We start from the raw sequence: 144,179 nt of genomic DNA on the forward strand, positions 1-144,179 counted from the left end.
TTCCCTTTCTAACTGTCTTTCTTCTCTCTCAATTCTCTCTCTTTCAAGTCTTTCCTGGATCTTAGCACTAATGAAAGATTCTAAATTTTTCCCTGTTATTCCTAACTTGCTTCCAGCATTCATCCAAAACTGGTATTCCTCCATACTTGCAAGAATAACTTAAACTATCAGGGGAAATGAAACGGGTATTAAAGAAAACGAAGGGTTCAATTCCTGCTCCGCTCAAACTGTAAATAAACCAGAGGGCTCGATCCCTGCTTCAATTAAACAATATGTATTAATGAAAACAAAGGGTTCTATGCTGGCTCCGAGCAAACAGTAAGTAGAATGGGGTCACTTGACCATCCAATCTTCTCACCAACAAATCAAGAGTGTCCTACGACAGTTCCCTTGATATAATAAAGAGCTCAATGAAACAAATTGTCACTGGAAAATCTCGGGTCCCTAGAGTCTAATCCTCCAAAGTGTTTCAAGCTCGAAAAGGTGGCAGAATTAAATATTATATTCTGCCTGACTTGACTTACAGTAAATTGAGACTATAACAATCACCAAATCTTTTAAATACCTGTACTGTAGTCCTACCATAGAGAATGATTACTCATGGCTGGTGGTAACCGTCTGTGGTATGTGATGTTGAAGTTCCAATGGTAGATTCGAGATGGAATTGAATCTTGATTCAGTCGAGTTGATCCTGGCAAGGTCGCCACTTGTGAAGGCTTACTCAGCCCTGTAACAACTTCAGTCAGTATTACCAAGGCTGGCTCCTCCTCAGGAAAATTAATGAATAGAAAAAGAAATAACAGACAATGATAAACACTTTATTATTTAGAAACAGAAAATGTAAAACAATAAAACATGAATGGGTATCCTAATTGAAAGAAAAATGAAAAATGAAATGAAAAAAAATTACATTTGAACTCAACGCTAATATAGGTATATCGTGGTAATGGGGTGTCAGGTGTTGATGACACTGCGTGTTGTTAAAATCGTAGCTGTTGCTATGTGGGGGGGGTAGCAGGTGTTGGTGACCACCACCGGTTCGTTCTTCACAGAGTGTAGCCGTGAGTAATTACTTCAGATGACAGGAAAACAGGTTCGTTACCACTGCTATGATGAGGGGTTAGGTCCTGTGTTGGCTTACCTAACAGGTAAGTAGATTAAACATGGGACGTCTCAGGATGTTAGTCCGTCTCCTTCTATTCTTCTCATTGGTTGGCAGGTGACCCTCTCTGTCATTCCAAGCTGTAAAGAGAGACAGATTACCCACTGCTTAAGAAATCACTCTCCATGATAAGTACAATATCTAAAAGATGAGGTGATTATTAAAACATTTAACAGGTAAAGACTGAAAGGACTAAGTTAATTATTGGTCAAAAGTGAAGCTTTCAACCAATAAGTCCACTAAAATATGATCAGGCGTGTACTTACAGTAGTGTTGGGAGCTGTGAGTCGAGTGATTTACTGTTTGACCGGAGCCCCACACGTCACCTTTCGGGGGGGGGGGGGAAGAGGGAGGGGAAGGGATAGTGGGAGCTAGACTGACCCTACCTTAACAAGCAGCGCAGCCGGCAATCAAACTATCACTTTCTGGGAGGGGGAAAAAGGATGGGGGGGATAGCGGGAGCTGGACTTACCCTACCTTAACAAGTAGCCGGCAATGAAACTATTGTTACTATACACTCCCTCGCTACTCCTATCTATTGAACTTTTCCCTCACAGTGGTAAACTCTCTTATTTTTCGACAAAAAACTGCCACTAAGTTACATTCTGACTGCTATGCTACTGCTCCTGTATTTATGACATCCTCCAGAGACGTGACGGCGTCAGTACTTTAACAACTCTGTGGCAGATATACTTAATAACGCGGCCAATTTCACCCACACTACGACGTCACGCCTTGATGACAATATGACCTAATGGTTAATATCATGGCTTGAACTGATGTTGGTAACGAGAAAGAAGCAACTATAGGAAAGAACGAATAAAAGAGAGGAAGGAAGGGAAAAATGAAAACTCCGGCGCATCCAAAAACGATTCCACCTTCTTCTAAATTGGATACACTAGGATTGAAATTTTGAGGATAAGGGGTAGTTTGAAGTTATCACTTGGAAACCAAATTCTAGATTAGTATGTGTAAAACTGACCAAAGTGCACCTGTATATGCTAACAGCTGCAAGACCCTTGCACTAGTTACAGTGCGCCAGCCATGAAAATCTGAAGGTGATTGGATGAGGCATCCTTAAATTATAAACGAAAATCACTTTAAAAAACAACAACGAAATTTAGTTACCTCTTCGAAGATACCTAAATGGTCCCTAAACTAGATAGGCTGGTTGGTCCATACGCCAGATAGGCTTGTTGGTTTATAAGCCAGATAGGCTGGTTGGTCCATACGCCAGATAGGCTTGTTGGTTTATAAGCCAGATAGGCTGGTTGGTCCATGAGCCAGATAGGCTTGTTGGTTTATAAGCCAGATGAGCTGATTGGTCCATAAGCCAGATAGGCTGGTTGGTACATGAGTCAAATAGACCGGTTGGTTGAACATTAAAATGGTTGGTCCATGAGCCAGCTAGGCTGGCTAGTTCAGGAGCCAGATAGGCTTGCTGGTCCAGGAGCCAGATAGGCTATTTGGTACCGTCTGAGTTGACGAATATTAATACCGACTTGTTTTTTCCACTTTCTTTTTTTTCCAGACATTCAGTGACTCCTCTACATTCATATAATCATAAAATATTTAACATTCAATATAATTTAATTGTCTCCAGTAAGATGAACTCACTGCTTATATATGTGTACCTAAACATTGTCTCCTATGTTGCAACTAACAGTTATTTTAGATGCTATATATACCTATTTTTTTAGCTAGATGGTAATGGTGATGCTGGCCTTCAGTTACTGGAATTGCAGAAAAAGAATAACTGCTGTATATATGCGTTACTTACCCAGGGAATGGAAAGAGAGTGAAAGCAATTGCAAAATAGAAATTGAAGCAGTCATAGAGCGTGAAGAGATATTTTCAGTCAAGAGAACCTTTTAGGTTCCAAGAGAGCAGTTATAGCTCACTCTGGTGGAGACAGTAAGAACACGCCGACACAAACTACTGCTGGATAACGTAAAAATTATAGAAGCAATCAGTTCCCAGAAATTTTCTCCCAGACTGCAGAACTTTGTTCAGAATGAAAAGGTATTTGGCACTCTTAAGAGAAAAGTAGAACCTCAATCAACTTTTGCAGCAAGAGATCCACACCGCAACATCGTCGTAAGTTTCAGTCTCCAACTCCACTAACTAAAGACCAGCATTACCATTCGGCCAAGACCTGGTATATGCACTTACTCGAGTTATAAAGAATCCCCCCAAGCAACTCTTGCTTTAGTTTTCTGTAAGCATACTGGCAACGACGAATTAATCCAAACATTGAACTGTCTGCTGCGTTGAAACTAGTAAATTCAAACTCAACAAACCAGATGTATACAGACCTTTAATAATCAATGGAAGAGAAGGAAGAATGGGCTGCATCAACAGTTTCAGTCTCCCTAAGAGTTGAGTCAACTTGTTGAATAAATTGGAAACCTTCGGTATTTTGCATTAGAAAAATAATTTTCAAGCAATGGGAGAATAACTCACGAAATCGTAATGACAGTGGCTAACGCGACGGTCCGGAGTTTTGAGACTCTCTGACCGCGGGTTCAAACCCCAACCGTGGTATGTTTCTTTTTTTTATGGAAGAATAGTTGCAGTGGAAATAGAAGGAGCACTCTTCAGGCGAATCACTATTATGGTACAAACTGTTAATAGAGGACGTATACCTTTCAAGAAAGATTCAACAAAGTCCACCGTGATCTGCTGTGATGAAATCAATGCTTTCCTTATAACTCTAGTATTTACGGACTCTGGTACTTTCTAGTATCAAAGATGTGGTGCAAAAGACTATGTCAAAGATTGGTGCCATGGGAAAGATTGCGAATATAGTAGGAAGCCTTCTGCTGAGCGACTGATTACCTCATCTTTTGCATATAGTTCTTCTGTTTTCTAATTATGTCCAATAATTTGTATTGATAAAGCCACTGAATGGCGAAACGTTTACAATAACAATTACCAGATGTTGCACAGTGTCTTAACTTTCATCTTGTCGGTATTGTATACCTGCCTTGCACAACTTGTCAGGTACTGCAACATGGAATCTTGATTCAGAGGACATCTACATGACCTTCTTCACGGCTTCTACAACTAACCCATCAATTTGGGTAGGACCTACTTCCACTGGGGAATCCCGTCTACCAGTGACTATGCCCTCGTCTGCTACACGTCCGCATTCACTGACGCCTATATAAGCGCCAACCTCCTTACCTGTGCTTCAGAATCTCTACAACCACGGTGCTGTAAACACCTCTTCCAAGGTTGAGGGACTGATTACCTCATCTTTTATATATAGTTCTTCTGTTTTCTAATTATGTCCAAGAATCTGTATTGATAAAGCCACTGGATGGCGAAACGTTTACAATAAAGATAACCAGATGTTGCACAAGTGTCTTAACTTTCATCAGTAGGAAGCCATGTTTGTCAAACACTGACTGGATTGCGCGCATATACCGAATGTAAAACTTTTATTGAATTTGCAGATGATTTGAAGGCTTCTGCTTCAGGATGGCACAATATACTTCTTGTTACGCTGACTCGCGATTTCTCTAAATATGTCTTACAATTTTGTTAACCTATCTAATATTACATTGCGATTATCGTCGTTATTAGCTAAAACGACGAAAATCAGCGTTATAATATTACATATTCATTTTCATCTTTCTCATTTTTTCATTTTATGTATACATATATGTATTTTGCGCTGATACATCATTTACCAGTGATAACAACCATTTATGACCTCACCTCTGGTTACTACTCGCCTGACGCGAGGTTACGTCAGAGGTGAGTGGAGAAGAGCAAGGTAGTACAACACCTCTCTCTGTCTCGAGAAGGTCTTCCTTTCCTGCTCATTTACTTTGGTTAAGAGACTACCTGGAGAATAGCATTATTCCTTAGTCTCCCGCAAGTGCGACTACTTGTGATGCTCTCTTGTGTTGCACGGATTTCAGTTACGCTGGTCAAATTATAAGTATTTGAAACTCAGATCGTCTCAGGAAATTGACTGTATCTTTATCTAATCTACTCATTCAGCCAGAATGGAGGCCATTGTAACAATATATGTCTGTTAAGTGTTTATATCTAATTGATAAGTAAAAGGTACCATTAAAATACCTTTAGACCATAAAATAATATACGTTATATTAAAAGAGATATTTTATGAATTTTAACTTGAATATTAAATATTTTATGAGCACTGAACATAAGAGGTGTCATTTGATACCGAAAAAATCTGAAACTGAAAGAAAATATAGGTGATCGAAACTCAAGGTTGTAACATAGAAGGCAAAGAGTTACACAACCCTATCACACTTTTTGAAACTGCAGACACACGGTTAAGAGAAAATCAGTATGAGCATTCCTCTCCCCAGATGGAATCGATAGACAAAATTTTGCGATCTGCCTCAAGGAATAAAAGTATTATCACAACTGTAAAAAAAAAAAAATTAGGATGAATAACAAGAAACTTCAAAATAAGAGATGCCAAGTCAATGAGGAGTCTCATCAAGGCTCCTTTGCTCTCAAGACTGACTATTGTTCTACACAGTCTTATTTAAGGTAAGCAAAATAGCAGATGAGAAGACTGCAGATACTTTTCATTTCCACATACTATATATTCAAGCACATTAATTATTGGGTTGTATAGCCCCTGTGGCTTAGCGCTTCTTTTTGATCATAATAATAATTAATTATTGGACAATGCCTAAAATCCTTCCGTGAGAAATATTGATCATAATTTGCATGTGGAAAATACTGAAGGGACAGATTCCAGATTTGTTTATGATAGTATAAATAGAGGCAGACAGTTCACAATATTGGCAGAGAAAAACAAGAATGCAATAAGTACACCAAGAAAATTGTTAAACACACCAAAAAAATTCACGAAGACAGTAAGTAGACCAAATGATAACTGAGTAAAGCATCAAGAGTTCACTTTTCAACACCCATCAAATACAGGGAATATTAACTACAGAACCGTAACTATCTTAGGATGGAACTTTGTAAGTGCTTGCGAACTGTTCTTGATCAGCTGGTCAATGGCATCTATGTTAGAGTGCATGCTTCAAAGATAAGATAAGATAAGATTTCGTTCGGATTTTTAACCCCGGAGGGTTAGCCACCCAGGATAACCCAAGAAAGTCAGTGCGTCATCGAGGACTGTCTAACTTATTTCCATTGGGGTCCTTAATCTTGTCCCCCAGGATGCGACCCACACCAGTCGACTAACACTCAGGTACCTATTTGCTGCTAGGTGAACAGGACAACAGGTGTAAGGAAACGTGTCGAATGTTTCCACCCGCCGGGAATCGAACCCGGGCCCTCCGTGTGTGAAGCGGGAGCTTTAGCCATCCAGGCCGCCAGGTAGGATGAATAATCTGACAACAGGCCTCTGGGGCGATGACCCTCGGGTCTGTCAGCAGGTGGGAGTACATTGTTGATGTAGCACATGATTAATCTAGCACATGGTTGATCGAGCACATGATCAATCTAGCACATGGTTGATCGAGCACATGGTTCATCTAACATATGGCTGATCGAGCACATGGTTCATCTAACATATGGCTGATCGAGCACATGGTTCATCTAACATATGGCTGATCGAGCACATGGTTCATCTAACATATGGCTGATCGAGCACATGGTTCATCTAACATATGGCTGATCGAGCACATGGTTCATCTAGCTGATCCCACAACTTTCATATTTCATTGCACAAAACACTTCGTTTTTTGTGTTTGCTTTTATCTCAACAGAGCAATAACTGTCACTCAAGACTGTAAACTGAAGAGGAAGAAATGTAAACACATGTTATAATAATGTTGGAAGAGTAGCGGAGTGGACGAGCAAAGGTTTTAGTGTATCCTAAGACGCCGTGTTGCACACATCTCACTCCCTCCACCTCCCTACAAACACACACACACATTGGCTTTGGTTCCGGTTTTAACTGCAGTTTTAAAGTTTTTTTTTTTACCGAGTTACTATGCAAATGTGTGAAGACTGTCGTTCAAATGAGCATATGGAGGAGTGGTAGAACAGTTGTGAATAACGGGTGGATGTGTGAAGGTGCAGCAAACGTTGCTGTGCGTACTAATGTGACGTGAGTGAACAATGCAACACAGTGTTGACTATTACATCGTTATCATGAGTGTGTTGTTCCAGAGGGTGGGTCGCTGTAGCCTGTTGCTGCTCCTACTGTCTCTTGTGTTGATATCCTCACGCGGCCTCCCACAACCTCACACACCATCTTCCTCCTTCACTACACACAAAATGCTAAACTATACAACAATCCACACTGGAAATTATCAACTTGAAGATACGATTGACGACATTAACTTAGTGAACCCACATCATGCAGACGTGAATGGCAGCGCGAAGCCTCAACCTATCAGAAGAACTCTTATAGGTAGTGGCCATCAGGTAAGACATGAATGAATTCTGCAGAGGCTGCGTGAGGGTCTTCAGTGGTGGGTGGGGACAATATTCAGGCCTCGCTACAGGACCAGTCATCGACCTTTGTTCCACACCCTCAGGTCAACCTGGTAACGGGCACAGCGGCCACTGAGCAATGACCCCATCATATACCCCACCACCCTCTAGCATGTTTTGTATTCTCACTATTCAAGGCACTATTACCACCACAACACAAGACGTTACCATCACCACCATCACACACGACACCAACACCACTATCCACGACGATAAGACCACTATCCACGACGATAACACCACTTCCCACGACGATAACACCACTACCCACGACGCCAACACCACTACACACGACGCCAACACCACTACACACGACGCCAACACCACTACACACGACGCCAACACCACTACCCACGACGCCAACACCACTACACACGACGCCAACACCACTACACACGACGCCAACACCACTACACACGACGCCAACACCACTACACACGACGCCAACACCACTACACACGACGCCAACACCACTACACACGACGCCAACACCACTACACACGACGCCAACACCACTACACACGACGCCAACCAGCAACGCTTTTTCTTTTTACAAACCTTCCACGTAGCAGAAACATTTTCAGACATAAATAGAGACCTCGTACGATCTCACGAATATTCTTGCAGACCGATCACCACTAGCATCAAACAAAGAATACAGACAACAGACCAAACAAAAGACCACTGACAAACTTAAAAGACCACTAACTAACGGAGCAAGATGCCCTTAACATTTACTACATCGTACCGTCGCTTTCAAAAATGTAAAAAAAAGTGTATTTAATGCTAATTTACCTCCATATCTGGTGTAGGGAATACAAACAGTTCAGAGGAGTGAGCGAGCGAGACAACGTGTACAGCAGGTACACGAAGCAGCTCACAGAAACCACGAACACAGGCGAAGCAAATAAGTAGCCACGCGTGACATGTACGCAGGTACAGCATGCAGGAAGCACCAGCACAAACGAGGCAGGTGCATGGCCACGCATGACATACGCACAGATACCCCCAACGGCATTCAGGAACTACCAACCTAAGCTAGGCAGGTGCGTGGCCACGCATTACACGCGCACAAATACAGGAAACAGCCGCAGGATTTACCAATACAAGCGAGGCAGGTGCGTGGACATGCGCTTTGAAATTGATGCAGAAACGAGCAGCAGCAACACTTGTGAAGCTAGACAGGTGGTGAGGGTGGAGAGGTGAGCTCAACTCTGCCCAGGAACCTGAATGCTAGGTAGTGATCACACCTCCTTCAGCCACCTTAAGGGCTCCAAGGTCACCCTCGCTAACACAGCGTCTCAGTCGTCAAGCGTTTTCCAGGAGACACGTCGCAGGATAAGGCTTCACTGGGACAACGTTTCTTCCTGTTTAAGAGCTTTACCAGGTCATGATAACTCGATGAAGCTTCAACAAGGCAAAACGTTGTCCTAATTAAAGCTTGTGCTGCAACGTACTTTTTGTTTTTGTTTAGTATTGTCAGCAGTATGTTATCTGAAGCCATACCTTCCTGCAGGAAAGTGTTCAAAATATCACGATCATCTACGTCCTTCCCAACACTTTGAAGGATTGGTAAACACAACTTCCTGGATTTGGCTCCACCTAGTACACCAAGAGAAAACACAGTAAGTGTCCGGGGCCCAAGACTGTTCAACAGCCTTCCGCCAGACATAAGGGGAATTATCAATAGACCCCTGGCTACCTTCAAGAGGGAGCTGGACAGATACCTAAAGTCAACATCCGATCAGCCGGGCTGTGGCTCGTACGTTGGACTACGTGCGGCCAGCAGCAACAGCCTGGTTGATTAGGTCCTGATCCACCGGGAGGCCTGGTCAAGGACTGGGCCGAGGGGGCGTTGACCCCTGGAACATCCTCCAGGTAGACTCCACATAGGCACCTTGTGGCTTAGCGCTTCTTTTTGATTATAATAATAATCCACATAGGCAAACCTATCTCCAGTGAAGCCAATGTCAGCCGTCGTATAAGAACGAAGCATGGCAGAGCAGCACTGCTTGCGTTAAGTCGGCACGCTTTTAAAATAACTAGTTACCCGAAGGCACACATTTCGACTCATTATAACGGGCTGAGAGGCCATAACCTGAGTAAACAGAGGCAGCCACACCTGCACACCCTAGCCGACCCGCATCCCGTCCCGTTCCTGCCGCTGGCCACACATAGCTACTACCCACCTCTCAAACAACCTCAGCAGGTTCCTACCATTATATCTGCCGCACACTAGAAGTAAGACCCCGTCAGTACCATAATATCCTCAGATTCTTCGTCACCAGGAGCATCTGAGCCAAGAATACTCTTCTGGCCTCTTCTGACTCAGATTAATAGACCCCAATGGAAATAAGTCACTGTCTGACTATTTTGGGTTATCCTAGGTAATTTACGCATGTTACTATGAATAATAACTGACCCAAGGGACGAGCCTGGCCCATGGCCGGGCTCCGGAAGTAGAAAGACTCGAAATTCACCAAAGGTATACTTATGTGGACCTGGACGTAAATACACTTGCACCAACAACTCACATCAGGATAACTTCAAACATATGTGGAGTTAAATGGCAGAGAAATCTGAAGCACCACCGCTGTGCTAATGGCTTGGTCAGTAGCATCACCAACTCACACACTGAGGGTCTGGTATTCGATCCCCGGCGCGGATGAAACGAGGAGTACGTTTCCTTACACCTGCTGCCCCTGTTCACCTATCAGTAAGTAGGTACCTGGGTGTTAGTCGACTGTTGTGGTCGGCATTCTGGAGGACAAGATTAACTTTAGTTACGGGAAATGCTCTGGATAATCAGGCGCTTTCTATATAGTATGTCAGTGATATCAGCTATGGTCTGCATAATTTGTGTCATGTGCTCGTAGCAATAAAGATTATTATTATTAGTAGTAGTAGTAGTGGTGGTAGTAGTAGCAGTAGTAGTATTACTATTATTGCTGTATGACCTTAGTGGGCTTTATTCTCATTAATTTTACATCATCTGCAAATACAGATACATCTGAATATCTCTTCTGGTATGTCGTTCACATGCCAGAAACAGTACTACTCCTAATATCTATTCCTGCAGAACCCCGCTTGTCACATTTTCTCATTCTGACATCTCTTCTCTGACAATCACTCTTTGTCACCTGTAATGTACTCTTTGATCCACTGTAACGCATTCCCTTTTATTCCCCACTACTCATCAAGTTTTTGTCCTAGTCTCTTGTGAGATACAGCATCAAATATCTTCTTGCAGTCCAAGAATATGCAGTTAACCCATCTCCCCCCTCTCTCTCTTTCTCACAGACCTCCAGTTGGTTTGTTAAACATTTGCCATCTGTGAACCTGTGTTGGTTATTTTCATTATTTTACAGTGGTCAGGTTAGCGATACTGATCTGCAGTTTAACTCTTCTTGTCTGTCTCCTTTCATATACATCGAAATTACATTCGCTGTCTTCCAGATCTTCAGCAGTTGTCTTATATTCAGTAACTTGTAGATTTTAGCTAGCGGTTCAGAGAGTGCTTCTGCTCCCTCTTTCAGAAACCATGGTGACAGGTGAGTTACCTGAAGGTTACTTGAAAGTTAACTGAAGACAAGGTTGAGGGTTGTTGGCTTGCTGCCTCCACGTCCCAGTCCCAGACCAGGCCTCCTGACTTCCCTTACTTTTGATGTATCTAGCTCACTCAAAAGTATTTTCAACTTTTCCCTGTTGTGTATGTATGGTGTCCAGTACCCGCTGGTGCACTTAATCTCTTTGACATTCCAGCGTTTTCCCTCAATTCTTCATAGACTCTTTTATCGTTACTGCGATCTCTCCTTCTTCCTTATGTAGTCTTATTACCCTTTTTTGTGTGTATGCATGTATGTACATACTGCGATTTCACATTGGTTAAATTAAGCATTTGTGTCAACAAGGCGTCTCGTGGGTTCTAACTAAAGTGGACCCATGTTGCTGCTTACCTGTGTGGTCAAACTATGAAGCACCGTTAGTCAGTGACTTCAGTGTTGGTGAGGCAAGCAGGTGTGTGGAGCTCACATGAACGCTGCGTTATGAACCAGTGATAAGATTCGTCATTTATTATATAAACTCCCCCAAGCGTGTGCTCCGCCCACAAAACTTACATTATATAAATATTTTATGTATAGAGCTTTTTATTCATTTATTAAAAAAAAAGTTTAACTGAGGTATCTACCTTAATTATACTTCATGAAAAATATAACAAAATGTGTTCCTTAAAATTATGGTATAATATTGGTTAAAGTAACTACCTGAATTACATTTATTTAGAAAAATGGTATAATCATAAGCTATGTTACTACCCTATTTAAATTTTATATATTTAGCAGTATGTTTTTTAAATTAAAGACCACACAGGATGTATACACAGAGGGTCTAATTCTTATTTAGATATTAAAGTGTTCTTGTTTGATGGTGACAAGTTTACGTGTAGCTTATGATACCAGTGTAGTCGACGGGTTTTAGACCCCACATTGGGACATTTAAGAATTATATTTAAAAAACAATTAGCTGCATTGTAGCACAGTTATAGCGCAGAGTAACCTGTACGAATGTATTCATGACGAATCTATTATTTTAAGTACATACTCGAGGAGCCTGTGGAGCCAGAAATATATATTACCTTCAAGACCAGTGTTGGTGCTCCTAATGTTGCTGGTCATCATAACGGTAACACTGCATGTGTTGAAGTTTGGTTGTTTAGTTAATGAGGCTTAATGACCCTAATGTAGTCAATAGGCTTTATCTGTGAACCAACCAGGCATGAAATTGTTACTAGTACTATAAACTAAATTAATATTTCTTAACATTTGAAATCCATTAATTCATTAAAAAAATAGCACCTCCAGGCCCATTACCCCCCTTCATCCTCAGTACAGAGAATGACCCCCGTATCCTTACCTGGACAATTCTTGGATCTACCTCTGCACTAATGCGCTCATATTTATATATCAGGTAGACAGCAAGAGAGGCGACAACAACATGGGCAACAGAATTAAGAGGACTTCCAGCGACCACACTCGCATCGACAACCTACTCCATAAAGGTCAGAGGTCACTGGATCAGAGGTCAATCGGTCGGAGGTCAACAGTGCCATGGTCACTCATACTGAGCATTTAGGCCTACCGGGAAGAAATGGGTCATGCTGGGGGAAGTGCAGTACCATATTTAAGGAAAAGAGCACACAGGAGGGACTGGAGGAGGAAGTATGGTGTATGTGGTAAAGGAAGGAAGGAACTAGTGTGTGTACTGGAGGGAGGGAAAGACTGGTGTTAGTGTGATGGTGAGAGACTGGTCAAGGCAGAACAAGAATGATAGAGGATTGTGAAAGAATGGAGAACAAGATAAATGATGAAGAATGTTGGGGTATGGTTAATGAATGAAACCAAGAGTGAGGGAATGAGATGTAAACTCATGGAAACCTACATTTTCACTATACTGCTACCCATTAACACCTTCCTCCACCTACTAATTTTAGTACTTCCTCTCCACCAACTAATCTCCACACCCCACTAACATCACATCATTCTACAGCTAGCCTTGTGCAGCCAGCCGAAGCCTTTGGAGGAGGAGACGTGGCTGAATTCATCAAACGAACTGCAGCTCTCCTGCCCATTGGAGCCTCGCACGTTATCTCCGAAACGGCTCTTAGTGGCCGGCGACACCGAACGCAGCCATCTGATACAGGTACACACAACGAAATGAGTGACGAATTGTGCACATCATCAATGATTTTGTCAGAGTTGCGTCTCACTTCATTTACCCTTGTTATTATCTATGTTAGGGTTTATTAATGGCTTCTTCCGAATTTAAGACCAAATAGCCATTATAATTCATGGATGTTTTCCTTAGGTGTTTCTACAGTAATTTGCCACTCTTAATTTGCTGGTTCAAATGCTTAAACAATTTTATTAATCATCCTGGAGAGATTTTATGTACGTAACCTTGTGCTGTAATTTTGAGTGCAATTGTTTATTATTATTGTTATTGTTATTGCTAGTATTATTATTATTATTATTATTATTAGTAGTAGTAGTAGTACTTACATTCATATAGCGCCTGGAGGAATGAAAGGCATTCAGACTCGATTCAAGGAATTGGAGCACAGATCCAGTTCCATAGATCAAGAGCCCCTCACCAGCATGCAGTAACCTCCCTTGAGGGGGCGTGTAATTGTGACGACTGAAAATCAACAATAACCAATGTTTTCAATGGTGATACAGTTCTCTTTTTCTAGATGACAACAACACACTGCCTCCTCTTAACGAGACTTCTGGAGAAGCATCAGCAGTCATACGACCTAACTCCACACAGCAGCAACACAAAAGTGTCCCACTTCATTTGGAGAAGAATGATACTTCACCTGTCCACCAGCAGCACCTGGAGAAGGGTGATGACTTACCTGTTCTCCAGCAGCACCTGGAGAAGAATGAAACCACACCTGTTCACCAGCAGCACCTGGAGAAGGGTGATGACTTACCTGTTCTCCAGCAGCACCTGGAGAAGAATGAAACCACACCTGTTCACCAGCAGCACCTGGAGAAGGGTGATGACTTACCTGTTCTCCAGCAGCACCTGGAGAAGAATGAAACTACACCTGTTCACCAGCAGCACCTGGAGAAGGATGGGATGTCCGATTCTTTTCATCAGCAGCAACAGAAGGAAGGGTTCTCCTCACTCGTTCTTCAGGAGCACCTGAAGGATGAGTCCTCACCTGTTCAACAGCAGCAGCAGCAGGATGACACAACCTCTCTTCCTATTCAGCAGCAACAGCAAGATGACAGAACATCTCTTCCTATTCAACAGCAACAGCACTATGATGGACCTTCACTTCCTGTTCGACAGCAACAGCAGCAGATGGATGGGCCCTCCTCACCTACTCACCAGCAGGAGGAGACTGACACTCCGCTAATTTTCCTTCTGCAGGAGCAACAAGACCTTGCAACTCACCCTAGTATTCAGGAGCAGGACCTTCCAGCATCTCCTGCTCTCGTGCTGCAACAGCAGCAAGACGTTTCCGCTTCCTTTTTTCTTATGCAACAGCAACAACAGAACGTCCCTCATCTCCTACTTCAACAGAACGACACTCCTTCACTCCTGCAGCAACTAAAAGAATCTACAACCCTCCTGCATCAACAGAACGCCACTCCTTCACTCCTGCAACCACAAAAACTCCCTCCTTTCCTCATTAATAAACAGAACGCCCTTCCCTCCCTCCTGCAACAACAGAGCGCCCCTACTTCCTTCCAACAACAACAGAACGATTTTTCTTCTCACTTACATCAACAGGAAGACCCGTCTTCTCTCCTTAACAAACAGTACGTCGCTCTTTCCCTCCTGCAGAAGCAGAATGATTCTTCCTCCCTCCATAAACAGAACGCCCCTCCTTCCCTCCAGAAGCAACAGAATGACTCTTCTTCCCCCCATAAACAGAACGCCCCTCCTTCCTTCTACCAACGGAACAACTCCTCTCTCCTGCATCAACAGAACGATCATTCTTCCATCCTGCATCAAGAGAACGTCCATCCTTCCTTCCTGCAGCAACAGAACAATCATCCTTTCCCTCTTCATCAACAAAGCAAAACTTCTTTGTTCTTGCATCAACAGGACGATAATCCTTCCCTCTTGAAGCAACAGAACCCCCCTCCTTCCCTCCTTCATCAAGACAACTTCCATTCCTTCCTGCCTCAACGGCAACAGAGCGACCCTCCTTACCTTCAGCATCAACATCAGTACGACTCTACCTCCCGTCTGCCACTGGATATGGACACACTGCGTAACATGACGCACTACTACGCCAGTCTGAGTCGTAACGAGAACCAAGACACTTCTGTGGTGAAGGCACCGACTCAACAAGAGGTCAAGCAACATCGCACATACCTCCTGATGCTCCTGCAAAAGTTACGAAATATCGACGAAGGGACGAAAGCCTCCACGGGTGCTCCTATAGGAAGTGCTTCCATCACACAGCCCCAGCAGGATCGTATGTCACATGTTTCCCTTCAGAACATTTACTCAGGTGTTCCTAAACGAAGGCTAGGGACCTCGGAAGATAGTTTCCAAAATTCCTCCCGCGGTACCTCTGCACCAAAGGACCAGTTCAGCGGTGGACCAACACCTATGAAGGCGTCACTCAACGGACTCAGACAAGCCTTGCTTGGCGTGAGTTTGTGAAAGTTTGTTCAGTCAGTTCCACTAATCTGGGTTTTCGTGTCATGAAGGCGTGAGAACCTAAGGTATTTAAATTAGAATTTGTACCCACGGCTCACGGAGGAAAAGATTGAACGCTTTCAAAAATCATAATTTACACATACCTTGTTTCGATTTTTTTTTTAAATCGCTAACAACACGTGACTTTAAAACGGTGGGAAACGGCCGATGTATTAACAAAATAAAATAAAATAACAATACAAATAATATGTTAGTATCTGTCTCGTGAATAGTGGATTGAGGATTGAGTTTTACCCACACACTTTATGCTGATTGACTACATCAGATACAGTAATCATCCACCACCAGTTCACCATAACATCTGGCGTCCAACAGGTCCCTGCGAACACCCAGAGCCACAACGTGTCCGTCCCAGCGCTAGTCAACCGGTTGCAGACTCAAGGAATAACTAGTCTGTTGCCGGTCTCCTTCCTGGGAGAGGAACCCCTCCTCGCCAGTAGCACCTTGCCGCCGCCCACCTTCCATCTCCGCTACGACAGTCACGCAGGTGGTAAGGAAGTAATCACAGTGGGTTAGTTGAAGCTAAGTGTTAAAAGTTAGAGAACTTGGTTTTTGAAACAGAAAGAAATAAGTCTATGCATGGTCGGGTTGTGTATGTGTTATTATATTTTTAGGCTGTTTCAACATAGCTAGGCCTTTCATCAGTCCTCTATACTTTTGTCTAGTTCTCTGCAATCAGTTATAACTCAGTGGAATTAAATATTTATAATACTGATTCCTGTCTTCGACCATCACTCTTTTGTTTTCTCATTATTACTGTATCATTCGCTATAAAAGAACATGCAGTTTATCCCTAATGTTAACTCCTACACAAAGAATATTATGGGACCCTATAACGATAATCTGGGCACTCCAGCAGTTACATTTCACTGTACCTATGCTGCACTTCTTACTGTATCTTTAGGTGTTCATTAATCCTTGTCAGCTAACTTTCCTTGTTACCTCAGTTTTCACAGCGTTCAAAGGCGTTTTTGGAGGAAAATAGCATAAATACCGACATGATGAAAAAGTGACAGAAAAGCAATATAACGAGAGCTTTTATTAACAACGTTTCGCCCACACAATGGGCCTTATCAAGTCACAAACACGTCTTTTTGTGACTAGATAAAGCCCACTGTATGGTCTTTATCAAGTCACATATCAAATCACAATAAAAGGTCTCATTATACTGCATTTGTATCTTTTTTCCAAAGTCGTTCCTACAGCTAATAAGTATGAAGAATCTCAAACCATCCTGTCCTTTCCTACTTAATCTCTGTGAGGTTTGTTAGGTAAGACTTGCCATTTCTGCAGCCTTGGTGATGAACCAGTTTTCTTATTTTCTTTTATGGTAGGTTATAAGCAGCAACTATGAAGAACACTGCTCCCGTCCTGTCATATGTGTGAAACGGAACCTTGTTAAATGTTTTGCACTCTGGCAGGATTGCAGGTCTTTTTTTTTTTCCTTCTGTCTCGTGAGCATGTAAAATGACAGGCAGATGTGGCAAACTCTTACTTACATTCTAGTATAAACATCTTCAGTGTGTTTCTTAGTCGTTCTCATTCCTGTGATATGCGAGACCAGGCTATGGGGGGCAATAATTCCCGGGTTTATTAGGATTGAGTCCTATGGATTACACGAGGATGGTAAATTGAAAAGTATACTGACATATACATACATCTATATGCGTGGGGGGAGCAGAACTGCACACTGTATATTCAGGCCTAAAAGTGTAAATAAAACCAAATAGTATAATTATATGTACATATATAAAAACGTATGGTTATTTTGTTTACAAATGTGAATGAGGCGTTACATAGTGCAGTACTAATTTTCTTTTAATTTTTAATATACTGATGTTTTCTATCACCATGACTTTTCGACTGGTTGTTCTTCTAACCTTATGCATGTAATGCTTATTATAATCTTACTGACATGGAAGTCAACTACGACTTTAAAGCCCTGTGTACACATGGCTTGTTATTTCTGTACATTTGTAGATGGCACAATTCACAGTACCGTGGATGGCACAATTCACAGTACCGTGGATGGCACAATTCACAGTACCGTGGATGGCACAATTCACATTACCGTGGATGGCACAATTCACAACTAACTACAAACTGAAGATGAAGCTAGACAATGTTTGGGTCCGTCGTCGTCAACATTTTTTAGTAATACCGTCAAAAACTTTTAGTGAAACACGTAACTGTGCGCTTGTTCGTATAATGAATCCACCGAGGGAAGTGCCTTCTAACTAGTTAATGATTCTTGATCCAAGGAATTGGAGCCCCCCTTCCCGTTTTCTGGATCAAACCTGGCTAGGTCTCCCCCACACCTCTCATAAGCCAGGCGCGGTAATGGCCCTGAGGAGTTGAGTACTTTACTTAAATGTAATAACAATGGAGCCTCCGGAAACATTCTGAAGGAACCGTTTAATTAGAAGGTTTATCCTGGACAGCATCACGAACATTTATTTTGTGAATAATCGGTTTAGAAAACCAACAAGTTGATGAAAAAGATGCAAATGCCTCATTTATCAACATTTATTTTACAAATATATGGACTCAGACGCCTCATATATGAAAAAAACTGTCATCATTACTGAGAATATTCATTTATTTTTTCCAAAATATTTCACTGTACATTAAAAAAAACATTAGGTTTCTCATTCGACATAAAATCTCGGCATATCTGGTGTGAAACTGTGAGCATTTATCAGCCTAATAATGACAATTTGTTCTATACATTATAATGGACGACTGTCTTCCTAAAATCTATCTGCGGAAGAAGAAATAGCAAAAGAATATTTTGTCATTCATTAATGACAAAAGTATATGTAACTGGTTAATAAAATATAACTGTATTGCTGAGACGTTTCGCCAATCAGTGGTTTCAGAGAATCCTGGAAGCTGTGGAAAACCATGACGAAGTAGTTTAAAGTGATCAGTCACTCAGTTTTAATGAATCTGTCTATGACAGTGGAAGACTTGAAAAATTAGCTGGAGGTGATCACTCCCCCAGCCTTGCTAGGAAGTGTTCGGTCCGTCATTCTGAATGAATCTGAAGTAGATGCTTTTTTTTTTTTATTCGCCGGTACTCTCCCGGCCCGGGTCTTTTCCAAGTAGTGGTGACCCGGCCTTGGCTCCCTATCTGGGGAGTATCTCGAGACGTAAGTCTCCCATGGGAGGACGCACAAGTACCCCCTCATCTTTGGGACCAACTGTCCCCAGGCCTAGCCACATTCCCCGCCCTCACGGGGCTCGTAGGGAGAAGCTAGGCCTCTGGTCTGCCATCTACCCCGCCTCAAAGGGGCTCGTGGGGATGGCAGTCTTATAAGCTGCAGGTGGTAACAAGCTCAGGCCTTCAAGTAGATGCTCCTGGATGCTGGCTTATATACTAGACGGAGGAGGAGAAGCAGTTCAAAGATGGCGTCACAAGTGGGAGGAGTAAGCTAGTGGAAGTAGGTCATGTCAACAGATTAGACAAGTATTATTATAAAGTCATATAGTGCCTGGGTCATGGGAGGTATTCAGGTTCGATGAGAAGTAATGTGATTTGATCCAGGTAAGAAGATAGCTCCAATTCTCTGGATCAAGAGTCCTTCACCATCATCAAAGCACCTCTCTGAAAGAGGTAACGGTGGGTCAGTCATGATGAACGCCACTATAATACGAATTTTATTCTCATGGCCATTAACAAACACCACTTTGTGCCTTGCAAACCCATTTCAAAATGGTAGTTCATTTTCTTTCAAATTACAATGCTTCAATTTTTAAGCGATCCAAGTCAAGACCGGATTTAATGCTACTATATTTATTTACTTAAACATTATTTTAATTTTACGTGTAATTAATCACAAGTAGCTAAATTCCACCAACTGGAATTGTATAACATGTGTCAACTGTGGTAGCTTGCCACTCATGTCTCACATGGCTTGCCTGCTTCAAGTTTTCTTCTCTGCCTTGTTACCTAGCCTTCCTTGCCTTAGTCCCGCTCATCTCCTTCCAAATATACCTTCCGATATGCCCGTTATTTTCCCTATGGTTTCTACAGTGAAGAGTCCGGGACTCACGTTTACCTGTCCACCCTCAGCGCCCCTCACCACGGCTGCTAGTGTCACCAGATTTCCCGCTCAGCACCTCTCAGGAGCCACGGCCTCCGTCCCGGGGTTCCAGGGAACACTACCGGAATCTCTCTACTCAGTTGCTCTCCAGAACGGCGTCGTTAACTCTCAAAGTGCAAGTGCGAGCTCCAGCCAGTTACCCTCCGTCTTGTTCGGAGAACCCAGTCTGTTCTCGGATTATTCTCTGTACGCAGACGCTCTCCTCACCCAGAATGGCCTGGCGGACCCACCGAGTGTCTTATTAGTGGACGGTTTGAACTTTCAGGAGAATGATTTTCCTCAACTTTCAGCTCCACCTGCCCCACCGGTAAACCCCTCCGATCTTGGTACTCTGAACGACACGCCTGCCACCACCATCTTGCAGAGCGCGCAACTCATCACGGCTTTTACCACTTTCGTTAACAGTATTTTGAGCGCCATCAACCAGTTAATCACCGACGTTCAAGTTGCCATCAATGCTAACCCTGCCCTAGCGTTTCTGCTGCTCGTGCCGCTACTTTTCCTCCCATTCTTCCTTGAACTCTTCAGATGGAAAACACCTGGTGGGTATGGCGGTTACCACCGACGGCAGCACTTACCACAGGCACGGATGCTGCTGACTGATGACCTGGCTGAGAGAATAATGGAGCATTTTCATGTCATAGAGCGGTGCCTGGCAGCTTATGAAAAACTTTAAGGTATCTTAAGTGCTCAGACATTCCCTTAAACTTGTCATAGGCGTGCTTTCAATTTAAATTATCATAAGCTTTAAGGGCAATAAAACGGGTAAGGTTTGTGCCAAGGAAGGTCCGTCAGGCAAAGAATCTAAACAATTGTAACAGCTCCGACATTTGAAGTGACGATTATAACATACATGGCTACCTGATGTACAGGAAGAATAAAAAGACACATGTGCAACAGTTGCACATGTGTCTTACTCATCTACCTGATATATATACATACATACATGCATACATACATCCCTTTGAGACATCGGTGTCCGCTGGGGATCCAGTCTTCCTGCATCAAGCCTATGTAAAGAGAACACAATATTGATGACCTGCCTATCGACCTGCCCCTTTCTACTGTAAACCCTTGCTTCCCTCTTCCCCTTAAAAGTTCTAGCGGATGTCTATGCCTCAAGAGTGACAAAGAAATAAGCCATTCAGGTTGCAAAAGCTAAAAGTAAAATAAATAGAAAAGTGCAGGTTTTTGCAGCTTCATTAGTTCTGTCGTGGTCAGGATTGGCACTTCAAACAACCCAAATACGAAATTCACGTAGGCCTACGAGATTATCTCCTGCAGTACAAGGCTAAACTTTATGTACTCCGACTTATTAGATCCCTAACAAAACTTTGCAAGTTTGTATACATGAAAATAATTAAAACACTTGTGTAACAACCATATATATACCATATATAAAACTCTAAGTTTATATCATATATATATCTTAAAAGATCTGTATATATTTAAAAACATCCTTCTTTGTTTTGCTTTTCTGTGATAAATATGTAAATAAATAAAAATAACAGTACTAACTGTACACCTTGTGTAGAGCCACACTTATAACAAGAGCTATACCAAAAGTATTAATACATGTACAAATATTTTGAACATAAATTTCGGCAGATAATACGCATAACAATGCATTTCTTTAACTTTTTTATAATTTCTATCTTCATATTAAGTATTTTCTAACTTAACACACTAACAGTAACTTTCTCCAAAAGAAAGTTACCTCTAAGAACTGACTGGAAAGCCACAGACTCAAAAGAGAATTAACGTACTTATGGAAAAACTTCAGAAGGTTTCTTCCCCGAGCTGTTTTCGTATTTTCTTCTACGTACCACTTTATTTGAAAACTAAATACATTTAGAAAAATACAACTGGAAGGAGAACAACATGCATACCATCTCAGAGCCTACTTCTCAAATATTTCACCCAGCTCCCCGGTGGTGGGTCGTATGCCCAGAATATTGCAGACATTTCCTCTCGTGCAATTATGTTGATATTACTGCACTCGTTATAAATGAAACAAATAGGGTTACCCAAAACCTTCAATGTTAACCGTGAATTATGGTTATGCAGATTCCTAGATACTTCAGGTAATTTAATTTTTAAATAAATTTTAGCAAGGTTAGGCTGCTCTGCAAATATGGGGCAAAATAAAATTATTAATACAATGGAACCTCTGGTCACGATCATAATTTGTTCCGAAACTCTGGTCGCGACCTGATTTAGTCGTGACCCGAACCTAATTTTCCTATTGGATTGTATGTAAATACGATTAATCCGTTCCAGACCCCTACGAACTGTATGTAAATATTGTTTTTTTTTTAAGATTTTTAAGTACAAAAATAGTTAATTATACCACAGAATGTACAGTGTAATACTAAGCTAAATGTAAAAACCTTGAATAACACTGAGAAAACCTCGAACAATAGAGAAAACTAACATTACACAAGTCCGTTCTAGACCCATACGAACCGTTTGCTGTAAACAGTTTTTTTTTTTTTTTTTTTTTTTTTTTTTTTTTTTTTTTTTTTTTTTTTTTTTTTTTTTTTAATTTTAAGCACAGAAAAAAATAATCAAAGTTTGAAAAATCCTTAATTATACAAAACTATGCACAGTTCAATAGAGAAAAAAAAACTTAAATAACAGAGAAAAAGAGAAAAAAAACATACCGCGAACAACGAAGAAATAAGTCACTGTGTCTGACTTTTTTGGGTTATCCTAGGTTCTCTACACATATGCTGCTATGTATGATAATTCTATGTAACTGTGTGTATACCTGAATAAACTAACTTACTTACTTACTTACTTAGCCTTGCATGAGTCGACTTCTGGCGTGAAGGAAGTGAGGAAGATTAGTGGGGAGGAAGTTACTGTTTTGAGGGAGAGTCAGCCTCAGCAATGGAGGAACGTTCTCCTTCAGGTGTTTTCTCTCGTTTAGCTGGTGGACCAAACTTCACCATAAACAGATCTAATGTGACTTGTTTTTTCCTCCGCATCCTTCCAAAACAACCCGGTCTCGTCGCAGTTCACTCGTTGCGGGACGTATCCTTCAGCCTTCACGAATTCAGCTAAATCTTTCGCGAACGCTTCCGCATCAGCAGCGTCAGAACTAGCAGCCTCTCCATGCCTCACCACACTATGAATGCGACCTCTCTTACGAAACTTTTCAAACCATCCTCTACTGGCTTTAAATTCATCACTTTCTGCACTCGTAGAAGGGTAATCTTCCGCAAATCACTGTGCATCTTCCTGGCTTTCTCGCATATGATGGCCTCGCTTATGCTATCACCTGCAAGTTGCTTCACGTTCAACCACACTAACAAGTTTCTCCAACTCTTCCAGCACTTGAGGCCTCTGCTTGGTTAAAATCGTAACTCCCCTATCAACATTAGCTGCTTTAATAGCTCTCTGCTTCAGAATAGTCAAGATCATAGACTTAGGCTTCTTGAACTCACCAGCAAGGTAGGTAACACGCACACCACGCTCATATTTTTCAATAATTTTCTTCACTTCTATTTCAGTTTCCTTCAAACCCTTCTTTTAACCCACAATACCACTCTTCACTTGCTTAGCGGCCATGGTTAATTGCAAAATGAATAAAAAAAAAACACACGAAATACAACACAAGGAGTTCACAACGAATGACTGCACCTTAGACCGGCTACAAGGCGAGATGTACACCAACAATAGGAAGTGGGGGAAATTGGCGCGTGCGAGAAAAATGGCGCGGAATGTGAAAATTGGCGCTGCTGTATTTGTTCAGTACCCAATTATGTGTTCGTGACCATATGCAAAAAATTGGTGAATTTCTTGGTCGTAAACCGATTTGTTCGTGTTCGGAAGCGTCCTGACCAGAGGTTCCACTGTATACCAAAAATTTGCTTAACTGTATATCACTATCTTGTTTGTACTGGGTCAGTGAATCTTCAGGTGACGCTGAAATAATAGGACTCATACAGTACAAGGTGCTGTAGTCCTTAAATTCAACAGCGTTATCACTCTTTATCTTTTTAAATTTACCAGTCTTGTTTTGATAAAGGCATGCATAATGTTAATGTTCTTAGTGCAACAACCTTCAATTTATCATTAAGTCAGCTCATTTTGAGCAGATCGATTTGTATGAATAGTGCCAGTTCACTGAACGGAGAGCTCGAACCAATGAGAAGCGAGTCTTAAAATTTGTAGACCTGTGTGGTGTCCACAACCAGTTAAAGAATGAGTAACTGTGCATGCAAAGCAAGACTTTGTTGTGACGTTTCGCTTTGTGTAAAGTGCTTCATCAATAGGAGAGGTCATTCCTCAATCGTGGTGACATCTCTCCCTGGTACGCCCCAGGGAAGTCCAGTCACTACCTGTCAATAACTAATAATATTAAAGTAGACATTTTATAGAACAAGCTTTTATCTAAACAATGTTTCAGTAAAGGCTTGTTCCACAAAGTGTTTTTTCTTCGCCATTGTCAGCAGCACACAATTTAGTTCCTGCTAATAACAGTTTCTTGCTTATTAATCTTTACGGTATGGTTATACAATAGCATTCTTACTCATATATGAAAATATTTGCTCTACGTGAGCTACTTAATAAAATTTCTGTAAATAGCCTACTGCATTTCTCTTATGACCTTTATTTTTCGCATTAGTAGTCAGTAGCGATGAATCCATCTTTGATGTATCACTGGATATGATATTTAACTTCGCCTAGGCCTAGGTCCTATGATAACACTTTACATACGAGCACTTAACCTAACTAACCTGTCATCATTTTCATTGAGGTTAACGCAGTTTTAAATTTAAGTTACAGGCACAAAAAAAAATGAAAATTTATTATTAAACAACTGAAGGTGTGTTGATATGCTGCAGTTTTTTTAACGCCTCTGGAAAGACGGTGATGGAGTGAATGATGATGAAAATGTTTCTTCTTTTTCGGATCACCCATCCTTGGTGGGAGACGGCCGATGTGGTAATTAAAAAAAAAAATTCCATATACAAGTCATGCTTCACTTACAGCACAATATGGTACGCAGCGCCAATATGGAACTGTCTATAGATCTAATGTGGATCTATTTTAATTTTTTGCTTGGACCATGAACTCAGATAAATGTTAGACAACATCTGCCGCATCCAGTAGCTCTAACTGTCAACTTCTTACCTTCTTTAACAAAATAACAGAACGGACAGGGATCGAACCCCTGGCAAGTGAGTCCTGAAACTCATACGCCAATGATTTGTTTACAATTGTGTTTTTACGATTTTGTGAGTCAGTTCTCACCTTTGTGTGTCCACACTCTACAGCATTACAACACTGCAGATTCAGCTTAAATATCGCACACAAAAAAGTTGATACACAACTTGCATCTTGCTAGTCGTAACACTGAGTCACTCGGTCACTTACGTTACTAAACTGTCAACATGGTAGCCATTATTACTTAAAAACATGCTCTTGTTTATTAATAGGCACATAAATTAGTATGTTAGCTAGTTTATAATGTTGGAGTCACTGTTCACATAGTCATCAATATTCAAAGATATAATGACCCACAGCTGGAGTTTATGGTCGTCTGACCGAGGCCTTCCGCTGGCTTACCGGTCCATCCCTCTAAAAATTGTGGTTATGATTATAACCAATTGTTATGATAATATTGTAGCGAATCCTGATGCATTTGATCATGAAACAAAACTAACGTTCCAACAGAAGGACTGTGTCGGGGCGACGTAAGTAGCCTCGCTACCCAATATAAATCCTCAATCACAGATAAAATACAAGCTAAGTTTTCTTTAGTAGTAAATTATTCCTCACAAGTGTATCAGTAGTGATATAGTAAACTATATTTGATGTATATAAATATTAGGCTGTATTACCAGCAATGGCAAATAACGTAGCAAAAATGAACTACTGTATTTATAGTCCATGATAATACTAGGTAGCAAAGTTGTGTGTGTACAAAAAACACAACAATTTGTATTTAACATATCAAAATTTAATATAGCACAACATGAATGCATGAATATATTACAATTAACAACTAAAGTTGCTGTACATTACGTAAGTTTATTTAGGCAGAGAAAGTGACTTATTTCCATTAGGGTCTCTGTAATATTTTATGATTTAAACCTTAAAAGTTAAAACAGGTGTGATCAAAGGGACACACTCGGTTGCAAGTTGCACAGTTTCGAACACATTTAATAGATTAAAATATCCACTATGGTAGTGTAGACTACAGGTAGATTGTTGCCTCAATGATCTAAATGTGACTTTCACCACATGCAAAACTAGTCATTACTCGTCAACTATTAGGCATTCACCCCTTATCTTGCACAATCTCCTGCAGTACCGGACGGTGTAGAGGGCAGCTCTGGTGGTGATATCTGCAGTGTTCGTAAGCCTGGTCCTCAAGACCCTGACGAGCTTCCACATAACAGCCCTAACAGTAGCGGTCGTCCAACATTTCTGTCACCTATCCACAAACAGTTTTCCGCCGGCTTTACCTTGTCGCGAGATTTCCCAAACAGCTCCAGTCAACAGCCTCCGTCAAGCCAAAATGGAATGTCAGGGATACAACTTACGACTTCAGGTGCCACACATAATACTAGTAAAATGTTGGTTGAGCACGTACATAAGGACGTCAGCTACGCAATGTGGAAGCCTCAGAATGAAGAACCCAATTTTTCAACACTTCAAGATGACATAAACGATCAAAATAAACAAATAGCCTCCGTTTCTTCTGGTGGATCATTTAATGTGCAAAAACGTTATCCACTACCAAGCACGTTTAGGCTTCCATTTGACAAAGTTTCAGAAATGTCAACCTTAAAGCAGCAGACGACAAAAGCACATATCGTTGACAACAAACAAGGTCCTCTCTTCGTTCCTCCAGCATCAGCCAACAAACAAGATCCTTCCTTCCTTCCTCCAGCAGCAGCCAACAAACAAGGTCCTTCCTTCATTCCTCTAGCAGCAGCAGCAACAGCCCCCAAGGAACCTACACTTACCGTAGTTCATGATGCGAATCTGTTTGCAAATTACAACGCTTTGCTCAAGGCAGTTCAGATGGTGAAACAAATCAACAGGCTGCAGCAGACCTCTTCTTTAAATAAACTGGGTCCCAGCACTTCAGTTCTTCAGGCACAGAATACAAATAGTCACCCACCCTATACATTCACCCCGACACCCAGTCTGTATTTTCTCAACGACGCGGCAGAAGGCGCATCAGAGCTAGCACCAAAGGTCACAACCGCAGTAACAACTCTCATCACCAGTGTCGGCGAGGCCATCAGCACATTCTTTCAGGACCTCGCTAAAGCAATCAGCATTTTCTTTGACAACCTAGCGACTACCATCAACGAAACTCCGGCCATATTGCTCCTATGCCTCGTTCCCTTGTTTTTCCTTGTGCTCAGCTACTTGATCGTCTCCAGGACGAGCCACGGGTCCTACCATCACGCTAGTCATGGTGGAGGCTACAACGGCAGGACATCATCAGTGCTACTCCTTGACTCGAAGGCAGTAGACGCCCTCGCCCGATTCATACTCACGCAGATCGAGTCTTTTGAGGAGGGAGTAACCTCTTAATATTTCTTAAGAGCACTAAGTGATTCTGAATAAACATTCAGCTCAGAATGCTTCATCAGTTGCTCACGGCAGTGGATTACGTTTTTGTTTTTCATTTGTTAGAGGCCTGTTCCAGTGTCTAGTTTTTATATGCTAGCATTGCACAGTTGTTAGACCTATCACAGTTGATCATATAAAAATTTCGGGCATTATTTAAATACAGTACTACAGGTATAGTTACCTTAAATACAGTACTAAGGTATAGTTTTCTTAAATACTACTGTAGGTATAGTTATCTTATTGTAATACAAAATAGTTATCTCAGTTTATAAGGTTAACTGTTATCCTTCACCTCTCATTGTTTACTACATTCTGACAGACAACTATGTGCCCTATTTATCTTTCAGTCCAACTAGTAGTACTCACTTCCGAGGCACTACCATCACTCCCGAGGCACCATCATCACTCCCGAGGCACTATCATCATTCACGAGGCATTATCATCATTCACGAGGCATTATCATCATTCACGAGGCATTATCATCATTCACGAGGCATTATCATCATTCACGAGGCATTATCATCATTCACGAGGCATTATCATCACTCACGAGGCATTATCATCATTCACGAGGCATTATCATCATTCACGAGGCATTATCATCATTCACGAGGCATTATCATCACTCACAAAGCACTATCATCACTCACGAGGCACTAAAAATCCCTAACGAGGGTCTAACATCACTCAGGTTTTATCCCTTTAGTCACTAATGCTGATACGACAGCATTACAACATGTAACCAGCACGTTAGCATAGGTACAATGGGGCATTATCAATTACTAATAGAAACACGTACAAATTATTTTTATTTCGGATTGTAAGCAGAGTTTTAGGAGGTTGAATATCATTATATTGTTTATGCAAGATGTACGCTCATATATAGACCTTGTTGTAACCAAATGCAATAAGACCACACACACACACACACACACACACACACACACACTGTTCCAGGGAGGGGACACAGAAACAAGAGGCCACAATTGGAAGTTGAAGACACAAATGAGTCAGAGAGATAGTAGGAAGTATTTCTTCAGTCATAGAGTTGTAAGGAAGTGGAATAGCCTAGAAAATGACGTAGTGGAGGCAGGAACCATACACAGTTTTAAGACGAGGTTTGATAAAGCTCATGGAGCGGGGAGAGAGAGGGTCTAGTAGCAACCGGTGAAGAGGCGGGGCCAGGAGCTAGGACTCGACCCCTGCAACAACAAATAGGTGAGTACAAATAGGTGAGTACACTACAATGGATCAGGGAATACTTGTCAGGAAGACAGCAGCGAGTCATGGTACGTGGCGAGGTGTCAGAGTGAGCACCTGTGACCAGCGGGGTCCCACAGGGGTCAGTCCTAGGACCAGTGCTGTTTCTGGTATTTGTGAACGACATGACGGAAGGAATAGACTCTGAGGTGTCCCTGTTTGCAGATGACGTGAAGTTGATGAGAAGAATTCACTCGATCGAAGACCAGGCAGAACTACAAAGGGATCTGGACAGGTTGCAGACCTGGTCCAGCAATTGGCTCCTGGAGTTCAATCCCACCAAGTGCAAAGTCATGAAGATTTGGGAAGGGCAAAGAAGACCGCAGACGGAGTACAGTCTAGGGGGCCAGAGACTACAAACCTCACTCAAGGAAAAAGATCTTGGGGTGAGTATAACACCAGGCACATCTCCTGAAGCGCACATCAACCAAATAACGGCTGCAGCATATGGGCGCCTAGCAAACCTCAGAACAGCATTCCGACATCTTAATAAGGAGTCATTCAGGACCCTGTACACCGTGTACGTTAGGCCCATATTGGAGTATGCGGCACCAATTTGGAACCCACAACTAGCCAAGCACGTAAAGAAACTAGAGAAAGTGCAAAGGTTTGCAACAAGACTAGTCCCAGAGCTAAGATGTATGTCCTGCGAGGAGAGGTTAAGGTAAATCAACCTGACGACACTGGAGGACAGGAGAGATAGGGGGGACATGATAACGACATACAAAATACTGAGAGGAATTGACAAGGTGGACAAAGACAGGATGTTCCAGAGATTGGACACAGTAACAAAGGGGGACACAGTTGGAGATTGAAGACACAGATGAATCACAGGGATGTTAGGAAGTATTTCTTCAGCCACAGAGTAGTCAGTAAGTGGAATAGTTTGGGAAGCGATGTAGTGGAGGCAGGATCCATACATAGCTTTAAGCAAAGGTATGATAAAGCTCACGGTTCAGGGAGAGTGACCTAGTAGCGATCAGTGAAGAGGCGGGGCCAGGAGCTCGGACTCGACCCCTGCAACCTCAACTAGGTGAGTACAACTATGTGAGTACACACACACACACACACACACACACACACACGCACGCACGCATATATATATATATATATATATATATATATATATATATATATATATATATTATAGGTAGTAGGTTGGTAGACAGCAACCGCCCAGGGAGGTACTACCGTCCTGCCAAGTGAGTGTAAAACGAAAGCCTGTAATTGTTTTACATGATGGTAGGATTGCTGGTGTCCTTTTTTCTGTCTCATGAACATGCAAGATTTCAGGTACGTCTTGCTACTTCTACTTACACTTAGGTCACACTACACATACATGTACAAGCACATATATACACACCCCTCTGGGTTTTCTTCTATTTTCTTTCTAGTTCTTATTCTTGTTTATTTCCTCTTATCTCCATGGGGAAGTGGAACAGAATTCTTCCTCCGTAAGCCATGCGTGTTGTAAGAGGCAACTAAAATGCCGGGAGCAAGGGGCTAGTAACCTCTTCTCCTGTATATATTACTAAATGTAAAAGGAGAAACTTTCGTTTTTCCTTTTGGGCCACCCCGCCTCGGTGGGATACGGCCGGTGTGTTGAAAGAAAAGAATATATATATATATATATATATATATATATATATATATATATATATATATATATTATGTATATATATATATATATATATATATATATATATATATATATATATATATATATATATATATATATATATATGTCGTGCCGAATCTGTAAAACTGGTCAGTTAGCAAGAACTCATTTAAAATTAAGTCCTTTCTAAAATTTTCTCTTATACGTTTAAAGATATATTTTTTTCATTAATGTTAATGTAAAAAATTTTAATTTTGCTCCAAGAGAATCTTAGAAAACTTACCTAACCTTATTATAACAAGAACAATTTATTTTAGCCTAACCCAACTAAATATATTTTACATTTGTTTACAATAATTTAATACTAAACAAACACAGCGAAACATATTTTTTTCGTTAGGTTCAGAATGATTTTGGCGAAATTATTGCATACACAAATTTTCACTTGTCCTATATGGCAAGATGACCGTTGCTATTTAAGCCAAGATCGCAAGTTCTGCCTATTCGGCACGACATATATATATATATATATATATATATATATATATATATATATATATATATATATATATATATATATATGGTTTTATTACTAGTTAAAATAAACCAAAGGCTCTCGCACACCAAGCTATAAATACAATAATAATAACAAAGACTGCTGAAGTCATGTTGGGTAGTGACAGTGTGATCTTCAGGATCGTAAGCTCGAGAAAACAGGTGTGATTTTAGCTGAGACTTTAAAATCATGAACATAGATTCCTGACTATTAGAAGAGCTATATAAGAAAAGGTTACTTTCCCAAACCGTTTCTCCTGAACAGGAATTAAGAAATTTACACACAGCAGTACATACACACATTTATAAAATCCTGTTTTTAAAGGTTACATAGCAGAGTATTTAAGTGAGAGGTGTCTAACACTATAATGTACCACAGGTTAGGATGATTAATTGATAGCTTCATTAGGCACCACATACACATATTGTGGGCAGGTGTCAAATATTTGCAGATGGATATAATGGGTCCAAGAACTGAGCTCCAACATCTTCAGAGGTAAGCAAATTACAAGGGCAACGAACCATTTACAAATTTATGTCGACATTAGTAATGGGTTGTTCAATCATAAGTGTAGTAAAAAAAAACTTTAAGATTTATTTACAATAGGAAAAGTCAGAATAGTTGGTAATATTCCACTATGAATAAAATATTTTGACATTTATGGTACATTTGTTAGCGAGTTGTATCTTAAGTCACGATTTTTGTTCACATTCAAGTGTATAATGACACAGTGTCTGACAGGTGCTTCTGATAAAGTTTGCATATATAGTAGTTATTTGTACTCAGCTGGCGGAACTTCTCTGATCGTATATCATTACGTATATCAGTCTGCTGACTTTGTCAGAGGCGTCATGCACATGTGGCTCTTCTTTCATGACGGAATGATAGATGGACTGATTGGTGTGACCCTCCTTCTGTCCTTCTTGTTAGTGTAACTTTGTAAATGGTCCAAGTCGGACCGAAACGTCGTCGTAAGCTCCTCTCTTCTATGTGCTGGTTATTTGTGTATCCTTCAGTCCCAAGTCAGTCAAGTACAGTTTAAATTATTTTCGTTTTAGTGTCTTCAGATTATTAGTTGACAACCCAAGATTGGAGTCTACTCCCTCTTTGAAGACATACTCCTTAGCCAGTTCAACAGTTCTTTCATGCATGTGAAGACCAGCATGAAAGGGAATCCTAAAAAGATGTTCCCATACTCATCAATCTATAATTTTACCTCACATGACACCAGTGTGTCAGAGATGACGTACAATTAAGGTGTCATCTTTAGTTATGTAAACATATCTGAGTGCAAGTAGTCTCTTGAAAACAATACAGTATTTTTCTTACAAATATACATATACATATATAAATATATATGTATATATATACATATTATATACATATACGTATATTTATAATAGAACTTATGTCACAGCTGAACAAAACATGTAATGTGAACAGCGATCTATTAGTTTCTTTTAAATACATTTCCCCATTTTCTGCTTTTTATTTTCCTTATTCATTTATGTTTTCAGGTTTTATTAAAAAAATATGTATTAAAAAATCATTTAAAGCCAATGTGTTGATGACATAACAGGCAGACCCTGAGCATCAAAGACTCTCATACACGTCTTCTAATGAATTATTAATTGAGTCTTTAACCTCTGTAAAAAATGGTACAGTGGTAATATTATTGTTATCAGTGTATTTAAGTTGGAAGCGCCACACTGGTAGGGGTTATGCAGAGCACAGGACGAATGGGAAGCAACCTGATTCACTCCCAAGAAAGGTAGGGTAGTTACGATTCTCTGGATCAAGGCACCAGCTTCCATGAAGAAGGTACAGTGGTAGCTGCATCACCCACATGGGTTTAGCTCTTTCCTTATGTAATAATAATAATAATAATAATAATAATAATAATAATAATAATAATAGCAATAATAATAATAATAATAATAATAATAATAATAATAATAATAATAATAATAATAATAATAATAATAGCAATAATAATAATAATAATAATAATGCCAACAACCTTAGATTTAGTTTGGGTCCACATTATTGCTCACTCCTCATACAAGTTCTAACAATCACAATGAAACGGAACTATTTTTAAACAAAAAACTATTTTGTGCAATAAAAAAATATTCTGGTATATATAACATGGTAAATGTGTGTGTATATAGATAAAAGTTTTGCAGTTTGACCGGCCACACACACGGCGTGAAGAGATCAAGCTTGAACAAACCATTATCAAAATTCATCTATGTTCTACCACAAACACGGAGTTTACTTTGGTTTGTAAATCTTTAGGAATAAAAAAACTAACTTTAATTTGCACTTAGTCAAGTAATAAAGATTTTAGAATTCTTTTAAGTCTTTTATTGTAGCTTCTGACTTAAAGACTTACTGAAATAAAATTAGCATAGTTAAGTAGTTTATATCATTTATATCACAGGATATATACTCCGAGGAGTATATATCACAGGATATATACTCCGAGGGGTGTATATCTCCCAGTTTATACACTCCATGGACGCTTTATTAAGTACATCTGTACACTTGCTCGTGGATGCATATAGTTAAACAGCAATCACGCGGCAACACCAACTGCCTAGAAGCTTATAGATATGGTTAAGAGGTTCAGTTATTGCTGAGACCAAGCATCAGAAAGGTGGCAGAAATGTGATATAAGTGACTTTGACCGTGGTGCCAGACGGGTGGTTGGAGTATCTCAGAAAGTGTTCATCTCCTGGGATTTTCACGCATAACAATCTCTAGAGTTTACAGAGAATGGTGTGAAAAACACAAAACCCCCAGTGAGAGGCGGTTTTGTGGGCGAAAAGCCTTGAGAGAGGTGAGTGAAGAATGGCCAGACTGGTTCAAGCTGACTGGAAGGTAACAATAACTCATCTAAGCTTTACAATAGAAATATGCAGAGGACCATCTCTGAAAGTACAACACAACGAGCCTTAAAGAGCATTGGCCACAGCAGGTTGCACTCCTGATAGCTAAAATCAGGAAAATGAGACTACAGCGGACAACAGGCTCACCAAAACTGGACAGCTGAAAATTGGAAAAACCATACCTGGTCGGACAAATCGCGATTTCTGCTGCGACATGTGGATGGTAGGGTCAGAATTTGCCATAAACCTTTGGGATATGGTGGAACGAGAGATTTGCAGCATGAAAGTGCAGCCGATAAATCCGCAACAAGTACGTGATGCTATCAATATAGACCAGGATCTCTAAGGAATGTTTCCAGCACTTTGGTGAATCTATACCACGAAGAATTCAGGCTGTTCTGGGGGACCCTGCCCAGTACTAAAAAAATGTACCAAATAAAATAGTCACTGAGTGTGTATACTGAGAGTTTACGTTAATTTCTATTTTAGGGATTAAATTACTATTGTTTGGTAGTGAAAAGGTTACCATGCAGTCTTAATGACCCTCGTGCAGTCAACAGGCTTTAACCCCCCATTAACCAACCAGCTGATTGTCATTCTTTTCGTGTGGTCATACGTCGTTCTCGTAATACTCGAATAGTCATTACATAGTTCTTGTAACACAGTTATCAAGTTCTTGTGGTATAGCCATTATACTTAAGTGTATCCTTGAAGTATAGCCAGCATACATTATTACTGCCTGGTGAACCTTCCTGGCATCCATCTGGGTCTGTTATTGCTCCCTGGTGAACCTTCTTGGCATCCAGCTGAGTCTGTTATTGCTCCTTGATGAACCTTCCTGGCATCCAGCTGGGTCATCCAGCTGATAAACCTTTCTGGCATCCAGCTGGGTCTGTTATTGCTCCTTGATGAACCTTCCTGGCATCCAGCTGAGTCTGTTATTGCTCCCTGATGAGCCTTCCTGGCATCCAGCTGAGTCTGTTATTGCTCCCTGATGAGCCTTCCTGGCATCCAGCTGAGTCTGTTGTTCTGTAAAGGAAGAAAATAATTTGTTGTTAAAAAGATAACTAAAGTAACAGTTACTACACTAACCCTCTTGTGTCACTACAGATGAGCAGAAATCTTCTTAATTACTACAAAGAGCTTTCTCTTGGTTTGTGTTCTATTAACATTATGCATTATAATAGCCTCTAAGAATGTAGAAAAAACAGTTAATAGACTGACTGGATGACTGTCTCAGCTCTCCAGTTCTTTCGTAATATTGGTATTATATTTCAGCAAATTGATAAATTCGGCAGGATTGGGTAGCCCGGGGGGAGGGGGGTTAAGGCTCATTCAATGGGCAGGTCGTACACTGAGGCATGAAATGAGTCGTGCAATTGGTCGTACAGTGAAGCATGAAGGGAGTCGTGCAGCAGGTCATACAGTGGGGCATGAAACAAATGCAACAGATCGTACAGTGAAGCATGAAGCGAGTCGTGCAACAGGTCGTACAGTGGGGCATTAAACGAGTCGTGCAACAGGTCGTACAGTGGGACATGAAATGAGTCGTACAGCGGGGCTTGAAACGAATCGTGCAGCAGGTCGTACAGTGGGGCATGAATCGAGTCGTGCAACAGGTCATGCAGTGAAGTTTAAAACGAGTCGTGCAGTGGAGAGCAAAAGGAGTCGTACAGTGGGTCGTCATCAATGGTCCGTCTACAGGTTAGTGGGAGTCAGGACAAAACAGTGGCATCAGTGGGGGTGTTGACGGTACCGTCTGCTAAACCTGCATCAGTTGGTGTTGTTTGTCTAGTCATCTGTGTCCGTGGAGGCGTTTCAACGCCCGTCGCACCCTCACGACCAGCTCCTCCAGCTCCAGGGGTATTCTGACGACGCCCGAGGGAGTGAGCAATGATCGTCTGCGGCGCCTGCCCACGAACGCCGGCAAGAGAGCAGCAAAAGTGGCAGGAATAAGACCAGCACCCACGGCAGCCATCACCGCGTAAGGATTGTCCATAAAAGATTCTTCTTCCTCTCGCTGGGGCGTTTCAGTGGTGGTTGTGGTGGTTGTAGTGGTTGTGGTTGTTGTTGTGGCTTTGAGAGTGGTAGTGGAGGTGGTAGGAGGGGCAGTAGAAGTAGAAGGAGTAGTTGTGGTGGTAGTAGTAGTAGTAGTAGTGCTGTTGGGGGATTCCTCATTGAGAGATTTAGTAGAGATGAGAGAGAAAGGAACACTCATTTTGGTAAGTTCCGTGGGCGTGACAGAGGTGAAGGAGACGGGAGAAGAGGAAGTTGTTTGCCCTGGGTTGGTTACCCGCAGACTCACCGTTGCTACTTTACTCCCATCTGTCTCGATTAGTGCAGGAGGCCTGCCGGGTAGGGTATTGGGCACCTCCATCAAGTGGGTGCCCTGTGGGAGGCGGCCGCTGAAACTGGACGGAGGCAATTGTTCACTCAGCCCAAGTACCGTCAGGCTGGCCTTGGCATGATGAGTAGACTCTCTCAGGGCATCAGGGTGCTTCTTGAACACCCCTTGGTCGAGTTCGGTGTTGCTCATCGAAATTTTGACCCATTCTCCAGTGTCCTTGTCGTGCTGGGACACTGTCGACATGCTGTAGCGCTTCCACACACCGTCATACGGTGCAGCTCGAGCCGTTGTCACTGAGGAGGGCCGGGGATGATCGTAGGGAAAATGGATTCTATCATCGTTACTGTGATAGTTCAGATACGGGCGAGAGGACTGATGAGGTCTGGAAAAATAACTAGATGTGGAGTGCTGAGGGCCAGGACGAAATGGTCGCACTCTTTGCCACTCCGTCGTTGGGCTCCTCTTTGGAAATGTTTCCGAAATTTTGTCCCAATTAATGGAGGGATTTCTCACCGGGATGTGCACCCCTGGGGGACTATTTAATTCGTCAGGATCATATTGTTCATACTTGAACACTTGACCCTTCGAAGGCCTCGGCCAGAAGCCAGGTCTATTGAAATGAGGAGAGCTGAATGCCCTCTGGGTGTGGTGTTCAGAGTCATCAGTCTCCCCGATGTGTCTCATTTCCTGGCTTTCCTTCGGCTCTTTGGGAGTGCCACTTGATTCATAATCATCATCGTAAGGAAACCCATCGCGAAGACTAAACTGCTTGAGATATTTTTTAATATCTTCGTCTGTGAAAGGCTTAGCTGTAGGCTTGTCGAATGTAATGGATCTGGCTGGGATGATGGAGGTGCACGACCTCCCACTCTTGCATTCAATCTTATAGAACTTGATGTTTGGTTTGAGGTGGAGACCGTCTTCACCTGAGTCCTCCTCTTCGGAGACTATGGAGAAAATGTCAGGATGTTTTCTGTCCTTGGAATACGGCTGGATGCCGAGAGGTCTGGAGATGATGATGGTGCTGGGAAGAGACTTCCCGTCCTTGCGACTGTAGGAGACAGGAGCCACGTAGAGTTCAGTGTTCCCTTGGGGCTCCTCCTTGATCATAAGAGAACTGGCAGCAGACACAAGCGCCAACGTCCACACCAGCACTACCACACACATTGCCTGGAGTCTCATATCACCAGCACCGTCGACACACCATCTGCAAAACACACACTGACTTAGATAACAACAGTCAAGACCGTCACATATTCTAGGCTTGATAATGATAAACAATGACTTACTGCATTTCACGTGACAATCAAAATACAGAGTTGACTGAGAACTTTTATACATACAAATTCACGCATGTGAGTACACACACACACACACATACACACACGCAGGATCCATTCATAGCTTTAAGCAGAGGTATGATAAAGCTAATGGTGCGGGGAGAGTGACCCAGTAGCGGCCAGTGAAGCGGCAGGGCCAGGATACGCGTGTATCCTGAGATTATTAGCCCTATGCTATAACGGATCATAAGGGAAGAACGAGATGAGTACATCTTTCTGTGTACACATACACAAATGAAGGATAGCGGGAGGCAGGGTCCAGTACAGTGAGGTTAGCATTCATCTGGACAGAAAAAAAGGTCAGCCTATCCCCAGCAAGGGTCTACCTACCCTCAGCTAGGGTGTACCAACCCCCAGCTAGGGTCTACCAACCCTCAGCTAGGGTCTACCTACCAGAAGGTCCAACAAGAATGAGAGGAACATCAGAATTGGATTTTATATTGAGCCAGAGTGACAGTGATAAAGACCCCAAAACTCCTTATCTTAAAATGTAGAGAAGACACTGAAAGATTTTGCTCAGTGCTTGAGAGAGAGAGAGATTCAAAGAAAGCCAAGAATTTAAAAAAAAAAGAACGAAGAACAAGAAAGCATGGAAAATATGTATATAAAAAAAGGAGGGAAGGCAACCGAGGACATTAGAGAGTGGCCATGACTGAATGCCTGAAAATCATGAGACGTAAAAACAATAAGACAGGATCTAAGACTAAAGTACATTCCAAATTACTACACGGTTACATCGAGAGAAAACTAATGTTAATGATCACAAGTAAACACACAGAAGAAAATGGGGGTAATTCATAGATGATAACAGGGATATACGCGATTAATTAAAACAAACCTCAAGCAGTACAATTGCCACACAATTCTAAGCTACACAGCTGCAACAACATGAGGTTAATAAATCACCTGAATGAACTGGGCACATCAAAGGAAATGGGGCCAGATAATATCTCACCGTGGATACTGAAGGATTCAGCAGAGATACTACGCAGGCACTGACCAGGATGAAGAATTGAGACACTTATGCAACACATGGGAATCTTTATTGAAGAAACGTTTCGCCACACAGTGGCTTCATCAGTCCAGTACAAAGTAGAAATGGGTAAGGAGAGTAGAAGTCGGTTTTCAAAACCATTCATCACATCTGTCAGACACTGCAACATCATGGGATCTTGGTACAAAGACTTCAACGCTTGTCCAACCTTTGGACGACGACCTACTTACACTAGTGGCAGGTCCCACTGTGATCCCGCCTCCTCCTGCTTAAACTCATCTCACCGCTGTATATAAGCCACCTCTCTGGCCCTGTGCTGCACTTCCTACAAGAGTGATGGACTGAACACATCGATTCCAGGTTGAGGGACTGATTACCTCAAACTTCTACTCTCCTTACCCATTTCTACTTTGTACTGGACTGATGAAGCCACTGTGTGGCGAAACGTTTCTTCAATAAAGATTCCCATGTGTTGCATAAGTGTCTCAATTCTTCAACTTGTCGGTTTTCAAAACCATTCATCACACTAACCAGGATCTACAGTAAATCACTGAAGATAATATAATATAATAGGAAGCTAGGGAAGCACTTCAAAAACATAACCAGAGTTATAAGTAAGTAAAGATTTAGAGAGAAGAAATCCGACCTAACCTAATTGAATACTCTTATAAAATGGCAAAAGAAAAATGACCTACGGGCTGACTATTTCCTGACTGTTGAAAAAACGCTTGGCAGGATCCATCACAAGAGACCGTGGACGATCTAGGATACTAAGCTGGAGCGATTGGAAGGCCACTACAGTGATACTATAAGAGATGACTTAAACTGACGACAGAAAGACATAGTGAGAGAGGTTAGTTTAGGACAGACAGAATTTACATGGTACCACAAGGTTCCCTTTCTTTTTATACCCATACTGTTATTCGTAAATGTGAATGAACAACCAGGGGAAACAGACACAATCAAGAAAATGTTTGTGACTGAAGCAAAATTGCCTGAAAGGGCATGGAGTTAGCCACACCATTTATTCGAGATGTGACCCAAAAGCTAGGTTTCGATCGCCGCTAATAAAGTAGATAAATAAATAAAAAACGAGAATCTACCCCTATGAAAAATGTTTTAGCCCAAAGAAAGGAATCACTATAGAAAAAATCATAAAAATTCTTATACAAAATTTTGTACGTGAGAAAATGTGATGTTCACTTACGTGGTAACCATCTGTCATGCCATGATAGTCTGATATACCATTGATGGTTAATCAGTGTGTGACACTGTCTCCGCCCCTCCATCTTCCGTACAAAATGTATATCGGTCACGATATCTTACGTAGCATTTCAAGATGATACCCAGAATAAAATGTTTTCGCCCTCCCTTACTCTCCAGATGTCTTTTCAGAAGGGGCGGACATAACGTACGACCCAACGATAACCCACCTAATGAAAGCCTCCTCACCCGACTTTCAAAGTTCATGCACCGTACTTCCCATTACAATTACCTCAGCTCATACTCACTACCAAGACAAATGACACAAACCCCTCCCCTTACTGCAACCTGACCCGCTTATACATTCCTGCTGGATCCTCAAGTGGTACATCTAGCTAATCTTCTTCCATAACATTAATAATAATATATCCTTGCCATCAGTATTACATCCACATATATTTAAGAAAATTAAAAAATTCTTTCGTTCTCTTTTGTGCAGCTGTATGTTTTGGTAAGATTTGATTTAAGTGGACCTCCTGGCCTTGGCCAGTGGGCCATCTTAAATGCTTCTTTCTCAAGCACAATTCTTTCTCAGGTACACACACACACACACACACACACACACACACACACACACACACACACACACACACACACACACACACACACACACACACACATACACACACACACACACACACACACACACACACATACACACACACACACACACACACACACACACACACACACACACACACACACACACACACACACACACACTTGTGTGCGTGTGTGTGTGTGTCATTAGAGAGTTGATGTAAAGCTTTCATAGGTTAATAATGCCACGTTCTAGTTCACCAATGCAATTATTCTTGATGGTAATTTGTCGCTCTAGTAATTTAGGACGATGCTCAACATGGTATCACAAAAGCTTTTCCACAGCTTACATTTTGAAACCACACACACATACACTGTATCTATGTAGATTTTACGAAGTTTTTTTTTTTGTCACCTCTCAAAATCTAATTCTGAAACATGAAAACATACGAGACGCAAAGGCAAAAAATACTAAAATGGTTAAGAGGACAATGTGAGCATTGACAAGAGGAAAAGTGTCCCAGAAGGAATAGAAGAACTCTAGTAATTTATTTGTAGAGACGTGAAAAAACTGGTACAACGTAAATAAAAAGTACGGCAAATCTATTAAAGCTAATTTTAATCAGTTAAGCAAATGGAGTAACGGAGGGATAATGGAACTAATGTTGATAAGTGCCATGTAAGGGAAATGGAAGAAAGAAAATTCAGACCAAATAAAGAATGGAGATCGACAAAAAAAAAAAAGACTGAGTATTAAATATAAAATAGCTTGCAAAAATACAAATAACCGACACGCGGGATAGAGGAGCTTACGACAACATTTCGGTCCGACTTGGACCGTCTATAAAGTCACACTGTGATTTAGTGAATATATATATGAATATGGTAGATGGTGGTTCTATAGCACTGACGTGTGTACTAACCCAGGTATAAATATGATTCTTGTTGGATCTATGACGGCCACGACAGAAGCATGGTTGTCTCCACTCCTCTGACCAACTAACAATGATAATTTTAGCGTTTCGCTTAAATCTTTCTTCGCAACTCACATTTTAAGGCTCCGGTAGCTATTACTGTACTGAAACTGAGTACAGGACAAACTCAAATAATTCAATAGACCGGAAGCTTCCTGTGTAAGACTTGGGAATAATGATGTCAGAAGATCTCACATTTATGGATCGCAATAATGTTGCTATTGCTACAACAAGGAAAATGTTGGACTGGATATCTAGACTAAGGGCCCTGAATCTGCACTCTCTAGAAAGACGTAGAATTAGGGGGGATATGATTGAGGTGTATAAATGGAAGACAGGAATAAATAAAGGGGATGTAAATAGTGTGCTGAAAATATCTAGCCTAGATAGGACTCGCAGCAATGGTTTTAAGTTGGAAAAATTCAGATTCAGGAAGGATATAGGAAAGTACTGGTTTGGTAATAGAGTTGTGGATGAGTGGAACAAACTCCCAAGTACAGTTATAGAGGCCAGAACGTTGTGTAGCTTTAAAAATAGGTTGGATAAATACATGAGTGGATGTGGGTGGGTGTGAGTTGGACCTGATAGCTTGTGCTACCAGGTCGGTTGCCGTGTTCCTCCCTTAAGTCAATGTGACCTGACCTGACTAGGTTGGGTGCATTGGCTTAAGCCGGTAGGAGACTTGGACCTGCCTCACATGGGCCAGTAGGCCTTCTGCAGTGTTCCTTCGTTCTTATGTTCTTATGTAAGTTAAGCTTAAAATAATTTTATACGTGTGTGTATGTGTACTCACCTAGTTGAGGTTGCGGGGGTCGAGTCCGAGCTCCTGGCCCCCGTGTGTGTGTGTGTGTGTGTGTGTGTGTGTGTGTGTGTGTGTGTGTGTGTGTGTGTGTGTGTGTTTGTGTGCGTGTGTGTACTCGCTTATATGTGGTGAGTGTTTTATATTCGTGTACTTATATACTAATGAAAAAAATACATGAAGTGAAAGGTGTGATGCCCACACACACAAGAGAAAGTCAGAAAGCTAACATGGCAGTGAAAGTGAAACAACAAAGGATGAGAAATGCACGGCAGAGAAAGAGAGAGTAATTGGGAACACATTCAACATATGTGTGATGTAAGACAAACTAGCAACCATAAGAATGGCTTTAAACAACCTAAATGAAGAAGTGCTCAACCCACTGAACTCAACATGTGTTCAACCCACTCCTAGAATATTTAACACCCATGGTCAACCCACTTCAAGAACACTTGACACTCGTGTTCAACTCACTCCTAGAACATCTGACACCTGTGTTCGTTCAACTCACTCCGAATTATATTCGGTACGAAAATCTGGAATTTTCAAGGCTTCCTTCACAATACGTCTGGAACTGGAACTAAGGAAGAAAATTTACAAAGATAAACGGAATAAACTTGAAATTAAGCACTAAAAGAAGAGAGAAGAGGCGGAGATATGGCAATAACCTACAGATAATTAGAGGAAGAGACAAGTTAGACAATGACAGAACAGCGGGAGCAAAACCACAACTAAGATTCATAGATCAAATTTGTGTTCACCTGACGGAGAATGACACTTAGATAACGTGGTTACTTTTTTAAAAAGACAGCTCTTCTCCCACACAGTGGGTTTTCACTAATCACTGGCTTATTACTCCCCCTTTTTCATGGGCAAAACTGTTATTTGTACTACAACTTATTGGTATTCACTCCATTTCAGATCAACACAGATGTCTGCAGGTGGTTTGACTTAAGGAAAAGTAGTGGAGGAAGACTCCATACAAGGAGGCAGGAGATGTGACAGAAGGTTAATTGCTACACAACAGCCCCATTATTTTAATCAGAGGGAAGAGTCATGGGTCATATAGAACCTGAGGATAGGGAGGCATCCAGGTTCGAGTCTGGGTAGTCTGTGAGGGGAGGTAGGGAACATTGGACTCTTCTGAAATGGCTGGTTCGTTAGTTCAACTTAACATCTTTAAAGTGAGGAAATGAAACACTTGTGAAGCTGCTTCATCCATCTCTACAACTGTGCTGGATGCTGTTCCATCCATCTCTACAGCTGTGCTGGATGCTGTTCCATCCATCTCTACAGCGGTGCTGGATGCTGTTCCAACCACCTCTACAGCTGTACTGGATGCTGTTCCATCCATCTCTACAGCTGTGCTGGAAAATATTTTCTCTGAAGTGGAACGCATTATTAAGTCGATGATGGTGAATCATCAACATATTTATGCTCATTATTTGTTTTCAATTAATGTCGCTATCTCCAAGAAGAAGAAACTTACTCAACTTCATGTTTTGGCAGCTGCATTTTGGGGCACAGTTGTAGGAAGGGATATGAAGATGTGTCTAATGAAAATAAACATCGTGGCAATAAATCCGAGTGCATATGTATGTTAGTGCTTTATCATCAAGGAATGTAAGACGAACGAGACGTATTGAGAGTATATAGTGAGGCAAGGAGGATTGTTGAGATGGTGTTATTTAGGATGAATAAATATATGCGGTGAGATGGTGACAGTCAGGGTGTGGCACCTCTAAGCTAAGATAAGGAACAGTTTCTGAAGATTAGATGTTGACAGGTAACCAGAATTAAAACTGTGACATGAATAGGTTAGGTTAGGTAAGATTCATCAGGAAACAGGACAAGTGTTTCCTGACGCGGGTCTTAGTCACATGATGACCCGCCACTGGAACTTTTTATCATCTGACCGAGACCTTCCGCTGGCTTACCGGTCCACCCCTTAAAAAATTAAGGTTACATCTATAACCAAAGTGTGTAAGGTGGCGTGAATAATTATTGCTCAGCACTGAGAACACAGTCCAGCACTGGTGTGCTTTCATGGCTCGCAAGAGTGACACTTAAACCACTGAGTCCAACACCAGTCAGCTCACGGTTGTGGTTCCCATGACTCATCACAGAGCCAGTGGTTGTGGTTACCATGACCCATCACAGAGCCAGTGGTTGTGGTTCCCATGACTCATCACAGAGCCAGTGGTTGTGGTTACCATGACCCATCACAGAGCCAGTGGTTGTGGTTCCCATGACTCATCACAGAGCCAGTGGTTGTGGTTACCATGACTCATCACAGAGCCAGTGGTTGTGGTTCCCATGACCCATCACAGAGCCAGTGGTTGTGGTTACCATGACCCATCACAGAGCCAGTGGTTGTGGTTACCATGACTCATCACAGAGAAAGTGGTTGTGGTTACCATGACTCATCACAGAGCCAGTGGTTGTGGTTACCATGACTCATCACAGAGCCAGTGGTTGTGGTTCCCATGACCCATCACAGAGCCAGTGGTTGTGGTTACCATGACCCATCACAGAGCCAGTGGTTGTGGTTACCATGACCCATCACAGAGCCAGTGGTTGTGGTTACCATGACCCATCACAGAGCCAGTGGTTGTGGTTACCATGACCCATCACAGAGCCAGTGGTTGTGGTTACCATGACTCATCACAGAGCCAGTGGTTGTGGTTACCATGACCCATCACAGAGCCAGTGGTTGTGGTTCCCATGACCCATCACAGAGCCAGCGGTCGTGGTTGCCATGATCCATCATAGAGCTAGCGGTCGTGGTTACCATGTATCATCATAGAGCCAGTGATTGTAGTTCCCATGACCCATCACAGAGCCAGTGGTTGTGGTTGCCATGACCCATCACAGATCCAGTGGTTGTGGTTCCCATGACCCATCACAGAGCCAGCGGTCGTGGTTGCCATGACACATCATAGAGCCAGCGGTCGTGGTTACCATGACCCATCACAAAGCCAGTGGTTGTGGTTGCCATGACCCATCACAGAGCCAGTGGTTGTGGTTGTCATGGCCCATCATAGAGCTAGCGGTCGTGGTTCCCATGACCCATCACAGAGCCAGTGGTTGTGGTTCCCATGACCCATCACAGAGCCAGCAGTCGTGGTTGCCATGACACATCACAGAGCCAGCGGTCGTGGTTGCCATGACCCATCATAGAGCCAGCGGTCGTGGTTACCATGACCCATCATAGAGCCAGTGGTTGTGGTTGCCATGACCCATCACAGAGCCAGTGGTTGTGGTTGCCATGACCCATCACAGAGCCAGTGGTTGTGGTTGCCATGACCCATCACAGAGCCAGCGGTCGTGGTTGTCATGACCCATCATAGAGCCAGTGGTTGTGGTTGCCATGGCCCATCATAGAGCCAGCGGTCGTGGTTACCATGACCCATCACAGAGCCAGCGGTAGTGGTTGCCATGACCCATCACAGAGCCAGCGGTAGTGGTTGCCATGACCCATCACAGAGCCAGCGGTCGTGGTTGCCATGACCCATCACAGAGCCAGCGACTACCCAGCCTCTTCCTGTGTCCTCATGCACACCCACTTGCCCTGCCCCCGTCAGAGTGCCGGCACCACTGAACTAGTGACGTCAGGTTTTTTCCTAAGAGCAAACTAACATGCACAAACTAACATGCACAAACTAACATGCACAAACTAACATGTCACGCTATCGTGAAATTACAATTCGTGAAAATAAAACATTGTGCGATTGACCCAGCACCATTACCAAGTCAGCAGAAGCGCGCGCGCGCGCACGCACACACACACACACACACACACTCACACATACATAGATTTAAGATGAGGTATGATAAAGCTCATGGAGCAGGGAGAGAGAGGACCTAGTAGCACTCAGTGAAGAGGCGGGGCCAGGAGCTGAGTCTCGACCCCTGTAACCACAATTTGTTGAGTACACACACACACACACACACACACACACACACACACACACACACACACACACACACACACACACACACACACACACTCCACTGATCGAATTATGTGTACAAAAGAGTGAGAGCTTTGACCTAAACTAGGTTTCATTAAGGCTGACGATGGATTATCAGAACCCTCAAGATACGGTTTTTTTTCTCTTGCCTCATTTAGCATAAACATGACTGTAGTCACGAGCTTAAAATGATTACTTACAACTTCAGTAATCTGGATCGTATACCACCATCACTATACCAGCACCACACTATACCAGCATCACACTATACCAGCACCACACTATACCAGCACCACACTATACCAGCACCACACTATACCAGCATCACACTATACCAGCATCACACTATACCAGCACCACACTATACCAGCATCACACTATACCAGCACCACACTATACCAGCATCACACTATACCAGCATCACACTATACCAGCACCACACTATACCAGCATCACACTATACCAGCATCACACTATACCAGCATCACACTATACCAGCACCACACTATACCAGCATCACACTATACCAGCACCACACTATACCAGCACCACACTATACCAGCACCACACTATACCAGCATCACACTATACCAGCATCACACTATACCAGCACCACACTATACCAGCATCACACTATACCAGCACCACACTATACCAGCATCACACTATACCAGCACCACACTATACCAGCACCACACTATACCAGCACCACACTATACCAGTAGCACACTATACCAGCACCACACTATACCAGTAGCACACTATACCAGCACCACACTATACCAGCACCACACTATACCAGCATCACACTATACCAGCACCACACTATACCAGTAGCACACTATACCAGCACCACACTATACCAGCACCACACTATACCAGCACCACACTATACCAGCATCACACTATACCAGCACCACACTATACCAGCATCACACTATACCAGCACCACACTATACCAGCACCACACTATACCAGCACCACACTATACCAGCACCACACTATACCAGCATCACACTATACCAGCATCACACTATACCAGCACCACACTATACCAGCATCACACTATACCAGCACCACACTATACCAGCACCACACTATACCAGCACCACACTATACCAGCACCACACTATACCAGCACCACACTATACCAGCACCACACTATACCAGCACCACACTATACCAGCATCACACTATACCAGCACCACACTATACCAGCACCACACTATACCAGCACCACACTATACCAGCACCACACTATACCAGCACCACACTATACCAGCACCACACTATACCAGCATCACACTATACCAGCACCACACTATACCAGCACCACACTATACCAGCACCACACTATACCAGCACCACACTATACCAGCATCACACTATACCAGCACCACACTATACCAGCACCACACTATACCAGCACCACACTATACCAGCACCACACTATACCAGCACCACACTATACCAGCACCACACTATACCAGCATCACACTATACCAGCACCACACTATACCAGCACCACACTATACCAGCACCACACTATACCAGTAGCACACTATACCAGCATCACACTATACCAGTAGCACACTATACCAGCATCACACTATACCAGCACCACACTATACCAGCACCACACTATACCAGCACCACACTATACCAGTAGCACACTATACCAGCACCACACTATACCAGTAGCACACTATACCAGCACCACACTATACCAGCACCACACTATACCAGCATCACACTATACCAGCATCACACTATACCAGCACCACACTATACCAGCATCACACTATACCAGCACCACACTATACCAGCACCACACTATACCAGCACCACACTATACCAGCATCACACTATACCAGCATCACACTATACCAGCACCACACTATACCAGCATCACACTATACCAGCACCACACTATACCAGCATCACACTATACCAGCACCACACTATACCAGCATCACACTATACCAGCACCACACTATACCAGCACCACACTATACCAGCATCACGCTATACCAGCACCACACTATACCAGCACCACACTATACCAGCACCACACTATACCAGTAGCACACTATACCAGCACCACACTATACCAGCACCACACTATACCAGTAGCACACTATACCAGCACCACACTATACCAGCATCACACTATACCAGCATCACACTATACCAGTAGCACACTATACCAGCATCATACTATACCAGCATCACTATACTAACATCACATTATAACAGCATCTCACTATACCAGCACCACACTATACCAGCATCACACTATACCAGCACCACACTATACCAGCATCACACTATACCAGCACCACACTATACCAGCACCACACTATACCAGCATCACACTATACCAGCACCACACTATACCAGCATCACACTATACCAGTAGCACACTATACCAGCATCATACTATACCAGCATCACTATACTAACATCACATTATAACAGCATCTCACTATACCAGCACCACACTATACCAGCATCACACTATACCAGCACCACACTATACCAGCATCACACTATACCAGCACCACACTATACCAGCATCACACTATACCAGCACCACACTATACCAGCACCACACTATACCAGCACCACACTATACCAGCACCACACTATACCAGCATCACACTATACCAGCACCACACTATACCAGCATCACACTATACCAGCACCACACTATACCAGCATCACACTATACCAGCACCACACTATACCAGCACCACACTATACCAGCATCACACTATACCAGCACCACACTATACCAGCATCACACTATACCAGCACCACACTATACCAGCACCACACTATACCAGCACCACACTATACCAGCACCACACTATACCAGCATCACACTATACCAGCATCACACTATACCAGCACCACACTATACCAGCATCACACTATACCAGCACCACACTATACCAGCATCACACTATACCAGCATCACACTATACCAGCACCACACTATACCAGCACCACACTATACCAGCACCACACTATACCAGCACCACACTATACCAGCACCACACTATACCAGCACCACACTATACCAGCATCACACTATACCAGCACCACACTATACCAGCATCACACTATACCAGCATCACACTATACCAGCATCACACTATACCAGCACCACACTATACCAGCATCACACTATACCAGCACCACACTATACCAGCATCACACTATACCAGCACCACACTATACCAGCACCACACTATACCAGCATCACACTATACCAGCACCACACTATACCAGCATCACACTATACCAGCACCACACTATACCAGCACCACACTATACCAGCACCACACTATACCAGCATCACACTATACCAGCATCACACTATACCAGCATCACACTATACCAGCACCACACTATACCAGCATCACACTATACCAGCACCACACTATACCAGCATCACACTATACCAGCACCACACTATACCAGCATCACACTATACCAGCACCACACTATACCAGCACCACACTATACCAGCACCACACTATACCAGCACCACACTATACCAGCATCACACTATACCAGCACCACACTATACCAGCATCACACTATACCAGCACCACACTATACCAGCACCACACTATACCAGCATCACACTATACCAGCACCACACTATACCAGCATCACACTATACCAGCATCACACTATACCAGCACCACACTATACCAGCATCACACTATACCAGCACCACACTATACCAGCATCACACTATACCAGCACCACACTATACCAGCACCACACTATACCAGCACCACACTATACCAGCACCACACTATACCAGCATCACACTATACCAGCACCACACTATACCAGCACCACACTATACCAGCATCACACTATACCAGCACCACACTATACCAGCATCACACTATACCAGCACCACACTATACCAGCACCACACTATACCAGCATCACACTATACCAGCACCACACTATACCAGCATCACACTATACCAGTAGCACACTATACCAGCATCATACTATACCAGCATCACTATACTAACATCACATTATAACAGCATCTCACTATACCAGCACCACACTATACCAGCATCACACTATACCAGCACCACACTATACCAGCATCACACTATACCAGCACCACACTATACCAGCATCACACTATACCAGCACCACACTATACCAGCACCACACTATACCAGCACCACACTATACCAGCACCACACTATACCAGCATCACGCTATACCAGCACCACACTATACCAGCACCACACTATACCAGCACCACACTATACCAGCATCACACTATACCAGCACCACACTATACCAGCACCACACTATACCAGCACCACACTATACCAGCACCACACTATACCAGCATCACACTATACCAGCACCACACTATACCAGCACCACACTATACCAGCACCACACTATACCAGCACCACACTATACCAGCATCACGCTATACCAGCACCACACTATACCAGCACCACACTATACCAGCACCACACTATACCAGCATCACACTATACCAGCACCACACTATACCAGCACCACACTATACCAGCACCACACTATACCAGCATCACGCTATACCAGCACCACACTATACCAGCACCACACTATACCAGCACCACACTATACCAGCATCACGCTATACCAGCACCACACTATACCAGCACCACACTATACCAGCACCACACTATACCAGCATCACACTATACCAGTAGCACACTATACCAGCACCACACTATACCAGCATCACACTATACCAGCACCACACTATACCAGCATCACACTATACCAGTAGCACACTATACCAGCACCACACTATACCAGCATCACGCTATACCAGCACCACACTATACCAGCACCACACTATACCAGCACCACACTATACCAGCATCACGCTATACCAGCACCACACTATACCAGCACCACACTATACCAGCACCACACTATACCAGCATCACACTATACCAGTAGCACACTATACCAGCATCATACTATACCAGCATCACTATACTAACATCACATTATAACAGCATCTCACTATACCAGCATCACACTATACCAGCATCACACTATACCAGCACCACACTATACCAGCATCACACTATACCAGCACCACACTATACCAGCATCACACTATACCAGCACCACACTATACCAGCATCACACTATACCAGTAGCACACTATACCAGCATCTCACTATACCAGCATCACACTATACCAGCATCACACTATACCAGTAGCACACTATACCAGCATCTCACTATACCAGCACCACACTATACCAGCACCACACTATACCAGCACCACACTATACCAGCATCACGCTATACCAGCACCACACTATACCAGCACCACACTATACCAGCACCACACTATACCAGCATCACACTATACCAGTAGCACACTATACCAGCATCATACTATACCAGCATCACTATACTAACATCACATTATAACAGCATCTCACTATACCAGCATCACACTATACCAGCATCACACTATACCAGCACCACACTATACCAGCATCACACTATACCAGCACCACACTATACCAGCATCACACTATACCAGCACCACACTATACCAGCATCACACTATACCAGTAGCACACTATACCAGCATCTCACTATACCAGCATCACACTATAAAAGCATTACACCGAAAAAGTCAAATATAGCAACTGCTTCACCAACAGTAAAGTCAGATAATCACCAAGAATGCTGTAGCGTGTAGCCAGGACGAGACGCGACGAGCGGGTACGATGCAGAGCAACGACCATGCGACAGGTAACCCAATGTGCGACTGTAATATCAATGCCTCATTCGACAGGTTTTCAGTATGGAGGGTGAGGACAGTGCTACAGTTTCCCACCGAGTTGCTATGTATTTTTGTGAATTCGCTGTAGTTGTTGCAGGAGACTGTAGGTGCAGCAACAGTGGTTGTAGCACAGGACTTTGTGTGTGTGTGTGTTGCTCACTGCACCACCAGAATACATGTGACGGGATCCCTTCACTCAGCGACTCTCTCACATAGGAAATTTCTCTTTTCCTCCCCTGGCCCCCCCCCACTTACTTTCCCTTCCCCTCTTTCCCCAGGTTCATTTCTCTGTGTCAGGCATACATCGCTCGTTGCCCTGTGGATACCTTCTGAGTGTGTATGGGTGTGTTGACTGAGCGAGCCGCCTCGAAGAACTTTCAGCTGCCGTTTTCATTCCTGTCAAGGATGGTTTTAGACAGTGCTGACGGTCTCTAGCTGTCAACTTCTACTTCACCATTATTATTTGTGAAACTTTTCAGTATCCCTTTTTTGTTATATTGTTATACGGGCCTCTGTTTTTGTCTGAACAGTTGTATGTGTATCTGAATGTATATAAATAAAGACGTGTGAGTCTGTCAGTGAGAATTTACTTTAATTCACGTTTTATGAATGTAAGAAATCATGCTAATTCTGTCATTAAATTCAATATGTGGTATTTTGTCTGCGTAACCTGCGTAAGCAGCTACACCGACAATAGTCTTACTTGAGGTGGGTTGTTTAGCGAGTGAGTATGACTTGCCTTTTGATCTTCGATGAACTAGGCTGATAATATGAGTCATCAGCCTCCTGTCACCAAATTTACCAGAAACTCCATTGGAAATCTAAGCCCTTACTGTCCCTAAATCATCACGATTATTTTTCACGTTTAGGAGAGAAAAGATGACAAAGTCACAAAAGGTGATAGCAATATCGCAGAGAGAAAGTGAGAGTAGACAGGCGGAGTGGATGTAATGAATATACTGCCTTCCCTTAGTGAAAGTCGGAGTGACCCACCCACCCAGCCTCCTGATACGCTTCACTCTTTACACCCCCACCATTATTATTGTCTCTCCCCTCCTTCCTCACCGTACACTCCCTCATTACTACCCACCCTCTCGTCCCAACCCTCATTTGCTTCCGCCAACCTCCCTACCCTCAATTCCTTTCTCCCTATTCATCATTTCCTTCCCCGATCCACGCCCTCTTTTACCCCTATCCACTCCCTAGCTCCTTTACTCGCCCTCCCTTTCCAAAATTCACTTGTTTTTCAGTACTTATCCACTCTTCCTTCCTTCCTTCTCGTCCATTACTTCATCTCTATGCCCCTACTCCTTTCTTCCTTACTGTTACCTTTTCCCTATCCAGTTCCTATTTCCTGTTCATTCTTCCCCCTCTCCTTCATTACTTACCTCCCAAAATCCCTCTCCCCTTCCTTTCCTCTTATAATTTCATATCCTATACTTTTCAACTCCTTCAGACCACTGAGTCCGGCAGAGGTTAAGCCAGCGACCGCTGCTGACACTGAGTCCGGCACAGGTTAAGCCAGCGACCGCTGCTGACACTGAGTCCGGCACAGGTTAAGCCAGCGACCGCTGCTGACACTGAGTCCGACACAGGTTAAGCCAGCGACCGCTGCTGACACTGAGTCCGGCACAGGTTAAGCCAGAGACCGCTGAACCTGGAACATTATAGTCCGCCATTGTTTTAGCAAAATTTAAATCTCTTAGGTGTCTAGGCTGATAATCCCGTAAGTGCCTTTGGTTTTTAAGAGATAATTTCCGAGTACGTCATACGACTGGCTACATCTTTCAACGCTGATAACTTGTTGATGGAAATTCTAAGCGGCTTTATACCCGGGAGCCCTAGACCTAGGATGTAAGATATTTAAATAAGTTTATTTAAGCACAGGTACACGTAAATACAGTTACACAAATTATCATGTATAGTAACATTTGTGTAAATTACCTAGGATAACCCCCCCCCCCCAAAAAAAAAAAAAAAACAGACAAAGTAAGTGACTTATTTCCATTTCCTCCCACATACACCGGTCCACAAGACATGTTCAGAATGCTTATCAATCCGCGAAAGGAAAGCATAGTTTACAGACATTTTATTTGGACACCCAGTTTTGTGTGTGATCCGGCTGACTGGATATGGTACTGCGTACCTGGACACTTTGGAAGTCGGGGTGTGCAGGGTGTGCAGGGTGTGCAGGGTGTGCAGGGTGTGCAGGGTGTGCAGGGTGTGCAGGGTGTGCAGGGTGTGCAGGTTTGTGCAAATATACCTTATCTAATGTACAACCCAAGCATAATATAAACTGTAAATATTTCCCCACGTAAATAATTTTTTTTTGCTAATATTTTCAAGTACATTATAATAGAAATATTGACAGAATATAAAAATTAGCTGATAATGTTAAATTATGAAGAAGAAGAGAGAATGAGAGAGATAGAGTATAAATATTCAGCCACTCAATTCCTTCACCATAGTCATATCATGTTCCACGTCTTCAATTTTAAAATCTGCTTCACCTTCAGCGTGCTTCTTCACTTGAATGAGGCCTGAGCTTGCTACCATCTGCAGCTCATGAGACTGCCATCCCCACGAGCCCCTTTGAGGCGGGGTAGATGGCAGACCAGAGGCCTAGCTTCTCCCTACGAGCCCCGTGAGGGCGGGGAATGTGGCTAGGCCTGGGGACACTTGGTCCCAAAGATGAGGAGGTACTTGTACCTCCTCCCATGGGAGACTTACGTCTCGAGACACTCCCCAGATAGGGAGCCAAGGTTAAGTCTCGAGACACTCCCCAGATAGGGAGCCAAGGCCGGGTCACCACTACTTGGAAAAGACCCGGGCCGGGAGAATACCGGCGAAAAAAAAAAAAAAAAAATCACTTGAATCATCATCGACACCATGCCTAACCCTTCTAGGGTAGGGTAGGTGCCTGAGCCGGAGCTTGCAGCTCACAAGACTGTCATTCCCATTAGCCCCCTTGGGGAGGGGATGGCAGACCAGAGAGGCCTAACTTGTGGCTAGGCCTGGGGACAGTTGGTCCCAAAGATGAGGAGGTCCTTGTGCTTCCTCCCATTGGAGACTTCGGTCTCAGACACTCCCTAAAGAGGGAGCCAAAGCCGGGCCACCACTTGGAAAAAGCCCGGGCCGGGAGAATACCGGCGAATCTTTAATAATAATAAAATAATTCACTTGAATCACTGAAAGTAAGACTCATGCACATGAGTGCGCACGACAAGTGTGTGAACTTTTCTTGGTGCTTCTAATGGTTGTGAGTACTGACTGATGCCTGCCCACGCAACACCTAAACACGCTCAGAATGAAAGCTCAGTACAATGTACTTAATTGCCTTACCTGGGAAAGTATGTACCCTGCTTATAAGAGACAATCGAGGAGCCACTTAGGCGACGCACTGAAATTTATCCAGTAGAAAACTAACATTCTAGCAAATTACAAGCGTTTAGTCCCACCTCAAACTGTTATGACGAACAGTTGCAATGATAACGCTCAGAACGATCTATATGCACCTCTGTCTAGCTTCAAAATTTGTATGTTAAGTGGTCATCGTCGATTAGATACTCAAGTAATTCTTGTCTAGTGGATAAGTCCTGTTAGTTTCAGCAATATATGATCTAATGAATATAGAATATCTTAATCTTTATAATTAAAATTAGGATTAAAGTCTTGTCTAACAGCTAATTACTCGAAAAAAAAACATCGTTAATACTCTCGTAGGTACGCTCTCTACAGGGCGTCAGTGATTACAGGGAACAAAAAAATGCTAATCACAATGAATGCTGACACGTTCCAGGCTAATTTACTAAGAATCCAGCAGACAGCAAAAATTTACTATAGTGGACAAAAGTGTTGAAATCTCCTGAGATTCTTTCCCAAGTCGTACAACGATGATATTACTAATTAAGGAGAGTAAAAGGCTGCGCTTTACACACATCTTTAACGGAGAATAAAAAGGCACAGTACCGTGATTGGAATACACAAATCACCCTCAGAGGAGAATGGAAATTCTGACGACGTTTTGGTCCAATTTGGACAATTAATTAGTTAATAAGTTTCAGTCTCCCATATGCGGGTGATCTGTGTATCTTCAATGGAATTCAAAATAGTTTTTCCTTCTAATATTGACATTATTCACATTTGTCTGATAAAGTTGCAGTCAAGACTGTGGTCTCGTCACGATATTCTCCAGTAAAATCAAACTTTTTACGGTGACCTCTACACACCATCGCAGCTGAAGATAAGAAAATGTATTATGTGTTCTGGGGATCATTGCCCCACACAACCCGATCCTTGACCAAGTTTCTTGGCTGAAAATTGGTCAGTCATACTGTTGGTGCTTGCTGCGCGCAGGTTAACAGAGGAACCATAGTCTAATTGACCAAGAGCAGTTTCAAGAAACTTATCAAATTCCCTGTTGAGGACAGGGCTTCGTTAGTAATATTTTTCATATTTAAAAGGTCTGGAGTTTACCTGGAGAGAGTTCCGGGGGTCAACGCCCCCGCGGCCCGGTCTGTGACCAGGCCTCCTGGTGGATCAGAGCCTGATCAACCAGGCTATTGCTGCTGGCTGCACGCAAACCAACGTACGAGCCACAGCCCGGCTGGTCAGGAACCGACTTTAGGTGCTTGTCCAGTGCCAGCTTGAAGACTGCCAGGGGTCTGTTGGTAATCCCCCTTATGTATGCTGGGAGGCAGTTGAACAGTCTCGGGCCCCTGACACTTATTGTATGGTCTCTTAACGTGCTAGTGACACCCCTGCTTTTCATTGGGGGGATGTTGCATCATCTGCCAAGTCTTTTGCTTTCGTAGTGATTTTCGTGTGCAAGCTCGGTACTAGTCCCTCTAGGATTTTCCAGGTGTATATAATCATGTATCTCTCCCGCCTGCGTTCCAGGGAATACAGGTTTAGGAACCTCAAGCGCTCCCAGTAATTGAGGTGTTTTATCTCCGTTATGCGCGCCGTGAAGGTTCTCTGTTCATTTTCTAGGTCAGCAATTTCACCTGCCTTGAAAGGTGCTGTTAGTGTGCAGCAATATTCCAGCCTAGATAGAACAAGTGACCTGAAGAGTGTCATCATGGGCTTGGCATCCCTAGTTTTGAAGGTTCTCATTATCCATCCTGTCATTTTTCTAGCAGATGCGATTGATACAATGTTATGGTCCTTGAAGGTGAGATCCTCCGACATGATCACCCCCAGGTCTTTGACGTTGGTGTTTCGCTCTATTTTGTGGCCAGAATTTGTTTTGTACTCTGATGAAGATTTAATTTCCTCGTGTTTACCATATCTGAGTAATTGAAATTTCTCATCTGTTGAAAAGCCTTGTACCCTTTATGCTTATTGAGATATTCTTTATTGTATCCAACGCTTTTATTGCGGTATTTTGTACTGTCGTTTATTCCATCCTCTCTCGCAAGAGTTAGTGCACTGTATAGAATGTATTTAATCCCTGTATCAATTGCCGGATGTAAATTATGCGCTCTAGGGAGATCAGGTTCAGAAATTTTGGGGTGAACTTTAGTACAATATTAAGATAATACACAGCCTGGTGGATCAAGTACGTTTATGTGTCAGCTTAATAAATCTCGTCAACTCCCTCAGAACTCATTCACAGAGCCAAATACATACAACTAATACATGACACACTATTTCCTCGCCATACATCACATCATCACCAGTCAGATTTTCGTCTACAGTTTCTAAGTAAATAAGTAAGTAAGTTTATTCAGGTATACACAAATACAGTTCTAAACGTCACAAGAATGTTGGAAAAAGCAATGAGAGTCAAGAAAACTAAAGATTTAACGTTGAAGGAGATTGCAAGGACCCAAAAAGAAGTATACACACCAGCAAACCATACCAGATATACACATCAGCGAACCATACCAGATATACACACCAGCGAACCATACCAGATATACACACCAGCGAACCATACCAGATATACACACCAGCGAACCATACCAGATATACACACCAGCGAACCATACCAGATATACACACCAGCGAACCATACCAGATATACACACCAGCGAACCATACCAGATATACACACCAGCGAACCATACCAGATATACACACCAGCGAACCATACCAGATATACGCACCAGTGAACCATACCAGATATACGCACTAGTGAACCATGCCAGATATACACACCAGTGAACCATACCAGATATACGCACTAGTGAACCATACCAGATATACGCACCAGTGAACCATACCAGATATACGCACCAGTGAACCATACCAGATATACGCACCAGTGAACCATACCAGATATACGCACTAGTGAACCATGCCAGATATACACACCAGCGAACCATACCAGATATACGCACTAGTGAACCATGCCAGATATACGCACTAGTGAACCATGCCCGATATACGCACCAGTGAACCATGCCCGATATACGCACCAGTGAACCATACCAGATATACTCACGACACATCGTACGCGTGTGTGGATGTACATAACTCGAGTAGAAAATACGAAAGTGATGAGTAATTTGTAACACCACAGCAATTTGTTTCATTGGCTGAGCTTAAAATTTCTCTTATTTTCTTTACGTGGAATAAAATCAACTAAACGTGTCGAACTCTTTTTCATAATTTGATACAAAATTAGTACAAAAAAAGCAAATGGAAATAGTTGAAATAACTGTTATTTTTTTCATTTCCTGCAGGGACATGTTTAAATTTATTTATATGTTAAGTTTAATCGTAAACAAGCTCTAAACCCCTTAGAATCTGGTCCCTGGCTCAGATGAACATTTTGGGGTAATGTAAAAATAACTTAAAGCTACTTAAAACTACTAGACTATGAATTGTTTAAGTATAGATTATCTGAATTATAAGACATTTTAATCATTTGCAACATCTGGGTATCTTTACTGTAGACGTTTCGCCATCCAGTGGCTTTATCAATACAAATTCCAGAACCAGGTGTTTCAGTAATATACTAAGTTTAACAACTACCTAGGTAAGGTTAGTAAGTAAATTTATTTAGGCACCGGTATATGTAAGTGCGATCGTCATACATAATGTAAATTACCTAGGATAACCCAAAAAAGTCAGACAAATGTTACTTTAGGTGCACTAAGTTCCGTTAGTTTACATTGTTTATGGAACATAAAAATAAGCCTAACCTAACCGTGTCCGTGGCTCGGTTAGCAACGCACTCGCCTCACATTGAGTGTTCATGGTTCAGTCCCCTGGTATGGGTTGAAACATTGAGAAAATTGAGATAATTTCTTCATCTATTATGTATCACATAGTCCATAAGCAAGTTTCATGAGTTTCTCTTACAGGCCTTTTCATTTTCTTCATATTAAAAGAAAACGTTTATTCTTTATGACTAACTATTCTTTTTTTTTGTTCAACACACTTCACTCAACATGACTCACGAAATCGTAATGACACGATTGCAAACAAATCATACCACGGACGGGGATAGAACCCGGAGTTTTGAGACTCTCTGATCGCGGGTTCTATCCCCGTCCGTGGTATGGTTTACTTCACTCAAATTCAAATTCAAATGTTCATTTCTCTGTATAGATTACAATGTGTGGTTTACACATTATAAAATATTTATAAAATAAAATACTTATTACAAAGAAGGCCACTCGTATGCCTAGGTATGCCTAGGAATTTCGGGCAGACTAATACTATTTCTTACTCTATATTGATACAGGTTATGAAACATACATTATCATGTATGATGTTAATGGAGTTAAAAGTCGCCTAAATGCAAATAAGTTTTATTTATCTTCTCACCTAATGGCAAATTTTCATTGTTTTATATTGACCAGTGACTACGGTAGCACGATAGAGGGAACATGTAACTTATACTACATATATACACTAACAGTTTTAATTCCTATTTAAGGGATTCAAAAATACTTTGTTAGTATACAGGTGTTAAGGTTATGTTCACGGAAAGATGTTCATCTCCCAGTGTTTATACTGAACACTGGTAATGAAAGTGAGTGACACTGGTAAGTAGCTGGAAAAGACAAGATACAAACACCGTGAGATATTTAATGGAAACATTTTGGTCCTGGAGCCTTGGTCGCTCCAAATGTACATATGAATAGGAAAACACGAACATAAAATGATCTGGAAGGCTTAATGAGTGGCAGTGAGGTTCAGGTTTGGTGGCGTCACCTGACGGCTGTATCTGGTGATGGGGGAAGCAGTGCTTGTTCTGTTATCGTGGAATATTGTAAGTTCCTGCCTTTCGTGTGACTGTGATATAGCACCCAGAGAGGCTTCCAGACATCAGCCACTGGTAATATCTGCTCAGCAGTGATCATCCCTGCAACCAGCCAACTCATCGGGTATCCCTCTCTTCCTGTAGACAACCATTACTCATGTCATCCCAGCTATGTGTATATTTGTGTTAGTTAGTGGACAGACTACCTATTCTCCAACGTATTTGTTTATGCAGTGACCATAAAGGTTTGTACAAAGCCCTGCGGTGGAAACTGGTGAGTAAAGAGCCACTTGCTAGTGAGTTCCTTGATGCATGTCAGGAGAATTGATAGGGAACAGTGTAGTAAAGAAAGCGAATGCCAGACTGAAGTTCCTGTATAGACAAGCACAGTGTCTACCTACTGAGGCTCGCAGGACCCTATGTCTAGCCCTTATACAATGCCATATGGATTACGCTTGCTCTTCATGGTACTCTGCCTTGACAAAAAAACTGAAAGATAGACTGCAAATCACCCAGAACAAAATCGTAAGATTCATCCTGGGGCTGGGACCAAGAGAACATGTAGGCCAGGATGAATTACGGCAGTTGGATATGCTGAATGTTGAAGACAGAGTAAAACAACTGAAGCTAAATCATGTTTATAAAATTGCTCACGAACAGTGTCCAGAATATCTTGCTGTCAATTTTGTCAAGGTTGGGAACCAAAGCAATCATAGTACTAGGGGGAGAGAGCACAACTTTGTAGTACCCACAGTCAGAGGCCAGGCTTCAAACACCTTTTATTGTACAGCAATAAAGGAATGGAACAGACTACCCACAAATGTCAAGGCCAGTCATAGCTTGAACCAGTTCAAGAAGACTGCCAAAAAGTGTCTGATGAATGAAGCAACAGAAAGGGAGGGGAATGATTTTCTATTTTTTAGCTAAAATACGTGTAAATTTTACCTTATCCCTAGTAATGACCCTCGTATTGTAGATAGTCGTAATGACCCTCGTGTAGTAGATAGTCTTTTTAGTATGATAATAAGATGTTATCTTCATTATAGAATAATAAGAAAATATTATAACCTTTATATTATAATAATAAGGTAAAAGGACCCCAATGGAAATAAGTCACTCTGTCTGACTTTTTTGGGTTATCCTAGGTTCTCTACACATATGCTGCTATGTATGATAATTCTATGTAACTGTATTGTGTATACCTGAATAAATTTACTTACTTACTTATGCAGGAGATAGCCACAATAGCCAGCTAGATGTTGCTCTTTCCCAGTGCACCTGACATATTGTTCTACACTGTCGCCAGGGAGGACCACACCTCTTGGTTGTTTATAACCTGAGTGTTGTATATGTAATATAACTGTCAGAATAATGATGAAAAAAACGAAACGTGGTAGTAGCTGTGTGAAGACATGGATCACCGTGTGTATTACAATAGTTTAATTTTGCCTCTTTATAATTGGTATAAAACCACACAACAGGTAAGGTAGCTAGTTATTGGCCAAAATTAGTTTGCCTTCCTGTTAGGCGTTAGGATGCATCACCAAGACCATAATTTGGTAAGGTATGTTCTTTATGCATCTGAAATGGTGTAAATAACGTATAATTATTAGGATAAATAGATCACTTAAGTCACCTAACCTTTTTCCTAATCATACAGTCCACTAAATTAACCAGGTTTACTGGCTTAAATTTTCATAATACATATTCAGGAACCATGTGTTCCTTACTCTAATGTTCGGAAGTGATTTGAGGAGCTGAGACGGTGGGCACCGAAGGAGGGATATCATTGCGATCCATTGTTCCTAAAGTCCCATTTGTCTCCGAGGTACATCAATATCAGTAAGTTATCATTTTTCTTGTTTCAAGAGTTCTCCCCAGTTATGTGGATAGAATGTTAATTCAGGATGGTGCTTGTGAAAATTCCCCAACATGATTTCTCACAGTATTGAGGATGGAGTTCACCCTTCGTCTACAGTTGTACATGACGAAAACAGGAAAACAGTCGAAAGATTGCAGAGGAGCATAATGAGTCCAGGGATTGCTTGGGTTTTAAATATTCTTTCGATTTAGCACGTTATAAGGTTAATGAACGATTAAGCATGTTAGATTACCTGCACGTGGATTATATAGTGCATGTAAGTAGACTTAAGCAAGATATACAGTGTGTGTGTGTGTGTGTGTCTGCACATATTTGTGGTTGCAGGGATCGAGTCACAGTTCTTGGCCCCGCTTCTTCGCTGGTCGCTACTAGGTCTACTCCCTGTTATGTATAGATCCTGCCTCCACTACATCACTCTCCAGATTGTTCCACTCCCTGACATCTCTAATGCCGAAGAAATACTTCCTGGAGTTTACCTGGAGAGAGTTCCGGGGGTCAACGCCCCCGCGGCCCGGTCTGTGACCAGGCCTCCTGGTGGATCAGAGCCTGATCAACCAGGCTGCTGCTGCTGGCTGCACGCAAACCAACGTACGAGCCACAGCCCGGCTGGTCAGGAACCGACTTTAGGTGCTTGTCCAGTGCCAGCTTAAAGACTGCCAGGGGTCTGTTGGTAATCCCCCTTATGTATGCTGGGAGGCAGTTGAACAGTCTCGGGCCCCTGACACTTTTCAACTTTCAGTTATGGCCCCTTGTTCCTGTGTCCCATCTCTGAAACATTCCGTCCTTGTCCACCTTGTCTCAAGTCCTCTCAGTATTTTATACGTCGTTATCATGTCCCCTCATCCCTCCTTTCCTTCAGTGTCCTTGTAGGACATACCCCTTAGCTCCGGGATTACTCTTGTTGCAAACCTTTGCACTTTCTCTAATTTCTTGACATGCTTGACCAGGTGAGGGCTCTATACCGGTGCCGCATACTCCAGTATGGGCTTGACGTACACGGTGTACAATGTCGTGAATGACTCCCTACTTAGCAATTAGCGTTATTTTCATAGCAAAGGCGCTGTTTTAATCAACTCCTACCTTGAGAGTATGTGTACTGTATAACTCAACATTTTTGTGATGCATTTTGTGCGAAGGAATCTGCACAAAATGGGCTCTACCTCCTCTATTTATATTTTTGTTATGTCTGAAGAAGATCCTGACGGGATTGTGAACGACAATTAATAATCAAGGATAACCCAAGAACCTTAGATCCTTCTATAAACTGGGGCTCACGTTAAAAATGGTGCATTTTTTTACATTCGCGTGACGAACGTCCAAGTCTTTGATAAAGGCGGTCTTGAATGTCATGGGTCAGAGCCAGTACCTTGTCTCTCTCTCCAACATCTCTACTTTCTCCTTCTTCTTCTTATAATAATAATAATAATAATAATAATAATTATTATTATTATTATTATTATTATTATTATTATTATAATAATAATAATAATATTATTATTATTATTATTATTATTATTATTATTATTATTATTATTATTATTATTATTATTATTATTATTATTATTATTATTATATTCGTGAAGAGCCTAAACCTGTTAAGGGTCATGTTGCGCCTGAGAAATAAGAGGTAACCAGGGTTGATATAAGAAAGGAGAAAGTACCTTTAATTCCTAAAATCAAGAGGCCTTCGCTAGCATTACGGCACCCCGCCCCTCCAATCCCTTGAAGGGGTTGACTGAATTTCTAAAGCATTCTAACTTGCCCAACAAGTGTCAGGGAACTCGGAAACTTTCAACACAGAGACTGATAAAGTTCCTGAATATCATGGGTTGGATCGTCCTGTATCTCTTCCCTTTCTTCAGTGTTTCCTCTACCATACTCCACACGTCAGCTTCGTCTATCACACCTCTCAGGCCCCAGTTATACCTATCAAGATCACTCCTCGTCTTCCTGACACCAAGGAAAGGATCGAGGAAGAACTCTAGTACCGTAGCTGGAAGGGCGACCAGTTCCAGCGGCCACGCACGCTACTGCCTGTAATAATAGTAATAAAAACTCCAGCTTTCCTGGAGCGAAACTTTTGCAGCTCCCGTTGTTACTCAACCTAAGTAAAATGTTTAACGATATCCTCACTGCAGGCCCCAAGTGGAAGGTATATAGATACCTGTAATCCTCTCATAAAGGACCCCAATGGAAATAAGTCACTCTGACTTTTTTGGGTTATCCTAGGTTCTCTACACATATGCTGCTATGTATGATAATTCTATGTAACTGTATTGTGTATACCTGAATAAATTTACTTACTTACTTACTTACTTATGGTCTTTTTGTCTCAGTGAGCACTGTGTTTGTTTACCTGGAGTTTACCTGGAGAGAGTTCCGGGGGTCAACGCCCCCGCGGCCCGGTCTGTGACCAGACCTCCACAAAGTAAAAGTATAAAATTATTAAGATAAGCGTCATCTTCAAGCGGTTATTGTAACAGAATTCTACTTCACTCTACTGTCATGACTAGATTTAAAAAGTAGAAAAAAAAACATATTCTACTGGTACGAATCTTGAATAACAAGTGGCTACGTTCACAGCAAGACCAGCAAATGGCCTCATACTATATAGCTTAGCCACCCACTCGTTGCACGAGTCATTTTCATGTATACTCAGTGATGCATAAATGAAGATCCTGGACACAAAGCTGTTTTTTTTTATATACACACCTTAGGATTTCCTGAGGCCTGGTGAAGATTGTGGGTTGTGTTTGTCCAAGGCGCTAATGTCTGTACCACCCCGTTGTTGTTCCTAGCTTATTCGCCATAAAATGACCCCGTAGTGGTGCTGGCACTTCGGCCGGGATGCAGCAAAATGTAGTGTCTAAGGTGATGTGAAAGTGAGGTACTCGCTGGTCTGTGGAGGTCCAAGGCAGCAGCGACCTCTGGTTCATGATCTGAGTGCATTGCCCAAGGGAATGAGGAAACTACTCTAACGTTACTCACTGTCTCACACCTGATCCTCTGTATCCTCGTCCACCACCCTCAAATTCCATCACCACACTCGCTACCCATACCCACAATCCTCACACTCCGTTATCACACTTGTCACCAACACCTACCACCCTCACGCTTCCATCACCACACTCGCCACCCATACCCTCTATCCTCACGCTCTATCACACCCACCACCCTCAACCTCACACTCCTCCATCATTACACCCTTACTACTGCTACTACACTCATCCGCTGCCCTATTTTTCTGTCTTTTCCCACTCTCATTAGCGACTCTTCAACAGAGCAAGGCGGGCGTATGGATGGTAGAAAAAGAAATGACAATAAAAAGATTTATTGGGTAACGTCAACCAACGAAACCCAATGCTGTGTCCTAGGGTGTAGTAGTAACTCACAAGCGTATCCATAAACGTGTTTGTATTACTTCACACAGGTATTAGCTATAATATACGAGGTGTAGCTGGGAGAGTGGAGCGATCGCAGGACGGAGGCTCGATCCTCAACCATTCCTGGCGCTGAATGACCCACGCCAGTTTAGCGCTACATATAAATATAATAAACATTTGGTGATATGAATCGTACGGGATGATAAATTTAAGCGCATTATCCGAATACTACCAACAAACTGCTCACCCAGCGTTGTGAAATCGATAATGGTGTTTAATTTAATGATTAGTCAGCAGTTGCTCTACCCTGGCCCACCATAGAGCAAACTGTATCAGAGAATTTTTCCTCATTAATGCAATATCTGCAATACCTCCATGATGCGAGGCAATGTACACATCTATTCAATAGGGTCAATAATAATTTTTGTACACGAAGGTTTTCCACTGCCTCAGAATGTATAAACATACTAGATAGAAACAGTGCGACTGAACGGAAATAGAAGGGACAAACATAAATTAATAGTATAAATATGCCACAGAGACAGCGTGATAGTGAAGATAATGAAAGTGCAAGGTAGCCAGGCGGCAGGAGACTCAGCCATCGTTTAGTGTAAAAACTTCCATGAAAGAACACACGAGATGATCTATGGAGACCAAAGAGCTGAAGCACAATCCACGCGAACACAAATTAGATGAGTAACGAAGAGGAAGAGGCAAGATCTGTACACCGTTGTAAAAGCAGATACGACAGGGCCCATGAGGCTAGGAGGAAATGAACCCAGTAACGACCAGTGAAGAGGCAGGGTGAGGAGCTGCAACCCGACCTCTGCAACCACAAATAGGTGAGTACAGGTAAGTCCGCACCATTTGTGACTGGAAAGAGCAAGCAGAGCAAGAGGGTGTGGGGTGGAAGGAGGCATGTTAGTGGGAGTGGTGGAAGTAACGGTGTAGAAGTGTCACCTTCCTCCAGTTCAGGCTTTCCCACTGTGTCCTCTATCTGTGGCTCATTTTCGGCACTTTAAAAAACGACATAAACATTTTAGTATTTAATGGAGAGTATGATGATACAATAATCAGAGGTAAAAGTATGGACATCAACCAAATGAACAGCAACTCGAGGATTTAGGTAGGACGTTATGGCCAGTCACTGAGCCAAGTTAAAAAAAATGGGTCAAAACCTAGTACATCCGCTACCCTATTCTACATGAGTTAATGGGAGCAGCTGCATTGTGCGACTACCCTATTTTATATATACAAGACAGAGAACACACACACATGTTCCCAATATGAAATGTGCTGCTACCTTGTTTTTTATGAGTTACATGGTAGGAACACACGTAGTGTGTGGCTATTATGTTGTTCACAAAAGTTGTATGATTATAATATATGGTGGGAACATCCGTAGTGAGCGGCCACCTTATTCTGTATGAGAGTTACATAGTGGAAGCATGAGCTAGACATGTTTTGTTGACATATTTCATCACAAAGGTTGGTTTTCATGAATTATGTAACGAAATTTCTCAGACTGAACTGAGAGACTTCAGTAGGGCGATGAGTGTATCTTTACGTCTTCCACTATGAGATCAGTAGCGACAGCTGAGCTGGAGTTACTATTATATAGGCATTACCGTCTTACAAAATGGCCTATTACACGGAAAATTTATATATGAGAATGTCATCACTTTGGAAAGTAGGGGGAATTGAATGATAGCTATCATTCAACTTCCCCTGTGGTTATTTTTGTGTGTACATATAAGGCTTGACATTACTTTGTGCTTACGAAGTTAATGTCTTGAATGTTGGATGTGTGTGTGTGTGTGCGCGCGCGCGTGTAGCCTAGAAGTACAATAAACATAATCTTAACATCATAAATAACAGACAAAATAGGTTATGGTATAGCTCACTATATTTGTCTATCAACACCACTGACTTACGTTTCTGACATCTTGTTTTACTGTATCGTCATGAGAACTACAGTATGTAGATATCATTAACACAATATTTAAATCCTTACAGTAAGTCTGGAGTTTTTTTTACCCATTTTGTATTTACAAGAGATCATTTACCATCACATAGGAGGGTGCATTATATTCACAATAAATAGTGATTACGTTATAGGCATGCAAAAGTAACAGATGATGACTGAACTACAGATATACCCAGAAAACTCGATGGAAAGAAATGTTTCCAAGAGGGTTCCTGTTAGCCTGGTGTAGCTGCTTCAGTTGTAGCTTAGTGTTAGAGATTCCCAGGAGACTAAGAACAACTTATGGTTTACCGCTACACTGTGACCTAGAGACTATTACAGTATGTGTGTAGGTTACGTTTGTACCACCACTACACCATGACACCCGTCTATGGTGCCATAGTAGCCTACACATACCTGAGTTTTGTAGTAGTTTATTAAAAATATAAATTCTGGATATTCGAGAGAGAGTTGCAGCTTTAGTGTGTTTATGCAATATCACATTGCACAACTAAATCAAAGGAACACAACTAGCAAGAAAGGTAGTGTCTCTTCTGTGCCTGTTAGCAATTTTTGTTTTGTTTTGTCTTGGAGTGAACGGCCATGTTATGATCTCAGTGAGTAACTTCTTCAGTCTGTGACGAGACGTGCTGAGGTGAGGAGCTCACCTGGCATGAGTGAAGCTAACCTGACGTTGAGTGAAATTCCCCTTGACATGAGAGACTCCCCTGACATGAGCAAGGACACTCCATACTCAGCATGACGCTTTTATTGAGAGTGGTAAAGTGCGCTGGAATTTTTTTTTTTATATGTACAGTTTGTGCTCGATATTTCTCCGTTATGCTGTTCAGAGTCTCACTAAATTGAAGTTTGTAACCTAGCGACCTCTCCAAAGAGGTTCCTTGACGCCGGTGAGGTATTCTTAAAACAAGGAATTATGCCAGACCCGCTTTCTTGGAACGATCCTGATTGTCTCCCACTCCTCATGGCGCCGTATGGCCCCTCCGAGTTTAGCACTCCTTTATGAAAGTAATAAAATAATAATGTAGTTTAGCGGGTATTGTGGAAAATTGCATTTATCTGAATGTAACTAATTATGTACATAACAGTAAATGATAACAAAGATAATTATTATTTATCAATGTTACATAGACAAGTAGGAATTTGGGACACCTAGGTCGCAAAAAATGTCCCCCTTCGATACCTACCACTGTCATATCCACAAGTTGCTCTGGACCTATTTTTTTTTTATTCGCCGGTATTCTCCCGGCCCGGGTCTTTTCCAAGTAGTGGTGACCCGGCCTTGGCTCCCTATCTGGGGAGTGTCTCGAGACTTAAGTCTCCCATGGGAGGAGGGACAAGTACCTCCTCATCTTTGGGACCAAGTGTCCCCAGGCCTAGCCACATTCCCCGCCCTCACGGGGCTCGTAGGGAGAAGCTAGGCCTCTGGTCTGCCATCTACCCCGCCTCGAAGGGGCTCGTGGGGATGGCAGCCTTATGAGCTGCAGATGGTAGCAAGCTCAGGCCTTACTGGACCTATTAATTAAATGAAATATACATACACCAGGAATACTGGTAAATATATAAATTTGTGGACTATATTAAAAATAATGAATGGTTATATATATATACACAATTACATAACAGAAGGAAAATATATCTTAATATCACTCGCCAATTTGACTGGAGATTAATGTGTATCATACTCAGAAAACCTCACTCTAACTAAATGTATGAAAATAATGCTGGCCAGAATTATACACAAATCTAGAGAGCTTATCTGAGGCTCCTGGAAAGGTGTCCAGTCGCCTGATATCTCAAGTTATGCAGGAATGCATATCCACCAATTTCGCCTCCTATTTGAGAGGTGTCAGCACAATTTTAACCTCTAGAGCACGAAAAATTCTTCCCCATTCACCAACGTTTCTAATACAAATTCAAAAACCAAGATGGCCATTCTCGTCTGCGCAGACGCAGGCTTTCCGTTTTCTATGACAAATATTATTAAATACAGTATGGCCATCTATTTACATATAAATACTGAATTTCTGGAAAATATGTACAGTATTTTCCACAGGTATAATGTAACTACGTATATGCAGTCAATATCAAAATTCAATTTTTTCAGTTTTTCTTGCTCTAGATTTGGACTCCACAAACTTAATTTCATGAGTACAAGAGCGATATATTAATTTTCAAAATCGGATACATCTAATAGCCAACGCCTTGTGATTATCTGGATTTTCTTTTATTCAAGTTAATGAAGTTTATTTTGAGTAATTAAATCAATATGACTTGTGTAAATTTGCGCGAGTGATTAATTAATAGCCATAAATTTATTGAAGACTAGTGTCGTGACCTTCAATGGTAATTTCCAGATTGTTATTTTCATATAAATACAAAAATAAACAAACCCCCAATGGAAACTATGTCGCATTTCATTGGGTTATCTTAGGTCAGGTTCCATATAATTTACCAGATAAAACCGTAGAAAAAAGTTTCCAAGTAGGGATGATACCGGAAAAACTTACTGGCCAAGAGTACCGTAATATTATTGTAGGGAAATTATCAAGAGGAATGTTGAGTTCTTACGTGAAAATTATTGCTGAGTATCCCCTCAAGGAAGGTTCCTTGATGTTGGTGAGGGGCTCTTGATTTAGGGAATTGGATCTGTGCTCCAGTTCCCCGAATTAAGCCTGAATGCCTTTCACATCCTCCCCCCAGGCGCTGTATAATCCTCCGGGTTTAGCGCTTCCCCTTGATTATAATAATAATATTGCTGAGTATGCAGCACCAGTGTAGAAGTCTCACCAGTATGCAGCACCAGTGTAGAAGTCTCACCAGTATGCAGCACCAGTGTAGAAGTCTCACCTTCAGTATGCAGCACCAGTGTAGAAGTCTCACCAGTATGCAGCACCAGTGTAGAAGCCTCACCTTCAGTATGCAGCACCAGTGTAGAAGCCTCACCTTCAGTATGCAGCACCAGTGTAGAAGCCTCACCTTCAGTATGCAGCACCAGTGTAGAAGCCTCACCTTCAGTATGCAGCACCAGTGTAGAAGCCTCACCTTCAGTATGCAGCACCAGTGTAGAAGCCTCACCTTCAGTAAGCAGCACCAGTGTAGAAGCCTCACCTTCAGTATGCAGCACCAGTGTAGAAGTCTCACCTTCAGTATGCAGCACCAGTGTAGAAGCCTCACCTTCAGTATGCAGCACCAGTGTAGAAGCCTCACCTTCAGTATGCAGCACCAGTGTAGAAGCCTCACCTTCAGTAAGCGGCACCAGTGTAGAAGCCTCACCTTCAGTATGCAGCACCAGTGTAGAAGTCTCACCTTCAGTATGCAGCACCAGTGTAGAAGCCTCACCTTCAGTATGCAGCACCAGTGTAGAAGCCTCACCTTCAGTATGCAGCACCAGGAGTGTAGAAGCCTCACCTTCAGTATGCAGCACCAGTGTAGAAGCCTCACCTTCAGTATGCAGCACCAGGAGTGGAGAAGCCTCACCTTCAGTATGCAGCACCAGGAGTGGAGAAGCCTCACCTTCAGTATGCAGCACCTGTGTAGAAGCCTCACCTTCAGTATGCAGCACCAGGAGTGTGGAAGCCTCAACTAGTCAACCTGAAACCTACTCTTCGTTTATAACTGTGATGGTCAGAAAGGTGTGAAACACTGAGCTCCAAGAGGAGCTCCTTGGATGGACCATTATTATTTATTCCTTAAGCGTTGTACTACCCCTACGGGTTTATCATTTCTCCGTGAATATTCCAATAAGTAATAATAATGTGAACTTGCGTCATAAAATTTCATGTGCCTGTAATCAGTTGGTGTATTCACTAAGTTGTGTCTGCGGGAGTTGCCCCTCAACTCGGACCTGTCTTTTCAGGATTACTGTCTGCCCCTTTTTACACTCTTAATATCCACTCTTGTGCTGAGAGAAAAGGTGACATATACAGTTATAATTTTTGCCACTGCGAAAGAAAAAAAGTTTTTCTTCTCATTGTCAACCTCGAATGGTTACAACAAGCCACAATTACTCAAGCAATATGGCTTATTTCCTTCTGTTTAGCGCTTCCTTTTGGTTATAATAATTATTTCCTTCTGAGATCCTGAGATGCTCTACCCTCCAGGATGTTACCTGCAGCAGTTCACTTCCTCCCAGGTATTTATTTACAGCTACATGGCCAGAGGCAGCATATTCTAGGAGACTTTCCCTATCCGTCTCTCCCGGGGATTGGCCCCTGAGTGTTTTAGTTGTTGGGAAATTATGAAATGTTAAAAATACTCGCCAAACTGTCTGATGGATGTTACTGCAAGCCTGAGATCGATGGGTGATCCATGCGGGTTTAGCGCTTTTTAATATAATACATATTACCGGAAGCGAGTAATTGTACACTTCATGTCAGAACGTTTGTTGCTATATTACTAACGTTATTAGTTTTGCTATTATCATTATTATTATCAGGAAGAACCAGACCCTAAGGGTCATACCGTTCAAGGAGAATGGGAGGAAATCTAGATTATTCCCAGGAAGGGAAAAGCACGTTCATTTTATTGGATCAAGAGCCCCTCACCGACATCAGGGCAACTTGAGAGGTTTTTGCTGCTATAATACTTGCACCAGTAATATTACGGCTATGTACTACTAACAATGATATTAATACTTTATTGTCCATGAGTGTCATAAACAGGTTTCGTAAGCTATAATCAATCGAGTATTTACTGTTTAGTGTGTGGAAGAGGATACAGTTACTCCGTAACAGTCAACGAGATGACTGGAGCAGTTTTAATTGACAGCAATTTTGTATCTACGAGACCGTTGAACATCGAACAGTATCATTACTTTCAATTATATCTAACCGTTTTAATTGCCTTAAAAATTACTATATGTTTGGGGTTACTCAAATATTTTGTTACCAGATGTGTGATGTGTGTGTGTGTGTGTGTGGTTTTCATAGCATTCATCTTAAATGTATTTCCAGATGTGTGTGGTTGTTTGTGTGTGGCGGCCACTTCAAAGTAAGGGTAACGCTGGGCCGGGAACTCCGCTGCACCAAGTGGCTGGATCACCTTCACTACTACTGTTGCTGCCACTATCTACACCCAGTCATGGCTACCTTCCTCGCAAAGTCAGTTTGGTAAATGTAAGTGACCCTTCGGAAGGCTCCGATGACGTGACTGCTGCTGAAGGAGAGCGTACGACAGTACTTGCTGGTGAAGCTGTAGATGATGGAGCAGAGACTTATGAGGTTAACAGTGAAACTATACCATATAATTATAGAAATGCTTACACCGATGATATAAGCAGTGAGAGTGACAGTAAGATCCAGCAAATCACTTACTCAAATAGAGATGACGGAAAGAGAAACAAAATTAGCCAGAGTAAGGAAAGTCCAGGCAACACCCATGGTGTCCTCGTCGACCACAGCGTTGGAAGCAACACACGGGACGTTTTGTCCATGGTTCAGAGCTTGATTGAAGATCTCACACGCAAACAGAGAGGTGACCATCCTGACTACATTGTGTTAAACTCTCCCGACCCGACCGTTACCCAGCAGCTGGCGGCATCCCTCACCCGCCACTATGGCTCACATTCCGTCATTCAGGACACCGGAACCATTCAGAGCATCATCGGCAGCCATCCACACATCTGGAACACTCTGAACAGTTCCTCCGAAACGATGAACCACCTACCTGTGTTCCCGAACGAATTCACGTGGAATGAAGCGTTCAAAGGTGAGCTGAAGGATCCAGAAGTAGATTATATGAGGCAAAAATTGGCTGCCGTGGCTCACGTTTCTGTTTCCAGCGGCAAGCTGATCAACGATACACTGCAAAATTCTCATATGAGCATCATAGCTACTAACTCTGATGCCAACATCATACCCGCTACATCTGCCTCTGTAACTGACAGTCTTTCTAAGAATACAAGTAAACAAAATATAATGAAAACAAATGAGAGACTATACTCGAGTTTATCACAAGAAATTCAGAACCAGTTCATCTCCGATGGCTCTATGTTGACTCCAGAACAAACTACTTCTCTGGAAATTATATATAGTAACGGACATTTAGGATCTCATGAAATCCATAGACAATTGGATGAAAATGTGTACAAACCCTGGCATTTAGTAGAAACAAGTCCTGAAGTACCTGCAGCTCAACTAGACATGAATGATAGCTACAAGCCATCTGGTATTTACATTAATAATATATTTTATCCTGAAGCAACTTTCCGAGAGAAGGCACAAAATAAATTGGTAGATACTACCGTGATTCCCATCGATGATGCAGTGTTTCACTCACTTGGGACAGAGACATCCTATAGCAGCACTAAACCTAGTCTTGTCACTTGGATTAATCATACCAAGTCTTCCAGTTCTACGGAAGCATTTACCACCGTAATTACCAATAATTCCCCTAGCAGTGTGTTTCCCATAAGTGAATTTCCAAAGGCTGATAAAATCCTCAATGATAATTCTGCCTTTCGTTCTGAAGAAGCCGTCCGGTATGCCATCAACAAAGCGTCTACATTCGAGAACGAAGTGAGTGCTTCTGGGTATGAGGATTATTACGAGGAAATAGACGGAGAACTGATCCTGAGCCCCACTAAGTTTATGAGAAAAGGAGAGTCGATGGCTTCTTTGGAGTACGGCATTTACGAAGATTACTATCTTATGAATGATAATGAAAACTTTAAAAAATACGATGAACTTAACACAGTGTTTTCCGAAAATAAATATAATGTCACAGATGCCAAATTCCAAGGGGATCACGGTGTAGATGATACTGACACTAATTCTGGAATTCATCCATTGCACCCTAACTCTGGTAATGAACTTGCCTGGCCTTACGCGCTCCCTCCCAGCTTTCTTATGGAAAGTCAAATGAGTATACCACTCCAGACTGGAGTTGGCGAAATGATTCCGAAAGACTCTCAAATTCTAGAGGAGCTGTGGAAGATGAACCATGAACACTCGTCCAGAATGACGTTGCTAGAGAAACAAGACAGGATTCCAGCTGTGTACAACAATGGCGAGAACCCCGTCACCCGCGTCCCTAGTCTTGAGGGTCCTCCTTCAGACATGCTAATGGATAACGAACAGTTGAAGGCACCGGACCTGAAGACGCTAGTTGGAGGATTTAATAGTCTGGAAAGCCCAATTGCTCCTCATATGGGCGAGTACTACACGGATAAGGGTTCAAAGCTGCCAAACCTTACAACTCGGAATGTCTCCATAAAAAATAGTGAAAACTTGACTTTACAAGACGGCATCCTAAAGAGTAGTGCCGGCAATGAGTTAGAAGCCCCAGTTCGTCTCCATTTTAGTGGCGGTAACTATCGAAAGAAGGATTTGAATGTTCGCAGTCGTTCAACACAGCAGATACTACTTCCTACTGAGGCACCACATCCTAATTCAGAGCACCAAGAAAATAATCTCTTATTAAACCGGACACAACTGACTCAGGATCAAGAAGAAATCACATCACGTCTTCCAGTAGAGATTAAACCAGATGTGTCATTAGTGATGGCGGTGCAGGCTCCTGTACTGTCCACCACCACCGTTCGTCCCTACCATTACCAGCACCTTAATCCAATGCCTTTACCGTTTCCACCTAGCTTATTCCACCTGTTTCCCGGCCACCCGCACCTGTCTCCAGTATCACACGTGGAGCCAGACGGCATCAGCAATCAACACAATGTTCACGCCTCCCTCCTGTCTGACCGCCCTACCATTGCGCATGGTCATAGTATACATAGTTCACATAATCATGGTTCCAAAAGCAGCTACACATTGCAACCCACTGATAACAATTTCGCCTATCATGTAAATACCATATCTGCTGATACCTACCATGGTCATCATGGAAGCAACAACAGTCAGGAAAACAGCCTTCCTGTTACTGTTAGTGACTATGTACCATCGAAGGGTTTTCCCATAATCGAGGAAACATCTGACGGGGTTACCACTAGCATTCCTGAGGCGGCACATGCCTCCAGCAATGTCGAAAATGCACTTCAACTTGGAATCCCCGCTCACACCACCCTGCTTTCCTCACAACCACCTTTAAACCATTCCATCGGAGAGTTCAACTCTTTAGCAGTGGCTGACATTGTTGAGACAAGCATCAGACACATTAACAAACTTGACAGCGTTAAACATACAAATTCTTCACAGGCGGATAGAAACCAAGATTCGCTACAACTGGATCAGGACTCTCATGTGAGTCATAGCGATCCATTTGGCGGTGACTTTGTGAACTATAGGCCACCACAGCAGAGCAACATGCAAATGGAAGCTCCAATCTTCAAGGTGACTCCGCCGGAAGTCAACAGGACCACTTCCACTCCAACACAAGAGGAGCCCAACCCCCTCAGTGATCCTGGTGAAACTCCAGATGATACACCAGTCACTAGCACTCAACAGACGATAGATCGCGAGGGTATAAGCTCTCTTTTGCAATCTTTGTTTTCGTCGTCGATGTTGCTGCTTCTGGGTATCTTACTAACCACCAGTGTGGCGTACATTGCCAAGGTCATGGATGAGCAAGCTGCACAGCAGCGCCTTCAGCAGGCTCAGCAACGTCATCGGCAGGCGCAGTTGGCGGCAGCGTTCGGCAATCAGCATTTTTTTCGTAGAAAGGCTGCGAACTAGGATCGTGGTGGGAGCATGAGTGCGCGTGTTACATGAGGTGTTTTGGAGGTGGGAATATAATGACTTTTTAAGTCATGTTGGAATGTGGTTAGATGCTTCATCACTGGATGTCTATAGAAAGGAATGGAACAAAATGCCAACACGATGGATAAAAACACAGGTACAGTATAATGCGGTCCTTTATTAGCAAAGTTTCGACTACACGTTAGGCTTTACCAAATCAGATTTATTTGTGAAACGTTTTCAGTAAAGAATCGCATTATATTGCAAATGTGTCTATCCACTAGATGTCTGTGCCCTTCTTAAATGGCAGCTAGTGAGCATTTGATGGTTAATGTGTTTTTCCTTTGGCCAGAAACAGCTGAAACTGCCGAAAATGTAATGCAAAGGAAATATTTCTTTATCAAGTTGTGGGAGCATCAAACAATGAACATTTCCACGAATATTTTTGAACTAGTAATAGTATGGAATCATAGTTCAAAAACGCTTATATGTGACTGTTATTAGTGCTGTTACATGCAGTGTATATGGGCATTAATAAATATCTTACTGCATCAAAGGTTTTCATTTTTATCCTTGGAGTAATTTAACAGGAATTACGAAGAAAAAAGTAACATATTACTGAGGATGGGGCACCACGAGTGGAACACTAGATGGAATCCTAATGAGCTATTCCTCATATTTTGGAATCATTAAGCTGTATAGCCCTTGTGGCTTAGCGCTTCTTTTTTATAATAATAATAATAATTGGAATCATTAAAAACACACACTGATGACTAGATTTGCCAGGTGCTGTTGGAGTGCATTACAGTATTTGTAGCCCCAACGTGAAGGAAAGGCATCTTCCTAAATGTGAGACAGAACAGTCTTACATCACGTGCAGACCCATAATACTAAATGCCAACTACGCTCCATGTTCAGTATAATGGAGTTCAAGAAGTGAAACAAAAGATCTACATTACCGATGTACATTACCGGACAGATCATGAATGAATCATAGCAACTATGATCTAGGAGACTCAACAGTGCCACCATGCATGGACAATGTGTCAAGTTTCATATCATAATGAACCAAATTATTGATGGGTTGGATCTCATTTCTCATTTGGATTTGGAAGCAGAAGGGCCACCTGCCAGAAATAAACTAGAAAAAAATAAAAATTCTTGGGTGATAATTAAATATTTGTACTAGTCAAAGGTCAAGTCATATTATACCAAGGAAATGTCCCTACCGGCCATAAACTAGATAAAAAATATTTATGCTAGTTCTCCGATGGTGGACACATCAGCACCAGCTGTCTGTAGTACTGCACGTTGAGCAGTAGACTTAAATGATTGTAAGACAATACTGAACTGTGACATGCTGTACTATGATGCAATAACCCGAGAGAAAACCTGGCTAGGGAAAATACAGCTCCGAGTAAGAATGAATATATGCCGAAGTCTGAGGTAGTGGCAGATGTGATGAACCTTAGTGAGGACATCGAATAAAGAGAGAGAGAGAGCATCTGAGATGAAGGAGCCTTGATCATGGCTCTGGCAGTGTTGGTGAACGATCACACAGTGGAAACCAGACTATCTGTTTTCACCTCTTCTTTTGATTATAATAATAATAATCTGTTTTGACCTAAGATCGCAAAGATCACTTATTATTAGTGAACTGCGTGATCATATTGAGTTTGAGAATCCCCAGAAAATATCACTGGAAGGGTTGGTAGCAAGCCCCAGACTATTGTATGAGCTAGTTGGCTGCTCGATCAGGTTAGGCGGACACTGCAAAAGAATCATAAGGCGCTGCAGCAATTCTGGTGAGATCTAATCCAGAAGTGGACTGGGTCTTAAAACGTTCGGCCAGGGCATCAATCACTTATCAGGTCGGCTCATTAACTGCAGAGGGCCAGAGGAGTGTTTTCACTGCTCAGTTAAGGTGCTTTACATTTTCATTTCAATCTTTGTTCCTCATCTATGACTTCAGTTTTTCGTGACATTTTTCAATTTTTTTTTTACGCGACCCACCGGGCATTGCCTAAATGTCCGTATGACCAGAATGCTGGAAAACTAATGTACTTGCCTGTATAGGTCCTTCTCTGTTCATATCACAACTGGCAAAATTCCGCCAGAATTTGCAGAACCTCCAGAAGGAAGAACGTCAGCAGCAGAGTCTGTGGTAATGGTGGAAATTAGTGCACATGGATGAGTTAAATACAAAGAATTATGGAGGTGGTGGAGAGCCAGCCTATAAATTATGCGATTTTTATGTGGAAGAATCAAGGGAACACAAGTGCCTCAAGAACATGGGAAGACCCATCAAACCTTTGAACAATGTGAAGTTTAAGCCTGCCCATAATGCTCTGCATACAAGGGGCTTTGGCATGCTGCACTTTAAAAATTGTATTCCTTGTACTTCTCTGTATCATGTTTAAATTAATAAATAAATATATAAATAAATAAATAAATAAAAAGGATGATCAGTACCGGGTTTGATTGCCTAGGATGCCAGAGTGTCCAGTATTACCAGTTTTAAGAAATCAAATCACTAGGACAATTAAACTCCCTAATGAGTAACTTGACAAGAAAGGGGCTCAATGGAAGATACAAAGCTATTATCGAAGAACAGTTGGCCTTAGGATTTGTCGAGAACTTTCTCAACACTGACCCAATATCAGGGACAAGCTTGCTAGCTAGGAAGTCTGCCACTACGGACACTCCATGTCTGAAGTCTGTTTCATACTTGTGCACGAGTGACGCTATTCCTGTTGATTCTTAGTCCATAATTTATCCAGAAGAAAAATACACATGGGAATTTGTGAGGTTAAATGTGAAATGGCATTAATCATCTTATATCAGAGAAGCCCCCACAAGTGTCCAGATATATTCCACAGATGATTGACTGGATGGATATCTCGCTCTCGTGATTATCGATGCTGGTCTCGTGATCAGTCTCAGGAAATTACTGAAAATGAACGTAGTTTGTCATATCAGCCAGTAGCTGGCGAGGCAAGACTACTGGCGCCTTATCTGATAACACACACAGTTTCTTCTTAACTGTCCTATAAACCAAGATATTACTTCCATATTACCCTATGCATCAGTAATACTGTGAAAGAAATATGTATTTGCATTTACGAAGCAGTATATGAGTTTTGGTGCATAACAGTAGGTGGTCGCCCCAGTGTGAGTCATGCCGGCCTGACTGTGACGTCACCTTGACGTCATCACCCCTGGGGAATATTGTTATTATCACTCAGCAATAACCTTACTGATACTACACACTCGTAATCCATAGTAAAGATCAGAACTAGCTGTTCTTCTCTATATTTATATATAGTAACTTTTAAGTAGAGATGTTGGTGAAAAAGTAGGTAATAAAGTGTAGTGAGACAGGTGAGGTGAGCGGTGATAATAACCACAGTAGTTTGTTTGTACTGGCGACGTTGATCGGTGGCAGGATAGGGTGCTGGAGATATTTTTCATATTTTACCTCCCTACGTGCCCCCATTTGCAGAATATGAGCATTTTCGGGAAGATCTTCGGTGGTGGTAAGAACGAGAAGGCTCCCACGACGGGGGAAGCCATCCAGAAGCTCAGAGACACCGAGGAAATGTTGATCAAGAAACAAGACTTCCTAGAAAAGAAAATTCAACAAGAAATCACCATTGCTAAACAACACGGCACCAAAAATAAGAGAGGTGAGCATATGATGAAGGTAGTAACCACAGTGTTTATGGTCACTACCTGCATGTATGGTGGTAAATATAACAGTTATCATTACACCAGAACATTCCCCTCATCAATATTATATGTGTGGTATATATATTTTTTTTATGAAACTCACTGTTCTACTTCAGTACTTTGACCATTATGCTTAAATATTTGATAAATATTTACTTTTCCCAGGACAAAGCCCAATCATTTTTTCTTATAATTAGATAATGCTATCATACTATAGGGAACATTTTTATGCACATTGTTATATCAATATATTAGCTGTTGTAATACTTTTTAGAAATTCATGTGACACAGTGACCCAAAATTTCGGCATATAAATAACACCAGTGTTATCCATATCCATATCCATATCCATAATTAAAGACTACACCTTGGCTCATTTTGTCAATTAAATATAGGTTGAATTGTACAGTATTAAGTTGGCTTTACATAGGAGATGTTATTTTGTTGTGCAAATGGTTAAAAAAGTAACCTAATGAAACCGTCCTATCCCAACCTAAAATAACCTAACATGTCTTAACCTTACTCTGTCATCAGTTAAAGAATAAAACATCTGAAGTACAGTACTAGGAATCTTCATTGACAAAATGTTTCGCCAGCCCCGCAGACTTTGTCAGTCAAATACAGAGATAATTACACTCCTGGAGTGATTAACTTCGGTGGAAGACGAAATAGACAAAGTGGAGAGGTATTTTGATGTATCAGTCCATCACCCTTGGTGCAAGATAGTCAGTCAGACTAAAGCAGAAGCTTGTGGCAAGAGGCTTATGTAGTGGAAGGTGAGGTGTAGCAGCTTGGAGATGTCACAAGTGAGATGGACCCACTAGTGGAAGTAGGTCATGCTTTACAGTCGTTAGCAAAGGGGGTTGATAAAGACATCCCTTGTACCAAGATTCCATAATGTTGCAGTATTAGACATGCATCATATAAATGGTACACAATACCAACAAGTTGAAGAGTAAGACATGAGCAACACTAGGAATCTTTCATTGAAGTTGATCTCTCCAGGAGTGTAATTCATCTCTACTCAACTGATGAAGTCAGCAGTGGAGGCAAGAAGTTTCAACAAATATTCCTGATGTTACATGTGTCTTACTCCTCAACTTGTTGATATTGTATACCATTTATGTCATTGGTCTTTGTTTACATTTGCTATGATTGGCCAGGCCACAGTACTAAGTATTGATTGGCTCTGACATGTTGCTTGTACTATTATTTTCACTAATAATTCCCAAAAACAATTTGACCAAGAATTAACTGTGTATTTCTTGGCATAGATAACTTGTATATTGTAATACTCTATAAAATGTTTTATTTCCACCAAGGAAAATCTTCAGTTATATCTGTTATTTGTTGTGCAAATTATTTGTTGGAATATTAAGCATAATACTTGTAGGAATACAGTCATATGACAGTGACCCAGCTATTTTTTTTTCTTGGGGTCACTGGTTGCACTCTGACAACTACACTATCCTTCACCACTTCCTCAGTGCATTAGTACCTGCTTTCATCCCTTTAAAAGTATGTGACCCACTGTAAAATCATTAAGTCTATATTAGGTTGTCTTATGTAAGGTTAGGTTGGTTACATTGGGTTGGGTTGAGTTACATCATATTTACTTATTCTTTATACATTTACTCAGAGTAAAACTACAGTATCTCCACTGCGCAGTCACATTAATTTTGAACGATATAGCTTAGAAATTATTGATAAACTCGTACCTGGGAAGAAAGTAAATATTTGCCAAATGTTTTGACCATTCTACTTAAGTAGATAGAATGTGTTTAAGTCTAGTTTGTAAGAGTTGTATGATCTTGAGCAATATTTTTTTTAGACATTTAGACATGCACTAATATACCAATAATAATCTCTTATATGTTAGAAAAGTGTAAATAAATAGTTATGAAAGAGTATAGTACATAGGGCAGTAAGTATCTTAGTGCAAGTAAGTTTCACTTACTTGCACTTAGGCTCTGGTGGCTAAAGCTCTCGCTTCACATGGCGAGGGCCTGGGTTCGATTCCCAGGCAGGGTGGAAACATTGGGTGTGTTTCTTTACACCTGTTGTCTATGTTCCCCATCAGTAAAATGGGTATGTGGGTGTTAGTCTATTTAGTAAGTAAGTGAAACTTACTTGCACTAAGATACCAAACCAGCATTCTTACTCTCAACAATTCCATAAACAGTAGCTCCAAGAAAACTTATGTAAAGACTGGCTAGCAAAAATTCCTAATGATTTAAAGGTTGTTCATTTTAAGAATGTACAGTACTTTTCTGCAGATTTCTGTCATGCCATTTTTATCTCCCTGGCTTGAAAAGATTGAGGGAGTCATGGGATTCCGTCCCTTTGTAAACAAATTGCTTTCCATACTGTAAAAGCTCAACTGTTAGTACAATGACCATAGTTTTTCAACTGATAAAATTTTTGGGGAAGCAAGGGGCTAGTAACCCCTTTTCCTGTATATATTACTAAATTTAGAAGGAGAAACTTGTTTTTCCTTTTGGGCCACCCTGCCTCGGTGGGATATGGCTGGTTTGTTGGAAGTGGAATTTATTTTGTAATCAGTTTTTGTTATATGCACATACAAAAATATTTTGAGGAGAATAACTGTACATGTAATTGACTAACTTATTTTTCCTTATAGTGGCTTTGCAAGCATTGAAGCGCAAGAAGAGGTATGATAAGCAGCTTCAACAGATTGATGGAACTCTTAGTACTATAGAAATGCAGCGAGAAGCCCTTGAATCTGCCAACACAAACACCAATGTCTTACAAACAATGAGTGAGGCTGCTAAAGCCCTCAAATCAGCTCACCAACACATGTAAGCAGTTTTAGCTTCTGTTTCAGTAGTCTATACTTTGTCATACTTAAGTCTAGGATTTCCCTAAGCTTGGCAGATAGTGATTTATGTACTTTCTACTTATTTTCATTTGTACTTTGGATTTGAAATTAAGTCCAGAATTGAAGAACTACTACTAGTGCAAGTTTCATTGAGAAATGAACTTCATTAAAGGATGTTCCTTGGTAGGTATAGTTTTTAGGCATACAGTCAAATACCAAAACTTTGAAGTGACTGAAGCCAGAGATTTTTTTGAACCTGATCCCTTCAGCTTAATCAACCTTAAAATTTCTCTTGGGGACTTAATTTACATGGGGTCAATTAAAGATTCTTGAGACCTTGAGAGAAAAAACTAGTACCTGTACCTATATCCAGGTCATCTTATGTACATATAGTAACAAGTAGCAGTGATGCAAGTTGTATACCTGGAGACGTTTTTGGGGGTCAACGCCCCTGCAGCTTGGTCTGAGACCAGGCCTCGTGGTGGATCAGGGTCTGATCAACCCAGGCTGTTACTGGTGGCCGCACGCAAACTGACGCACGAACCACAAATTTCAGTGAAGAATTTCGCAGATATATTGAGTCTTTTGAGAGCAGTAATGCAAATATCTGTCTGCGACAAAATGTAACTACTGCCTCTGCTTCACTCTTAACCAAACCACGTTAAGGGTGGGGATTGAACTCGTGGCAAGTGAGTCGTAAAACTTCAGGCCACCACATAAGCCACTGGGCCATCTGGCTACAATAGGGTTTGTACATCTAGGTGCATTTATACACCATAGGGAGGTTAACATGGGTCCCACCGTGACCGCAAATGCAAGTTTTTACGGATGAATCTCCCACTAACATAGCCGTGATGAACTCTAGATCAAGTCCCCTCAAAGCCATTGTCATGACTCATGAAATCATAATGAGATGATTACAAACAAACCATGTACTGTGGTTTGTTTGCAATCATGTCATTATGATTTCACGAGTCACTTAACCTTTTCCTCCCCTGAAGATATAGGTGATACAGTACTTCATTATATGATAATGACTGTAGCAGTGATGAAAGTAAAAAGAGAAAATGACTATAAGCTTGAAAGGGCCAATTCTAGTGATAGTTTATGGAGCAAACTCTGAGCAGACCCTTGTGATAGGTTATGTTGCAAAAACTTGTATAACACTTGTTGCAGAAAACATTCATTTACTCCACAGTTCACAAAAATGTGATGCTAGAAAATCCTTCTTAAATACCAGCTGGAAAACTGCAAGTAGTTCTGTTCAGTTACTCTATATGTAAGTACTGAATACAGTACTTTACATCATGTTGAAGATGACATGCTACAATATTCCATGCTGGCAGCTGTTGGTTACTGCTCCATTCTCTCTTATTGCTCCTACTCTTCTTCCTCCTACTCTTCTCCCACTCCTACTCTTCTTTCTCTTACCCCTCTTCCACTCCTACTCTTCTCCCTCCTGCTCGTCTCCCACTCCTACTCTTCTTCCTCCTACCCCTCTCCCACTCCTTCTCTTCTTCCTCCTACCCCTCTCCCACTCCTGCTCTTCCTCCTCCCCCTCTATTCCTCCTCCCTGCTCTCCTACTCTTCCTTACCTAGCTCCTACCCTTCATCCTTGCTCTCATACTCCTCTTCCCCCTTATACTCGTGCTTCTCTTCCCTTTTATACTCGTGCTCTTCTTCCTCTATTGCAACTCTCGCTTATCCATTGCCCTTTCTGCATTCTAACTTGGCTCAAGTAATTCTCACCCTTTCCACACTTGATTTTTTTAAGTGCAGTCAGTTAACTAATTTGTTACTGTAGCATAGCAAATGCTGCAAGTGTAGGTTTAATTTCTTACATAAAATCATATGAAAATAGTGACTAATCACTGTTCATTTGCAGGAATGTGGATGAAGTGCATGACATGATGGATGATATAGCAGAGCAGCAGGACGTAGCACGTGAAATTTCAGAAGCAATCTCTAACCCAGTGGCGTTCGGAGATGATATTGATGAAGTTAGTCTTACAGTTTTATTAATAATCACTCTGGGTAGAGTATTCCTGGGAACAGGTGGCATTGATAGTGTAGCAACCTAAACAAGTTGTGCTGATTGTATAGCAGAAAAATAAAACACTTTCACAATCAGTTATTCTATCACTGTCTTGCTGGAAGCATGTTAATACTTCAGTTTTGATGTCCCTCCAGATTGCAAATATCCCCACCCTTCCTGTAGAATGCAGTCACTGTACTTCCCTTCTGCTTTTAGTAACCTATTCACTGTTCCATTTTATTTGCAACATCTGCCAAACTGCTCCCCTATCGACCCTACTGGATGCCTTTTCTAAATCATAAATGCTGCAGTTCCTTACCATTATCTCAATGTTGTTCATTTATGTGTTTCATTGTAAACACTTCACCTACTACAAATCCTCTACCCTTCTTAAATCCTCCTCCTCAAACTTAACTATTTCAGTAATAAATCTACCATTCACTTTACCCACTGTATTCATTAGATTAATTCTCCTTCAGATTTCTAATTCTAATGTTATATACCTGTATCTAATGCAGTTTAATAATTTTTTGTTTGTCTGTGGTCGTTTGATTTGTTTGTACTTGTGAGAGAACCCATGACATGGCAGTGTCATATTATATTGCAATTTTATCTTTTGTTTGAGTTAAAGGTAGTAATATAGAGGGAAATTATTTTACTTTACATTTTTCTCATATTTTTTATACTGTAGTATGTACTAAGGGAATCCATGTCTAAATTTTATGCAGAGAATCTTGAACATTTTGAGTAGTAATTAATGTTGCTTTACAATAAAATCGCAATTTAATGGACCCTGATTTAACGACTTCAGAAATCGGGGAGAAAATCAGTTGGGTTCGTTGATTTAAAATCAGTGTTTGTTAGTTACAGAATTGTCCATAATTGTTTTGACTGCTGCAAAATAACTTCATTTTTTCAAACACAATCTCCATTACTGACCTTGCCTTACCCTATTAGTCCAATAAATCAAAGGTTTACTGAATTTAGATTGTAATTGATTGCTTAGATCCTCCAGGTTCATTACTATGTGATACATAATGGTCACTGTGACATGCAGATAATTTATTTTTGTGTTGATCTTTGAGCTCACACTTTTATCTTTGAAGAATTATGTAATTACATTGTCACTAATAGTTACAGTTCCCCAGTGGAGACTGATAATTCAGTTACTCATGAAACATGATGGAGATAGGACCTAGCATGTGAGATGTTGCATGGCAGAAAAGAATAAGCATCAGGTTCAAGCAATAGAGAAAAATGCAAGTGTCGGGGAGATCAGATCTGTGAAGCTCATGTTAAAATACTTAATGGGCCTCTGAGCTACCTATCTTGTAGATGAAGATAGTGTACATATTCCCATAGACAGAACATTAGAAGATCGATTCGTTCACTAACCCAGATTTTGTGTATGGTGATGCTTATTCTTTACTGCTGTGCAACGCATTGTATTACAGGATCACAGCCTAAAGAGGTATAGATGATAGACGACATCAACACAGTTTTGTGTGACTTTAGTGTTATAGCTAATGTGATTGAATATGAGAAATAATAAATAAGGATTAAAAAAGTAGTTGTTTTCTTTTATGTTTAGCAAAAAAGATAGCTTAATTATCTCTGAAACTGGAAAAAGGGCCTAACATATCTTGTCAACATGGCCTAAAGTGGCAAATGACAGATAACAAAGATATCTTTTGGAGAATTTGAGTGACACATAATAAGGTTAAAATCATCAATACAAAATATTAATAAAGAATTTACGTTTTGGAATTTGCCTGTCACACCACATTGTATAGGCATTCAACAGTTACAGATGATTTAACGAAGACTTGCCTAACAAGTTCATTATAGGATGAATAATAATAATAGTAACAATGAACAATTTTTATTTCCTTTTAGCTTTAGATTCCAGGTACATTATGGCAATGAAAAGATTAAATACAAAAATACTTAAGGTAATTTCTTTTATACTTTTAGGATGACTTATTGGCTGAATTAGAAGAATTGGAACAGATAGACTTAGACGAGAAGCTCTTAAGCACTGGCGAGCCTGTATCAGAACTGCCAGAAGTTCCCACCATTGCTCCTGCAAAGCCTGAGCGCAGGAAGAAGGAAGAAGACGAAGAAGATATGGCTGAATTGGCTGCCTGGGCATCTTAAGCATGGTAGGTATTATAATCTCAGAGCCTGATATTTTCTTTCTGACTATTGAAAGACTGATTTTGCTACATTACTTATGAAGTTTGAATTCTAGATCCATCTATTTAATTTGCTCCAAGTCAGTCAGAATCATAAGTATATTTTAGTTATTCAGCATCCATACTTGTGACCACATACGAGGCTTCTTCTACCCTCGCAACCCATCATGAGGCCTGGCTTCTTCATGAGTGTCTGGTCAGTTAGGCTGTTGTTACTATTAGTCTTCAGGACCATGTAGCCATCACAACCTGGCTGATCAGGCACTAGCAGCAGGTAGTGGTTTAGTTTCTTGTTGAAAACTTCTACCTTAGTTCCAGCAAAATTTTGATTCCTGCTTTTTTTTTTTTCACACGAGTTGTCTCCCACTGAGGTAGGATAGCTAGAAAAAGAAGAAATACTTTCATTACTCCATCATTGTCTTGCCAGTGGCAAGCCAACATACAGCTCAGATGCCCTTCCAAACTGCAATATTCTCACCCCTCCTCCGGAGTGCAGACATTGTACTACCCGCTACCAGGACTCAAGTCTGGCAAACCTGTTTCCCTGAATCCCCTCCTAAATGTTACCTTGCTAACACTCCAACAGTATATCAAGTCATAAAAACTACTTACCTCTCACTCCTATCTAACATCCTCACACATGCCTGTTGGATATCCAAGCCCTTTGCATACAAATTCTCCTTTACCTTTTAATCTTTCTTAGGGCTGCCTCCTACCCTGCTACAGATTTATACAACCTCCAAGTCATCCTATTTTGCTCCATCCTCTAAATGCCCAAACCACCACAATCATCCCTCCTCTGCCCTCAGGGTTACACTTTTAGTAACCCCACACCACCTAATCTCCAAAATATTCACATGACACATTGCCCTTGGACATGACATCTCCATTTCCTCCAGTCTTCCCCTCACTGCAACATTCAAAACCCATGCTTCACACCCATGTACTCTCACACACATTCCCCTTTTCGCCTCCATGAATAACTTTTTTGTCTCCATAGACGTGTCATTGCACACACCTTTTTTTCCAATTATCGATTGTATGCTTCACCTCATCTTTCATAGGCCCATCTGCCGACAGATCCACTCCAAAATATCCGAATACTTCCTCCTTAATCCCTTCTTCCAGCCTGATATCCAGTCTTTCATTACCTAATTTTTTTTGTTACTTTCATCACCTTTTTTCTTTTCTAGGTTCAAGTTTAACTTCTATTTTCATACTCTCCCAAATTCATCCACCAACCTTTGCAACTTCTCTTCAGAATTTCCCAAAAAGCCTCTGTGATGACTCGCTTTGTATCAGATTCTTTATCTTTAAATTCACCACCTCTCCCTAACACCCTGGCATTCACTTCTTTTACAACCCCATCTTCTTTCAACAAACCGGCCGTATCCCACAGAGGCAGGGTGGCCCAAAAAGAAAAACAAAAATTTCTCTTTTTAAATTTAGTAATTTATACAGGAGAAGGGGTTACTAGCCCCTTGCTCCCGGCATTTTAGTCACCTCTTACAACACGCATGGCTTACGGAGGAAGAATTCTGTTCCACTTCCCCATGGAGATAAGAGGAAATAAACAAGAATAAGAACTAGAAAGAAAATAGAAGAAAACCCAGAGGGGTGTGTATATATATGCTTGTACATGTATGTGTAGTGTGACCTAAGTGTAAGTAGAAGTAGCAAGACGTACCTGAAATCTTGCATGTTCATGAGACAGAAAAAAGGACGCCAGCAATCCTACCATCATGTAAAACAATTACAGGCTTTCGTTTTACACTCACTTGGCAGGACGGTAGTACCTCCCTGGGCAGTTGCTGTCTACCAACCTACTACCTAGGACAACCCCATCTATAACAATGTTAAACAACCATAGCGACATCATGCATCTCTAAGGTCTAGTTTAGCTTGAAAATACATACTTTCCTTCTCTCCTGTTAACCCTAACCTCAGCCTCACTAGCCTCTATAAGCCATGCATGTCTTAAGAGGTGACTAAAATGCCAGGAGCAAGGGGCTAGAAACCCCTTCTCCTGTATACATTACAAAAGTTAAAAAGAAAAACTTGTTTGGGGAAAGTTTGCAGCAGAAAATCTCTCTTCAAATGGTTATTCATAGCTTTTTTTTTTTTTTTTTTTTTTTTCAACAAGTCGGCTGCCTTCCACTGAGGCAGGGTGACCCAAAAAGAAAGAAAATCCCCAAAAAGAAAATACTTTCATCATCATTCAACACTTTCACCTCACTCATACATAATCACTGTCTTTGCAGAGGCGCTCAGATACGACAGTTAAGAATTCCTTCTAAACTGTCGATATCCCAAACCCCTCCTTTAAAGTGCAGGCATTGTACTTCCCGTTTCCAGGACTCGAGTCCAGCTAACTGGTTTCCCTAAATTCCTTCACTAAATATTACCCTGCTCACACTCCAACAGCTCATCAGGTCCCAAAATCCATTCATCTCCGTTCACTCCTATCTAACAAGCTCACACATGCTTGCTGGAAGTCCAAGCCCCTTGCCCACAAAACCACCTTTACCCCCTCCCTCCAACCTTTTCGAGGACGACCCCTACCCCTCGTTCCTTCCCCTACAGATTTATATGCTCTCCAAAGCATTCTACTTTGGTCCATTCTCTCTAATGACCAAACCACCTCAACAACCCCTCTTCAGCCCTCTGACTAATACTTTTAGTAACTCTACACCTCCTCCTAATTTCCACACCCCGAATTCTCTGCATAATATTTACACCACACATTGCCCTTAGACAGCACATCTCCACTGCCTCCAGCTGCCTCCTTGCTGCAGCATTTACAACCCAAGCTTCACACCCATATAAGAGTGTTGGTACCACTGTACTTTCATACCTTCCCTTCTTTTCCTCCGTAGATAGCATTTTTTTGTCTGCAGAGATACCTCAACGCACCACTCACCTTTTTTCCTTCATCCTTCATAAACCCATCTGCTGACAAGTCAACTCACAAATGTCTGAAAACATTCACTTTTTCCATACTCCCTCTCTCCAATGTGATGTCCAGTTTTTCTTTATCGAAATTGTTTGATACCCTCATCACCTTACTCTTATCTATGTTCACTTTCAACTTTCTAACTTTGCACACCCTCCCAAACTCGTCCACTAACCATTGTATCTTTTCTTAAGAATCTTCCGTAAGCACAGTATCATCAGCAAAAAGTAACTGTGCCAACTCCCATTTTGTACTTGATTCCCCATAATTCAGTCCCACTCCTCTCCCGAACACCCTAGCATTTACTTCTTTTACAACCCCATCTATAAATATATTAAACAACCATGGTGACATTACACATCCCTGTCTGAGACCTACTTTTACCGGGAAGTAATCTCCCTTTCTCCTACATACCTTAACCTGAGCCTCACTATCCTCATAAAAAAACTTTATAGCATTTAGTAACTTACTACCTTTTCCATACACTTGCAACATCTGCCACATTGCTCCCCTATCCAGTCCATCATATGCCTTTTCTAAATCCATAAATGCAGTGAAAACTTCCCTACCTTTCAATAGTGTTCACATATATGCTTCAATGTAAACCACTTGATTTACAAATCCCCTACCCACTTTAAAGCCTTCTTGCTCATCTGCAGTCCTACTCTGTCTTACCTCTAATTCTTTCAATAATAATTCTACCGTACACTTTACCTGGTATACTCAGTAAACTTATTCCCCTATAATTTTTACAATCTCTCTTGTCCCCCTTCCGTTCATATAAAGGAACTATACACGCTCTCTGCCAATCCCTAGGTACCTTCCCCTCTTTCATACATTTCTTTCTTTCTTTCAACACACCAGCCGTATCCCACCGAGGCGGGGTGGCCCAAAAGGAAAAACGAAAGTTTCTCCTTTTACATTTAGTAATATATACAGGAGAAGAGGTTACTAGCCCCTTGCTCCCGGCATTTTAGTCGCCTCTTACAACACGCATGGCTTACGGAGGAAGAATTCTGTTCCACTTCCCCATGGAGATAAGAGGAAATAAACAAGAATAAGAACTAGAAAGAAAATAGAAGAAAACCCAGAGGGGTGTGTATATATATGCTTGTACATGTATGTGTAGTGTGACCTAAGTGTAAGTAGAAGTAGCAAGACGTACCTGAAATCTTGCATGTTCATGAGACAGAAAAAAGGACGCCAGCAATCCTACCATCATGTAAAACAATTACAGGCTTTCGTTTTACACTCACTTGGCAGGACGGTAGTACCTCCCTGGGCAGTTGCTGTCTACCAACCTACTACCTAGGACAACCCCATCTATAACAATGTTAAACAACCATAGCGACATCATGCATCTCTAAGGTCTAGTTTAGCTTGAAAATACATACTTTCCTTCTCTCCTGTTAACCCTAACCTCAGCCTCACTAGCCTCTATAAGCCATGCATGTCTTAAGAGGTGACTAAAATGCCAGGAGCAAGGGGCTAGAAACCCCTTCTCCTGTATACATTACAAAAGTTAAAAAGAAAAACTTGTTTGGGGAAAGTTTGCAGCAGAAAATCTCTCTTCAAATGGTTATTCATAGCTTTTTTTTTTTTTTTTTTTTTTTAAACAAGTCGGCTGCCTTCCACTGAGGCAGGGTGACCCAAAAAGAAAGAAAATCCCCAAAAAGAAAATACTTTCATCATCATTCAACACTTTCACCTCACTCATACATAATCACTGTCTTTGCAGAGGCGCTCAGATACGACAGTTAAGAATTCCTTCTAAACTGTCGATATCCCAAACCCCTCCTTTAAAGTGCAGGCATTGTACTTCCCGTTTCCAGGACTCGAGTCCAGCTAACTGGTTTCCCTAAATTCCTTCACTAAATATTACCCTGCTCACACTCCAACAGCTCATCAGGTCCCAAAATCCATTCATCTCCGTTCACTCCTATCTAACAAGCTCACACATGCTTGCTGGAAGTCCAAGCCCCTTGCCCACAAAACCACCTTTACCCCCTCCCTCCAACCTTTTCGAGGACGACCCCTACCCCTCGTTCCTTCCCCTACAGATTTATATGCTCTCCAAAGCATTCTACTTTGGTCCATTCTCTCTAATGACCAAACCACCTCAACAACCCCTCTTCAGCCCTCTGACTAATACTTTTAGTAACTCTACACCTCCTCCTAATTTCCACACCCCGAATTCTCTGCATAATATTTACACCACACATTGCCCTTAGACAGCACATCTCCACTGCCTCCAGCTGCCTCCTTGCTGCAGCATTTACAACCCAAGCTTCACACCCATATAAGAGTGTTGGTACCACTGTACTTTCATACCTTCCCTTCTTTTCCTCCGTAGATAGCATTTTTTTGTCTGCAGAGATACCTCAACGCACCACTCACCTTTTTTCCTTCATCCTTCATAAACCCATCTGCTGACAAGTCAACTCACAAATGTCTGAAAACATTCACTTTTTCCATACTCCCTCTCTCCAATGTGATGTCCAGTTTTTCTTTATCGAAATTGTTTGATACCCTCATCACCTTACTCTTATCTATGTTCACTTTCAACTTTCTAACTTTGCACACCCTCCCAAACTCGTCCACTAACCATTGTATCTTTTCTTAAGAATCTTCCGTAAGCACAGTATCATCAGCAAAAAGTAACTGTGCCAACTCCCATTTTGTACTTGATTCCCCATAATTCAGTCCCACTCCTCTCCCGAACACCCTAGCATTTACTTCTTTTACAACCCCATCTATAAATATATTAAACAACCATGGTGACATTACACATCCCTGTCTGAGACCTACTTTTACCGGGAAGTAATCTCCCTTTCTCCTACATACCTTAACCTGAGCCTCACTATCCTCATAAAAAAACTTTATAGCATTTAGTAACTTACTACCTTTTCCATACACTTGCAACATCTGCCACATTGCTCCCCTATCCAGTCCATCATATGCCTTTTCTAAATCCATAAATGCAGTGAAAACTTCCCTACCTTTCAATAGTGTTCACATATATGCTTCAATGTAAACCACTTGATTTACAAATCCCCTACCCACTTTAAAGCCTTCTTGCTCATCTGCAGTCCTACTCTGTCTTACCTCTAATTCTTTCAATAATAATTCTACCGTACACTTTACCTGGTATACTCAGTAAACTTATTCCCCTATAATTTTTACAATCTCTCTTGTCCCCCTTCCGTTCATATAAAGGAACTATACACGCTCTCTGCCAATCCCTAGGTACCTTCCCCTCTTTCATACATTTATTAAACAAAAATACCAACCACTCCAACACAGTATCCCCCTCAGCTTATAACATTTGTCATGATCCCGTCAGTTCCGGCTGCTTTACCCCCTTTTCTTTCTACGTAATGCCTCATGCACCTCTCCCACACTCACATCCTGCTCGTCTTCACTCCTAAAAGATGTTATACCTCCCTGACCAATGCATGAAATTACTGCCTCCCTTCATCAACATTTAAAAGTTTCTCAAAATATAGTTTAAAAAAATACAAACATGTGGTACTGTATAGACATGCTGTATTGCATCATATGCATTATGCTTGTATTTTTTAACCCCTAAACTGCAGCATACCCAAGAAAAAAATCCTGTGTGGGGGAGAAGATTTTGAAAAAATAAATTCAGTCTCCTGTGTAGTTAATCATAAAGAACTGCATGGACCCTTCCGGCCATAGATTTTTTTCAAAGGTATGAAGAGACTGTAGAAAGCCAACGAGTTGCGATAAGGTCAAAAATAGTGGCAGGCGGCAGATTTGCAGGTAAAAAAAATTGTGCGTAGTATGTTGGACACAGTCGTCAGTTGTGTACTAGTACGTTGGATGCAGTTTAAAGGTTAAATAGTATTTATAATGAAATCAGGTACAGCATCTCATGATTTTTAATGTTTTTCAGGTTCTGTCTTTGGATCCCTGATTCCTGCTGTTTTGTTAACTTTCCAGTGATTCCCAGTGTGTCAGAAATTGCCTCAGCAAAAAACATTGTGAAATTTTATTTTCATATGCTTACATACAAACAAGCCTGTTCTCTAGCCAGATAACATGTGATTATTATATATTCAAAATAATGTTTGTTTTGTGAATAAGTTATTACCAGCTGGTCAGTCTATAATGTGTACTTCAAGAGCTCTTGCTATATGTATAAAAACCATGCAAGAAATTTTTGGATGTACAAAGACAAGTATTACTGCATAATCTTGTCAGTTATTATATATGTAATACTGTAATATTTTCTATTGGTGTACAGAGAAAATGATTTCTGAATTATTCCAGAACTTTTTGTTGTTTAATGTTCCTAATCACTGGCCTAGTTTCTTTGCTCTGCAGTACTAATTATAAAAGAAAATAAAGCTCTTAAGAGCCATTAATTCACAATTATAGGCCTTTGTATGAATTTTCTTTTTTGGCTGTTAACCAGAGGTCTTTGTGGATGTGATGGGAGCAGAGATTAGTGGCTGCATTGGTACTGTGTGAAGGCTAAGTATTCTCGCATTGTGTAAGAAATGTGCCTTATCAAAATTACATCCAAAGCAAACAGTTGCTGCTTCCATCACACACAATAATACTCAAGACATTGTCACAGGCAAAGCAGGCGGGTGTTTAGGTATGCAAGTTACAATTTTGCGTTCCCACTATGCGGGGGTGTTAAAATGTCATCCTCTATTATGCATCTTGTAAATATCTATTTTACATAAACTATAAATGCTTTATGAAAATATGCTTAACCTTTTTCTTGTGTTCCTGAATGATATGTATATTTGCTATGGGAAGCAGCAGTGGACTTCATGAAATACTGCAGTTAGCCCTTCTCCTTACTTTATAACATAGGCTAACTGTAGTCATTTACTGCTACACTGGGATGTTCAAGTTATGGCCCTCGCTATATTATTTTTATTTACTCCACTTTTTCTTGTGTTATGCCATGTGGCTTATGAAGCCATGCATCAACACAGCCAACTTTTAAAAAAAAAGTGCTATTGTAGAGAATTTTACTTGGGAACTATAAAGTAATACATGTCTACTGAATTAGAGTAAAAATGCATCAGTTTAAATATATGTATTTGATATAATAAAAATGTTATTTCCGCCAATTTTTTTTATTGCCTCATTTATCAAGACACTGCAGTATTACTATCTCATTGACCTACTCAGATTGCATAACAATATAAAATATGCTTTCTGAAAGAAAGATTGTTTCCTTAAAATATTTGAAGCATATAATGTAACTTAGTCCATAGCTCTTTATCAAGCTGCCAAGAGTCAATGGATTTTGATAAAACTATTGCAAAAGTCCTTATGGTAAAACTTTTTATACATAATGTCGATTTTCCTTCCAGTACAACTGTCATGTGTATGTTGACTACTGAAATAACTAGGTATATGTTGAGATGGAATTAGAGAAATTTTCACAAATTATTGATAGATTGTTCTTCCCCATTGCATGCACGAAAGCTCAAGTACCTACAGTTGCTTCTCACTCCCCTTTTTTTTTACCGCTTCTGGTCTCATTCTCGTGCCATTGCAGTTTACACTGATGGTTCTAAATCCTCAGGCAGTGTCAGGTTTGCAGCAGTGTTGTACAAGGTCATTTATTAGACTCGGCTAGCATTTTCATAGCTGAACTGTATGCAGTTCTCGTAGTAATTATACTTATTGCATCCAGGCCTACCTCAACATTTGTGGTAATTTCAGACTCCTTTAGTGCTTTGCAGGCTATCAAAAAAATTAATTTGCCTCATTTCCTAGTTCATATGCAACTATGGTTGTGCTGCAAAAACAAGGGACCAGGGACCCAGCAAAAACAAAGAAATTGTTTTCTGCTGGGTCCCTGGTTATGTTGGCATTCAGGGCAACGAGCAGGTGGACTCTGCTGCATGGTCAGCGGTACATGACCATCCAGTTGAATATAGGGGTATTACATTGTCAGACTATTTTTCTATAATCTTTAACCATCTTTGCAATCATTGGCAACACCGACGTTGGTCCGAGTTGATTCATAAGTTATATTCTATCAAGTCGTGTTTAGGATTCTGATCTTTCATCAATGTAGTGGTTAGGAGACTACACTTTCCTGTCTTTGCATCGGGTGCACACGTCTCATTCATGAGTATCGCATGAGAGGCGCACAGTTCCACTCTGAGAGAACTGTCAGGTTCCAATTTCAGTCTACCATATTCTGTTGGACTATACTGTTTACCAGCAAGCACGCAGAATTTACCACCGCTCTAACACGCTTACTTTATTCCCCCTTCTTGCTGGCAGCCCCACCTTTGACACACACTTCCTCTTTGACTTTTGGACATCATCAGATTTATTACACAACCTTTGATTATACAGTGGACCCCCGCTTAACGATCACCTCCAAATGCGACCAATTATGTAAGTGTATTTATGTAAGTGCGTTTGTACGTGTATGTTTGGGGGTCTGAAATAGACTAATCTACTTCACAATATTCCTTATGGGAAAAAATTCGGTCAGTACTGGCACCTGAACATACTACTGGAATGAAAAAAGTTCGTTAACCGGGGGTCCACTGTACTTCCTTTATCACTCCTCACTGCCCTTACTAACTCTACTTGTTATACTCTGCACCTTCGCTAATCTCAGATCAAGTACATAAATTAAACCATTAGCACTCCCTACCCTGCAGCACTGTATGACCCTTGTGGGTTCAGCTCTTAGTTTTGATTATAATAATTGTGTTAGGGAAATTTAATTTTGGGGGAACTCCAGGTAGAAAATTTTATTTATTTTTTTTTTTTTTTGTATTTTGAGAAGCACTAAAAAATTGGCAGTCATGCTAAAAGAAATAAACACACCTTTCTTTATTAGCATTAAACCTACACCGTATTTTTACACAGCACCCTTTAACCTTTTAGGAGAGAGTGATTTTATCCAAAACCTAATGGTCTAGTACACTGCATGACCCTTGTCGGTTTAGGGCTATATTTGATTATAATAATAATGGTCTAGTATGTATCCAAGATCATCAGAGACTTTCCAAAAACCTGTTTCCAGGACAGGTATTTTTAACTCAGGACTTCTAAAGGGATTCTGTCCCTCACCTGATGCCGGTGAAGGGGTCTTAATAAAAGGAACTGGACTTATCCACCCTTTACTCGGATCGAACTTGACTATCTATCATTCCCTATTCGCTGTATGATCCGTGTGGGTTTAGCACTTCCAAGTGATTAAAAAAAAATGAACAGTAAGTTGTGAAACTCCATGGAAATTGCCCAACAAGTTTCACCATTCTTGAGAATCGACTCCCCTCGAAGAAGGCTCCTTGACGCTGGTGAGGGGCTCTTGATCTAGGGAATTGAATCTGTGCGCCAGTTCTCTGAATTTAGCTTGAATACCTTCCACATCCCTCCCACAGGTGCTGTGAAATCCTATGGGTTTAGTGCTTCTCCCTTGATTATAATAATTGAGAATCAACTGAACACTGGCTCCTGGGCCTTATTATTTTCAGAGGAAAACTTAGGCCCTTAAGAGCCATGCAACTCTTGGGTAATGAGAGGGAAGTAAATTCGATCTAAGGAAAAGGAAGCAACAACAATTTCCTAGATCAGAAGCTCTTCACCATAATTAAGGCTTTTTGAGTATAGCTAAATCTCTTAGGCATCTTGACTGTATCCCCTCAAGGAAGGTTCCTTGATGTTGGTGAGGGGCTCTTGATTTAGGAAATTGGATCTGTGCTCCAGTTCCCCGAATTAAGCCTGAATGCCTTCCACATACCCCCCCCAAAAGCCGCTGTATAATCTTCCGGGTTTAGCGCTTCCCCTTGATAATAATAATAAATAACAATCTTGACTGTATGAACCTTGTGGGTTTAGCGCTTAGTTTTGATTGTAATAATAATTGGGCATCTTAAAGGTGTTGATCTCCAGCTCCTGGACTTCTATGGAGGACTGAGTTAAACATCCTAGTAGTTTTTTTTTTTAACTGACTGTGTGAGAAACTTATGCCTCACACTACTTTTCCTTGTGCGTGGGTTAAGATACATGGAACTGAGTTATGGGATAGAGATGCATTCCTCGGATCTCACAGCAATTGACCCCTCAAGGAAGGTTCCTTGATGCTGGTGAGGGGCTCTTGATCTAGGGAACTGGATCTGTGCTCCAGTTCCCTGAATTAAGTCTAAATACCTTCCACGTCCCCCCCCCCCACAGGTGCTGTATAATCCTACAGGTTTAGCGCTTCCCCCTTGATTATAATAATAATCATCACAGCAATTGAAACGAGTCTAGTTATTAGTGTGTTTGCTTGAGCCTATCATTCCTGTCAGATGAACATAGGCATCATCCCAGGCGCTTATATAACACAAGTTAGGTTAGGTTAGGTAAGATTCTTCAAGAAACAGAACTACTTGACCCGGGCCTTAGTTCTATAATGATCAACCACTGGAGCTTTTGGTCATCTGACCGAGGCTTTCCACTGGCTTACCCGTCTACCCCTTTAAAAATTAAAATTACATAATATCGCGGCTAGTATAACAGCTTCATTTACTGGTGTTGTCTGCAGCGCCACAATATCTTTGTCCTTTTACAACGCACATCACACAATCTGATAACATTTGATAAAAGTTAAGACACATGTGCAACATCTGGTTATCTTTATTGCAGACGTTTCGCCATCCAGTGGCTTTATCAATACAGACTCTAGGACATAATTAGAAGACAGTAGAACTAACCAGATGTTGCAAGTGTCTTAACTTTTATCTTGTTGGTACATATTTCATACCTTTCTTGCACAACTGATAACATTTGTTTCAAATATAGTTCATTAAGGTTAGGTGCGAGTACCTTCGAAGGCGGTAACATTATTTAGGTTCTTTATTTACAAAATTCTTATTTAGCTTTAATATCTAAGGTCTAATATATTTCTAGTCTGTTAAATAAAATTTATTCGATCATGGCTCAACCTCTGGCTTCTTATATTGAGATTCTGCACTCCTGGAATGGCACATAGGCTTCTGTAGATTATTTTTATTATTATTTTTTAATTATTATTATTATTATTATTATTATTATTATTATTATTATTATTATTATTATTATTATTATTATTATTATTATTGTTATTATTATTATTATTATTATTATTATTATTATTATTATTATTGTTATTATTATTAATCTTGGGTTTTTCTTCACCTCTCTTTTCTTTGAGGCCAGTGAAGGACTTTTCATCCAGGGAACTGGAGCCACTCCCCACGTCTTTGGATCAAACTTAGTTGCCTCCCATCCCTCATTCCCAGGTCAGGCGCTGCATGACTTACGGGTTTAGTACCTTCCCCATAACTATATTAAATAAAGATTGAGACACGTACAACATCTGGTAATCTTTATTGAGGAAACGCTTCGCCAGTCAGTGGCTTCTTCAGTCCAATACAGAGAATAACAGTGGGGGAAAGATTTCCCCAGTGAAGATTCCCAAATGCTGCAGAAGTTTCATTCTTTAACTTGTCGTTTTCAAAACCCTTTTCATCACACTTGTCAGATAGAGCATTATCTTGCTATCTTAATACAGGGATTTCCCCAGTGCTTGCCTAACCTATAGGCATGATCTACTTACACTCTGATCCAGGTTGATCAGTCTTTGATCCACCAGGAGGCCTGGTCACAGACCGGGCCGCGGGGGCGTTGACCCCCGGAACTCTCTCCAGGTCTTCAGGTAAACACTAATGGATTTCTGCATTGGTGACTCTACCTCCTCCTGCTTCTACTCACCTGACTGCAGTATATAAGCCACTTCTTCGCACATATGCTGTACATTTCTCATGATGATGGACTGATCGACTCCAGGCTGAGGGACTGATTACCTCAAAACTCCTCCTCCTCATTTTCCACTGTTATTCTCTGTAATGGACTTAAGAAGCACTGGCTGGCGAAACATTTCCTCAATAAAGACTCCCAAGTGTTGCACAAGTGTAGTTTTTGTATTCGTTAGTGTAATTGATGTTAAATCCATTGTGCCTATCGTTATATGTCTCAAATATCCTCTTCCAGTAACAAAATTGATTTTTCCCACGAATATAATATATATTAATGGGACGCGTACTCTTGTCACCTACACATCATTCTTTTGTAGCTAAATAACTAATTTGTCCGTTGTCCTTGACTGTCAGTTTAGGAAAATTAAAACATATTGTACTTGTTCATTGAAATAATATTAAATCTGGATCTCCTCGGGAGCAGGAGCAAAAACGGGTATTAATGTAGCTAATGAAAGTAAAATTATTGTTATTACAATCATGTGGAAGCGCTAAACCCAACTATTATACTACTTTGTACATATATGTATCATGTCAAAATAAAATATATTATATTATATTATTATTATTATTATTAGGGTCATACATCGATGAAAGTACAAAGAGAGATGAGAGTGGCAACTCGTGCCGGGTAGAGCATCAGTGTTCCGGTGAACCCGGCAGTTACCGCCCAGACCTTGCAGAGGGTGGTGGTATATCTCGCATCATTGTTCCTACTCTTCCTATATGTGTCATATTATCACTGTCTCCTGCAAGTGTTGATGGTACTTTATTCTCCTTCAAAAAAGGATCTTAATTGCAGGTCTTATAGAAGACCAAATAGATAATTCATGATGTGTAAATTAATATAAGGGCATAAATATGCAATAATGTTAAGTAAGCAATATAAGTTTCTGCAAGCACTCATTGCACTCACTGTAATACTGTGTGTGTATTTAAATGTCAATGAAGGGCTCACTGAGTATAAGATGAAGGTTCAAACAAAACTGAAAAGTCTCTGGCAGTACAACCAGTCTTCCCAGAGTAACATCACGCGGGTTTTTTTGCTGTCACGGAATGTTGAGGAAACAGAGACCATTGACACCTCAGTTCACCTCATACATGCAGTAACGTACAGTTACACGACGACACATAATTCTTCAAGTGCTACGCCTGTATTGCTCTCGTCACCTGCTGTCAGAGTACACAAACCTGTCATCCACAAGAGACTCGATAAAATAGTTTTCCCCAGCATCAGCAACTGCACTGAGAAGAACGTTCGGAAAAATCGCATCCACCGAACGAAAAATAAATATCCTTGTAAGAAGTGGATTGAAGCAAGCCCTGGGGATCCCTACTGGCCTGTGGTACTGAGTCCTACGTACGGTAGGAGCCTACAGGACCTCGCACACCACCAGCACCCTCAGGTGAGCTTGTTAATGAGTGTTTACCTGGAGAGAGTTCCGGGGGTCAACGCCCCCGGGGCCCGGTCTGTGACCAGGCCTCCTGGTGGATCAGAGCCTGATCAACCAGGCTGTTGCTGCTGGCTGCACGCAAACCAACGTACGAGCCACAGCCGGGCTGGTCAGGAACCGACTTTAGGTGCTTGTCCAGTGCCAGCTTGAAGACTGCCAGGGGTCTGTTGGTAATCCCCCTTATGTATGCTGGGAGGCAGTTGAACAGTCTCGGGCCCCTGACACTTATTGTATGGTCTCTTAACGTGCTAGTGACACCCCTGCTTTTCATTGGGGGGATGTTGCATCGTCTGCCAACTCTTTTGCTTTCGTAGTGAGTGATTTTCGTGTGCAAGTTCGGTACTAGTCCCTCTAGGATTTTCCAGGTGTATATAATCATGTATCTCTCCCGCCTGCGTTCCAGGGAATACAGTTTTAGGAACCTCAAGCGCTCCCAGTAATTGAGGTGTTTTATCTCCGTTATGCGCGCCGTGAAGGTTCTCTGTACATTTTCTAGGTCAGCAATTTCACCTGCCTTGAAAGGTGCTGTTAGTGTGCAGCAATATTCCAGCCTAGATAGAACAAGTGACCTGAAGAGTGTCATCATGGGCTTGGCCTCCCTAGTTTTGAAGGTTCTCATTATCCATCCTGTCATTTTTCTAGCAGATGCGATTGATACAATGTTATGGTCCTTGAAGGTGAGATCCTCCGACATGATCACTCCCAGGTCTTTGACGTTGGTGTTTCGCTCTATTTTGTGGCCAGAATTTGTTTTGTACTCTGATGAAGATTTAATTTCCTCGTGTTTACCATATCTGAGTAATTGAAATTTCTCATCGTTGAACTTCATATTGTTTTCTGCAGCCCACTGAAAGATTCGGTTGATGTCCGCCTGGAGCCTTGCAGTGTCTGCAATGGAAGACACTGTCATGCAGATTCGGGTGTCATATGTAAAGGAGGACACGGTGCTGTGGCTGACATCCTTGTCTATGTCGGATATGAGGATGAGGAACAAGATGGGAGCGAGTACTGTGCCTTGTGGAACAGAGCTTTTCACCGTAGCTGCCTCGGACTTTACTCTGTTGACGACTACTCTCTGTGTTCTGTTAGTGAGGAAATTATAGATCCATCGACCGACTTTTCCTGTTATTCCTTCAGCACGCATTTTGTGCGCTATTACGCCATGGTCACACTTGTCGAAGGCTTTTGCAAAGTCTGTATATATTACATCTGCATTCCTTTTATCTTCTAGTGCATTTAGGACCTTGTCGTAGTGATCCAATAGTTGAGACAGACAGGAGCGACCTGTTCTATACCCATGTTGCCCTGGGTTGTGTAACTGATGGGTATCTAGATGGGTGATGATCTTGCTTCTTAGGACCCTTTCAAAGATTTTTATGATATGGGATGTTAGTGCTATTGGTCTGTAGTTCTTTGCTGTTGCTTTACTGCCCCCTTTGTGGAGTGGGTTTGTCTGTTGTTTTTAGTAACTGTGGGATGACCCCCGTGTCCATGCTCCCTCTCCATAGGATGGAAAAGGTTCGTGATAGGGGCTTCTTGCAGTTCTTGATGAACACGGAGTTCCATGAGTCTGGCCCTGGGGCAGAGTGCATGGGCATGTCATTTATCGCCTGTTCGAAGTCATTTGGCGTCAGGATAACATCGGATAGGCTTGTGTTAACCAAATTTTGTGGCTCTCTCATAAAAAATTCATTTTGATCTTCGACTCTCAGTCTGGTTAGCGGCTTGCTAAAAACTGAGTCATATTGGGACTTGAGTAGCTCACTCATTTCCTTGCTGTCATCTGTGTAGGACCCATCTTGTTTAAGTAGGGGCCCAATACTGGACGTTGTTCTCGACTTTGATTTGGCATAGGAGAAGAAATACTTTGGGTTTCTTTCGATTTCATTTATGGCTTTTAGTTCTTCCCGCGATTCCTGACTCCTATAAGATTCCTTTAGCTTAAGTTCGATGCTTGCTATTTCTCTGACCAGTGTCTCCCTACGCATTTCAGATATATTGACCTCTTTTAGCCGCTCTGTTATTCTTTTCCGTCGCCTGTAAAGGGAGCGCCTGTCTCTTTCTATTTTACATCTACTCCTCCTTTTTCTTAGAGGAATAAACCTTGTGCATACATCGAGTGCCACCAAGTTAATCTGTTCTAGGCATAAGTTGGGGTCTGTGTTGCTTAGTATATCTTCCCAGCTTATATCGGTTAGGACTTGGTTTACTTGGTCCCACTTTATGTTTTTGTTATTGAAGTTGAATTTGGTGAATGCTCCCTCGTGACTAGTCTCATTATTTCGGTCTGGGGCTCCACGCATACATGTCTGAACCTCAGTTATGTTGTGATCTGAGTATGTTGTTTTTGATATGGTGACATTTCTTATCAGATCATCATTGTTAGTGAAGATGAGGTCTAGTGTATTCTCCAGTCTAGTAGGCTCTATTATTTGCTGGTTTAAATTGAATTTTGTGCAGAGATTTAAAAGCTCGTGTGAGTGTGAGTTTTCATCAGAGCTGCCTCCTGGTGTTATTACTGCAACAATATTATTTGCTATATTCCTCCATTTTAGGTGCCTTAAGTTGAAATCCCCCAGGAGCAAGATGTTGGGTGCAGGAGCTGGAAGATTTTCCAGACAGTGGTCAATTTTTAACAGCTGTTCCTGGAATTGCTGGGATGTTGCATCCGGAGGCTTGTAGACTACCACAATGACTAGGTTTTGGTTCTCGACCTTTACTGCTAAAACTTCCACTACATCATTTGAGGCATTTAGCAGTTCTGTGCAAACAAGTGACTCTGCAATGTACAGGCCAACCCCCCCTCCCTTTTGCCTGTTCACTCTGTCACATCTGTATAGGTTGTAACCTGGGATCCATATTTCGTTGTCCAAGTGATCCTTTATGTGGGTCTCAGTGAAAGCCGCGAACATTGCCTTTGCCTCTGCAAGCAGTCCACGGATGAAAGGTATTTTGTTGTTTGTTGCTGGCTTTAGACCCTGTATATTTGCAAAGAAGAATGTCATCGGACTGGTGGTATTGTTGGTACTGGGGGGGGGGGATTTTTTTTCCGGCATTAGTATCTGTATCTGTTGGTTTGGAGTGGAGGCCATCGACTGTGGTTCCACTCCAGGAATGACTGGATTTGGTGTACGATTTCTGCCATTTCCTGCCAGTTTTTTTTTTCCTTCACAGTACTAAATATATTTTTCACATAATTTATCCTACCTCCTAAACTACCTCACCTCATTTCACAGCCCAGGCCTATATAAAAGATAAGAATAAAAGAATAGAACATTAAAGTAGGCCTTTTCGTTCATACAAGGCAGGTCTTGCTCTATCCTCTTGGGAGGTTCCTTGATGCTTCCGAGGGGCTCTTCATCTGAGGCAGTGGTTCCCAAACTTTCAGGCTGGCACCCCCTTAGCTCCCAAGACACATCACTAGGGCCCCTCCTCCCCCCCACACACATACGAACACACCTCTTTTTATTTATTTATTTATTTAATAATTTGAACATACATACAGAGGTACAAAAAAATACAGGTAAGAGCAGCATGCCAAAGCCACTTGTATGCATAGCATTACGGGCAGGCTTAAAATTAACTTAAGATTAACTAAGTAATGATGTAATAAGTGATAAAACATTATTGTAAACAGATAACAATAAAGCACAAATGAGTATTACAAAGACAGGTCATATGGTTGCATGCATTGCTGTACATTCAGTAGAATGGAGTATTCTGTTAGGTAGTGTATTTAAAAAATAACAAAGTTAGATTGGGTCTTAAGTTTAACATTTATGTGATATAATTGTGAGAAACATTTAAGATATACAATTTATAAGGTTCAGTTATTCAGTATTTATTTGGTTTTGGGTGAGTAAGTGATCTTTGAGAAGAGACTTGAATTTATAAACAGGTAGTGTTTCTTTTATATTTACAGGCAATGAATTCCAGATTTTAGGGCCTTTTATGTGCATTGAGTTTTTGCATAGCGTGAGATGGACACGAGGAACATCAAAGAGTGATCTGTGCCTTGTGTTATGGTCATGTGTTCTGTTGAGGTTGGCAAGGAGATGTTTGAGGGGAGGGTTAATTTCAGAGTTAAGTGTTCTATGTATGTAACAGATGCAGTGATAAGTATGGATGTTTTGTATGGTGAGTAGGTTTAGTGTTTTGAATATTGGTGGAGTGTGCTGCTTGTAGTGGGAATTTGTTATCATTCTGACTGCAGCCTTTTGTTGGGTAATTAGTGGTCTGAGATGGTTAATAGTTGTTGAGCCCCATGCACAAATTCCATAGGTGAGATAGGGGTAAATAAGAGAGTGATATAGGGCCAGGAGGGCTGACTGTGGAACATAGTACCGTATCTTCGATAGTATGCCTACGGTCTTCGAAATTTTCTTAGAAATTTGTTGTATATGTGTATGAAATTTGAGTCTATTATCAAGGTGGATTCCTAAGAATTTTCCCTCTGTTAGCTTTGTGATAGGTGATCCGTTTATCATTATGTTAAGAGGGACATCTGTAGCTCTGTTACCAAACTGAATGAAGTAGGTTTTGTCGATGTTTAGTGTAAGTTTGTTAGTCCTCATCCAGGTAGATATTTTCTGTAATTCGGTATTTACAGTATTGGCTAGCATGACTGGGCTCGGGTGAGAGAAGACGTATGTAGTGTCATCTGCAAATAGTGTAGGTTTGAGTAATTGCGAAGCATTTGGTAGGTCATTTATGTATAGGATAAAGAGAAGAGGGCCAAGGACACTTCCTTGTGGGACACCAACTGTAATTGGTTGTGCGGAAGAGTTTGCCCCATTTGTGTACACATATTGGCTTCTGTTGCTGAGGTATGACTTGAGGTAGTTGAGGGAGTGCCCTCTTATACCATAGTGTGACAATTTTATGTGGAGCAAGTCATGGTCAACTGTATCAAAAGCTTTACGTAAGTCAATGAAGATCCCCAGTGGGACTTCTTTTTTCTCTATTGCAGTGTATATATGTTCTAGCATGTGTATAATAGCATCTGTGGAAAATTGCATTTATCTGAATGTAACTAATTATGTACATAACAGTAAATGATAACAAAGATAATTATTATTTATCAACGTTACATAGACAAGTAGGAATTTGGGACACCTAGGTCGCAAAAAATGTCCCCCTTCGATACCTACCACTGTCATAACCACAAGTTGCTCTGGACCTATTAATTAAATGAAATATACATACACCAGGAATACTGGTATATATATAAATTTGTGGACTGTATATTAAAAATAATAAATGGTTATATATATACACAATTACATAGAAGGAAAATATATCTTAATATCACTCACCAATTTGACTGGAGATTAATGTGTATCATACCCAGAAAACCTCACTCTAACTAAATCTATGAAAATAATGCTGGCCAGAATTACACACAAATCTAGAGAGCTTATCTGAGGTTCCTGGAGCTGTCTTGTCCAGTCGTCTGATATCTCAAGTTATGAAGGAATGCACATCCACCAATTTCGCCTCCTATTTGAGAGGTGTCAACACAATTTTAACCTCTAGAGCACGAAAAATTCTTCCCATTACACCAACGTTTGTACAAAATTCAAAACCAAGATGGCGAGTTTCCTTCTGCGCAGACGAAGGCTTTCCGTTTTCGATTACATAAATTTTAAATACAGTATGGCCATCTATTTACATTTAATAACTACTGTATTTCTGGAAAATATATACAGTATTTTCCACAGCATCATTAGTATTTTTATTAGGCCTGAATCCAAATTGGTAGGGGTTGAGTATGCTTTGGGAGATGAGGTAGGAGTAGATTCGTTTATGAATTAATTTTTCGAAGATTTTTGAGAGAGGGTGTAAGTTGGATATTGGCCTATAGTTATTCAACTCTGTTTGGTCTCCTCCTTTATGGATCGGGGTGACCCTTGCTATTTTGAGAACTGTAGGGAAGGTAGAGGATTCAATGGATTTGTTGGAGAGTGTTGCAATGATTGGTGATAGCACTTGTGACACTTTTTTGCATATAAAGGGTGGTAAGGTATTTAAATCTCCTGCCTTGTTTTTTAGTGTGTTGATAAAGGAGACTTCGTATGGGGCTAGTCGGAGCTAGGAACAGTGCGTTCGGGTAGTTGCCAGTGAGGTAGTCATTTGGTGGGGTATCTGAGCTCGAGATTTTATTGGCAAGGTTTTGTCCTATAGTGGAGAAGAAATCATTGAGTCTGTTTGCTGTTTCTGTTGGTGGGAGTTGGGTTTCATCTAATTTTGCTAATTTTATTTCGCTGTTTCGTGATATCTTTTTTGTTCCTAGAATTTCTGATAGGGTTTTCCAGGTCTTTTTTATATCACCTCGTAAGTTGGATAATCTGTTCTCATAATACAATTTTTTTGCCCTTCTTATCAGGCTGGACTGAACACATCGACTCAAGGTTGAGGGACTGATCACCTCATTCTCCTCCTGTTCTTCAAGTTTCTCCTACGTATGGACTGATGAAGCCACTGTGTGGCGAAACGTTTCCTCAATAAAGATACCCAAGAGTTGCACATGTGTCTAATTTATCAACATGTCGGTTCTCTGAACCATTCATCTACAAACCTGTCAGACACTGCAACTTCTTGGGATGTGATGAATGGTTTGAAAAACCGACAAGTTGAAGATTGAGACAATTATGCAGCATATGGGAATCTTTATTCAGGAAACGTTTCGCCACACAGTGGCTTCATCAGTCCAATGGAGTCGATGTGTTCAGTCCATCAATCTTGTAGAATTGATGGACTGAACACATCGTCTCCAGGCTGAGGGACTGATTACCTCATACTCCTCCTCTCCTTACGCCTTCCTCTTTGTATTGGACTGATGAAGCCACTGTGTGGCGAAACGTTTCCTGAATAAAGATTCCCATATGCTGCATAATTGTCTCAATCTTCAACTTCTTGGGATCTTAATACTTAGGAATTCTTCGCTTGCCTAATTCTTGGGCACGACCTACTTCCACATTGAACAAATGTGACACCACCTATGACTGCTGCACCTCTCCTGCCATACGGTTTATAAGCTGCTTCTCTGCTCATATGCCGTATTCTATTCAAGATTGATGGACTGAACACATCGACTCAAGGTTGAGGGACTGATTACCTCATTCTCCTCCTGTTCTTCAAGTTTCTCCTACGTATGGACTGATGAAGCCACTGTGTGGCGAAACGTTTCCTCAATAAAGATACCCAAGAGCTGCACATGTGTCTAATTTATCAACATGTCGGTTCTCTGAACCATTCATCTACAAATAGCTTTTATATCCTTTTACTCATGTACGAATTAATTGCTCTACCATATTGTATTACTTTTGTCACTACTACTACTACTACTACTACTACTACTACTATTACTACTACTACTACTACTACTACTACTACTACTACTACTACTACCACCACTAGTGAACATCGAAATGGTACCTCACTAGTATTGCACCTCACTCTGAGCCTTTATGTACCCTCTGTGTCCATGTATTGTTTGTAATGGCTTGATAAAGCTCCTGGAGAGCGAAACGTTGCCACAATAAAATGTCACATTAGTTGCACTTGTGTCCTTTTACTTTACGTGGGTAAGATTTGCTGAGAACAACGAAGAAAAAATCGAAAGTTACAATTCACTTTGGTAATGAATTCATTACATTCTTGTCACACTGAGATGGTTTGTTACTGACCTACACGAAGGCCATCTTGTGTGTGCCTTGTATACAAGATGAGTTTATCCCAGGTGAATTCTCCGTGTAATGTATAATATTAATGTTACGTGGAGACTAGTAGCGCCGAGTGACCCATACGGATTTAGCATTTCTTTGCAGATATAGTAACACTAATGAGTCATATTACTGATTGTATGTAATACCGACAATTGTTGAATAAGACACGTATGTAACACTTGATTATCCTAATTGCCGACAACGACATCAGTTAAGAACATAAGAATGGAGGAACACTGCAGAAGGCCTACTGGCCCATACAAAGCAAGTCCTTATCAAAACGACCTCTACCCAAAGCTACCCAGAATTTACTCCCAATGACACCAATCAAACCCAGCCCCTCCCACTCATGTTGTTAGGTAAGACACATATGCAACAATTAGGTATCTTTATTTCGAAACGTTTCGCCTACACAGTAGGCTTCTTCAGTCGAGTACAGAAAAGTTGATAGAAGCAGAAGATACTTGAAGACGATGTAATCAGTCCATCACCCTTAAAGTTTTGAGGTGGTCAGTCCCTCAGTCTGGAGAAGAGCATTGTTCCATAGTATGAAACAATATGGAGATGAAGTGACAGTCTGAAACATTGTTTCAGACTACGGAACAATGCTCTTCTCCAGACTGAGGGACTGACCACCTCAAAACTTTAAGGGTGATGGACTGATTACATCGTCTTCAAGTCTCTTCTGCTTCTATCAACTTTTCTGTACTCGACTGAAGAAGCCTACTGTGTAGGCGAAACGTTTCGAAATAAAGATACCTAACTGTTTTATATGTGTCTTACCTAACAATCTGTCGGTATTTTATACCATTTTAATGTTCCAATACAGAAAGTAGGCAGGAACAGTAGAGATGTGAAGACGATGTAATCAAGCGAAACGTTTCGGAATAAAGTTGCCTAACTGTTGCCTATGTGTATATCCATGTTTCGTACGTCTACATGAACAACTTTCCAAAGAATTTGCCCCTTCAAGGAGGTTCCTTGACGCTGGTGAGGGGCTTTTGATCTAGGGTGTGGAAAAAAACTGTACATATTTTCCGGAAATACGGTAATTCATAGGTAAATAGATGCCCTATATTGTATTTTTAAAAGAAGTATGTTATCGAAAAAAAGAGGAGACACTCGCCATCTTGGTTTTTTGAATTTTGTATTAGAAACGTTGGTGAACGGGGAAGAATTTTTCGTGCTCTAGAGGTTAAAATTGTGCTGACACCTCTCAAATAGGAGGCGAAATTGGTGGATATGCATTCCTGCATAACTTGAGATATCAGGCGACTGGACAAGACCTCTCCAGGAACCTCAGATAAGCTCTCTAGATTTGTGTGTAATTCTGGCCAGCATTATTTTCATAGATTTAGTTAGAGTGAGGTTTTCTGAGTATGATACACATTAATCTCCAGTCAAATTGGTGAGTGATATTAAGATATATTTTCCTTCTGTTATGCAATTGTGTATATATATAACCATTTATTATTTTTAATATACAGTCTACAAATTTATATATTTACCAGTATGCCTGGTGTATGTATATTTCATTTAATTAATAGGTCCAGAGCAACTTATGGTTATGACAGTTGTAGGTATCGAAGGGGGACATTTTTTGCGACCTAGGTGTCCCAAATTCCTACTTGTCTAACTGATAAATAATAATTATCTGTGTTCATTTATTGTTATGTACATAATTATACATACAGATAAATGTAATTTTCCACATAGGGAATTGGATCTGTGCTCCGGTTCCCTGAATTGAGCCTGAATAGCATCCCCCCCCACGTGCGCTGTATAATCATACGGGTTTAGCGCTCCCCCATGATTATGATAATCCAAAGAATTTGATATATCCGTAAAATGCGTACCCGCTACTCTATGTGTTTCGTATCGACAGGATTTGTAAACAAACTGCGGATCTTATACATTTTAGTAGCATTGGATACAGCTGTAGTGTACAGTTATCGTAATTTACGACGTTTAACAGTATTAGAGCAGGAACTATTTTATTCACCTTGCCATCATGGAAGATGGTGCTAGGTAAGGGCTGGGTCGGAAAGAATGTAGTAATTCCACCTCTCGTCTTGAGGTCCCGTTAGTTCTATTCAGGACGCAGCACGTTGCCAGTCTTTCTTGTTTTTGAGTAGTATATATATTTTTTACTTCCTAATGTGTGCCGGTGAACACGAGTGAGCACCAAATATGCCTGAATTCATGTCCCCTTTAGATAAACAGTGAACACATCGTGAGCATCCATGATCCCGCAATAAATAAAAGTCTCATACTGTCAACAGTATACTCCACTAGTGAAAATTGTTTCACACGTCATGGAAGGCTTTATAGTTCTGTCAAGCAAAGAGGAGCTGTAAGGTTAATGGTAGCACCAGCGTGTGGTAGTGGTCGTATTTTCTTTGTCAAGGGAAAATTTTTACATCGTCTTCAAGTCTCTTCTGCTTCTATCAACTTTTCTGTACTCGACTGAAGAAGCCTACTGTGTAGGCGAAACGTTTCGAAATAAAGATACCTAACTGTTGCATATGTGTCTTACCTAACAACCTGTCGGTATTTTATATCACTTTAATGTTCAGCCTTAGAGTGGTCAGAAAATGCAACGACCTGAATAGTGAAGGCTCCCTTTCTTAGACTGAATCTAAAGTCTTTCCATTTTCCTAAGCGCTGTATAAACCCTACGGGCTTAGTGCTCCCCATAAATGTAATAACAGTGTGGAGTGATAGAGACAGGATCTAAACGCAAATTTAGGAAGTGGTATGATGCGATAAGGCTCTCGACGTCAGGGGAGGGTGAATCTAGTAGCGGCCAGTGAAGAGGAGAGTCCAGGAGCTAAGGCTCGACCCCTGCAAACCACATATAGGTAAGTATATAGGTAAATGCACACACACACACACACACACACACACACGTCGATAGACAAGTACCTTTGGTAACTGATCACTAACGTGCACATGGAGGGTTCAACAACTTTAAAGCACTATTAGGATATGGCGCAACCTGCTTCGGTAGCGTTTGTCTAGCAGTACCTGCAAGAGGCGGCATATCGCTAGCTTCGTAATCAGAGCAGTACGCAAGTTTCCTAGAGCAGGTAACTTAATCCAACTGCCCTATCAATATATGAACCACCGAGGCAGGCTCGAGAAGGTGTCACTGATAACGAGAAAGGTTGCGCACAAGTCTGCGGAAAAATTGAAAGCACCAGAGTTATAGCAATGAGAAAAATCGTCAGTGGGCAATCAGAATAATCACCAGCAGGTAATCAGAATAATCACCATGCACGTAATGCTATCCGTGCTGCCTTGCAGCACAGATAGCATTACCCGCATTTCTATCTTCGTACACTGATTCTAGCAAACTAGTGAAGGAGATAATCCCAGAAACCTTCAAAGGTTCTGTAGGAATTTCCGACCCAAAGTTGATTGAAACAGCAGGGCAGTGGGATCTCCTTGCAGATTTATAAAGCCATAGCTCGATCGCTAGCACACTCAGCTCACACTGAGGTTCGGAGTTCGAATCTCCGGTACGGCTGGAAAACATTAGGACGTGTTTTCATGAGGCATTTGCTGTTGCTGTTTACCTATCAGTATAAAATAGGTACCTGGGTGTTAGTCGACTGGTGTGTATGCGGCAGCAGAGTGTCTCTGCTATAAGGGTGAGAATGGTAAGTTCAGCTTTATGGATTTTGCCTGCGACCATCGGTCACACATACCATGGCTTCATACACAGTTCTCACAAAGGTACTACACAGGCTGTACCGTGGTACCACAGACAACTTGTTTTTATTAGATTTTCTATCGAGCTAGTATATCATGTTTAAGTTGAGAAAAAAAATCATTAATTAGTTAACTTTTCCTACATTTTTTAATTAGTATTTAATAGTTTAATCAAGGTTGCATGTTTTCTGTGAACTGCTAAACACTATTTTAGATTTTACCGTTTCACCAAAGTCATGAAATGTCAGTATCTTGGTAGACAACTGCCTCGTCACTAACTGTTTGTGAAACCTGTTCTTGGTCAAGAATTGTTTTTGTTCTCCTACTGTGGGGAAGTTACACTGACCTCCAAACTAGCATTTTCACGAGCACCGTTTGGTTAATAGAAAGTTTTAAAGTGGAAGGAGCATATTTCTTCATGTTTAGTTTAAAAAGTTATAATATTTTGTATGCATTCCATAATGGTATCCGACTAGACTAATGTCACATTCGTGTTATTTAGTTTACCGCTTTTTAACATGCTGACGTGTGTTAATTTCTGAAGATAAGCGACGGGTAAAATTCAGTGTTGATTAGGGTATTCATATTTAATATGATATCCTAGCAGTTTGTCTTTGATGGTGGACAGTGCAAGTGCGTAATAACTGAAATGCAGTGAGAAGGACTACCACTTCTTTTATACACTTTAAATGCTAATGTAAAAGAAGCGTGCGGAGAGTAAAACAAACTTTAGAATATATTTCAGAAAGAATAAGAAGCCATTCCTAAGGGTATCAATCATGAAGGGTTATAAAATCAGAATAACCTAGCAGTTAGGCTTATCTAACTTTTGGTTCTCTCCTAGAATGCCACCTACAAGAGTCAACTAAATCCTAGGTATGTTTTATTGCTAGGTGAAGATGAGTAGCAAGTACAGTGTGCCACCTGTCTCACTTCAGTGGTGCGAATTGTGGTTCATCACACCAGCCTGAACTGTACCCTCTGACACGAATAAAAAAAAAACGAAATAACAAAAAGAGAGACTTGCTCCTAAGCCTCGTCGAATATGGAAAACTAACCAGCATCATTTCGGTTATGAGTGTAAGTAATAAGTAATACATTGAACTACTCGAACAAATGACGAAAGTCTTGGCCCACGACATGTACCTTTGACGTAATTTCTCCAAAATTAAGTAAATTCTTTACTAAATTTCAACAATTGATTTATCGGCTTTATAAGCATTACTAAAAGATATTAATTTTGGTTTGTAAGTACCATTAATCAGAATGGTATTTCGTGAGTATTATAGTGGTTAAAGCCTTTTTTTCTAGAGGAGATATCGATTTTTAGAGATAACTCCCTTTACGTGCAAGTTCTGAGCATCGAGTGTGCCTTATTACGTAAATGCAGTATAAAGTCTGGATCATGGATATAGAACAAATATACCACAATATTTTATTTTGTTGACTATTTAAGAAGTTTATGTAAGTGCTTATTTCATCTTGTGGGGAGTGAGGCCTAGCTCTTGATCCTACCGTTTAACTTTTCACCAACTGATGTAAATAGGCTTGACATCTCTCTTTTTTTTAACTCTCCTATATTGTTATAAAATATTTATTTTCCAATGTATATATATTTCTATAATGATGAGGACTTCTTATCCTGCCAGAGTGAGCAGTTTATTAATGAGCAGCTGGTGGTACAGAAGCAGAGAACAACACTGCTGGCTGAGACCTGCCTTAAGCACCCTGAAGTCTCCATACGTCAGTATATGAACCTAGTGTGGGACACTGCTAGAGTACCTCCACTCATCTACTGTCCTATATACAAGGTTAGTTGTGCTTAATTTTGTCTGCAGACATTGTGTAAATTTCTTATAGAATACTACGTTTATTTACTGACCATTGGACACTGACCTACTTAGTTTTCGAAATTGTTCTTGTTGTGTTTATTCTTGATATAAAGATACTGAAGGTGCTGCAGTTTAGTACCAAATTGGTAGGATAATATGTTTCAAAAACATACAGAATGGTTCTTATAAATATCTGTGTAATCAGTGAATCTCTCATTTACGCAAGGTCAATTATTACAGTTGTCAAAAAAAAGCGAAAAAGCAGAAAGCTCTGACGAGGAATACATGTATATAGAACTTAACTGTAGTGGAGGATTTATATATTATAAGATACGTACAGTGTTTTTTAAACGTTTCCTCGAATACGTTTTTTCTCACTTGCTGGACGAAACGTTCTGGCAGAAGTTTCCAAACGTTACACTTATGTCTAATTTATATATTTGTGAATATTATATACCTTCTGTGATATACGGTATTGTATACTTTGTGTGATACAAGGTAGTATATACTTTGTGTGATACACGGTATCATATACTTTGTGTGATACACGGTATCATATACTTTGTGTGGTACACGGTATCATATACTTTGTGTGATATAAGGTGTTATATACTTTGTGCGATACAAGGTATTATATACTTTGTGTGAAACAAGGATATACTAAACAACCTTAAGAAATGTCACTTGGACAGAAGACTGGAAACAGTCATAGGTGTGCACTTAGATAACTGTTGAATGTAATTAATGTAATACACTTGTGGAAAATTGCATTTATCTGAATGTAACTAATTATGTACATAACAGTAAATGATAACAAAGATAATTATTATTTATCAATGTTACATAGACAAGTAGGAATTTGGGACACCTAGGTCGCAAAAAATGTCCCCCTTCGATACCTACCACTGTCATAACTACAAGTTTCTCTGGACCTATTAATTAAATGAAATATACATACACCAGGAATACTGGTAAATATATAAATTTGTGGACTGTATATTAAAAATAATAAATGGTTATATATATATATATATACACAATTACATAACAGAAGGAAAATATATCTTAATATCACTCACCAATTTGACTGGAGATTAATGTGTATTGTACCCAGAAAACCTCACTGTCTAAATTTATGAAATTACTGGCCAGAATTAAACATAAACAGACTTATCTGAGGTTCCTGGAGCTGTCTTGTCCAGTCGCCTGATACTCAAATTATTCAGGAATGCACATCCAACATTTTCGCCTCCTATTTGAGAGGTGTCAGCCCAATTTTAACCTCTAGAGCACGAAAAATTCTTCCCATTCACTCTAACGTTCTATTCAATTCAAAACCAAGATGGCGACTCTCGTCTGCGCAGACGCAGGCTTTCCGTTTTCTATGACATAAATATTATTAAATACAGTATGGCCATCTATTTACATATAAATACTGAATTTCTGGAAAATATATACAGTAATTTCCACAACACTCATATGAAACTTTAACCCGCGTAATTCACTTAGGACTTGGAGTGGAGTTCTCCCCAATGGCAGTAAGTCGCTTTGTATGACTTTGGGTTATCCTAGGTAACTTACACATGTTACTATGGATGACAATTTGTGTAACTGTATTTATGTGTACTTGTTTAGGACACGTATTTCCTGATGCGTGTTTTAGTCATATGATAACCCTCAACTGGATCTTTTGGTCATCTGCCCGACGCCTTCTGCTGGCTTACCGGTCCACCTTTTCAAAAATATGGTTACGCTTAAAACCATTTCTGAAGCAACACTGCCAAGTGGACATGAGTAGTAAGTGCAAGGAGACTAGCATGTCATACAAGTGGCATAAAGCAAGAATAAATGGAAGCAAGTGATACGGAATAAACAAATAATTGCCATATTTTTGACATATCCCATGCATTTTTTATGAACTTTGTTTCTTTCTCTAGGTTTAAATTGCACATCAAGTTATCATTTTTCTTGTATAATATACAGGTAGCATCAACTACATGGATGGTGTACTTCCTTCGCCTGAGGCATATAAATGACCGGGTCCCAGAGCTGGAGCAATATGATGAGCAGACGCAAGAACAACTGAAATATATGGTAACAATAACATATTTTTTAAACATTCAGAGTATTATTACATTCATAGGGAAGCGCTAAATCCGGTAGGGGCCATACAACGCCCACGGGAAATAGAAATCAGTCATGTTCGATCCAAGAAAAGGGTGGTCAAGTCCTGTTCCTAGGATCAAGAGTCCCCTCACCGGCGTCAACGAATCTCCGTTGAGTGGGAAGCCTATTAAAAACAAGGTAAAGTTTGTCGCCAATAAGACTAGCATCAGTTGTATCGTCTTATGTGTAAAATGTATTTTAAACATTGAGGGGAGGTATGCTTTGAGTATGGCGAATGGCTCTTGATTCAAGGAACTGGAGTTACCTTTTCCCTTCCTCGGATCAAACTAGATTATTTTCTATTTCCCAGGAGTATGACCCCTTACGGGTTTAGTGTTTCATATTACTATTTAATACATTATATATATTTTGTTAATTGGCTCATAAAATAGTCCTGATTTCGTTTTTCTTTTAACGAAATTGAAATGATGTAAGTAAGGCTGCCGTTGGTTACTTTATGAAGTGCAAAAGAGTGATAATTGTCTGCAAACAGTCCGGGTTGAATTCTGCAATTCAAATTTTATATGATCATTCAATTATAAGTCATTTAATCATTGAAATATTATTCCTTTTTCTTTCAAATAATACTTAATATAAACTATTTTACTAACAGGCTAAATGACCTACTTTGGTTGAGTGCTTTAGGAAATTTAATATAATAATAATAATAATAATAATTGTCAGCATAAGCTAAATTTACCCCAGGAGTGTGTATATCTCGGTGTATGTACAGAGTGTACTTCCTGTATTAAGGATTAAATAATATTTTTATTGATGGGATACAGGTGATATGCAGCCTTAATAACACTCAAGTAGTAGGTAGTTTTCAAAATTAAAATAAATAAGAATTCTTAATTGAAAAACTGTAATTTGATATTGGTACACACTATTGACAGGTAGACGAGTTAGACACGTGTGTAAGAGTTAGATATTTTTATTTATGAAAAATATCTTTATTTCCGAGAAATCAAGATATTTGGTTACACGTGTCTTACTCATCTACTGTGTGATTTAGCTTAAGGTTACTACATTCATTTACTGCTGTAGCTTTACATTCAAAGAAGTAACGTAATGTACTTTCTCAGCCACGCTATGGAGGTGGTCATCAGCGGGTGTTCAAAGAATACAAACAGCCCAAGACAAGCGAGGAAAAAAATTACGTTTTTAAGAAAGCTCTCCGCTTCATCGTGGTCCGTCATCCATTCACTAGGTATATTATCGTTATTTTTTTTTTTTTTTGAGATGCTTGATACTGGTAAATGACTTTTGGTCCAAACAACTGGCACCACCCTCCATTTCCTCAAATCAAGGTGATTCGTGTCTCATTACAGGTGATATAAAGCGTATAAATAGGGGTTTGGCATTTTACCCTTATTATAATATTATTTGATTGTTGGTACTAATACCGAAAAAAGTTAATATACAACTTGAGCAGACATTTACTAGAGTAGTGTGTCATTCACAGGAGGTTTTGTCAAGCTAATGCAATATATACATCCTGTGGAAAATTGCATTTATCTGAATGTAACTAATTATGTACATAACAGTAAATGATAACAAAGATAATTATTATTTATCAATGTTACATAGACAAGTAGGAATTTGGGACACTTAGGTCGCAAAAAATGTCCCCCTTCGATACCTACCACTGTCATAACCACAAGTTGCTCTGGACCTATTAATTAAATGAAATATACATACACCAGGAATACTGGTAAATATATAAATTTGTGGACTGTATATTAAAAATAATAAATGGTTATGTATATACACAATTACATAACAGAAGGAAAATATATCTTAATATCACTCACCAATTTGACTGGAGATTAACGTGTATCATACTCAGAAAACCTCACTCTAACTAAATCTATGAAAATAATGCTGGCCAGAATTACACACAAATCTAGAGAGCTTATCTGAGGTTCCTGGAGCTGTCTTGTCTAGTCGTCTGATATCTCAAGTTATGCAGGAATGCACATCCACCAATTTCGCCTCCTATTTGAGAGGTGTCAACACAATTTTAACCTCTAGAGCATGAAAAATTCTTCCCATTACACCAACGTTTGTACAAATTTCAAAACCAAGATGGCGAGTCTCGTCTGCGCAGACGAAGGCTTTCCGTTTTCTATGACATAAATGTTATTAAATACAGTATGGCCATCTATTTACATGTAAATACTGAATTTCTGGAAAATATATACAGTATTTTCCACACATCCTGTATGACTATCTCTTAGTAATGATTCTTCTTAATTGTCTATCATCCTCGTACTCCCACCCTGCATGATGGGGTTACGAGAGAAAGACCATCTTATATGACTGGTATGTTAGGCAAACAGTTCTTGCTCTAACCTCATAAAACACTACATACATCTTGGTTGCCGAACATAGCTTTTGTACTAATATCGATATTAAAAACAAAACATGTATTAATGCGAGACTTTGGTCACAGGATATTGTCGGTATATAGAGGCAAGATTGAGAGAAAAGAACCTCGACCTTTTGCACCTTACTTCAAGCATCTTCAACGAGCAATTATTAAGAGGTACCGGCCACCAGACACACACCTCACTTCGCCTACGCCAACCTTCTCAGAATTCGTCGACTATGTCATTGATTCTACCAAGAATTTCAAGACTGCTGCGGATTGGGAGAAAAATGTGCGTTTTCCTAGAAAAGAAGTATATTTTCCTTAAAAATGCAAAGAAAATTTATTACCCATTTACTTGATACATTTTTTAAATGAAATATATATATATATATATATATATATATATATATATATATATATATATATATATATATATATATATATATATATATATATATATATATATATTATATATATTATATATATATATATATATATATATATATATATATATATATATATATATATATATACACACATTCATTCATAATACAGATGAGTATATTTTCTTCTCAGGTTGTATGCTGGACACCATACTGGGTACAGTGTGGTGTATGCGCCTCAGATTACCAGGTCATTATTAAGTTGGAAACAATGACTACCGATGAAGAGTTCTTGGCACAAATTGCAAACCTGAAGGAGATTCAGAATCTTCACGAGTGGAGGAATTTGAGGAACTCACCAGCCACTTCAACTGCTACACAATCTCGGTATTTTAAAAGCTTAACCAAAAGACAAATTCTGTTACTCTTTCAACGATATCAACTTGACTTTGAACTTTTTGGGTATTCAGCTGATGAGTATCTGAATTTCAGTGAACAAGACTAAATATAAAACATTTTGGTTTAAGTAACTAATATACTGGCGAACAGTAGAATATGAAATTTTAAAAATGTGGGAAGACAAAGTACTTAAACTTTAACCTTACCTAGAACATCAACCTTGATTTTGTGAAGAACAAAAAGCACAATATCTTGACTGGAACAATACATAAATAACCCCCACACAGACAGAAGCTTATGACAACTTTTCGGTCCGACTTGGACCATTTACTAGTAACACAAACGCACAAAGGTAAAGGAGCCAGTATTATATATACATGAAAGGAGGACAATGACATATATACTGCCTGTGGAAAATTGCATTTACTTGGATGTATAATTATATGCATAACAGTAAATGAACAATGATAACTATTATTTATCAGTTAGACATGTAGGAATTTGGGACACTTAGGTCGCAAAAAGTGTCCCCCTTCGATACCTACCACTGTCATATCCAGAAGTTGCTCTGGACCTATTAATTAAATGAAATATACATACACCAGGAATACTGGTAAATATATAAATTTGTGGACTGTATATTAAAAATAATAAATGGTTATATATATACACAATTACATAACAGAAGGAAAATATATCTTAATATCACTCACCAATTTGACTGGAGATTAATGTGTATCATACTCAGAAAACCTCACTCTAACTAAATCTATGAAAATAATGCTGGCCAGAATTACACACAAATCTAGAGAGCTTATCTGAGGATCCTGGAGCTGTCTTGTCCAGTCTTCTGATATCTCAAGTTATGCAGGAATGCACATCCACCAATTTCGCCTCCTATTTGAGAGGTGTCAACACAATTTTAACCTCTAGAGCACGAAAAATTCTTCCCATTACACCAACGTTTGTACAAAATTCAAAACCAAGATGGCGAGTCTCGTCTGCACCGACGCAGGCTTTCCGTTTTCTATGACATAAATATTATTAAATACAGTATGGCCATCTATTTACATATAAATACTGAATTTCTGGAAAATATATACAGTATTTTCCACACTGGCTACCTTACCTTTGTGTTTGTGTAACTAGTCAGTGGTCCAAGTCGGACCAAAATGTCATAAACTTCCTCTATATGCGGATTATTTGTGTACTGAATTTGTAATCGTTAACCCAATTGAGTTCTGTATATATGCTTTTTGGGATAGGTTTAGCTATTTCCTTGTCGGGGGTAGGAAGATCATAACCAAACCCCGAGATCCTATGCTGTTGTGACACTAAAAGTTAAAACACTTTAACTCAACCGTGTTAAAACATAACTGGTATCCAATTTATTGAAAGGATTTACTGTCATTAGCTATTTAAATCACATTTGATAAACTACAAATGGTAGCTACACAAAATAGCAGTACTGTACATGAAAAATATTTTAAATGCATCCATAGTAATTACCTGTTTGTGAGTTAATATTTAATATTAACTGGTCATGGGAAAAAAACTCTTGAAAATGTTTTAAAAGTATAATTTCAAATCCTTTTCCAGAAGGATTTGAAATTATACTTATATGTATAAAATTAAGTGTACCAGAAATACCCGGTGTGTATCACACCAAGTATTTTAAAAATGCTGTGATTATTATATTTAATATTTCCAACGATAAATAATAAACTCTAATTTACCTATGTTTTTAATATGAGAAACCTAAATGCTTAAGTATTATTAAATATGAATAAATAAATAATTTAAATGTTAAATAATAACAGTGCATGTTTCTAGAATAGATTCATACATTCTGGCCCGTGGAATTTCATATCTCCTTGTACTTCTCATGATAACTCCGATATTATATTCCCAGAAATAAGATTTATTAAAGCAGCTACTTAACTTCTTGAATTCGTTTCGTAAATAACCGTGACAGGATATTTTTAACTCATTGTCTTATTAGGTACACATCACTGTGGCAAGTTCCTTTTACCCAACATATGAATACTTCCAGCATGAATGTGGTTTCTCGAGGTTGGTATTCTTGCTCTGGACAGAGCTAACAAGACTCGATTTTTTTCAGTCATTTGCATTGGCACCTCTCGTCGGTGAGCTTGAAAGATATTCTTCATCTCTCCCATTTGGTACCTATTAGTTCTCTTCCTGAACCGGGTCAGAATTACTCATATCTTCAAGAGAAATAGTAGGTCTGATGTCAGCAACTATACTCAGTTTGATGTCCAAAATTCTAGAGAAGATACTTTACCGTCAAGTAAAGTATCTTAATGACAAAAACATTCTCCATAGTTTCCAGTCAGGTTTTAGGGGATCTCATTCAACCGACACCTCCCTCATTAATTTGGTGAACTACCTGAGAACTGAAATGTCGCTAGGGAATTTCATAGGAAGGGTAACCTTAGACTTGCAAAAGGCCTTCGATACAGTCAACCACAATATATTATGAAAGAAACTACAAGCTATCGGTATGAGCTCTGAAGAATGGTTTAAGTCCTACCTGAGCAATAGAAACCAAATTGTCAAGATCAACAACACAGGATCAGAACCCATGCCGATATCACGTGGGGTTCCTCAAGGTAGTATTTTGGGTCCTTTGTTATTCTTGTGTTATGCGAATGATATGCCTATCAGTGTCAAATGCAAGCTTTTACTGTACGCAGATGATAGTGATCTCTTAGTATCAGGTAAAGACCCACAAAACACTGCTAATGTACTATCACTAGAACTAGAGTCCTGTAGCAAATGGTTGTTAGACAACAAACTATCGCTACACCTCGGGAAAACATAAGCCGTACTCTTTGGCACGAAACAAATTGAAAAGGGTAAATAATTTTAATGTCCAGCGTAATGGGGAGCCCATCATTACAGTAAATTCAGTGAAATATCTGGGAATCCCCTTTGATCCAAGCATGTCAGGAGAACTAATAGGGAACAATGTTGTTAGGTAAGACACATATGCAACAGTTAGGTATCTTTATTTCGAAACGTTTCGCCTACATAGTAGGCTTTTTCAGTCGAGTACGGAAGAGATGTGAGGTGGTCAGTCCCTCAGCTTGGAGAAGAGTATTGTTCCATGTGCAGGCAGTCTGAAACAATTATTTCAGACTGCCTGCACATGTCGAAGCCTGTCATAGCATGAGCCAGTTCAAGAAGAGGCCCAAAATGTACCTTATGAATAAGGCTACAGAAAGGAAGGAGAGTGATTTTTTGTATGATAATAACTAATTTTCCTCTCCCCTAGTATATGTTCTTTTATTGTAACTGCTTTTACATAGTCAAGATGCTTACTTGCTTTTAACTTTTAAATATAAATAATAATTATCACAAGGACCCTAATGGAAAAGTAATTCTGTCCGACTTTTTTGGATTATCCTAGGTTCTCTACACATATGCCGCTATGTATGATAATCATTGTAACTGTGTATACCTGAATAAACTTACTTATTTATTATTATTATTATTAAAGATTCGCCGGTATTCTCCCGGCCCGGGCCTTTTCCAAGTGGTGGCCCGGCCTTGGCTCCTTCTTTAGGGAGTGTCTGAGATCTAAGTCTCCCACGGGAGGAGGCACAAGTACCTCCTCATCTTTGGGACCAACTGTCCCCAGGCCTAGCCACAAGCTAGGCCTCTCTGGTCTGCCATCCCCGTCCCAAGGGGGTTAATGGGAATGGAAGTCTTGTGAGCAAAAAGCTCGGGCTCGGGCACCTACCCTACCCTAGAAGGGCTGGGCATGGTATCGATCTTACTTATTTGTTCATGCTAGGATTGTCATTGACGCGTTTAGACAATTCGTTCCACTTCCCCTGGTACCATACTGGTTTTAATTCCTAACCTTGACAACCTGGCAGCGAGATATTCTGGGTACTGCTTATTTATTTATTTATTTATTTTTATTTGGACATGATACATAGTTGTACAAAGAAATATAGTGATTGGGTGTACATGCTAAAAGCCCTTTGTATGCAGAGCATTATGGGCAGGCTTAAAAATTTAAGATTAACTAGCAATGATATATTCAGTGGTAAAAATTACAGTAAACAAATTACAACATGAAGTACGAATGAGTATTTCAAATAAGAAGCATTATAGTAACAAAATTGTAGCATAACAATGTATAATATAATCCGATCAAATCGAATAAAATCAATGATTTTTAGTGCAGAAACAGGTCATATGGTCATTAGATGAGTTACTGTGCATTCAAAAGAATGGAGTATTCTGTTAGGTAATGTAATTAAAAAAAAAGCATAGTTTGATAGGGTCGCAGGTTATACATTTATGAGATACAGTTATTCAGTATTTATTTAGTTATGGGTAAGTGTGAGCAATTTTAAGAACATGATTTAGCTTCTTTTGCTTTACTCTGTCATCAACATAGTTTAAAAACCTCAAAGTATGGATAGCATTTCGGGAAAATATGTTAGCCGACTGTTGTGGGGTCGCAACTTTGGGAAGAGACTTAAGGAACCAACGGAAATAAGCCAGTCTGATGACAATAGTATAGTTGGGTCTAACTCTAAGGGTTAATAACCCGTGTTACATTTTCATAGAAAACGTATCACTCGTTGAACAGAGAGCACGAAAACCATATGATGAGGAGTAGCATAGAGAAACTTTTATGAATGCAGCAAATGTATTTTTTTCACAAGCAGTCCGGTAAATATTGAGTTTAGGGTCTCTAAAACTCAATATTTCTCAGTTCCTATATTCTAATCTTACAGGACAAGTGCATTTACCCTACCTTAGGTCAGTATTATTTGACTCAAGGAATATCTTTAAGATGTGGTACACAACCCTCTAAATGAAATTCATAACGGTCTATTCACGCTGAGATATTTTATTTACTGGTAGGTGAACAGAGACAGTAGGTGTAAGAAGACTTGCCCATACGTCCTGCCGCGACCAACATTCGAGCCCAGGACATTTTGGTCGAGTCATAAGTTGGTTGGTTGGTAAATGGAGCTGAAATCGATCGGCTATACTGGGGTCATTAAGGCTACACTGTAACCATTACACCACCAGACAGGAATACTTTTATCTAAAACTAGGATTAAAATAAACCCCTCAGGATATGTGATTGCGCTGAGTCATGTACTTACCGGCCTGATGTATTTGTTAAATTGTTCGTTTTTAGTTTGTATATTAAGTTTTTCTCATATATACGTTCTGTTGTAATGTTAACCTAGTTTTTATTTTTGTTAGTATTTTATTTTTTTTAACTCAGGTTTAATGTTTCTTAATGTTTTGAGGATTCTTATTTATCTGTTTGCCCAGTGTTCTTGTTTAATTGCGACTGCCTTAACATTGTCTGATTTTTTACTCTAAAAAAAGTACCCATTTTCTTTTTTCATATCTTCGTTATTGATTAGTTATACGTATATGCTTCTCTGCGCCTTTGCCTGATATTTCAAATGTTTGTTAGATGCATTTTTTGTTTTCCTTCTCTGCGTATTTAAGAACTTTCCTTTCTTTTTACTTTGTTTAATTGTGCCTGTCTTTGTTTGTCGGTGGCACAGTTTTTGCAGAGAGCATGGGCAGGCCCTTTATACAAAAGACAGAGCAAAAGTGTCTGGTTCGACCGGAAGTGAAGGTATTTTGGAATAGGGCGGCGCCTTCATAAAAACTCTCGAGTGTCGCGCCGTGGCTAAGAAGCAGGTGTGGGTAGATTAGATGGTTTATAGAGCATGGCAGAGGCCGGGGAGACGAGAGGAAGTACATAATTACCATTGACGATCTTACCGTCTATGTCCACTGAATCCAACAAGTACTCCAATGGTCGCTCTGCTGTGACTCGACATAAGGTCTAACTACCACATTCACAGCTGTTCGTTTTTAAGTGGGCGGACGGGTAAGTCAACGGAAGGCCTTCGTCAGATGACTTAAAGCTTTAGGAGCGGGTTATCATATGACTGAGAACTGCGTCTGGAAACACTTGTCCTCTTTCCTGACGAATCTTACCTAGCCTAACCTCACAGATGTCAAGAGACACACTGCTGTCTATAGTAGCGTACGTCAGATGATGCTTCTGGCCGCACCCCGACCATACGGCCAGCGACTAAGCACCATCGTCTACAGCTGAGCACGCCAGCAGTTGCTAAAGGCATCATGGAGCGGGTTATCTTATGGCAAAGATCACTCAATGCTGGGTAATTTTCCTTACTGAATGTACTAGGACTATCTATGCTAACGATTCCTTTGAGAAACGAAGGTCAGGATAGAAAATCAGGCTGTCTTCCCACTATCTACTTCGGCTCAACTGCCAACAAGAAGAAATGGGTGATGTTGCAGTTTTTGGATTATCTGAAACTAGGTATTACATAAAAATAACTAACAACACTGACAGCACATTTCGTAAAAAAATGCTTAATTTATAATCAAAATCGTTCTTTAAGCATTATTTTAAAATACAAGAATACCGTTCTACGATGCCGCAATGAAAAACATAATGTCAACTGAAGAGGATAAGAGGACTGTTACAGGTGGTCTTCCTACTCTCACCCAGGACTACTACTTCTACTGCCACTATTAAAGATAATATCACACCAATGAACTATTTAACCATTCACACTGTATCCATCTGAACATTTCCGGACGAGCTAGACACAAAGGGGAACAAATATATTGGCAGCTACTAACTCAGACATATTAACTACAGTAGATATACCCTTACAGGTTTTGGTACAAGCTTCAATGAATGTCAATCCCTCAAGGGAGGCTCCTTGACGCTGGTGAGGGGCTCTTGATCTAGGGAATTGGATCTGTGCTCCAGTTCCCTGAATTGAGCCTGAATACCTTCCATCCCCCCCCCCCGCGTGCGCTGTATAATCCTAGGGGTTTAGCGCTCCTGGTGATTATAATAATAATACTGAATGTCAAGACGTCGGTGAAGGGCTCTTGATCCAGATAATTGGAGCTAACTTCCACTTAGATCAAACCAAATCTCTTTCCATTCTCCTATGGTTTAGCGCTTACCTGGAGTTTACATGGAGAGAGTTTCCGGGGTCAACGCCCCCGCGGCCCGGTCTGTGACCAGGCCTCCTGGTGGATAAGAGCCTGATCAACCAGGCTGTTACTGCTGGCTGCACGCAATCCAACGTACGAGCCACAGCGCGGCTGGTCAGGTACCGACTTTAGGCGCTTCCCCATAAAATATAATGATACTAATAATTTGGTGATGAACGTTGCAGCGAGAAGAAGGCTGGAGGCAGTGGAGATGTCATGTCTGAGGGCAATGTGTGGTGTGAATATAATGCAGAGAATTCGTAGTTTGGAAGTTAGGAGGAGGTGCGGGATTACCAAAACTGTTGTCCAGAGGGCTGAGGAAGGGTTGTTGAGGTGGTTCGGACATGTAGAGAGAATGGAGCGAAACAGAATGACTTCAAGAGTGTATCAGTCTGTAGTGGAAGGAAGGCGGGGTAGGGGTCGGCCTAGGAAAGGTTGAAGGGAGGGGGTAAAGGAGGTTTTGTGTGCGAGGGGCTTGGACTTCCAGCAGGCATGCGTGAGCGTGTTTGATAGGAGTGAATGGAGACAAATGGTTTTTAATACTTGACATGCTGTTGGAGTGTGAGCAAAGTAACATTTATGAAGGGGTTCAGGGAAACCGGCAGGCCGGACTTGAGTCCTGGAGATGGGAAGTACAGTGCCTGCACTCTGAAGGAGGGGTGTTAATGTTGCAGTTTAAAAACTGTAGTGTAAAGCACCCTTCTGGCAAGACAGTGATGGAGTGAATGATGGTGAAAGTTTTTCTTTTTCGGGCCACCCTGCCTTGGTGGGAATCGGCCAGTGTGATAAAAAAAAAAAATAATAATTTGACTAAACCCAGCTGTATATAGTCTTTATTTTTCAATATTTACCACTAAGTTTTGGTACTGAATTGACAATTAGCAGTATTCTTACACTTCATTTATGTTAATAAAGAATACATGAACCTGCACCTCAACCGAGATGCCTTGGAATATCATTGTCACACAAGCCGTCTATAATTTCGTGAACAAGCACGTTACTCTTGGTGTATAGTCATGCATTTGATGCACTTTCTCTACATAGGCGGAACCGAATGACAACTACAAATCATAAGGGCAACACAAACTCCACATAGCGCAGTGGGAAAGCTATAAGCTCGCAGAAAATGGAGTTTACCTGGAGTTTACCTGGAGAGAGTTCCGGGGGTCAACGCCCCCGCGGCCCGGTCTGTGACCAGGCCTCCTGGTGGATCAGAGCCTGATCAACCAGGCTGTTGCTGCTGGCTGCACGCAAACCAACGTACGAGCCACTGCCCGGCTGGTCAGGAACCGACTTTAGGTGCTTGTCCAGTGCCAGCTTGAAGACTGCCAGGGGTCTGTTGGTAATCCCCCTTATGTATGTTGGGAGGCAGTTGAACAGTCTCGGGCCCCTGACACTTATTGTATGGTCTCTTAACGTGCTAGTGACACCCCTGCTTTTCATTGGGGGGATGTTGCATCGTCTGCCAAGTTGGGTGAAGTCTCGCTCAAGGCTAGAAACATGGTCAAGCTTAACTAGCACCTGCTGCTCCTGATTAGGTACCTAACAGCAAAAGAGATATCTAGCAATTAGCCAGCTGATGTGAGTCGCATTCTATGGCAGGACCTAAGAAAAAAGCCACAATAGGTGTCTTAAAGAACAAATGGCACAATACCGTGAATGGAACAATACACAAATAACCCGCAAAATAATAAAGTTTTCAAAGACGCAGTGTAACCTTTCCTGTCGCATGATTGCATATTTTCCACAAGGTTAACGTGCCAAGTAAATTGATTGTTCAAGTATTTTACAATGCTGAACCTTAGAGAATTCATTTTTAAGAGATTCTAACTGCATAAAAAAAAATTTTGAAACATTTTTGCCATTCATTTCTTATTTCATTTAGATTTTATAGCTGTGTTGGTCTCCTTGTTTAAGAATAGACATAAATGTGTTGGAAAAATATACATTTATGACAAAGTTAATTCACTGTATCAGGAATCATTCATACTAAGATTGAGTACATTGAGCTTCAACTCTTCAAAAAAATTAAAATTAATGAATGGTGATATTATTAGTGTATACACGGAAAAGATATGAATAAATATAGAGATACAAAAAGATGTGTTGAAAATTTCTAACCAAGAAAAACTCGCAGCTTTCTCCCAGTTCTCTCAGTCGTAACTTGATAATGGTCCAGGACCGGCCGAAAGTTGTTCAAAGATTCTTCTTCAAATTGTGCGTTAATGGTGAACAGTTTCGGCCACTGTATCACGGATTTCTTTGTTTTAAAATGGAAAAAAATGTACATTTTGAAAGGATACAGGAAATCACTAGTTTGGCAATATAACTGAGGATGAGTCTAACACACTTGTAAGTAGCTGGTCTTTTATCAAATGGTATACAATATCGGCAGGTTGGTAGATAAGACACATAGGCTATGGAAAATTGCATTTATCTGAATGTAACTAATTATGTACACAACAGTAAATGATAACAAAGATAATTATTATTTATCAATGTTACATAGACAAGTAGGAATTTGGGACACCTAGGTCGCAAAAAAATGTCCCCCTTCGATACCCTTGCAGAAATGACAATCTCTCTTTTCTTTGACTGGTTTCTTATTAACTGGGCTACTCTTAGGAGGGTTACCTGGATTACCTGGAGGTTACCTGGAGGTTATTCCGGGGATCAACGCCCCCGCGGCCCGGTCCATGACCAGGCCTCCCGATGGATCAGGGCCTGATCAACTAGGCTGTTACTGCTGGCCGCACGCAGTCCGACGTACGAGCCACAGCCCGGCTGATCCGGCACTGACTTTAGGTATCTGTCCAGGTCTCTCTTGAAGGCAGCCAGGGGTTTATTGGCAATTCCCCTAATGCTTGATGGGAGGCTGTTGAACAGTTTTGGGCCCCGGACACTTATGGTGTTTTCTCTTAGTGTACCAATGGCGCCCCTACTTTTTATTGGCGGCATTTTGCATCGCCTGCCCAGTCTTTTACTTTCGTAGGGAGTGATTTCTGTGTGCAGATTTGGGACCATTCCTTCCAAGATTTTCCAAGTGTAGATTATGATATATCTCTCCCTCCTGCGTTCCAACGAGTACAAGTCAAGTGCTTCCAAGCGTTCCCAGTAGTTAAGGTGCTTGACAGAACTTATACGTGCAGTAAAGGATCTCTGTACACTCTCTAGATCTGCGATTTCACCTGCTTTGTATGGAGATGTTAATGTACAGCAGTATTCCAGCCTAGAGAGAACAAGTGATTTGAAAAGGATCATCATGGGCTTGGCATCTCTCGTTTTGAAAGTTCTCATTATCCATCCTATCATTTTCTTTGCACGTGCGATCGTGGCACTGTTGTGATCCTTGAAAGTGAGATCCTCAGACATTACTACTCCCAGGTCCCTTACATTATTTTTCCGCTCTATTGTATGGCCGGAGTCAGTAGTATACTCTGTTCTAGTTATTATCTCCTCCAGTTTTCCATAACGGAGTAGTTGGAATTTGTCCTCATTGAACATCATATTGTTTACCGTTGCTCACTGGAAAACTTTGTTTATATCTTCTTGGAGGTTACCTTGTGGAGAATCATTATTTCTGATTCCTGCTACTTGATATGCACCTATGAAACTCTTTTTAGGAAATGAATTTTGATTATTAACATTGGGATAATTTTTTCCCTTTGTGAAACTTGACAGATACTTCAGAGTTATTATGGGTTGCATCTTTAAAATGAGTTGGTTGGCTGGTCTGCAACTGCACAATTAATTCTTGTAGACCTAGTCTTATTTCCTCCAGACCAAAATAACCCTTGTGATATTTGTTGGAGACCCATTCAAGTGTTTTATAGCTTAATTTATTCTGTACAATGGCACTCGATAACCAGTCCGATTCCTTCAGATTATATTTGTTACTTAATGTTTTGAGAGTGCTCTCCAGTTTAACTCTAAACTGTTGTAAACCTTTGTAAGTGTGATCTGGAGATTTTAAATTAACAATAATATTCACTAGATCCAACCTACTTTGTTCTATATTACCATAAGTGACTTTCAACAAGTCAACTGCTTCCTTGTAAGAGTCATTTACATTGGGAAAGGCTTGTATGAGTATGTGAGCATCTCCTCTTACCTGTCCTTTGAGGTAAAATAATTTAGTTACACAGGCTAGGTCACTCCTGTCATGCACAGCTGCTTTAAAAATTGACCAAAATTCCTCCCAATTTTCTCCAGGATTAAACACAGGCAAACACAATTCTGGGAGTTTTGGCAAAGACATATTACTTGTTGGAGCAGACTGACCAACTGCCTGGTTTACACATTTTAATTTATTCAAGGCCTGACTTTTACAAGAAAGAATCTTTTCCTCTAATTCATAATACTGATCTACTTCAGTCTCATCTACACAGTTTACTAACAAATCTCCTTCATATTTGTTGTAATATAATTTGTATGAATCATATCTATTCCCTAAAGCATCTAAATACAATTTTAAATCATCAGTATTCACAGTTTCTTGATTCATTAATTCCAAGCACTTATTATATGCCTTGGTTACATGAACTTTCTTAGCCTGTAGTGATGCTTTCTTTACTCTATATTCCATATGTTTGTCTTCTACATCAATTTCCTCATTTTCAGCCATGATGCAATGTATTAAATCCAACTTAATAACACTGATTATGTACTAAATTATGCACTTTATAAAGGTAAATAGTACAACTTACCTTTGAATAAATCCCAGCTACTTGAGCCCAGCAATTACATGTACAAGAAAATTATATAATTTTAAATGTACATTAATACAAACTTGGCTCATCAAAATTAATATTATACCAATTAATAAATCCTTGCCAGAATTTGGCTTAGCAAAATTAATATTATACATTAATATATCAATTACACATACACTGATATAAATGTTGGCCAGACTTGAGCTTAGCTTATCAAAAGTAATATTGTAATTATTATAATCCACTACACGTTAAGTAAATTTTTGAACTTAACATTCACCTCCTTCTGTTATTTCACATACAATTATTAAGTAATTAACTAATTAATGACTTCACTAATTACCTTCATTTCAAGAAAAAAACAATGGGCAATTAAATGTGGAAAATTGCATTTATCTGAATGTAACTATGTACATAACAGTAAATGATAACAAAGATAATTATTATTTATCAATGTTACATAGACAAGTAGGAATTTGGGACACCTAGATCGCAAAAAATGCCCCCCTTCGATACCTACCACTGTCATAACCACAAGTTGCTCTGGACTTATTAATTAAATGAAATATACATACACCAGGAATACTGGTAAATATATAAATTTGTGGACTGTATATCCATAGGTCACTGGTTCGTATCCGGTTCGAAGGACGAACGGGCAATTAAATGTGGAAAATTGCATTTATGTGAATGTAACTATGTACATAACAGCTAATGATAACAAAGATAATTATTATTTATCAATGTTACATAGACAAGTAGGAATTTGGGACACCTAGGTCGCAAAAAATGTCCCCCTTCGATACCTACCACTGTCATATCCACAAGTTGCTCTGGACCCATTAATTAAATGAAATAACATACACCAGGAATACTGGTAAATATATAAATTTGTGGACTGTATATTAAAAATAATAAATGGTTATATATATACACAATTACATAACAGAAGGAAAATATATCTTAATATCACTCACCAATTTGACTGGAGATTAATGTGTATCATACTCAGAAAACCTCACTCTAACTAAATCTATGAAAATAATGCTGGCCAGAATTACACACAAATCTAGAGAGCTTATCTGAGGTTCCTGGAGCTGTCTTGTCCAGTCATCTGATATCTCAAGTTATGCAGGAATGCATGTCCAACAATTTCGCCTCCTATTTGAGAGGTGTCAGCCCAATTTTAACCTCTAGAGTACGAAAATTTCTTCCCATTACACTAACGTTGTATCCAATTCAAAACCAAGCTGGCGAGTCTCTCTTCTTTTTTTCGATAACATACTTCTTTTAAAAATACAATATAGGGCATCTATTTACCTATAAATTACCGTATTTCCGGAAAATATATACAGTATTTTCTACGTAGGCAACATTTAGGCAACTTTATTCTCTACTTCATTCTCTACTGCTCCCACCTACTTTCTGTACTCGTCTGAGGAAGCCTACTGTGTAGGCGAAACGTTTCGGAATAAAGTTGCCTAAATGTTGCCTATGTGTCTTATCTACCAAGTAGCAGGTCTACCGGAGTGCTCCCATTGTATGTTCCTGGCCACTTTTATGTCTACAGAAGTATTTTAAGTTTTGCATCCCATAATCTAAACGCGCTTCGAATATACTTAGTCAACTAGTATCTGATTACATATATATATATATATATATATATATATATATATATATATATATATATATATATATATATATATATATATTGTGAATGTTTTGTCAATGTATTTTGTCTTTAAATAAAATATATATACATAATATAGGGGGTGGTAGGAGAAAATTCTCAAACAGCTTCAGGAAGAATCTTGAGTTTTCCCTGAAGCAAGTTTATTCTTTTCTCTGAGGATGAGGGTCCCCATAACAGTTCTAGAGGTGGTACCTCCCTATATTTTATATATATGTATATATATATATATATATATATATATATATATATATATATATATATATATATATATATATATATATATATATATATATATATATATATATATATATTATTGTGTGTGTGTGTGTGTGTGTGTGTGTGTATAATGTTTGTACTCAGGTACCTTGCATGTTTGTTTGAGCGCCTTCCCAACCAGTCTGCCATGCTACGCCTCGCTGCTGCACGAGTCATTATAATAACTAACCAACCATCATGGAGAAGTGCGAAAGGTATAAGAATCATACAGGGCCTGGGGAATGGGAGGCAATTAGGTTTGGTCCGAGGAAGGGATGGGTAGCTCCAATTCCTTACATTGAAAGCCCTTAACAACATCAAGTTAACTCTCCCCCTATAATGGGACTTTCCAATTTAGTCTTAATATCCTCTAAAATTTGTCACTACATACCTGGAGAGGGGGTTAGGAGGTCAGCGCCCCCGCGGCCCGGTCTGTGACCATGCCTCGCGGTGGATCAGACCGACGTACGAACCACAGCCCGGCTGATTAGGTACTAACTTAGGTGCCTGTCAGTCCCTTCTTGAAAACAGCGAAGGGTCTATTGGTGATTCCCCTTATGTATGCTGGGAAGCAGTTGAACAATCTTGGGCCCCTGACACTTATTGTGTTGTATCTTAGTGTATGCATGGCACCCCTGCTTTTCACTGGGGATATGTTACACCGCCTGCCGAGTTTTTTGCTTTCGTAGGGAGAGATTTCCGTGTGCAGATTTGAGGTGCTTTATTGTACTTTACACGTGCAGTGAAAGTAATGAACATATCACAATGTTTCTCCTCGTAATAAGTATTGCATGTTGTAATTATTATTCTCACTGTCATAAATCTAACTTCTGTGTCGGGTTTTAAATCAAATGTTTCTAGTTTAGTTCTAATCACAACACAATTCAGTTATGTGACATACAATCCCATAATATCTCTGTTCTTTTTAATAACATTATTCCGAAACTGTAAGATACGAGGTTGTTTTGTCCGAGTTCTTTATAATTATGGTTAACACTATTGTTTCTGCTCTGTTAACATTTGCAACCTTAACTTTCAGTATATAACTTTTTTTCTATACTTATTAGATTTAGCTCTGCAACGATGTATTATTATTGTTGTAAATAATAATAATAATAATAATAATAATAATAATAATAATAATAATAATAATAATAATAATAATAATAATAATAATAATAATAAAGTAATGAAAAAATACTACGAGTCTACGGAACTAAAGTATTTTCATTGGTGTTGATGCTGCCAGATGATTCTAAATGTTGTTGACCTAAAATCCACTAAAGCAAAAACAAAAAAACTTTGCTTAATCACATGTAGTGCTGTAGGTCAAGCTGCTGTTAGCTAACGCCTGGTGCCAACTTTATGGTGGACAAATATAGTTTAGCATCGTAGTCTGGCATAAACTTCAACTTGGCGGCCACAATCATGGAAGGTTCTTACGTGGTCAATGTGAGTTTATGCTTATTTTACTAGTTGAATCACATTCTCCCTTTTCATTTTTCACGTATGTGTGCTCCTTACGATACAATCACGGGGTATATACACCGAGAGGCTTATGTTACTGTGTATGCGCTGAGAATAATCTTTAACGAGGTGAAAGTGTTGTTGATAGGTGATGTATAGGTAACATGCCCTTGACGCTTGTGAAAGGCTCTTGATTCAAAGAATTGGAACTGCTTTCCTTTTTCTTGGATCAAATATGATTGCCTCCCACTACCCCCTGGCACTGTATAACCCCTATTAGTTTAGCGCTCCCCATGACTACAACGTATTAATAACGCGACATGCAGCCTTAATGCCCCTCGTGTGGTGGGTAGGTTTTAAATCCAATAAACCATCCAATACTTATGATAAGAATTGTTCAGGGAAGGTGCCTCGATGCTGGTAAATGGCTCTTGATCCGAGGAATTTGAGCTACCTTCAAATCAAACAAGTTTCCCCAACGTTGTGTGACTCCTACATTTTTTAGCACTTCCCCACGACCAGTAAAATATTTTTTGCAGAATAATTCGCTTTAATAAGTAAATAATATATAACGTTGCATTACACAAGTGACAACTGGGAGATGTAAATGTTCGAATAAATAATTAACAAAAAATCAACTACAACGTTTGGAGCTATATGACCCATATGCAGCGCTGTATAGCCCTTGTGGCTTAGCGCTTCTTTTTGATTATAATAATAATAATATATGACCCATACGAGTTTAATAATTGTTTTTTACTACTACGATAATAGTGCGCATGTAAAAAAAAATCGACTAATGGCAATTTTAGGACAGTAAAGACAACGTTTCACGTGTGCAACAGGATTTTTTCCAGGTCAGTTAGATTACCTGGGGAAGCACAATATATAGGAGGGAGAAAGAAGAGTCACAGAGCTACATACTCGTATTACTTATGTTTTCGAGTCTGCCGTTAAGTCATCAAAAAATAAATAATTACCTCGTACACTACTGGTCACACCATGACACCAAAACAGAGGTGTCCTAATCGGATGTATTTTTCTGTCCCTGCGGGATATAAGCCCAGAATTCCTATGAGAGAACTGCAGAAATATCAGCTATCTTTTTGAAATTACATTATCCTACATTGTTTATACAAGATCGCAGAAGGAGCACCCCATCTTGTAAATGGTATGGGGGTACCAATAAACTGTGGAAAAACGCCTCGTATACAGATTGTGACTTTTATTATTATTATTATTATAATCAAAAAGAAGCGTTAAGCCAGTGACATTTATTAAAGGGGACAACATTGACAAATAATTAATCTCCCCTCATAATATGTCTATCAGTGTCACAAAATATAAACCATGCCAACAGCATATAAGGCATCATTCACAAGACAAAGATTCCACCTACAATCAAGAACATCGAAATATCGCGATATTTGAAATTCCTTGTGGAGGTTGTGATAAAATTTGTCGGTAACCTGTCAACACGCTTAAACAAACTTATTCTTTCAAAATAGACAATTTTAATAGAGCTTGTGCTGCACACACAATTCGCATAGCCACTTTATCAATGGCCGAAGACAGAATTAGTCATTAAAGAGTGACAAATTCAAGGGAAAGTACTTAGAAACTGTCCTCATTACAACTTCCAACATATGTATATATATTATATATATATATATATATATATATATATATATATATATATATATATATATATATATATATATATATATATATATATATATATATATATATATATATATATAATACATTTAATTATTCTGAGGGAGTCAAACTAGAGGTTAGATGTTTAAACACAGTACTATTCTTTTTACATTTTCGTAGATATAGTTTTTTTTTATTTTTTAATATTTGGCATTAATACTGTTTATATAAATATGCAGTTTGTTTTCATACCAGTGTTGAATAAATATCTTGGAATAGCATCATAATGATGAAGGGTTGCGTTGTAACCAAAAAAACTATTTTTAAATTGGATTCATGAACAAAGCTTGGAGAGAAACTAGGTGAAATTTCAATTCGCAGTCTTGCCTAATAACATATTTTTGGTATGAGTAGCTGAACTGATTTAGTTTTTAGTGTGATTTCCTTAATTTACGGACATAATCTTTGCACAAGGCATTCATTAAACTACTAAAAACCTAGAGATTAACCTAGAATACTATGATCTAACTAGGCTTCAGCAAAATGTATATTGTTTTATTTCTCTGGCTTTAATAAGCTTCAGAAAACATAGATTAAATTAGCTTTTTTTACCTATGTTGTTTTAAGTAAATGCTGTTGTCTTATTAATTTACAGAAAACGTCTGTTAGGTAATACTGCTAGAGTTCATGAGATTATGTATAACATTTATGATGCAACGGTACTGGAAGAATATCCTCATTGTGTAAGTCCTCTCTCTAATCAAGCATGTGTGACCTCTACTGTTAAGCATTTCCCCGTGAATATAAAAATTTGTCTCAGTATTACGTTAGAATACTATTTTACAAGGTGTGAAAACATCGGATGTTTTCATGAACCTGAATAAGCATTCGCCACTGAGTGTTTGCAAATATAGATGAAGCTAGAACGTTTGCTTTTGTTATGCTGAAGAGTGCACGCGAAGTTTTCATTACAACTTACGAAACACTGGACACTAGTTGTGTGCTGACACAAGGTACTATATACACCGAGAAATACAGTGTATATGCACCTAGAGATGCCTTCCTCAGTAATCAGATACCGAAAGGTATTATAATTGAGTAGAGAGGTGAGCATCTGAATATATATTGTCGACAGACTATTTTAATTCATTTTATAAATTAATACACTATTGATATTGGTGTACGGGTGAATTATAACCGTAATAACCTACGTGTAGTCGATAGGCTTTAAACCCGACTCTGTAACTGGGTGTTGGCAGCGTTGGTCCTGGGGGCAGTGAGGTAGCCTGACAGCAGACACCGGCCGTGCCTTGACTATTTTGGATTGGGCGGTGGCGCTGCAAAAAAGCGCCCCTCCCTGCTACCCAGTAACGCGGGCCCAGCCAGCTTCCCGCCTTCCCCTACAAAGACAGGAAAAACCAAGCAACAAAAACCAAGTGAAAGAGGCACTAAGGTAAAGAAAACAGGTGCGACGATAAATATATGGCAAAGGGGTGGTATGGTAAAGAAGCAGAATGTCCTTGACTAAGTCATGCAGGATGCTGATAGTTCTAATAGAAGCAGAGGGCGTACTAGCTACAATAATACTATTAAAAGATTAGGTAAGATGACTGCTCCCGTGGGAGTTTGTTATTGTAAGGTAAGGAGCACAATGGGATACGACGTACGGCAGGATTCAAATATAGGTTTAATACAAGACATACGGGGAGTAGAGGCTGTAGATTATAATACCGTTAAAATAAATGTTCCTCGTGTGAGTTTGTTGAACAGTTTAATAATGCAAATTATATAATTATGGGCAAATTAAACTAGCCAAATTCATGCCATGTATTGGAAGGCTGTCTAGCTTAAACACGAAGTGTAGTTCGAGTAATTTATGAGGTAGGCCTGCAGACTGGCGAGCCATGAGCTAGTGTTCATGCCTCTGCCCAGCGCTGAATGATATACCCCGGGTTTGCCCATTACATAAACATAATAATACAATGTCCTTGGGGGAACTTAGAACGAGACGTAAAATAATTACGGCACAGAAAATACTGCAGGGCATAGACGAGGTAGATATGGAGAAACTTTACGGGGTTTAGCATTTAGACTGATGATACTGAGAGACTATCAGAATATTGAAAAAGGTAGGTTATCTATTATTTCTCATGGGAAGCGCTAAATCTGTAGTCATACAGCGTCTGGGGAATGGGAAGTAATCAGATTTGATCCAGAAATGAGAGTAATTCAAGTTCCCATATCAAGAGCCTTTCACCGGCATCACGCACTCCCCTTTTAGGGTGAAGGAGTAAAAGAGAACACTGAGCAAATCCTTTTAACTAATTGTCACCAAAACACCAGAGATATGAATTCTGCCAGACGCCTGGAAGATAACTAGTATAATTCTAAAATACAAGACGTGCAACAGACGGGTCATTACACTATAGACAAATATTCCTGACATACATCACATGAAAACATATGAAAAAATAGTGAGAAAGAGTCGAATGGAGCACCTTGAGACCATTGATTGCATCACATTGCACCAACATGGATTCAGGACTGAAAAATGTTTGATAAACCTAATCTAAACTTAATAGGTTGATGGAAATAAGGCAAGTAAGAGAAAAGTTAGCGGATTGCGTTTTCCTCGACAAGAAAATCGACACAGTTGGCAGAGCTAGAAAAATATTTTAGTATAGATAAATGAATACATGAAGAAAACTGTCGCAATGAGAAAGAAAACAATCAGGATGGACGAGATCACAGTAGGGCGAGGCGTAGATCCCATACTGTTTGCGGTGTACATAAATGACCTACCAGTGGCGACTGATGCCTAAATGTAGTGCTCGTGTGCAACGCAAAGATAATTAGAAAAATACAAATGAAGGAAGACTGCATAAAATTACACAAAGATCTTAAAAGAGTGACTCATAAAATCACAACACAATTGGAAACAAATAACAAAGAGGTGGGACTCGAACCCATGGCAAGCGAGTCCTAAAACTAGCAGGCCAGTGTGCTTATTAGGCCGGTATGGTCCAGTGGATAACACATTGGCCTGTGACTCGCTTGCCATGGGGTCGATCCTCACCCGTTTTGTGATCTTAAAGGAGTATAACAGTGGTAAAAAAGGCTATAAAAATTTAATGCCAGCACTAACAAAGCAATGAACATTGGATTCTTCTAAAATAAACCTACGAATAAACATCAGACCTAAGCTGTCTTCCGAAGTATACACAGAGAATAAACTAGTCAATGTAAGAATATGCAATAATACACCCAACTTATAACCATACCCTAACATACAACACATATCACCTCACTAAACAGTCCACCCTCTATCATATCCCTACTACTGCTAGCCCACTCTTCCTTCACAACCTCCACCAAAAAGCGCATAAGCAATTAGCAAGTGCAGTGAAATATGTTTCAAGGTCATTTACATAAATTCTGATGAGATAACTAACAAGATCAGCGAGGTCATTGAGTGAAGACAGGAAAGCAGTGATAAAATCGTGATCGCAGGCACAAGTAACATTGTTAAAAAACTGCTTTTCCAAATGACGTCACCTAATCAGGAAACATTTGAAGTTCAAGGAAATGAAAGTCCTCAGCTGCAAGGACTTCATTGACTACACATATGGAACATCAATGTTAATTATACACAGCCCACTGCTGAACAACGTTAAGCCCAAAGACATGGAGGGCACAGCTTTTAAACTGAGGAGTGATGATCTTGTCGAGTCAAGATATCCACGGACCCATAAGGACGAGAAGTGTCAAGGATCCTTGTTAGTTAAAAACCTGACTTACTATTGCCATAGCTCAGACTCTGGCAAACAATTGGTCATCGATGGTCTTAAGCGTCTGGATTACGGCTTACCCACCACTGGCTTGTGGTCTCTGCAGGCATGTCAAGGTTGAGTTTTTTTTTTTTTTTAATCTATTTGCAAAGTTTCACAGAACCCATACAAGAAGATCACAGAATCTTTGGGTTCCGCAAAACCCCGGTAGAAAATGCAGCTTTATAGCAAGGGGATAAACAGAAAAAATCAATTTAGAGATTATATTGGAGTCAAAACAAAGGCTCAACCACAGCTAGTACACGGCCACATCAGAAGGAATTTGACAATAAGAAATAAAGTGATAAGTGTTAAAGAAGGCGTGAGATGTACTCGCCAGAAATTTAGAAAAGTACGTAAAGAGCTCAACATAATTAATAGCATCTTCTCCACTGAACGAAACTCATTACCAGAAATGTAATGGAAAAGGACGAAGCACACACAAAAAGCAAGTACTGAAATAAACAGTGAAGTAATGAGACTTCTGAGAAACTTCAATGTATATAAACCAAATGCAACATGACTAGTTATCGACTTGAGTTGCATTGTACTATATGTAAATACGATAAATATCCGTTGATTTGGAATCGAACGTGTTTGTCCTTAAATGTACATATATTTCACACTGTTTCCCTTGCAGTGGCGGCTTCAGGAAGGAAGATAAACTTGAGCCCAAACTCGCCACTGCAGGGTCTCGGATACCCTGCGGTTGCACGTCCTCCTGGCTCTGCAACCCGAGCCCATCACTGATACCAGAGCCCGATAACACTGTGTGTGTTAGTTACCATTTTGTCCTAGGCACATGTCGATTAGACACTAGGCCTGTTCTACGTGTGTGTGTGTGTGTGTACTCACCTATTTGTGGTTGCAGGGGTCGATTCATAGCTCCTGGCCCCGCCTCTTCGCTGATTGCTACTAGGTCCTCTCTCTCCCTGCCCCATGAGCTTTATCATACCTCGCCTTAAAGCTATGTATGGTTCCCGCCTCCACTACGTCACTTTCTAGGCTATTCCACGGCCTGACTACTCTATGACTGAAGAAATACTTCCTAACATCCCTTTGATTCATCTGAGTCTTCAACTTCCAATTGTGACCTCTTGTGTCTGTGTCCCTTCTCTGGAACATCCCGTCTTTGTCCACCTTGTCTATTCTATTGTGTGTGTGTGTGTACTCACCTAATTGTACTCACCTAATTGTGGTTGCAGGGGTCGAGACTCAGCTCCTGGCCTCGCCTCTTCACTGATCGCTACTAGGTCCTCTCCCTCTCAGCTTCCTGAGCTGTCATACCTCTTCTTAGAACTATGTATGGTTCCTGCCTCCACTACTTCACTTGCTAGGCTATTCCACTTCCTGACGTGTGTGTGTGTGTGTGTGTGTGTGTGTGTGTGTGTGTGTGTGTGTGTGTGTGTGTGTGTGTGTGTGTGTGTGTGTGAGCGCGCGCTTGCGTGCGTGAGAGAATGTTTGATTCAACTTTCTCTGGCCCGAAACTAGGAACTCAATGCTAGATTTCGTCTAATCCGGCGCACTCTCTTTCGATGTCTTATATTATCCCGTCCCTTATACATTTACACCCGATTTTCTCTAGCCTAAGAAGCTCCAGTCTGATATCAGATGATCGCTAATCTAATTTCTCACACTTTTCCCATCACATTTTGACTTATCCAATATTGACTTCACTGAAGATGCTCTCCCATCAGAAACAAGACATTCTTTAATATTGTACGTCTTATATAGTATTGTGCTATTGCCTGTAGGAGAATCATCTAATCTCTTAATAATGGGGTTATGTTCCTTATAATAGGGAATATATGTGACTATAAAGGGGTTATTATATGCATGTTCCCTTTGTAATGGGGGATTATAAGCCCCCATACAATGTGAGTTTTATACTCTCTTAAAATAAGAGTGTTGTATCCCTTATTATGTAGGGTGATAGGTCCTCTTATGATGTGAATGATAATAGGTCCTAGGCCACTTATGTTGGTGATAGGTTTACTTATAATGTGAGTGGTAACAGGTCCTGGAGTATACCTGTGATTTGGTTGAAAAACATATGCACCGAGGTTTGTCTCTTAATGTACATATACTGAAAGTATGTTTTAGTCCATCATTTAGGGATTAAAGAATTCTTAAATGGTAGTGTAGAGGCGACATGTAGTTTTAATGACCCTCGTGAAGTCGACAGGATCTAAACCTCATAAGCCAACTAAATAATGTGAGTGATAAGTCCACTTATAATAATGAAGTATCATGCTAGATTTACTTACATATGGGTGCTGGCGGGCCTCCCTCATAACATGAAGTGATGGTGGGTCCCTTTCATAATGTGAGATGATGGCGGTTGCATTCTAGAGCCTTTTAATATTTACTTAACTGGGTGAAAGGGACTCTTCCCAGCCTCCTCCCCCACTAACCGCCACGTCACTCCTCGTTCTCCCACCATATGCTCTCTCACGCACGCATACGTAAACATACACATACAGATAAATACTAAATGCTGAAGACGAGACATGAGCATATATTTGCTACTGCATCTACAAATAGGTAATCTCACTGAGACGTATACATTTATAAATCATTACACATGATCATTCACGCATCAAACAATAGGTATATAGAAACACTGATTGACACTCCAACGGATGGACATAACAATTATCATATCTTCGCCCTTGAAGTTAGGGATAAGATACATCCAAGTTGCCTAGTGTAGCAGCAGTGTAATTGTTCACCAGCATGATGCCTGCTACACGTCATTTCTTAGATACATTTCCACTCTGTCACTTTCTCTGCACCAGTCTCTCCCAAGCCTCAGCAGTGTACAGACTAAGTGATAGTCATCATATAGACAAAGAAACTCGTGTTGCGTAGCGTTATTTATAGATTAACACCACCATAGAGGCTGCGACTGGGCCCATGTGGGTTTGACAGTAGAGATGAAAGGGTGAGGTAGCGCGTCTGACGGGAAGGGAGCTCACCACCCGCCTAGGTATTCACGGGACGGATTTGGAGTGTGGTGGTTGGCACAGGCGGCGAGGAGGGGCTAGTGGCGGCCGTGGTGTGGCAGTGTAGCCCTTGACTGTGTCCCCGGCGGTCGCTTATGTTCTCTCATTCCTCACCATGTTCTCCTGGCTCAGCAGAGATGATATCAAGAAACGTCACTTACAGATGTGCGAGTCGGTGCTGGAGGGCCTCAAGATGGTCTACAAGAATAAGGTCCTACCCCTAGAGTCTCACTACAAGTTTGAAGATTTCCATTCCCCTCCACTGAACGACACAGACTTCGATGCCAAGCCCATGATACTTCTGGTGGGACAGTATTCCACAGGCAAGACTACCTTCATTCGGTATATCCTGGAGAAGGATTTCCCGGGAATACGCATCGGGCCTGAGCCTACGACGGACAGCTTTGTTGTGGTGATGTATAACGAGAGAGACGGTATTATTCCTGGCAACGCCCTCGTGGTGGATCCCAAAAAACCCTTCCGTCCTCTGTCAAAGTATGGCAACACTTTCCTTAACCGATTCCAATGTTCTCACGTCAACTCCAACGTGTTAAAAGGTCTCAGCGTCGTCGACACACCCGGCATATTGTCGGGAGAGAAGCAAAGAGTCGACCGAGGCTATGACTTCCATTCTGTGCTTGAGTGGTTCGCGGAAAGGGTCGACAGGATTATCCTTCTGTTCGATGCTCACAAACTTGACATCTCTGACGAGTTCCGATGCTTCCTAGAGCGTCTGAGAGGCCAACATGATAAAATTCGCATCGTGCTCAACAAGGCGGATATGATTGACCATCAGCAGTTGATGAGGGT

The 144,179-nt window shown here is 40.7% G+C and overlaps 6 protein-coding genes across 11 annotated transcripts in view; 5 read left to right on the forward strand and 1 right to left on the reverse strand.

The window, feature by feature from the left end:
• The first annotated feature begins 7,015 nt into the window (after positions 1–7,015).
• On the forward strand, positions 7,016–16,859 carry LOC128696656 (involucrin-like). Its single transcript, XM_070094402.1, has 5 exons — positions 7,016–7,558; positions 12,596–12,686; positions 13,175–13,327; positions 13,878–15,802; positions 16,187–16,859. The coding sequence occupies exons 1-5, from the start codon at positions 7,250–7,252 to the stop codon at positions 16,385–16,387; spliced, it is 2,679 nt and encodes an 892-aa protein (XP_069950503.1). The 5' UTR covers positions 7,016–7,249; the 3' UTR covers positions 16,388–16,859.
• Positions 16,860–33,138: 16,279 nt separating this feature from the next.
• LOC128696651 (uncharacterized) lies at positions 33,139–52,179 on the reverse strand. Its single transcript, XM_070094419.1, has 3 exons — positions 51,885–52,179; positions 35,661–37,458; positions 33,139–34,933 (listed from the first exon to the last, which is right to left on the reverse strand). The coding sequence occupies exon 2, from the start codon at positions 37,431–37,433 to the stop codon at positions 35,700–35,702; it is 1,734 nt and encodes a 577-aa protein (XP_069950520.1). The 5' UTR covers positions 37,434–37,458; positions 51,885–52,179; the 3' UTR covers positions 33,139–34,933; positions 35,661–35,699.
• An 8,080-nt stretch (positions 52,180–60,259) lies between these two features.
• On the forward strand, positions 60,260–76,637 carry LOC128696655 (uncharacterized). 4 transcript variants are annotated; one of them, XM_070094423.1, is made up of 2 exons: positions 60,260–60,331; positions 72,415–76,637. In XM_070094423.1, the coding sequence occupies exon 2, from the start codon at positions 72,415–72,417 to the stop codon at positions 76,087–76,089; it is 3,675 nt and encodes a 1,224-aa protein (XP_069950524.1). In that variant the 5' UTR covers positions 60,260–60,331; the 3' UTR covers positions 76,090–76,637. The 4 variants fall into 4 exon arrangements, with proteins under 4 accessions (XP_069950524.1, XP_069950523.1, XP_069950521.1 ...); XM_070094422.1 differs by lacking the exon at positions 60,260–60,331 and adding an exon at positions 65,917–66,324; XM_070094420.1 differs by lacking the exon at positions 60,260–60,331 and adding an exon at positions 65,917–66,314.
• A 2,744-nt stretch (positions 76,638–79,381) lies between these two features.
• shrb (charged multivesicular body protein shrub) lies at positions 79,382–94,957 on the forward strand. The gene is made up of 5 exons (XM_053787978.2): positions 79,382–79,778; positions 82,463–82,640; positions 84,546–84,660; positions 86,670–86,857; positions 93,763–94,957. Exons 1-4 carry the CDS (start codon positions 79,598–79,600, stop codon positions 86,850–86,852), a joined length of 657 nt encoding a protein of 218 aa, XP_053643953.1. The 5' UTR covers positions 79,382–79,597; the 3' UTR covers positions 86,853–86,857; positions 93,763–94,957.
• A 5,263-nt stretch (positions 94,958–100,220) lies between these two features.
• Positions 100,221–121,503, forward strand: LOC128696650 (carbohydrate sulfotransferase 10). Of its 3 annotated transcripts, none has more exons than XM_053787974.2 (6): positions 100,221–101,049; positions 114,188–114,349; positions 116,354–116,464; positions 117,622–117,746; positions 118,992–119,199; positions 119,487–121,503. In XM_053787974.2, exons 1-6 carry the CDS (start codon positions 100,513–100,515, stop codon positions 119,796–119,798), a joined length of 1,455 nt encoding a protein of 484 aa, XP_053643949.2. In that variant the 5' UTR covers positions 100,221–100,512; the 3' UTR covers positions 119,799–121,503. The 3 variants fall into 3 exon arrangements, with proteins under 3 accessions (XP_053643949.2, XP_069950525.1, XP_053643950.1); XM_070094424.1 differs by having other exon boundaries at positions 100,294–100,407; positions 119,487–121,501; XM_053787975.2 differs by lacking the exon at positions 100,221–101,049 and adding an exon at positions 112,638–113,618 and having other exon boundaries at positions 119,487–121,499.
• Positions 121,504–143,256: 21,753 nt separating this feature from the next.
• LOC128696649 (putative achaete scute target 1) overlaps positions 143,257–144,179 on the forward strand; it is a 135,460-nt gene continuing 134,537 nt past the window's right edge. Inside the window, exon 1 of the mRNA XM_053787973.2 lies at positions 143,257–144,179. This exon is cut by the window's right edge and continues 111 nt beyond it. Within this exon, the coding sequence (XP_053643948.1) occupies positions 143,485–144,179 (695 nt within the window). The 5' untranslated portion in view covers positions 143,257–143,484.

Source organism: Cherax quadricarinatus, chromosome 46 (assembly GCF_038502225.1).
Source record: "Cherax quadricarinatus isolate ZL_2023a chromosome 46, ASM3850222v1, whole genome shotgun sequence".
NCBI classification, from domain to species: Eukaryota; Metazoa; Arthropoda; class Malacostraca; order Decapoda; family Parastacidae; genus Cherax; species Cherax quadricarinatus.

Coding starts and splice junctions, on each gene's coding strand:
- LOC128696651 (XM_070094419.1), bottom strand. CDS start 37,433: ATGAGACTCCAGGCAATGTGTGTGGTAGTGCTGGTGTGGACGTTGGCG.
- LOC128696650 (XM_053787974.2), top strand. CDS start 100,513: ATGTTAAGTAAGCAATATAAGTTTCTGCAAGCACTCATTGCACTCACT. Junction 114,350..116,353: donor TCTACTGTCCTATATACAAG/GTTAGTTGTGCT, acceptor TATAATATACAG/GTAGCATCAACTACATGGAT. Junction 116,465..117,621: donor AAGAACAACTGAAATATATG/GTAACAATAACA, acceptor GTACTTTCTCAG/CCACGCTATGGAGGTGGTCA.
- LOC128696656 (XM_070094402.1), top strand. CDS start 7,250: ATGCAACACAGTGTTGACTATTACATCGTTATCATGAGTGTGTTGTTC. Junction 12,687..13,174: donor CGACAACCTACTCCATAAAG/GTCAGAGGTCAC, acceptor ATCATTCTACAG/CTAGCCTTGTGCAGCCAGCC. Junction 15,803..16,186: donor TCAGACAAGCCTTGCTTGGC/GTGAGTTTGTGA, acceptor GGCGTCCAACAG/GTCCCTGCGAACACCCAGAG.
- LOC128696655 (XM_053787981.2), top strand. CDS start 68,198: ATGACGCTTTTATTGAGAGTG. Junction 68,219..72,414: donor TGACGCTTTTATTGAGAGTG/GTAAAGTGCGCT, acceptor ATGTATTTCCAG/ATGTGTGTGGTTGTTTGTGT.
- shrb (XM_053787978.2), top strand. CDS start 79,598: ATGAGCATTTTCGGGAAGATCTTCGGTGGTGGTAAGAACGAGAAGGCT. Junction 79,779..82,462: donor CGGCACCAAAAATAAGAGAG/GTGAGCATATGA, acceptor TTTTCCTTATAG/TGGCTTTGCAAGCATTGAAG. Junction 84,661..86,669: donor TCGGAGATGATATTGATGAA/GTTAGTCTTACA, acceptor TTATACTTTTAG/GATGACTTATTGGCTGAATT.